The 113,334-nt window shown below is 47.8% G+C and overlaps 4 protein-coding genes, 2 long non-coding RNA genes and 1 other non-coding gene across 17 annotated transcripts; 4 read left to right on the top strand and 3 right to left on the bottom strand.

Annotated features, from left to right (window-relative positions):
* Positions 1–1,977: 1,977 nt before the first annotated feature.
* On the bottom strand, positions 1,978–38,853 carry RPAP3 (RNA polymerase II associated protein 3). The gene is made up of 17 exons (XM_045555113.1): positions 38,775–38,853; positions 35,927–36,105; positions 34,959–35,099; positions 31,668–31,790; positions 30,398–30,525; positions 24,197–24,318; positions 23,445–23,515; positions 21,979–22,107; positions 20,266–20,393; positions 15,367–15,488; positions 13,957–14,027; positions 13,740–13,841; positions 9,315–9,553; positions 6,488–6,674; positions 5,564–5,661; positions 4,781–4,881; positions 1,978–2,282 (listed from the first exon to the last, which is right to left on the bottom strand). The coding sequence occupies exons 2-17, from the start codon at positions 36,077–36,079 to the stop codon at positions 2,197–2,199; spliced, it is 2,001 nt and encodes a 666-aa protein (XP_045411069.1). The 5' UTR covers positions 36,080–36,105; positions 38,775–38,853; the 3' UTR covers positions 1,978–2,196.
* A 1,313-nt stretch (positions 38,854–40,166) lies between these two features.
* LOC123640836 lies at positions 40,167–40,273 on the top strand. The gene has a single exon (XR_006736080.1). It is a non-coding gene; the product is annotated as a U6 spliceosomal RNA (small nuclear RNA).
* Positions 40,274–42,358: 2,085 nt separating this feature from the next.
* Positions 42,359–68,557, bottom strand: ENDOU (endonuclease, poly(U) specific). Of its 2 annotated transcripts, none has more exons than XM_045555109.1 (10): positions 67,359–68,557; positions 54,675–54,797; positions 51,670–51,750; positions 51,060–51,197; positions 50,425–50,596; positions 49,863–50,062; positions 46,535–46,648; positions 45,820–45,926; positions 44,942–45,084; positions 42,359–44,218 (listed from the first exon to the last, which is right to left on the bottom strand). In XM_045555109.1, the coding sequence occupies exons 2-10, from the start codon at positions 54,790–54,792 to the stop codon at positions 44,098–44,100; spliced, it is 1,194 nt and encodes a 397-aa protein (XP_045411065.1). In that variant the 5' UTR covers positions 54,793–54,797; positions 67,359–68,557; the 3' UTR covers positions 42,359–44,097. The 2 variants fall into 2 exon arrangements, with proteins under 2 accessions (XP_045411065.1, XP_045411066.1); XM_045555110.1 differs by lacking the exon at positions 67,359–68,557 and adding an exon at positions 59,634–60,456.
* Positions 68,558–69,756: 1,199 nt separating this feature from the next.
* On the bottom strand, positions 69,757–92,488 carry RAPGEF3 (Rap guanine nucleotide exchange factor 3). Of its 4 annotated transcripts, none has more exons than XM_045555105.1 (28): positions 92,027–92,488; positions 91,352–91,564; positions 85,080–85,133; positions 84,894–85,000; positions 84,560–84,681; positions 84,226–84,394; positions 83,511–83,595; positions 83,110–83,170; positions 82,924–83,000; positions 82,588–82,734; positions 82,017–82,129; positions 81,660–81,748; positions 81,299–81,377; positions 80,935–81,085; positions 80,767–80,849; positions 80,145–80,184; positions 77,561–77,642; positions 77,073–77,219; positions 75,041–75,138; positions 74,501–74,626; positions 74,235–74,416; positions 73,886–73,976; positions 73,721–73,771; positions 72,700–72,787; positions 72,350–72,462; positions 71,859–71,913; positions 71,697–71,768; positions 69,757–70,876 (listed from the first exon to the last, which is right to left on the bottom strand). In XM_045555105.1, the coding sequence occupies exons 1-28, from the start codon at positions 92,030–92,032 to the stop codon at positions 70,758–70,760; spliced, it is 2,820 nt and encodes a 939-aa protein (XP_045411061.1). In that variant the 5' UTR covers positions 92,033–92,488; the 3' UTR covers positions 69,757–70,757. The 4 variants fall into 4 exon arrangements, with proteins under 4 accessions (XP_045411061.1, XP_045411062.1, XP_045411063.1 ...); XM_045555106.1 differs by having other exon boundaries at positions 72,350–72,414; XM_045555107.1 differs by having other exon boundaries at positions 91,352–91,489; positions 92,027–92,442.
* LOC123640476 lies at positions 87,798–90,899 on the top strand. Its single transcript, XR_006735990.1, has 4 exons — positions 87,798–88,188; positions 89,560–89,630; positions 89,739–89,794; positions 90,368–90,899. It is a non-coding gene; the product is annotated as an uncharacterized LOC123640476 (long non-coding RNA).
* On the top strand, positions 92,476–94,823 carry LOC123640475. Of its 6 annotated transcripts, XR_006735986.1 has the most exons (4): positions 92,745–93,400; positions 93,537–93,769; positions 93,856–94,067; positions 94,442–94,823. It is a non-coding gene; the product is annotated as an uncharacterized LOC123640475 (long non-coding RNA). The 6 variants fall into 6 exon arrangements; XR_006735985.1 differs by lacking the exon at positions 92,745–93,400 and adding an exon at positions 92,476–92,576 and having other exon boundaries at positions 93,856–94,823; XR_006735988.1 differs by lacking the exon at positions 92,745–93,400 and adding an exon at positions 92,517–92,620 and having other exon boundaries at positions 93,856–94,823.
* A 10,521-nt stretch (positions 94,824–105,344) lies between these two features.
* On the top strand, positions 105,345–112,938 carry SLC48A1 (solute carrier family 48 member 1). 2 transcript variants are annotated; one of them, XM_045555112.1, is made up of 4 exons: positions 105,412–105,590; positions 106,011–106,207; positions 110,979–111,146; positions 111,773–112,938. In XM_045555112.1, the coding sequence occupies exons 3-4, from the start codon at positions 111,014–111,016 to the stop codon at positions 111,907–111,909; spliced, it is 270 nt and encodes an 89-aa protein (XP_045411068.1). In that variant the 5' UTR covers positions 105,412–105,590; positions 106,011–106,207; positions 110,979–111,013; the 3' UTR covers positions 111,910–112,938. The 2 variants fall into 2 exon arrangements, with proteins under 2 accessions (XP_045411067.1, XP_045411068.1); XM_045555111.1 differs by lacking the exon at positions 106,011–106,207 and having other exon boundaries at positions 105,345–105,590.
* Positions 112,939–113,334: the final 396 nt, after the last annotated feature.

Raw genomic sequence — 113,334 nt, 5'->3', positions numbered from 1 at the left:
TAGATGCTCAAAGGGGTGAATGAGCTCTCTAGGGCCTCTTTTATAAAAGCCCTAATCCTGTTCATGGGGCTCTGCCCTCACAACCTAATCACTTCCCAAAGGCTCCACCTCTTAAGACCATCCATCACCTTAGGGGTTAAGATTTCAACATATGAACTTGTAGGGGACATAAACATTCCATCATAGCAGATCACATCATAAAATATGTAAAAGAAATTGTTTGCCTTTGGAATGCTTTTCTATATATCAAAATCAACTTATTAATGACTTGAGAAAAAGTCAATCATAAGATATATATATATAAAGCTAAATTTCACTGCCTGTTTGCATACCATAATATATGTAGCAATGAATAAATTTAATAAACTCTATCCTAAGTGTACTATAAAACTTTCAGACTATACAAGTTATGATCATATCAAAAATTTATAACACAAACTGAGGAAATTATCTTTGTAAATAGATTATGATTATTGCTCAAGCAATCCATAAGCATAGTAATAGGTATAATGGCAATAAAAATTACCAACAGAATAATACAGAGTTTTAAATTTAACTGTCTTACTGATGCCGGTAACAACTATAGGATGTTGACCTAATATTTTTTTAAGAACTTGATAGTCTCTAAAATCAAGCTGGTTTTACCAACATTTCTAGCATGCCCAAAATTTGCCAGGCTGCTATTTTGAACATTTACTCAATATGACTCCTGCGTCCAATTCAATTAAATTTTATAAATTTTAACTATGTGCAAAGACTGTGCTAGGTACTATGCAGAGTACAGGGATGAGTCAAGTACTAACCCTATTTTCAAAAGTTTACAAGTAACACACAAGCTATATGCTAATTACTACTTTAAACATTTCTAGTTTTAAAATTTTTACACCTTGCTTTAGATTATCTGTCTTTAGCATGGATATCATGAGGAAAAAAAACTCTGTGGCATTAAAATTTAAAGATACTGTGACTCTTCAATTTAAAAAGTCTACTGCCAAGCACAGTGGCTCACACCTGTAATTCTACCACTTTGGGAAGCTGATGTGGGAGGATTACTTGAAGCCAGGAGTTCAGGACCAGCCTTGTCAACAGTGAGACTCTGTCTCTACAAAAAATAAAATAATTATCCAGGTATGATGGCAGATGCCTGTAGTCCCAGCTACTCGAGAGGCAGAGAAGGAGAAGGATTGATGAGCCCACAAGTTTGAGTCTACAGTGAGCTATGATGACACCACTGCACTCTATCTAGGCCAGGCAACAGAGCAAGACCCCGCCTCAAAATAAATAAATAAATAAATAAATAAATAAATAAATAAATAAATAAATAAATAAATAAATAAATAAAAAGTCTACTTAAAAGTCTCCTTTCAACATAAATATTAAAAATACGGCCAGGTGCAGTGGCTCACGCCTGTAATCCTAGCATACTGGGAGGCCGAGGCGGGAGGATACCTTGAGGTCAGGAGTTCGAGACCAGCCTGAGCAAGAGTGAGACCCTGTCTCTACTAAAAATAGAAAGAAATGATCTGGACAGCTAAAAATATATATAGAAAAAAATTAGCCGGGCATGTGGTACATGTCTGTAGTCCCAGCTACTCGGGAGGCTGAGGCAGAAGGATTGTTTATGCCCAGGAGTTTGAGGTTGCTGTGAGCTAGGCTGATGCCACAGCACTCTAGCCCAGGCAACAGAGTGAGACTCTGTCTCAAAAAAAAAAAATACATATCCTGCAACTAAATTTCATGTTAGTGAAGTGGTACAATGATATTAAAAAGTTTTTAAAGAACCAATCTTATCATCTACTTAACTTCCTCTATACAAAGATAACTTTATTCATATGCTTCTGAAGCAGCCTTGGTCATGTGATCACAAAAACTCATGAAAACATATTAAATAAAAATAATGTTACATGTAGAGGGGCACTGAAGAATGATCTATAAATAAATACTGATAAGTAAAATACTGATCCTTACATATATACTTCATTGTTTATATTTTTATTTTTCAGAAAAAGACATAAATATTACACTTGAATACATTTCTCACTAGTTAAATCACAATTCACTTTATAGTTAAAATTAACTTATATCCAAAGATAGTCCTTTCCTGTATGATTCCATTATTTTAAAAAGCAAAACACTTTAAGTAAGAAAAAATTTACATAAGAAAGTTGAAAACAATTATTTCAATAAAAATGGAAATCAACCGCCATATCTTTTCTTGAGTTCTTCAAGAGAATTATCTTCCAATCCTGATTTGTCTATGTGGTTGAATAATACATGTGCAACTGAAAAAGAAAAAATATTTCTCCATCTTAATCTCATTTTTTAAAGCTAAGCAAAATGTAAATTAAAGGGAATAATCAAATATGTCAAACTTTTTACATTTTAAAGTAATAATTAGAATTATTTATAAATTCTAATTCAGATATTTAAAAAGCCAACCCACAAATAGAAAATTATACAGCATTCCAACGTTTCTTATCAGAATATTTTGCTTTAGCAGTATAAAATTTTCCCTACATCCTCAATGACATTACTCTTACAGATTAAATTTAACTCATTTTGTATTACCTTAAAAGTTTTTGCCCTACCTATGTAGCAAGTGTACTTTTATTTACTTAATATTTTTATTTCAATTAACTATTTTTCAAACCTAAATCATTTTATTTTAAAAGAAAATTTTATATCACTACTGTAAATTGAAAATAAGCAATATCATCAATGAAATCACATTTGATGAACTAGTTATATAGTTTTACATTACATAATAAAATAAAACACGTAACTAAAGGTTAAAAAAAAAATTTGTCTAGGAATCATGTAAAATCATCTTTCTTACCACTGATTGGTCCACAGTCAACACTTCAGAAAACATTATTATAGTTCATGCTTCTCAACATTAAAACTGGAGAACTGGCTAGCTGTTATTAATGATAATGGCAATAATAAAAGATAACAACAGCTAATATTTACCTAATGCTTAGTTACATGCCAGAACCATTCTAAGTGCTTCCTATATTTAACTTAGCAGAGACCCAACCAAGACAGTATTGCTGGTCTGCCAGCCTGAAGAGCCCACTCACATTCTCAGAGTACACATTGAACTTATCACATAAGAGTGACGAAAAGTTCATTCATTGAACATACTTAAACTAAGAAGTTATGTACTTAGCACCGAGCCTCAGTGAACAAAACAGATAAAGTCCCTGCTCTCAATGAGCTTTCATTCTATTAGAGAGAGAGAGAAATAATAAACATATACATGAAACACTGTCAGCTAGTTACGAATTATGAGGAAAAATAAAGCAGAGTAAGAAGACAGAGGGTGATGGGGGTGGTAGGAGGCAGGCAGTTATTTTAACTCCGGTTCGTGAGGAAAGGTGTCTTTGAGGTGGTGACAGGTGAAAACTGGATAAAGTGAGGGAAGCACACAAGGTGAAGATACGTGGGAGATAGTCTAGGCTAAGGGAACAACCAAAGTCCTCAAGGCCAAAGTTTGGCAATTTGGTATACTAAAAAAATATAAAGCCAGTGTGACGGAGCACAGTGATTGAAAAAGAATGGTAGAAGATGAAGTCAAAATAGTAATAAGAAACAGTAATATTTTTCAGGAATTTCAGGTAATGTTTTTGATTAAAGATAAAGCAGAAACTTTTGGGTTAAACTCTATTTTTTTAAAAATCTCTAAATTATATATCCACTTCCCTAAGTATAATATAAAAAGTACTTTTCTTACTGATTCAGAATCATTCAATGTCACTGCTAGAAAGATAAAGAAATAAGAAAAAGAACCCAAGTATATTTAGTACAGGAAGCATATGAAAATGGTACATAAAAAACTGACATTCTTGTATTTGAGTGATTTTTTTTCCTTTTTCCTGAAACTGGAGTATAGCCGAAAACTCCGAGTAATTGAAGTTTCTGTGTAGTACGATTTTATTTTAATTAAGGTTTCCAAAAACTGACTTTTTATGCCAAAGACTGAGATGTGGAAATAAGATACAATCCTTCAGAATCATCTCCCACTCTAATCCCTAAATTCTACAATCCAGCCACACCATTTTTAATTCTCTGAACTCAATTTGTTCTTTCCTGCCTCAGAACCTCTGCACACCTCATTCCCTCAGTCTAAAACTCTCTTCCCCATGCCTTCATCTAATTGACTCCTATACTTCTTTGAGAATTCAGCTGAAATCAAACTCAAGGAAATTAGCTCTCTCAGAACGGATCCAGGGGTGGGGTGTTCTGTAAAGTTTAGATTCAGTCAAAGGCTGCACTTAACAGTTCAGAAAGCCATATGTGGCCTTTTGGCCACAGGTTCTCCACCCCTGGATCCTTCCCTATATCCTGCCCAATTACATGCTCCTGTGACTGGGACGCTTTACATACTCAATGACAGCAAGAACTTAACCGTTATGTCATTTATTGCATTCTCAAGTAGAAGAGCCCAAACTATGCAACTGGACTGGCAGGGTTCAAATCCTGGGCCTGGCTTCCTAGCTATATGACCTGACCAAGGAGGTTAAGGAACTTGACCAAAATTCCTTAACCTCTCTATGCCTCAGTTTCCTCCTTTGTAAAAGAAGAATGAAAATTGTATCTCTACCTCAAAATATTGGCAGGACTAGCAAATATAATTTTAATTGTACTGAATTATAATTCATATTTAATTATATATACCCTATACATAGTAGTCAATAAATGTTTGCTATCACTTGTTGACTGAATAAAGGAACATACAACAATAAATAGATATGGGAAAACTTTCTTTGTTAGAACTTACTCTTTTTCTCAGTTTCTGACATAAACATCACAGCCATATCAAACCTTTTTAGTTCAGAAAGTCTTTGTAAGATTTCAAAGATGAGTGATGGTTTTTCTTTCCTGAAATAATCCAAATATAAAAACAAATGATCAGTTAAAAGTAGCTCATTTAATTCTGTTTACTAATTATACACAATATTTCTAATTATACACAAATCATGTCATTTTTCTTTTCTCCCTGGATACTGTCTATGTTTTAAGTGCCCAGATGAAAAGAATCATCAAGTCAACTGAAGAAATTATAATACTCTTAAATGAGAGCATAGCATAGAAGCTATCACTCTGTTACAACACCAGTCACTTCCATACCCTACTTTTCTATACCTAAACTAAGAAGTGTTTTTTTCTCCCTTTTAAACTTTTCCTTTTTTATTATTTGTACTTGTCATCTCTTTACAACTTCTATAACAATAAAATTTACTACAAAGAAAATTTTGCTATATACAAGGCATTAATATCAAAGAGGATGAATTTCCCAAATCATTAGAAACATAATATCGTTACAGTATGAGAGTATAGTAAGTTCTTTCTTAATGACATCAGTAGGTTCTTAGAAACTGTGACTTTAAGTGAAATGGCATACTGTATAAGGAAACCAATTTTACACAGGCCAATTGATATAAGCAAGAGTTAAGTTCCTACAGCATACAGTATTCACATTTCACTTAGAGTTGCAGTTTCCAAGAACCTATCCATGACATTAGGGGAGGATTTACTGTATAATTTAAAAAATTCAACTTACTCAATGTAAAAGTCATGTAGAATTTTAATAATTTGGTTGAATACATCTGGATCCAGATTTTTCTGAAACAACTTAGGATACAAGGATGGTTCAATTTGCTTAGAGAAAAATATAAAGAGTTAAAAAATTAAATTATGGCAACATCCACATATCACAAATTATTTATATAATAACTGCTCAGGTAAAAATTGTAAAGAATAACTACTCTGCATTAGTACCTAATGAGTAATAATGGAGCCACCTTAAAATGCAATTACAATAGAAGAATGAAAGTTAGAGGAACTGTAAGATAATCACTATTCCAATGAGAGAAAAATCTTATGAGCAGAAGAAATGTATACCACCTAATAGAGACAAGAAACTTGAGAGGGCTCTCAAAGAGCAAAAAATATAACTAGACATTTTCAAAAGGCAGAATTACATAAGATAATGTATTTTGAAATGATTGTATAGTGAATAATTATAAGGAAGTGTTATTATCATTACACTTGAAAAAGACCATGCTAATCCATTATTTGCTGAATTTCATATGATTTGATTCTTTTTCTTGGAGCAAATAAAAACTCATTCTCAGGAGAATGAATGTCTAAATACTGCAAGCACTCAATACATTTTAGCTTCCTTTCTCCATCTTGAAGGATGAAGGATTAAGCTTAAGCTATGATATATGAAACTGGATTAAGTTATGTTAGACATATAAGAATTTGACACAGAATCTATTTCCAAAGCAGAACATCAAGGTTCCCTGGTTGCAAATACTTAAAAATGGTCTGGCCAGGGTGATATATGTATCAGGCAAAGGATAAAAGCATTTTCTACATTCATATGATATGAAGAGCAAATATAGCACCATTATCATATAGTGACAAAAGAAGTTCTTTGACCTCTTGCTTATAACAGAACCACTAGCTTCCTCTCTCTTACCTTTAAGTACTTATACAACATATCTGGAGAACTTTTCAGTTGTCTGAAATCAGATTCAAGCTGGAATGAGTTTGCAGGAACTGGAGGAAGAACAGTAGTGACAAACTGAGCAGGTGTTTGTTCTTTCTCTACAGAAATCTTCTCACTGAAAGACTGACATACATCCTGTTTCAAATTGGGTTGAGGTCTGAAATATTTCAGAGGCATCAAACAGTTAAAAAAGAATCACAAATATCACAACTCAATAAATGAAACATCAATAAAGATTTTTAAATTTCTGACTTTATTAATATAATATCTATTTATATTCTATAAGTATTAATTATTTTTGCCTAATAAGAATATATGTACATTTTTGGCAAAACAGATTATGCCCTTGCAAATTTTCACATGTTGGCTGTTTAATGACTATTCTCATCTGTTGGACAACTAGGTTGACTACCTTTTGAGCACATCATTTCCATATATTTCAATTACTGTGTCACATATACGCAAAACTAAGCCTTTCCAAAATTTGAATTATCACAGTTTCAAGATAATTCAAAAAAAGGAAGAAATGCTTCTTTTTCAAAGAAAAAAGCTGCCTTATTAGGTTATTAAGTATGAATATCCGATTTCCTTAAGTACTAAGTTTGACAGTTGGTATCTCTGACATTCCACTTGTGACACTTCTTGTTTTATTTTTATTGTGAAGGTACGCCCTCAGTCTTCCAAATGTACATTTTGGCTTGTGATTATCTTTCAAAGTTGTTTTTAGAGCAATTTTTGTGAAACCATGGGTAAGTCAAAAATTCATGTTATTTTTTAATGTGAGTTCTGTTGTGGAATCAATGCAGTACAGATAGCTCAAAATATCAACAAAGTGTTTGGGAAGATGTGGCTAGCTAATGAACGCACATTACATCAATGATTTGAGAATTTCCATTCTGGTGATTTTAATCTTGAAAATGAGCCACATGGGCCGGGCACGGTGGCTCACTCCTGTAATCCTAGCACTCTGGGAGGCCGAGGCGGGTGGATCGTTTGAGCTCAGGAGTTCGAGACCAGCCTGGGCAAGAGAGCAACCTCGTCTCTACTAAAAATAGAAAGAAATTATATGGACAACTAAAAATATATACAGAAAAAATGAGCTGGGCATGGGGGCGCATGCCTTTAGTCCCAGCTACTCAGGAGGCTGCGGCAGGAGGATCACTTGAGTCCAGGAGTTTGAGGTTGCTGTGAGCTAGGCTGACGCCATGGCACTCTAGCCTGGGCAACAGAGTGAGACTCTGTCTCAAAAAAAAAAAAAAAAAAAAGAAAGAAAGAAAATGAGCCACCTGAGCGACATGAGAGGAAGGTGGATAATGATAAGCTGAAAGCTGTAGTGGAAGCGAATCCATCTCAACCAATATGTGAATTTGTGAATTAGCAGCAAGGTTTGACATTACTATTCCAACAATGTTGCACCATTTGAAACAAATGGGCAAGGTAAAGAAGCTGAATAGATCAGCTCCGCATGAATCAATCAAGCATCAGAAGATAAATCTTCTCAAAGCTTATCTTTCTTTGCTGTCATGACACAAAGGTGAACCACTTCTACACTGTATTGTTAACGTGTGACGAAAAATGGATTCTGACAATCACAAGCATTCAGCACAATGGTTGGATAAAGATGAAGTGCCGAAACACAGTCCAAAACCAAATATTCATCAAAAAAAGCTAATGGTGTCTGTCTGGTGGTCCAGCACTGGTATGATCCATTACAGCTTCATGAAACCTAGTCAATCAATTACAGTGATGTCCACTGCAACCAACTGGATGAAATGATGAGGAGGCTTGTGATTAAACAGCCGAAATTGGTCAAGAGACAGCCCAATCCTCTTGCAAGACAATGCTGACCACATGTCACACAAACAACGCTGCTCAAACTACAGCAGTGGTCTTGGACTTGGAAATTCTGTTATCCGCCATATTCACCACACCTTACACCAACTGACTACCACTTTTTTCTAGGCTTTGGACCACTTCTTGCAAGGAAAAATATTCAATCCTCAACAAGCTGTGGAAAACACTGCTCAGGATTTCATCACCACTTGCTCTCCTAGTTTCTTCGCTGCTGGCATAAACAAGCTACCGTTAAGATGGCAACATTGTGTCGATAGTTTAGGTGCATATTTTGATTAATTGTACTGCTTCTTCTTTAAGATATAAGAAACTACACTTCTGATTTGAAATCGGACATTTCATATTTAAGGACCTAACAGTATTTTTCCACAATCCATACTATCACTTTAAATAAAACTACTACTAAAGTTCAGTTTAAAAATAACTTTAATAGGTTTGTTAAGTGGCAGTATAGGAATACATGGATAAAGTTTCACTCCAAAATAAATCTAATTAGTCTACATCTTCTATATTCTCATCATTAAGGAAACATATGTAAACTGTTTTTTTAAATTCCAACAAAAAGATCCCACAATAGTCTTAAATATTAATGGATAAAATAATAGTAATGACAACATTTTCATGAAGCTTCCTTTTAAAAAATTAAAAATTTTTAATAGCGAAACATATATACTGAAGTTCTAGAAAAGAAAATGAACAAAATCAATTTGTTTAAGATACTTTTTTATCATCTCTAAATTCCCCACTATGGTAAAAAAAAAAAAAGTGATCATTCCTTAAGCAAAATCTCTAAGTATAAATAAAAAAGAAAAACTAGAACCTGAAGTTAAGCAGCTGAAAAAATTAGGGTAATGAATACAAATCAGAAGTCTCAGTAATAACAATTTTCCAGTGGAGTTATCACCATTCTAGATAATTACCAAATAACACTATTTCTACTCACTGCAGGGTTGAAGTATCACTGATTTCTTCTATTTTCAATACTTTTGCTCTTGGACTATCACTTGCTGGCAAAAGGTCATCTTGGCTCGCATTCTCCTTACTTGCAGTGCCTGTAGCCACTATTACATTTGCTAAATTAATAGGATTACTCTCTGGAGCAGCAGCAGCGGTGCTATCTGGCACATCAATAGTCTGTATCAAATTACCAGTTTCTTCAATAATAACCTTCTTGAGTAGTTTCTAAAACAATTAAAATCAATTCTTTAATTCAACATATTAAAGGTTTCCTATTTTAGGGTCACAAGTTAAAAGGCCACAGTGTTCTCACAGCTAATATCCCAGTTATAAGTAAATTCAATTTGGTGGCTAGACAGACTACAAAAAGCAATGCATAGTACCTATCCTAGGAAGGTCTAAATTGGGGAGAGAGAAATGTGTATGTAAATAAATACAAGGCAATGTGTATGTATAAAAGATGAAAGCACAAAATCCTAAGAGAACAGGCCAGGCGCAGTGGCTCACGCCTGTAATCCTAGCACTCTGGGAGGCTGAGGCAGGTGGATCGCTCGAGGTCAGGAGTTCGAGACCAGCCTGAGCAAGAGCAAGACCCCCGTCTCTACTAAAAATAGAAGTAAAAATTATCTGGCCAACTAAAAATATATATAGAAAAAACTAGCCGGGCATGGTGGCGCATGCCTGTAGTCCCAGCTACTTGGGAGGCTGAGGCAGTAGGATTGCTTGAGCCCAGGAGTTTGAGGTTGCTGTGAGCTAAGCTGATGCCACGGCACTCATTCTAGCCCGGGCAACAAAGTGAGACTCTGTCTCAAAAAAAAAAAAAAGAGAGAGAACAAAGGAAGGAAGATGAACACTGGCATTAGGGAAGCCTTCACAGAAAAAGTACACAGGAATGGCAAAGTGGAAGGATGCAGCATGGTCAGTGGAAAGGTGAGAAGTCCAGAGGGGCTGGTACAAGGGGAGGAGTGGTAGAGACAAAGTCTGAAAGGCTGCCTGAAGATAGCTTTTTACAAAGTGACTTGTGTGCCATGTCTAGGAGTCTGGACTTTATCCTAGAGGCAATAAAGCAAAGAAAAATTGTGACCAAGCCAACAGCAGTATTGTGGGCTAACTGAAGGCAAGAATAATAAGGGCAGACAATAACCAGCACTGTTTATGAAACAGACTAACATTAAAACCTAAGTACATTCTCTAAATATGTAGCAGCTGGATAAAACCAGCTGAGGATTAAATATTTGTCAAATAATATTCACAAAGTTGGTAAAAGTTAACCACACTGAATTTCCTATCTATCTATCTATCTATTTAATTATTTTTAGAGACAGGGTCTTCCTCTGTTGCCCAGGCTGGAATGCAGTGGGGCACTCCATAGCTCGCTGTATCCTGGGCTCAGGTGGTCCTCCTGCCTCCACCTCCTGAGTAGCTGGGACTACAGGTGTGTACCACCATGCCTGGCTAATTTTTTAAATTTTTTATAGAGACAGGGCCTTGCTACGTTGCCCAGGCTAGTCTTGAACTCCTGGCCTCAAGCAATCCTCCTACCTCAGCCTCCCAGAGTGCTGAGATTACAGGTGTGAGCTACCATGCCTGGCCTGGTTTTCCAATTTAATAAAATAAAAGATATTCACTATTTACTTCAATCACTAATAGTGCCATTTTCAATTTCTTAAGTATATATACAATACTCTGTTATATTTTATAAAATAACAATATTCTTTACTATATCATCATACCAAACACACAGAAATACACTGAGGAGCTATTGTTTCATCAGGGGTACTAAAATGAAACAGGTAAGAAAAGCTCCTTCTAAAATTTGCAAATATTGTTAACAGTTGCAAATAAATACTTTTGTATATGTTTGAAATTTGATTTTAAAAAAAGAGAAAAAACTTTCCCCAATATACTCTAAGTGTGCATTCCAACTATATAGCTGAATTACAAATCAAAAAGTTGTGAATACAAAAACTTTTGACATAGATATTAAACTCAATGGTAAAATTAGACACTCTACTAACACAGCTAAGATAAGACCTAACAGTAAACTGAGTGTTACTGGATGAATGTACAAAAATGAAAAAGCTATAAGCAAATTTTTAGCAGAATCTTGTAAGCAGTTCTATTTTAAAGAATAATCATGTTAAGTTAAGGACTTTGCTTTGCTAAGAACTATATCAGCAACAGTTTTCTACCAAGATATCAACCAAGCATGAACATGTGTTAGTGTTAAAAAACAGACAATAATATCTGACAAGCAATAATAAGAATTAAATCAATTCGGTCCCATTTAAAACCAAATCCTTTCATTGACAAAAGATGTGTAAATATATTATTCAAATTTATGAATTTACTAATAGATGGTCTCTGTTAAGTACAGACCAGTGGGTACTGGGAGCCACTGAAGGCCACTGATGATGGGGGAGAGGGACTGGGGAAGGAGATCAGCATGCTGGTAACAGGGGTAAACTATAAAATACACCACTACAGAAAGAAAGGACTTAAGAAAACATGAAAGGTTCAATTCATTCCTTTTTTAAAATTATGACTCAGAAGCATAATATTTTATTTGGCTCTATATTGTGGCAATTTCAAGAAAAAGAAGAGAAAATAAGAACAAACAGAAAGAAGGAAAGAGAAACAGGGATCAAGTTGTTGTTTTTTTGGGGGGTTTTTCTGCCCCCCTAACCTCTTAGAATGTGTAGCAACAATGGACCAAGTTTTAACATCGGGAACACAAAAATGAAAAAAAGTAAATAAAGCAAAATAAAATATTTTAGCAGAGACTAAAGGATCAGGAAAAACTTTCATTTACTACCACCCTGTGGGGAAAGCCCAGGCCCTAGTCAACCTACATCTCTCCTCTCCTCTACTCTTTAGAGAAGGTTTGCTAGAAATACTTCCAGGCTGTCAGCCCTTCAAGCACCCTGGCCTAGCCTCTCACCTGAACAACCCTAGCACTCTCTCGCTCCACTTTCTGTGGCCTTCCTTTCTTTCCTGACCGCTTTCCCCAGTGACCAGGCAGTCTCAGAAACATGTGACAAAAGAAAATCAACATTTGTTTTACCTAAAATCGCCCTAGCATTTATGCACATTATTTCCTTTGATATAAACTAATCTGTGAATTATTCTCAATTTAAGGAGAAAAGATAACACACGGATTAGGTAACTTGCTCAAGATTTCAAACTTTTTGTCTCAAAGGCATTATACCAAACTGCTACGGTCTACTTTTTGAAAACACCCACACTTCTATCATAGAGACTTATTATAAAAATAAACAGCAATTTTTTTCTCTTCCCACTAGAATACTAATTTTGTTTTGTGTTGGAACACTTACAAAAGGTTTACCCCAGATCTCTCATTTCACAGAGGTGTTTTGTTTTGAGATACTGCCATAAGAGATTCAAATTCATGCTGCATTTTCACAACTATTAATATAAATTAATTTTTAAAGTAAAGAAGAGAACCCCCCCAAAATTTGTAAAAGCCACTTATGGTATATTATTGATGGGATATCACATATACAAATATTTGACTTGCTACACGGTAATGTCTTTATAATTATGGACAGCAAGGTCTAACAAAGGCTTTAACTTGTGAATTAATTTTTGTAAAGTCTTACAAAGATAAAAGTTTTAACCACATTTAATTAAACATTCAATCTTTTACTGAACATTCAACCTTTACTGAAAATAGAATAATAGTAAATAAATATCATATGAAAATGAACATAATGTATGAAAACATCTAGATTTACGCTAGGCACACAAAACACATAAAACCAGTATTACTCCAGAAAATCAAAGAATACAGTCATTGTAAGTACACTGGAAAAGAATTAAGCTAAGGAATTTTCTATCTGCTACTAACCTGAAATACAAATATAGCAAAACAAATTTTCTTTTAATCATTTTCTTCCTTTATAAAAGGAAGATACAGATACCCGCTCTGACTTCCCAAAACAATGTGCAATGAATATTTTTAAGGATAATTTTGCCTGTTCTAGACTTTTTTGTCTTACGTGCTGATTTGAGATCTAACTCCTAATACAATGCAAGGATATTGTAATGAAAACCCAAACTCAGACAAGAACAATAAAAATACAAAAACATTAAGTTACTATAAAATGTAAAACCGCCTGACATCCCTTTAACATAATTTATATAGATACATTTAAATTTACAGTGTTAAATTAAAAGTCATTTAAAAAGTTACCCCAGAAACTCTAAACAGCTGAAATTTCCCTAATTTTATTATGTCAATAATCCTAGGAAGTATTTTTTAAAGATTCTAAAAAATGGCCCTACAAAGAGCTTTCAGCACCTCTTTTAAGAGTTTATTAATACAATAATCTGTTTTCAATTTTATTAATATATTTAAGTAGCAAGGAAAAAATAAAAGTGCTTTCCTTACAGTTGATTCAAGATGAGGTGGATTATCAATAGGTTTTATCATGTTTTGTCTTTGTGTGGAATCAAGAAAGACATCATCCCAGTTTCCTTTTTCAATTAAATCCTTGAAAATAAATTTGTAATCATAATTATCAAAATATTCAAATTAATTATGCAACAAATAAATGTATTTATGTTTCGGAAAATATGACCATATTTTGGTGAAAAGAATACATTACCTTTTTAATTTTGGAAAGTTCAGTTACTGCTTGCTTATTTCCAGGTTCCAGAAGTAAAACAGTTTCAAAATCTAAAGTGAATTTTTAAAAAAATTACAAAGTAATGAAAATACAGAGTTCAAAATAAGATATATTTAGTTAGTAATCCCTTTTATTCTCAAGAAATTTTACTCAGGATACAAGGAAACAGGTGAGCAAATAATAAGAACTACCGTTTACTGAGTGCATTTCTAGTTGTTTTATATGAATTTTCATGTAATCCTCACTACAATCCCACTTTACAGATGATAAAACTGAGGCCTAGAGGTCATCTAACTCACCAAAGCTCACACTATTAACAAATGACACAGTAACTCACCAAATATAAGAAAGAGTCTAAGAGAATCTAAGAGAATTCCAAACAATAAAATATTATTAAGCCTCAAAAAGAGGTGAAATTCTGATGCGTGCTATAACATGGATGAACCCTGAAGACATTATGCTAAGTTAAATACGTCAGATGTGAAAGGACAAATACTATGATTCCACTTATATGGAGTATCTAGAATAGTCAACCTCATAAAGACAGAGAGTAGAATGGTGGTCACCAGGAGCTGGGGGAGAGAATGGAAAGTTATTGTTCAGTGTGTACAGTTTTACAATGAGATGATCTGGATGTGGATAGTGGTGATAGCTGCACAACAATGTAAATGTACTTAATGCCACTGAAATATATACTTAAAAATGGTAAATTTAAAACAGTACATTTAATGTTATGTATTATTTTACCACAATTAAAAAAAAAACTCAGGGGTTGTACCTAAAGCCAGGCTTACAGACAAACTGCCAGATTTTAAGGACACATATCAGAAAAGAAAGGCTGAAACTCAATTGTCTAAGACTGCTCTCAAGAAATTATAAAAACAGCAAATTAAAGCCAAAGAAAGTTGAAGGAATAAAACAAAGAGCAGAAATAAATTAAATAGAAAACACACACGAAAGAACTAAGTTGGTTCTTTGAAAAGACTAAAAAATGAGTATCTAAAAGATAAGATCTTGAAAAAAATAATTAGTATTAAGAATAAAAAGAGACATCACTACAGATCTCACATTATCCTCTATCTCCTACCTGCTGATTCCCTTCCTTTTCTTTCCACACTTGCCTTTTTCCTTTTCATCTATAATTCAGATTTTTCATTAATTTTGATTGGCAATTAGCCAGAGTATACTGTATGCCAAGAAAGCAAAAAATAACCAGGTGCACTATGGAAGCTGCATTCCTCCAAAACCTATTCAAGCTAAACTGCAGAAAGAAAACATATTTCTTTAAGTTTGGCATCCTTGAACCACGGGAATGCTATATAAATCTCTACTTCTAAAACTTGGGAGTCTTATCAGGATGAATGAGTGCCAGCTGTTACAAAGTCTTACCTTGTTTGGCCTCATTTAGCTTTCCCAAAAATGTTCTTGCAGTTCCTCTTCTGGCAAAAGCTTTAGAATATGAGCCATCTAATAAAATAGCTTGTGTGCAGTCTTTTTCGGCTTCTTCGTATCTATTGAACATGACAAAATTACTGACTGGAAAAAATGCAGCTTATAGAAAAACTTCATATAAACTATGTTTCTAATTTTAAAAGCTTGCATATAATTTCAATTACCAACTCCCAAATCTGTGTTTGAGGGGAAGGACTATTTTTTAAATTTTTTATTCACGCTAAATCTTAGATTATAATCATTTGGTAAGGAGGGAAAAGGTATTGGATTAAAGATGAGAGTCTGATAGAAGAATGGAATTTATGATGGAAAAGTACTAGCAGAGCAGGCAAAAGAATACCATTACTGACAGCCTACCTCCTCTATGACCCTATAAGCACAGATCCTGCATTACCGTTTTTTTTTTTTTTTTGAGACAGAGTCTCGCTTTGTTGCCCAGGCTAGAATGAGTGCCGTGGCGTCAGCCTAGCTCACAGCAACCTCAGACTCCTGGGCTTAAGCGATCCTACTGCCTCAGCCTCCCGGGTAGCTGGGACTACAGGCATGCGCCACTATGCCCGGCTAATTTTTTCTATATAGATTTTTAGTTGGCCATATAATTTCTTTCTATTTTTAGTAGAGACGGGGTCTCGCTCTTGCTCAGGCTGGTCTCGAACTCCTGACCTCGAGCGATCCACCCGCCTCGGCCTCCCAGAGTGCTAGGATTACAGGCGTGAGCCACCACGCCCGGCCTGCATTACCGTTTTAACTGGCATTAGTTTTCCAATAAAACTTCATTAACATTTACCCACAGTAGACATCCCATACCCATAGAAAAATAACCCATACAAAATTCAGGAGTTACTATATATCTGAGAGCATCGCATCTGATACTTTGCATAAATTCTACTCAGCCGTGCAATCAGCAATCAATTCAGAATGACTGGAGACTACTCTATGATTTAAAAAAAGAGCTAAGAAGAGCTTTAAAAAAAAATAAGCACAACAAAAAAACTTGAGATCTTCCTATATATGAACATGACATTAGTGAATTACTGTTAATTTATTAGGAGTGATAACGGTACTATGGTTAGGAATGAAACATCCTTTTCTTTAGGGGTGAAATGTCACAATGTCTGTGATTTGCTTTATAATAATTCAGGAGAAAAAAGCTGAAATAAATATGACAAAAAAGGTATGGTTTATTAAAACTAGATGATGGATACATGGGCTTATTACACTACTTTCATGAAAGTTTGAAAAGTTTCCTAGGAATATTTAAAAAAAAAAAAAAAAAAAGCATATCCTATAATTACATTCTCCCCAAGGCCTAAATATGAATGCCATCTTACACTCAAAATAAGACCTCACATGAACAGAATCAGAATTTCTAATGAACTTAAACATCCCTGATTTCTTTAGTTCACTTTTCAGCAAGACAGAGAGAATATGTGTGTCCATGCCCCTCCCAATGTATTTCCTACTTATCTAATTATATTATTCCCTCATTCAAGATAACTTTTTGCATGGCACCTACATTTTATAGGATAAAGTCAAATTCCTTTGCAGAGCATAAAGTCAGGGGCTTGCCTGACTCTCTGGCCTTCTCTCTGCCACTGTGCCCTGCATCACAACTATAACATGGACCACTTGCCCTTTTCAGCAAGTGCCATGAACTTTCCCATTCCCACGTGTATGAACCTGCACTAGGACACTCAACCTGTTTTTTATCTCACTAACTCCTATTATTCCTTTAGATCTCAGTTTGGTTTGAACTATTTCAAGATGCTGCCCATGAATTCCCGTCCCTGGACTCTGTCTGTGTCAGTGTTCCCCCTGCCCTGTACTCCCATAGCACATACCCCTCATAGTATGATCATAGTGTATTTTAATAATTATTGGTCTCCTTTTCTGTCTCTGCCTCCCACCTTCAAATTTCTTAAAAACAACTGTATATTTATTATCTGTACACTTAACACCTTCCAGGGTGCCTAACAGAACACCTGACACATTTTAGCTCAATAAATGTTTGCTGAATAAGTAAATAAGAAAATTTCCAAACATCCTAATTCAAAGAAAATTCAGAAGATAAACATTTAGGAAGCCATTTTAATTGCATATTCAAAAAGTATGTTCTATTATAGAGCTGAAGTAAATCCAACAATTATTCTAAAAATCTAAAGATTTTTCATAGGCAAATAATTATTCTTTGACAATGAACTCAGGTAAGTCCTTTAAAATTGTTAAATGTCCCTCATGCACTCCACACGTAAACTGGATTTAGAAAAATCCCATCAACAAACACCTTTTAGGTGGTGGGAGAAAAAGACAAATTAATCAAAAACAGAAATATAACAAAGATGGTTAGTGCAGAAAACAGTATCCTCCCTGCCTAACTCCTTAGCCCGACTCTCTTCTGATTTTTAGTTAAGGTCCACTTGCCCTAGCTCTATTTCAGCTCTACTATCCATCCCACCCCTCATCAGCACTAAGTGAACCCTCTACTAAATCAAGTCTAGTCTGGTTCCAGTTCCAAGAACCAAATTTCTACCTTATTTTTGTGAACAACCCTCAACCCTGTTTCCTAAATCTAATATCTAATATTATTGGGTCCTTTTCTTCTTATCCTATCTCTAAATCTATGCTTTATTCCCTCTTAAGAGACCCAAATTTGTTTTTGATTAATCTTCTTCAAAGAATAGAGTCCTGTTAAAAATTTCTGCCCCCATTTGTGATTATTATCCTACCTCTTCAGATCTTCTGAAGCTAACCATCTACCAAGTTACATTTCACAACTTGCCAGCTCACAGATACTCCATTACTGTAAATTACTGTAACTCAAGGATGTCTTGCTGATCTCCCTGAGGCTAACTACTAATGCAGTCTATCACCTCCAGAACCATGTTCTCTAGATATCTTGATTGGCCTAACTAGGTGAATTCTTCTTACCCGCTACTGCCACCCAAATACACTGGCAGGTAAGACTGACTACACTCCTGATTCTCACCTTCCCACTCTCAGTCAATCTTGTCAGCTCTAATTTAACACACAGTTTGTAGAAACTCAAGTTATAGGACAGTTACCCAAACTAAGACTGAGTTGTTCCTTTTTATATTCCTCAACTAGTCTGTAATATGTAACAACAGTCTCCATGTAGTGAAGAAAGCTGCTGACAATAAGTGTGAATCTAAGATACACTAGAAAGAGATACAAAAAAAGAGTTATATCATTCTTTTTATTCAAAATATACTTGCTAACTAGGTATAATATATTCTACTAATGTTATTATCAACTAAAGCAATAAAACTAATACAACTAATTAGAGCTCTCATAAATGCAGATATAATCTCTCACCTATAAGAAGGTATCATTCTTGCCATTAGTCAAAGCAAAGAATCTAGGCCTTATAATTTTCAAACCAATGCACAATTCTTGAATAGCAAAATCAAAATTTTCATAAGCTCGCAAGAGATGCAATGATCTTTACTCTGACTAATCAACAAAATAATATATCTCTAATGGTGTCTATCAGTTTAAATAACGTTAAATATACAACCAAAATTTACTTTTGTGACAGGGGTTCCTAATCTGAGATCCTTTGAGGGATCTGAAAACTTGGATGGGAAGAAAATTACATCATTATTTTCACTAACCTTTACATGAAATTTAGCTGTCTTTCAAACGTAAAAGTAGACAACAAACTACCTATGATATCATCAATAAAAATCAGATATTTTCATATCACATTATAATTGTTACTAATATCTCAAAATACTGTTTATGCTCACCACTATTTCAGAATTACAGTATAAATTTAACCTGCTGCTTATCTGCGTATGATTGCAGTATCCAGTTTATAGACACTCCTGTGACAAAGCTGGCCAACTACCGGGCAACTCTGCCCCAAGTAGTTACATTCAGACGCCAAAGAGTTACGTCATGTGTGATCACACTGGTAACCTAATCATCTATGTTGTTTTCAGGTATTCCCTATCCACAATATGTGGAAGATGTGTCAAAGATCATCCCAAATCTTCACATTCATGTCCTTAAAAAAATTTTTAACTTTAACTTGTATTTTAAATGTAGTTTCTCATTTTATAGTGTATTAATAAAAAGGCACATATACTACTTTATCACAAATTTTAATATTTTCAAAACTATATTTTGATAGACTTGATTTCCTTTGTAATCCTAATAATACAGTTACGCATTTAAAAATATCCTGAGAAGGGCTTATCATGCAGCTAAAGTTCATGGCACTGAAAAAGTTTCAAATTCCTATTTATAACACTTATAGACATTTTTTTATTCTGGCACTAGTATATGAAGTATTATTACAAAAATGTAAGTCATAGCTTCTGCTATCAGATATTATCCTACTGACTGTCCAACATGGGCACATCCAGAAACAGCTGGTTAATATCACAGGACCACGTTTTAGCTGTTATGTCATTAACCAGCAGTTTCAATGACAGCAGTTTCCTTTTGTTTTACATATATGTATATAAAACGTTTCAGATAAGACTTTGCCCAAAGGGTTCTGAGATTAAAAATAATTTTTAAATCAGTGATCCAGAACATACATAAAGCAACTAAAGAAAAAGTGTTAAATTGCATAGTGTCAGACTATTAAAAGTGGGAAAATACAACAAGAATATTTACTGAATATGTACTATGTGCCTGGTACTATGCCACAGGTACATATACATACCACAGACACACTATTTCCCTCCCTCTCTCTCATTTAACTTTAAATGCTCTAGAATATATAAATTTTAATTTATTGGCTAGCGAATATGCCAATTTATGGTAAATTTTCACCCTTAGAAGCATCAAAATGTAACTAATACTTACTTCTGAATCTTTAGATAGGCCATAGCTCTGTTAGCTGGAAGAAGAGCATTTGCGCCATCTGCTGCTATCCCTCGAGTATAGCATTCAATTGCTCTTTCATATTTCCCCTCTTTGAAAAATGCATTCCCCTATTATTTTGGAAAGAAGTATGGAGAAGAGTCAAAAAATTATGCAAAAAAACCAAATTCAAATCTTATCAAAAACTACAAAGATATTCATCAATGTTATTTCAGTAAAGTATATTTTTATTGTTAAAAATCGAGTCCATGAGACGTGTTTTAGAGTCTATTAGTTTTTTTTAATGACATTATTCTCTTTTCACTACTAAAAAGAAAAAAATGTATACTACTATATTATTTTGCAGCATTCATCATTATTCTAGTAATTAAATATTATGCAAAGCTTAAATTTAAAAACACACCTTAATAAAGGCCCAAATATCATACATCTTTAACTACATTAGAAGCTGTACAAAAGAATTTCATAACTCAATTTTTGTAAAAGACCATAGTACCAGAATTGTACAGCCCATTCTGCAGTAACATTAACATACCTAAATATGAGATAAATTAAACTGTACTGGAATTTATATACCTGATTTCACTGTGACATTTATTTTTAATCAGAGTCAGATATCACAATCAATAATCATTTCATACTATTTATTAGGAATCCTTTGTGGGTCCAGGAAAGGCTATAAATTACATTAAATTAAATCTCAATTCATGATTTGTAAAGGAATTCTGATCAGAAAGTACAAATTAAAGGAAAAAAGTACACTGTAGGAATGGATTGTAATTTATTTCTATGTTTAATTTATGATTATATATGTAAATATATGTTAAAATACTCAAAAGCTATCTGCTCCCTAAACTTAAATGTTTCTATAATTATGTTTTTTAAAAATTTACGTGTTAAGTCATCGATTACTCAAATTTTAACTGGTAGTTTACAGAAGTTTTAGTGTAATTTCTAGTTCCTACTTAAGAAGAATTTGAATATAATATTAGAGAAGCCAGGCCGGGTGCGGTGGCTCACGCCTGTAATCCTAGCACTCTGGGAGGCCGAGGCAGGTGGATCGCTCGAGGTCAGGAGTTCAAGACCAGCCTGAGCAAGAGTGAGACCCCGTCTCTACTAAAAATAGAAAGAAATTATCTGGCCAACTAAAATATATATAGAAAAAATTAGCCAGGCATGGTGGCTCATGCCTGTAGTCCCAGCTACTCGGGAGGCTGAGGCAGTAGGATTGCTTGAGCCCAGGAGTTCGAGGTTGCTGTGAGCTAGGCTGACGCCACGGCACTCACTCTAGCCTGGGCAACAAAGCAAGACTCTGTCTCAAAAAAAAAAAAAAAAAAATATTAGAGAAGCCAGAACTTAACTGATATATAAGAAACTCTGGGAGGCCAAGGTGGGGAGGATTGCTTGAGCTCAGGAGTTCAAGACCAGCCTGAGCAAGAGCAAGACCCCGTCTCTACTAAAAATAGAAAAATTAGTTGGGTGTCGTCATGAGCACCTGTAGTCCCAGCTACTTGGGAGGCTGAGGCAGTAAGCCCAGGAGTTTGAGGTTGCAGTGGGCTACCAAGACGCCAATGCACTCTACCTGGGGTGACAGAGCGAGACTGTCTCAAAAAAAAAAAAAACATAAAGAAAAGAAACTAAGAGTAAATCCTCAGCAAAACATATACATTATATGTTGGAATCCTTTTGGATTACCAGATCTTTCTCTGCAATGGCCTGCTGCTTATTCTGTTGATCTTCAATATGTTTTTTCTCCCCTTCAGTTGACTTAATAATCACTGTGTCAGCTTCCTTTGGATATGAGTTTTCTTTGGATGTTAAAGCCTAGGAGACATAGCAGTCAGCTAAAATAAAACAAGTAATGCAAGATGCAAATACATTTGACTTCAAAATGTAAATTACGTGCATTAGAATTTCTGCCACATTTCAAATTAATAAATAACATTTTCTGCTCTAATTCAAAATCTTTCTACCTATTAAAGTAAAAAGAAAAAAGTATATAATAAATTTAATGTGCTTTTTATTTCAATTAAAATAAGTAGTATCTACTAAAGGTAGTCATCCAGTAAATAAAATTTCTACACAGTCCGGGCACTGTTCTAGGAGCTGTTTTCAAACATAAAACAATTAATTAAAACCACATCACCAAATTTCTCAAATTGAATATTCACAGTCATTATTTGACCTTAGACAAAATACACAATTACACAAGATAATACAGTTCATAATTATGATCAAGTTGATACATTTACCAACAGATTTTATGTGCAATAAGTAATGGCTATATTTAAAAGCAGATTTTCCACAAGCATTGTCATTTTTTTCTCAATATTTCAACAATGGCAAACGATTATAACTTTGATTTAAAGGCAAAGTGAAAGGAATATGTAACTTCTCAGGATCATTAAACAACTAATTTTATATTTAAGTATTAACTATTGTTTTACTGTTAAAAAATCAACATTGTTTTTGCTAAAATAGAAACTATAAAGATGGAGCAACTAAAAAGTAAAAAATCAAAGAAATATGCCAAAGTTTAGTACAGGAATTGGTGCACATGCCAAAAAAGAAAAATCAGTGGGATAAAGAAAAAATAATTCTGTCATCTAGGAAAAAGTAAAGCAATAGTTCTAAAGATCTCAGCCAACTTTTAAAATGACCAATTAAGGACCTTTAAATACCATTACACTATCTCTAGCTTACAAATTCATTTAGTAAAGCTCTATAGTACAAAGAATTAAAATTAGAAAATCTCTATATTAAGCAATGTACAGGCCAGCCGAGGTGGGTCACGCCTGTAATCCTGGCACTCTGAGAGTCCGAAGCTGGAGAATCGCTTAAGCTCAGGAGTTCGAGCCTGAGCAAGAGCAAGATGCCGTCTCTACTGAAAATAGAAAAATTAGCCAGGCGTGGTGGCACATGCCTGTAGTCCCACCTACTCAGGAGGCTGAGGCAGAAGGATCACTTGAGCCCAGGAGTTTGAGGTTGCTGTGAACTAGGCTGATGCCACAGCACTCTAGCCTGGGCGACAGAGTAAGACTGTCTCATAAAAAAAAAAAAAAGAAAGAAAGAAATCTATAGTACAAAAATCTATGCAAAAAGCTTTAGTTTATTAAATAAAGGTAATACTAATAAACTTAATTTAAATAACTATAGTTTACCTGATTAATTTTCCTGAGTTCATTTGTTGCTTCAAAGTTATTTGGTTCCAGTTCTAATACTTTTTCATAATCTAAGGAAAACAGAAGATAAACAATTTTTGAAAGACAAATATTACAAAACCTGTATAAAACTAATCATTAATCACATGTGTAAAATAGGCATCTGTCCTACAGCAAAATAAAAGAGAAATACTAACATCAGCCTACTGGACTTTCTTCATTCTCCCCCAGGGCAGACAGAATCTTATGACAAACCACCTTCTTCCACCAGCCCCAGGAATGATACTTGTTATCACAAGTTGTACATCATAAAATAAAGCAACAGCAAAATCCAATTAAATATCAGCTTTATTCAGATTTTGTGATTTAAAATACACAAACCTATTTTATGGAATAATAAAAGGCTTAATTACATAAAATACATAAAAATGTGTTGAGAGCTTTACCTCTTGCCTCACAAACACCAATAAGATGCTTTAATCCCTATTTTACTGATGAGAAACTGAAAATCAGAGAAGAAACTGGCCACACATCTAGTACGTGGCAGAATAAGAATCTGAACTAAGGTCTGTTTGGAGGCAAATAAGGCATTCTTTCCCAAAACATCAAGATATCTTTCAAACTGCAAAAATGAGCTTTGTTCAAATAATAGAAAGCTCTCTGGAGTAGAAATTGTGATTACTTACTATCCCTTGCATACCATTTGTTAAACTGTTAAAAAAAATTTTTAGATAATGATGATTGGAAAATACCTTTCTTGGCATCCTCTAATTTTTGCAAAGCAAATCGAGCAGCACCTCGTCTGGCATAAGCCTTTGTGTAACTTCTATTCAAGGCAATTGCTAAATTACAATCAGACTCAGCAACAGCAAATCTGCAATTTAAAAAAATTAAAATAAATGAAGTAAATAAAAATCATTTATTAGCCAGGAATGGTGGTGTGAACCTACAGGCAGCAGGATCACTTGAGACCAGGAGTTCGAGGCCAGCCTGGGCAACACAACAAGACCCTCGTCTCTTAAAAAAAAAAAATCATTAAACCAAAACTTCAAAATTTGCTTCCAAAATTCCTAAAAAGCGGATTTATTTCCCAATTGAAGGTATGTTTTCAACCTCCTTTTGGTTAATTAAGCCTAGTAAAAGCAATACAGGAATACCTTGGAGGTAATTACAGGTTTGGTTCCAGACCAGAACACCACAATAAAGCAAGTCACACAAATTTTTTTGGTTTTCTAGTACATAAAAAGTTATGTTTAGTCAGGCGCGGTGGCTCACGCCTATAATTCTAGCACTCTGGGAGGCCGAGGTGGGTGGATTGCTTGAGCTCAGGAGTTCGAGACCAGCCTGAGCAAGAGCGAGACCCCGTCTCTACTAAAAAAAAATAGAAATTATCTGGCCAACTAAAATATACATATAGAAAAAATTAGCCAGGCATGGTGGCGCATGTCTGCAGTCCCAGCTACTCGGGAGGCTGAGGCAGTAGGATCACTTAAGCCCAGGAGTCTGAGGTTGCTGTGAGCTAGGCTGACGCCACGGCACTCACTCTAGCCCGGGCAACAAAGCGAGACTCTGTCTCAAAAAAAAAAAAAAAAAAAGTTATGTTTACACTAAACTGTAGTCTCTTCAGTGTGCAATAGCATTATGTCTAAAAAAATGTACATGCCTTAATTTAAAAATACTAATTGCTAAAAAAAAAATGCTAACAATCACCTGAGCCTTCTGGGAGTCATTATCTTTTTGCTGGTGGAGGGTCTTGCCTTGATGTTGATGGCTGCTGACTTATCAGGTTAGTTAGTAGTTGCTGGAGGTTGGCATGGCTGTGGCAATTTTTAAAAACAAGACAAGGAAGTGTGCCACATTGATTTGACTCTTCCTTTCACAAAAGATTTCTCTGTAGTATGCAATGCTGTTTGAGAGCACTTTACTGACAGTAGAATTTCTTTCAAAGTTGGAGTCAATTCTCTCAAATCCTGTCACTGCTTTATCAACTAAGTTTATGTAATATTTAAAATCCTTTGTTGTCATTTCAATAATATTCACAGCACTTCTTTTTTTTTTTTTTTTTTTTTAAGCCAGTCAAGGCTGGTCCAAAGGTAGTGAGTTATCTCACAGTTACAGACTGAACTCCTTGTTCTACTTCTTTCCCCCTTTCTTGCTACTGCACTTGACTAGTCTTAAAATAAATAAATAGAAGCCAGGCATATTTAGCAGTGGGAGGTTGTGTATTCACAGCATTTCACCATGGGTAGATTCCATCCCAAGAAACCACTTTCTTTGCTTACCATAAGAAGCAACTCCTCATCCATTCAAGTTTGATCATGACATTGCAACAAGTTAGTCACATCTTCAGGTTCCACTTCTAGTTCTCTTACTATTTCCACCCCAACTGTAGTTACTTCCTCCACTGAAGTCTTGAACCCCTCAAAGTCATCCATGAGGGTTGGAATCAACTTCTTCCAAACTCCTGTTAATGCTGATATTTTAACCTCCTTCAATGAACCATGTTATTAATGGCATCTAGAATGGTAATTCCTTTCCTTTGCCCAGATCCATCAGAGGAATCACTACCTATGACAACTCTAGCCTTAGAAAATGTATTTCTTAAATAAGAAGACTTAAATGTCAAAATGACTCCTTGTTCCACAGGAACGAATGGTGTGTTGGCAGGCATGAAAACAACATTCATCTCCTTGTACATCTCCATCAGAGCTCTTGGGTGACCAGGTGCATTGTCAATGAGCAGTAATATTTTAAAAGAAATCTTCTTTTCTGAGCAGTAAGTCTCAATAGTTAGTTTAAAATATTCAGTAAACCATGCTATAAACAGATGTGCTGTCATCCAGGCTTTGTTGTTCCATTTATAGAGCACAGGCAGAATGGATTTAGCATAATTACTAAGGGCCCTAGGATTTTTAGAATGGTAACTAAGCATTGGCTTCAACTTAAAAGTCACCAACTGCATTAGCCCCTAATAAGACAGTCAGCCTGTCCTTTGAAGCTAGGCATTGACTTCTCCTCTCTAGCTACGAAAAGTCCTAGATGGCATCTTTTTCCAATAGAAGGTGGTTTCATCTACACTGAAATCTGTTGTTCAGTGCAGCCACCTTCATCAGTGATCTTAGCTAGATCTTCTAGATAACTTGCTGCAGCTTCTCCATTAGCACTTGCTATTTCACATTCCATTTTTATGTTAGGAGATGGCTTCTTTCCTCAAACCTCATGAACCAATCTCTGCTTGCTAGCTTCCAACTTTTCTTTTGCAACCTCCTCACCTCTCTCAGCCTTCCGAGAATTGGAGTTACAGCCTTGCTCTGGATTAGGCCTTGGCTTAAGAGGATGTTGTAGCTTGTTTGCTCTATCCAGACCAATAAAACTTTCTCCATATCAGCAATAAGGCTATTTCGTTTCCTTATCACTCATGTGTTCATTGGAGTAGTACTTTTAATTTCCTTCAAGAACTTTTCCTTTGCACAACTTGGCTAACTGTTTGGCACAAGAGGCCTAGCTTTCAGCCTGTCTCAGCTTTCAATATGCCTTTGTCACTGAGCTTAATCATTTATAGCGTCTTATTTAAAGTGAGAGACATGGAACTCTTCCTTTCACTTGAACACTTAGAGGCCACTGTAGGGATATTAATTGGCTTAATTTCAAAATTACTGTGTCTCAGGGAATAGGGAGGCCCAAAGAGAAGAAGAGAGATAGGAAAGCACCCAGTCAGTGGAGCAGTCAGAACACACATAACATTTATCAATTAAGTTCACTGTAACATACAGGAATGCTTTGTGGCACCCCAAAACAATTACAACAGTAACATCAAAGATCACTGACCAGAGATTATCACAACAGATATACTCAATAATGAAAAAGTTTAATATACTGTGAGAATTACCAAAATGTGACACACAGACATGAAATGAACACATGCTGTTGGAAAAATGGTGCCAACAGACTTGCTCCATGTAGGGCAATTTGCAAAAAACTCAGTATCGATAAAGCACATAAAGCAATAAGCAATAAAGCGAGGCATGCCTATAACTCTTAATGGTGAAACATTGGTAGCATTCCCTTTAATGCAAAGAATGCCGATTATCACTCCTTTTTCTCAGCATTGTGCTAGAGTTCCTTACCAATGCAGTTTCACAAGAAAGAAATACAAGGTAAAAAGACTGGAAACAAAGGAATGAAACTGACATTATTCTCAGATGATATGATGGCCGACACAGAAAACTCATAATGATCTAGAAACATTCCTAGGAATAATGAAAGTTTAGCAAGGTGGCTGCTTTATTATAGACCCCCCAAAAAAAATTTAGCAAAGATGTACTACCAGACGTAGATGCAAAAAATCATAAAACTGTTTTCAAGGACATTAAAGATGATGTAAGTGGAATATTTCACATTCATGTATAACAAGGCACAAAAATATAATAACATAATTCCAAACTGATCTATAAATCCAATGCAATTCTAACCAAAATCCCAACAGGATGTTTCAAGGAATTTGAGATGATGATTCTAAAATTTATATTGATGAGAAGTCCATGAATACCCAAGACATTTCTGAAGAATGTAAGGTAGGAGAATATGCCCTACATTAAATAGCAAGACTTATTATAATTATAATGCTATAGTAATTAAAGAGAGTGTGGAATCGATATAGAGATAGGCAATAGACCAATGTAAAGAATTGAGAGACGAGAAAATCATCCATGCAAACTTGACATATGACAATTGTGCCACTGCAGATCCATGGTGAAAGCGCAGCTCTTCCATAAATAAGGCTGAACAATTGGGATAGTCACATGTTCATACAGGAAAATATGAAATTGGAATCCTACCTTCAACATATGTGAAGAGACCTAAATGTGACAAGTAAAACTTAAAATTTTTTAGAAGAAAATATAGGAGACTATAATGAGCTCAAGAAGAAAACTATACTTTTATCATTTTTTAAAGTGCTTATCTTTTAAAAAGTCAAATTGAAATATATTAAAGAATTTCTATCATTAAGGTTCTATAAAGACAGACAAGGAGATAAGTTACAAAGTGGGAGAAGAATGATATTAGTATCTAGGGATTAGTATCCATAATAAAGAACTAGTAAAAATCAATAGAAAAACAGCCCAACAGAAAAATGGCCAAAGGACAAAATAGGCATATCACAGAAAAAGAAGTGGTGAATGTACATATAATGAGATGCTCAACCTCATTAATAATTAAGAAATGCACATTAAGACACAATGAAATGCCATTTTATACCCACTAGATTGCAAACAATTAAGAAAGCCCAATTATACCAGTATTGGTAAGGGTACAAAATAGGCATTCTTACACACTGCTAATGAAAATATAAACTTGTACAACTACCTGTGTAACAACTGTTCATCCCCCTGTAAAGCTAAACATCTGCACATCTTATGACCCAACACAAAAAATGTACAAAAATGTTCAGAGCATCACTGAAATAAGAAAGGAAAGAACAGAAGGTAGGAGGTAGGGATAGGGAGGGAGGCAGGGAGGGAGGGAAGAAGGGAAAAGAAAGGAACGACCAACAATTCAGCAACAAGAGAATGGATACCTATGGTATGTTCCTAAAAAGGAATTACATATAACAGTGAAAATGAGTGCTCCACAGCTATATGCAGCAAAACAAGAGTGATTCATAGAAATATAATATTCAGAGAAATATGGGAGCCACAGAAGACCACATACAGTATGATATATTTTTAAAGCTCAAAAATAAGTTATATATTATTTAGGGTTATATACATATATAGTAACCTTTTTTAATAAAAAATGATAAATATACAATTCAAGTTAGTGATTAACTGGGAAGGAGGCAAGAGACGGATATGAAAAGGAACATCGAGGTAGCTTCAAAAATAATAATGCTTTAGTTCTTAAGTTGGGGGGGGTTGGTTTATGTGGGTTTATTTAAAATTATTCTTAACTTACGTATGATACATAAATTAGATATCAAATATTACAAAATGTAAATATTACCCTAATTTGTAAGACTATTAATATCCTACATTTCAAAGACCTAAAAATATGCCATTTAAATAGCAAAAATTCGACACCAATATAATTTGTAATTCTAAATAATTAAAACAGTAAGAATGTTTTTTGTGATGGTGTTTTTTTAAAAAATCCTCATTAAGTCAGTTATCTGTCATAGAAAGGCAAGATGTACCACATTTAAGCTCCTCAGTATTAGGTATGTAGTCCAAAAGTCGGTATGACTTTAAGATAAATGTTGAAATGTACTTTAAGTTTACCATAATGAAAGTTCTTTAGATCAAATAGTGGATAAATAGTTTTTCAAAATAATGGAGGGATACTAATTTCTAAAAATATCCGATTAACTTTTTTTACTTTTATGAATTAGGTAAAGAACTTGATTTTTAGAGGAATATCTCAGTAAAGTGAGCTATGGGAGCATGGTTTGAGCACTGAATGGTTTAAATAAAATAACTCACTAAAAGGGAGTAAACTGTAAGAATTTACAGCTGAAAAGAAATGCAATATATTTTCAATCTGTCCAACACACTTTTATCATCAAAGATGTTTTTAAAAATCAGTTTCCAGGCTGGGCACAGTGGCTCACACCCATAATCCTAGCACTCTGGGAGGGGAGAGTGGGAGGATCACTTGAGCTCAGGAATTCAAGATCAGCCTGAGCAACAGTGAGACCCCATGTCTACTAAAAATAGAAAAACTTAGCCGGGTGTGGTGGCGCATGCCTGTAGTTCCAGCTACTCCGGAGGCTGAGGCAAGAGGATTACTTAAGCCCAAGAATTTGAGGTTGCTGTCAGCTAAGCTGATGTCACGGCATTCTAGCCCAGGTGACAGAGTAAGACTGTGTCTCAAAAAAATAAAATAAAATAAATAAAAATAAATACCAGTCTCCATATACATATAAAACATGCACACACATTATGGAAATTCCTTACTTTTTCACTCTAAAGTATGCTGATGCTCTGTTTGTTGGCAACACTGGATTATATGGATCGGCGTCCATGCCTTTTGTGTAACATTCAATTGCTTCGTCATATTTTCCCTGTTTAAAGTATTTATTGCCCTGAAAGAAAAGAGAAACAACAAAAATAGTCCTTTTACAAGCGCTGAAATTCACTACAGTTGAGCCTTGAACAACACAGGTTTGAACTGTGTGGGTCCATTTATATGTGGATTTTTTTCAATAAAAGTTATACCTCCTCTACCTCCTCTGCCACCCCTGAGACAGCAAGACCAACATCTCCTCTTCCTCCTCCCCTTTAGCCTACCCAAAGTGAAGGCAATGAGGATGAAGATTTTTATAATGATCCACTTCCCCATAATGAATAGTAAATATATTTTCTCTTCCTTATGATTTACTAACATTTCCTTTTCTCTAGCTTACTTTAAGAACACCGTATATAATACATTATAACATATAAAAAATATATATGTTATTTTACCATTTATGTTACTCGTAAGGCTCCGGTCAACAGTAGGCTATTAAAAGTTAAGTTCTGGAGGAGTCAAAAGTTAAAAGCAGATTTCTGACTGTGTGAGGAATCAGCACCCCTAACTCCCACATAGTTCAAAGGTCGATTACATACAGTCACTATATGGGTACAACCCAAGAACCCAAGCAGAAAAATGAATAAAATATCTAGCATTATACTTTTTATTGACAATACCAACCCACAGAAATGTAACCCCAAAAATGCATCAAGATGAATTCTAATCTGAAAACAGTTAACACCTCTGTGAAAGCAATATAACTGGTTTTATAATAATGAGGCATCCCTCAGGGAGATAGCCTGTGATATGGAGTGGAATATAATATTTATGCAAATAATCACACACTAATTTCAAGTTACTTCAGTCTACTATTAAAAACCCTGGCCAGGTACAGTCCAAGCACTTTACATGTAATAATTCACTTAATACTCACAGCAACCCACTGAGACTTAGTAATATTATTAATCTCATTTTACAGCTGAGAAAACTATGGTACAGACAGGTTAAAGAACTTATCACAGTTCTGAATCCAGGTAATCTGGCTCCAGAGCATGTACTCCTAACCATCTGCTATCATGTCACCTAAAAGGGATATAGCCAATAACAACATAGTTTAAACACTCCCTAAACTATTTTCAAGAAATTTAAGGAACCACATGATTTTCTACATATCCTGCTTACCTGAAAAGTATCTAAAGCTAATCTAAAGAGTACCTTTTCTTTTAAAGCAAGAGCCTTTTGTGAATCTATATGAATCCCATCTTCTTCTGACTCTGATTCTTGAGACAGAGAATCATGGGTACTATCTTCTTTGTCAAGCTCATCAAGGATACTGTCCTAAAATCAAAAGTAGAACAGTGCTTATAATTACATGATTATTTTTTTTAAAAAAAAGACATAAAAAATACACTCAAAAAATTAAATTGTTACAATCTAAGGACCTATAGTCCTATGAAAGCAATCCAAATAATCTGTCATTGTTAAGAAAAAGGTGCCCTTGTTTAAATAATCAAGATCCAAACCACTTAAAGAATCTGACTCTGAACTCATAAAGTAAGCTAACAGAGTTTACAAATCACAACTAAATCACAAACTATTAGCAGTGAGGTATTATGGCTTGACTTGAGAGCAGTCTGCAAATAACCCTAAAATGATTTAATTAGCACCCAGTAGCAGAGAAAGGGGTTTGTTTTAAATCTGAGCTCTCGATCACTATGTTATACTATCTGTCAGTATATTCCAAAATATAGCTGACTCTATCAAAGAAAAAATATAATATGCTAGTCCAGTAATTCCCAATCTCTTTTGACTCACATTCACTTCTTTCATAGTAATAAACAATTTCAGAGACCCCACAAGGATGTGTAAAAATCATATTTTTATCATATATAATAAAACAATTTTAGTAAGATATTTTTTAAATCAATAAGCATTAGAGTAAACTCATTTAGACACAAACTTTAATCATTATATAAACAAAATCCTTTTTGCATTTAACACACTATTTTATTTATATAAGAAAAAACAAATTGTTGATGAGAAAAAACAAAACCTATGCTTAGTTTCACTGAATGAACATTAAAACATGGACTGAAATTTAGCTATGTGTTTTAGCACGAAAATTCTACAAACACCACCAGCCTATCAACATTGTAGCCAAGATTATCCAACCCTGCTATGCTGACACACAGAAAACTAAGAGCAGCAGGACATTAAGGTAGCTGCTCAGATCTGAGCTAGAATGGAATGGTAAGTAAACATCTATATCTTCTATGTAGACACTAAAATGACAATTGCAAGCAATACAGTACAATCATGATATGACTGTCCATAAAACAGCAGGAGCTCAATCAGTATCTGCTGAATGAGTAAATGACTATGTAGAAAGCATCTTTACAAGAAATCATCTTAGATAATGCCTTTCAGAAAAGGGCATTTAAGAAAACACGGACATATGAAAAGGAACAAGCCAAACAATAAGGAGTCAAGTCACAAAAAATGAAGGTAGACTATATAATACTCAGTTGAGAATAAACTGTATGTTCAGAAAGCATTATTTTCCCAACAGCAATAAATTCCAGACCCAAAATTTTACTTCTCTTATAATGGGACAATACTGAAGCAGATGGCAAACTATTTAAATAACCGTCCCAGCTGTCTCTTAAATCAATTAGCCTTGGTTTCATTAAGAAAAATACAACACAACTAACTTGGAAAACTGTTTTGACTGTCTTCTAAAGCTAAACATATGTATAAATTAAGATCCAGAAAACCCCCTCTTGGATGCCTATGTCCATCAAAAGACAAGTACACGAATGTTCATAGCAGGTTTATTCATAATAGCCCCAAACCAGAAACAACCCAAATGTATATCAATAGGAGAACGGACACACAAATTGTTGAATATGCATACAATGGAATTACGGTCAACAATAAAAAAAAAACTGCTACTTACAATACGGATCAATCTCAGATAATGATAGCAAAAGAAGCTAGACACCAGAGTGCATACTATACAATACATTTATATGTGAAATTCCAAAACTGACAAAATACCAGTGTGAGAGGTCAGAACAGTGTCTATTTTTGAGAAGTCAGCAACTGAAAGGAAGGCTTCTGGGATGCTGGAAATGCTCTCGATCTTGAGCTGGATGGTGGTTTCACAGGTGCATAAATGAGTAAAAATTCAGGAAGCTATACACTTAAGATTTTTGGACTTTACCATATGTAAGTTATAAACAGAAAAACACAAAGAAAACAATAAACACAGAAATCAGAATAGTGGTTACCTCCGGAGGCTGAAAATGGGAAAGGAAAAAAACACACTGGTAGCTTCAACAGTATTAGAAAAATTCTCTAAGTTAGATGATGGGCTCATATATTCATTCTATTATGTTTTAGAACATACTCTTTTGCATGAATCAAATATTATACATGAAACACTTTTAAAAAGACTAAAAAGGATGTATATTCCAAATTTGGTTATCACACTCTCCAAAAATCAACCCTTAAAGAGGGTTAAAATCCATAATAAGGCCGGCCAACAAGTCCCCTCCCTTTCACAGGCCGATGCGACAGTGGCTGGAGCACTGGGTAGAGGGTTCTGAGGCAGAGCACTGGTGCTAACTGTCCAAGTACACTGTGTGTCACATGTGGGAGACAGGAGGCCACACATTTGCTGTCCCAGTCTAGAAGGGTGAACCCACCCTCCTGAGATCAAGATAGGCCTACTTTTATTGCCACAAAGCCCCAGCCCTAAGACTAGACACAAAGGCGTTCTCTTTAAGCAGTATTCCACAGGTCCTTCAGTCTATAATAAGAGACATCCACAGAATCATTCTTTTCTGGGAATATCAGAATTCTGGCTATTTAGGGGTTAGAGAAGGTGGGGAAGCAGGGGGTCGTGAGACTATAAAGGACTGACACAAAGAGGATCTTTGTGATGATGCGGCATTCTTTATCTTAATTACAGGGGTGGTTCCCCAAACTTACATATGGGATAAACGGCATACAACTAAACACACATTGCACCAATGTCGATTTCCTGGTTTTGATACTGTACTACAGTTAAGTAAGATGTAACCACTGGAGGAAACTGAGTGAAGAGTACACTGGATAAATAGGTAGCAAGAAATAAACAAACAGTAATTTTTGCAAAAAGAAAATAAACAAGGAAAGAAAGAAGGGAGGGAGGGAGGGAGGGAGGAAAAAGAGAAAAGAGAATCGAATTGAATCAAATCGAATTGAATCAAATCGAATCAAATCGAATCAAATCGAATCCTGGCTATTTTATCCACCATTCACTGAAAAAGGATTGCAGAAAAAAAATAACCTAGTTAACTAAAGAGCTTTGTAATTAAATTTTTATTGCACATAACAGTCTGTAAGAGAAACACACACAGGTCATAAGAACTCTATATTATTTTTCATCTAACCTATGAATATTAGCTAACTACAACAAAATTGTATTCAATTATCAAGAAGCAAAAGACGAGATTAACTTACCACATCTAGTTTTGCCCATGCCTCATAATCATAAGATTTTATCCTGTTTTTTGTATTTTCCTCTTTGGTTTTTTTGGAAGATTCTTTGGCTTTGCCTTTCTTCTTTTTCCTAAAATTCCCATTTCGAATAGGAGGTAAATTCTAGGGAGGAAAAAAAACAAAGTTTTGTATACTCTGCTCTATTACTCTTTATATAACTAGCTATGTTTAAAATTCTCACTAAATTGTATTTTCAAGTTAAGAAGTAATTTTTAAATTTAATTTTCAAGTGCTTAAAAATACCAATTTACCATCTTCACTTATGATGGCAATTATGCTCAAAAAGTTTAATTCATTCTTTGATGAATGTTGAACGTTCTTCAGTCACAAGAAAAGTATTACCTGGAAATTCTAATTATACCTTTAACTTGTAATCCTAAATTCAAACTTCAGAAACTACCTGAACTTCAGCCTTAGTACAATGAATTAACAGTGGAACAAAGGCAAACTGAACTGCCTCCACAATATGTACAGTATGAAAAACCTAGCTGTATTTAAATACATTGTCTTAAAAAAAATTGGTTGAACCTAGGTACTACCTGCATTTTTATGCCAATATAGTATGTTAATATATCATTAAAAATACAACTATACATATTATTTTTATGCACACACTTCTACACTTCTGCATATTTTACAATGCTATTCATCTACCTTTAAGTATTATCACATGATCACCCTTTCAGCAACTATTTACTAAGCCTTAAAATATCTTACTATAGTTAATACAATTATTACAAAGACTTTCTAAAAGGCAGAATTTCTAAAAATGTTGACAGTGAAGCAAATCACTTTGATGTCAGTATTTTCACAAAACATTTTAAAAACATTGTTCTTTATTTTAAAATAAATAGCTTTGCTGGGTACTTAATTAAGAATTCCTTTTAAAAAAAAAAAATCCATGACAGATTAGGGAATTCTCAATTTACCTCTTCAGGAACACCATTCTGTCTTCTTAGTTCCATATCCTTTTGTTTAATGTCTTTTTCCCAGTTTTCTAAATCCCTCATAAAGTCTTGTAATTCTTCTGCATTTTGTTTCACTTGTAGCTGTAATTCGATTGCTTTATTTGTCGAAGTCATTATCACTGCAGAGTTTTGAACCACCTCTGATAAGAATTAAATAGGATATTTGGCTTATCTTTCTGAAATCTAATAATTTTTTCAACACTTCACAAATGGCCAAGATACACGGACAGAGAAGAGCTTAAAGTGATGCTGAATAAAGAAAATATCAATATGATATTTTTCAAATGAATCAATTGTTTGTTGAATAAACAAATGAAAAACAGACAAGTTTGAACATCCTTGAAATGCAACATGAATGAAAGGCAATGGGGAGAAAATCACTGAAATCAGCAAGTAGCCTATGGTAGCAGACAGGCTCCTCATTTCTGGAGTTTGTAAGTATATCCCAATTATCTCCTTTATTCCTTTTTCTTCCAACATTTATTGAACTTCTACTATGCTAAAGGCCCTGCCTGTGTCAAGATTTAGGGATGCAAAACCAAGACAAGGTCCCTCCTTTAGTGGAGGAAAAAACCAAAATAATCAAAGTACTGAGTAACAAATATTACGTTAGGCAGGGGTTCTCCACCTTGGGACTACTAATATTTTGAGCCAAAAAATTCTTTGTTGTAAGGGTGCTGTCCTGTGCATTGCAGAATGGCTGGCAACATCTCTGTCCTCTACCAACAAGGTGCCAGTATTATCCCCTCCCTTCTTGGATTGTGACAAACAAAAATGCTCCCACACATTGCCAAATGTCCCCTGGCAGGCAAAATTACTCCTAAAGGTGTGTATATATATATATATATATATATATATATATATATATATATATATATGTATGTATGTGTATATATATATATATATATGTATGCTATGGAACTGACCACAAAGGACAGACGTAAATCAGATGGTAGAATGGTAGAGTCAAGGCGGAAGTCCTCAGAGGTGCCGGAACTTTAGCTGGGTTTCAAAAGGGGCCATCGAAGTGACTAACAGGGAGGAGTAGGCAGGCAGAGTGAGGGACTATGAGGGACAATGAAGAGGTTAAAGGGGTGGCTATGGGACAGATCTTGAAATGCCAGGCTATGAGGTCTGACCAATATTCCAAAAGCTATGTGAAGGTATGGAGGCAGTAAAATAAAAAGGACTTGATGACTGATTAGACTGAGGAGTTTGGGAGCAGAAAAAGATTCAAATAGTGGCCTGGATGTCTGGCTTAGGAGCCTGCTAAGATTAGTGACATCATTTTGAGTCAAGAAATACAACTTTAAAAGGTAAAGAGATTCCAGAGTTGAAGGGGAAATGGAAAGTCAGATTATTTCAGTTTGGGATATGTTGAACCTGAGAGCTTATGGGGAGACATCAGGAGAGGAGATACCCAACAGGCAGTTATATGGGACTACAGATAAATCTGAGTGTGTCCCCAGCATAAAGGTAGAAGTTAGAATCATGAATTCGGCCATTTTAATCACGGTCACTATTGGGAAATGCGGGGAGCCTGGAGAACACTAATATTTAGGGAACAAACAGAGGAAGATCTCTTAGGAAAAACTAGGCAGTAGCACCTAGACAGCTGGGAGGAAAACCTCGAGTGTACTGTCACAGAAGATCAGAGAAAATGAGTTCAAAAAATTGAGAGGTCAGCAGTGACAAATGCCACAAAGGTCATATAAAGGGAAATAAAATGCTTTACATTTAATAATACAAAGATTATTGAGAGTTTTCATGAGATAAAAAAAGTGAAAATGAAAAGAGCTAAGTAAATGAAATTATATGGGGATTAGAGTAAATTTGCCTTTAATTCATGCAGAGGAAAAAGTATATGAGCTAAAGAAAAAAAAAGGGGTAAATTTGCCTTTAATAATGTAAGAGTTGTTCTTGAGTATTAATCTGGGGGGAAGAGGAACAAACTAAAAGAAGATATAGGAAAGAGGATGAGCCTGGGCCAAAGTCCCCAAAACGGTGGGAGGAGATTCAAAACTGAAGAAGGTGAGGAGGGAAGAAAGGTAGGAAGGACAGAGAAAGAATTAGAAAAAGGATTTGTTTAGGACAGTTAAAAATACCTCACTAAGGCAGAAAGAAGAGATAGTTGCAGATGCAGATAGGTCTTCTGATCCTCAGTCTCAACAACTAAACTAAGTTTAAGCTTCTTTCGGGCAGCGTCCATGGGGGATCACATATGCGCATCTCATTCAGAAACAAAACTAGGACCATGTTCTGCTGGGGACTCAAAAATATGAATAAAAGCGCAGCAAGGCAATGAGAGGTTGTAAGAGATTGGAAGCTTTTCCATTTCACCTATCACCTTTGTTGCTCTCACAGGGCAAAATGCTCCCTCGGAACCTGCGATAGGGCAGGGGTCCAGGCATACAACCAGAAACTTCCAGCGCCTGGGGCATCACCTTCATACCCAATATCCAAGCAAACATTGCACACCAACGCCGACAAGTGGCGGGCCCCACCCGGAATGGGGCTCCGCGGTCCCGACCACCGCAAATCGCCCACTACCCCGGGCGGCGGGGGTGGAGGGTCCCTGAGCAAAGCTGACCGCCCAGGCCTGGGTGGCGCCGAGAACCCCCCAGGGAACTCGCTCCCCGGGACTCCGCTCCCCTGGACACCGACGCGCCGCCCCAACGCCCCACCTCCGCCGCCGGCCTCAGCCCGCTCCGCCTCACCGGTACCCACAACCGCGCCCCCTCCTCCCGCTAGGAGACCCCACAGGTCTCCTCGGCTGCTCCAAGCAGCGATAACGACAGGGCCCCCTCACCTGACCCAGCCGTTAGCGCCGGCACCGCCGCCGCCTCACACCCGCAGCGACTTACGCCGGCCCCCGCCTTCCTGCGCTTTCCCACAAGCCCCCGCGAGCCCTTGCCCCGCCCCCTAGATCCGGGGCTCGAGCGTGCGCAGAAGGTCAGGTTCATGACTGACTGCTCAGGGTGGAACCAGCTTGATGAGGAAAGTGTGCGAGGGCGGCGTCTGACCCTTTCTTTGCCTGCTTCCCATATAACTAAACTTTACATGAGATAACCCAAAAACGGCAGGGTCATCCTGACTTTCTTATCCCCGAAACAATAAAACCTTGACTATTTCCTTGGACTCCCCTCAATGTTATCCCTAAGATTTACCTTGCTGGTAGCTAACAATATGTCATGACCCTTGTGAGTATTATAATCATGGGAGAAATTTACTGTTTTTCTACCATGAACATACTTGTAACTTTGTAAACTTGTAACCCTGGCAATTTTGCGGGATTTTTTTTTCCTTTAAGTGCTTTTATTTGGCAAACCAGTCCTCCAGTCTGACTCCCTACACCTTTTGCAAGCAAACACTTTCCTTTTCTAAGTGTATCTCTCTCTGGGTCTTTCTTTGATGTGTGCCAGTATTAAGGTCTGTCTTTAGATATGTTCTGGCACACAGAGAAAAAAGAACATGAAGCTTTTAACACTTTGCTTCTGCTTCCTGTGTGAAGGAAGGAAGGAAGCTCTCAGGAGAGAAGGCTGTCATTACAGAAATAGTTTCGTTGCGGTGACAACTCTAAAATTGTAAAACGAAAATAATTTTAGAAGTCCACGGAAACAAACACAAACAAAACTTTCGATTTGAAACAGCTCTATGATCTCAAACATCATCCTCAAAATCCTGATGGGTGGTTCTCAAGCTTGATTGAACCTTGGAATCATTGAAGGACTGTGTGTGCGTGTGTGTGCGTGTGTGTGTGTGTGTACAGTGATTTCTGAGTCCTATCCCAGAAAGTCTGATTTAATTAGTCTGGGGTGCAGCCTGAGCATCAGAATTTTTTAAAGCATAGGAAACAACTGTACAATTGAGGCTAGGAACCACTAACCCAGGTGCTGGTCAATGAAAAACTACCTTGGGATCCTCCTTCACAAGGTCATATCGTTAGCACATCTTTCCCATTGTTTAATTATTGGTATCTTTGTATTTTAAAGTCATAGTAGTCAAATCATTAAGTGCATCATCAAAATATTTACTAATGGAATGATTTTTTTTTTAGTTGTGTTAGGGAGATAGGTAACTGACTTTTAAAGAGTTTCTTATGTGTTTTAAAATTAATAACAAATCATTTTAAAACAGATATTGATTTATTGATGTTCTTAACAAAACCAACTACATTTGATTTATTAATTCTGGGAGATTTGTGCTCACTTTGGCAGCACATGTACTAAAATTAGAATGATACAGAGAAGATTCGCATGGCCCCTGTGCAAGGATGTCACACAAATTCATGAAGCATTCCATATTTTTTAAAAATATAATTTACATAAAATAAATTCTGGGAGAGTTGATTGAAATGAGAGATAAGGAGGCCAGATGGCTGCTCTAGTAAAACATCATAGACCCTTAGGTGATCCTCTCTTCTCTCTGCCTCTCTCTGTCTCTCTCTCTCTTTTTTCTCTCTCAAGCCCCACGATAATCAGAGGTTGTTTAGTGAATATAAAATCAAAGTGAGTAGAGTAAATGGAATGATCTCGATGGCCAAGATCCCCTAATTCTGAGGCTCCTGTTGTCCCACATAAAACTGTGCCTATGATGGCAGCCTTCTCTCCTGTGAGCTCAGACCCAGGCTGTTTTAAGTTCTTTTCAGATTCCATGCAGACTTTCCCACTTCTGTTGAAAATTGTCTTCAAATGGGTTTCAACAAGATTGGTAAATCATGCCTTTATTGTATATGTCTCTTTCATGCATTTATTTACTTTTACTGAGAATAAACCCGAGTCATCTCAATTGTATTTATTGTTCATATCTGAATAGTCATTTTCAAAGAGACAATCTCTTTGTGTTTTATATGTTGAAATTCAAATAATCAGTGGAAATAAACATGAATGTTTATTACTGCAACAGTAAAATGTTGTAGTTATTGTGAATATTGTTAATTTTATATCCAAAACAATTATTGGGATCTTTCAAATAGTTAAATAAATAAAGATTCTGACAGTTAACATAAATCTTAAGAAGGGGAGTATTAGCTAAGTAACTTTAGGAAGAAAATTTATAAACCTTGAGGCTTCCAAACCTGTATTAGGTTTGGTTGCATGTGACAGAAAGCCCAAGATACGAGTGGCTTAAACATGAAAGAAGATTATTTTTCTCTCTCCCATAGGACTGAATATAAACACCCAGGACTAGTATGGCAATCTCAGTGTCAGACCCAGGCTCCTTCTACCTTGCTGCTCTACCATCTTCAGCACATGGCTTTCACTTGTGGTTCAAGGTGGCTGTTCAAGCTCCAGTGACCTTGTCTGACCTCCAATCAGCAGGAGGGGGCAAGAGTGGAAATAATGGCACCCCCTGCCCTTTAAGAATACTTCCTCTTACATGCCATTGGCCAGAACTTAAACACATGGCTACTTCTATTTGCGAGGGAGGTTGAGCGTTTTCACTCTTGGCAGTCATGTGCATATCTAAAAACTGGGAGTTCAATGAATAAGGAAGAGGAGGAGGAAAGTAGATATTGAGGGGCAACCAGCAGCCTCTGTCACAGGTCTTAATAGGTATTTTTTTTTTTTTTTTTGAGACAATCTTGCTCTGTTGCCCCAGATAGAGTGCAGCATTGTCGTCATTGTAGCTCACTGTAACCTCAGAGTCCTGGGCTCAAGCAATCCTCCTGCCTCAGCCTCTTGCCACCATGCCCAGCTAACTTTTTGATTTTTTTGTAGAAATGTATTGCTATGTTGCCCAAGCTGATCTCAAACTCCTGAGCTCAAGCAATCCTCCTGCCCTGACCTCCCAGAGTGCTAGGATTACAGGTGTGAGCCACCACGCCTGGCCAGTAAGTATTCTTTGAAGAATAATGAATGAATAAATGAGTGGACACTGCTAGAAATCCAGGCTCACTACAATATAAGGAAAAGGGTTAAATATTGCAATCCTGATTCTGCTGCTTACTACAAATGTGACTTAATCAGAGCCTCAGTTATCTAGGTAAAATTAAAGTGGTGAAGATAAAAATACCTGCCAGATCATGCAAGATATAGTCAGAAGCTTTAAAAAAAAAAACCTACCAGAATGAGAAAATGTATAGAAAAGGACTACTTAGCACAGCTTGGGACATCGTAAGAGCTTAACAAATGTTAGTTCCTACCCCTCCCTCCTGTGAAGCTAAGGTCCAGATACTGGAATAGGGTAACTCTCTCCTACATCTGTCTCTTTGTTTCCCACATGACTACCTGGAAGACCCCTGAAGAGGTCTGTAAGGAGCACAAGTGTTGGGTACCAGTAGATGAATGTTAAGGCTGATAAAAAGGATGGTAAATTGCCTCCCCTAGTGCAAAATGAAATCTATGTAAGTGAAACAAGAATTACAAGAATGGCTAGCCTGTTATTTTACATTCCTTATCTCACAACAGTGGTAATATTATCCCCATTTGACCGATGAAGAAATTGGCTTATCAGCCAGCAAGTGACAGAGTCTGTCCAGGTACCCGGGCGACATGACTTCGGAGCCTGTACCTGTAACCACTATGCTCCACTGACTCCCTGTCTTGCTGGGGAAGGGCAGGAAAAGGCCCTGTTTCATCTATCTGCACTCCAGTAACTTGCCTGAGATATCCCTTCATACCTGACATTTTTCTAGCATTGTGGCTTAAATAATCTTACAGGTCAGAAGTCTCTTTGTGTATCTCTTTAGCATCTCCTCTTCCCTCAGTTTGGTCAACCTCTGTGACCACAGAAGTTGCATCCAGAGGCATCCTTATACTCCTATGTATGTGATCAAGGGGCGTGGTTATTGGGGATGGGGCCATCAGTCTCCATTCACCCCCTCCTCATACTCTGTCTGCAATTTTCCTTCCACTCTCCATATTACAGGTGCATCAGGAGGAATTCTCTTCGCCTCTTGGCTAGAGCGACTTGGGCAGTCATCAGGGACTTCACCCAGATACTACGTTCTCCAAGATTCTGAAAAGACACTAAAGTAGAAGTATCACTCCTAACCCTGCTCCAGGGAGGAGACAGGGACACATACAGTTGAGAGGGGCCATATCCAAAGAAGAGACACATTTCATGTTCTCTTAAATGACTTTAATTGGAAACTCACACCCTCTAAACTGTAGCTCTCATAGCTCTGTGGGACAGCATCTGGTTTCCAATGGGGTCATGAAGAAATGCATAACTGAGGTTGAGATAGGGAACCCCCAACTCCCCGGTCTCCTATTCTAGACTTATTCAAAGTATGGCTGCTGGATAGGCCTTAAAATAATTATGTTAATTCACCAAACTATAGGTTCCTTTCTTCTTCTGATGCTACATCTTCCTCCTACGAGGGGAACTCTTTCAAAAACTATTTGAGATGAAAACATAAGTCTATAACTGCACTGAACACCCACAAGTGGGAAGCTCCTTGATGCAGATACTGAGCTGGCTGCAAAATCACTCAGGTCCAGAGAAGGCCACCCCGCCCCCAGCCTGCTCACTGCACCAATCCATTACCTTTCTCCAGTGGCAGATTCTCCCAGACTCTGTTCTAAGAGGATCTAACTCTAGAAAGGACCAAAGGCCCACTGCCTGATTTCTATGGCCTGACTTCATTGAGGCCCCCAACACATGGTTGAATTGTAGTTTGCAGAGCTGTGTACAATAACAGCCATTATAGTAATCTTGAATTTCTATCAGCCGTTCTTCCTAAGAACAACTGACAACACCTTCACAGTAATTGTATCACCAGGTTTGCCCTCTCACCAACCCCAAAAAGAGGGAAGAGGTCAGACCCCTTCCCTTTACATTAAAGGAAAGCATGAGGCCCAGTGAGGTCAAAGCACTTGCTTGTGGTTCCACCACACATCAGGGCAAAGAGCTTGCAAAGGAGTCCACCTTCTCTGCCTGGACTCTGTTTCTTAGTCTACATTACAAAGTGCTGGCTGACAAAGATGTGACTGTTTGCCTGCATTTCTTCCGATTTATATCTTTTTTCTTTCCCATATGGGCATTTGGGGATTTGGGAATCCTTCTCATGGATTTGGGATTTAGGGACCCCTCCCAGTCTCATCTTTCCCCTCTGAAGTCCACAGCAGACTGCACCTCAGCCTTGCAAGAGCCCTCACTGCCCTCACACCCCTCTCTGGCCCAAGGCTCTATCGGGTAGAACACACCACATAGGCTGTGGCGATGTACTTCTTGCCATTTCCATAGGTGGTCTTGTCCCAAGTATAAGTCTGGATGGCCAAGGGATGTCCACCCAGGCTTAGCGTGCACCTGTGGGGAGAGATCATGAAATCAGAGGTGCTCACCACTTCACCCTGCCTCTGTCCCCAGGCTGGAAGTCTCAAGCCCAATCCAAGCAGAAGGGGCTCCATCCTGTTTAAATGGCTGCTAAGGCAGAGCTGCCTCCAGCCTCCAACATGAAGGGAGCCCTTTTGAAATCTATGCCTTGTTTTCCGTCTTCTTTAAAAAATACTGCTCCTCATCCCCAGAGCAATATTCTAAAATCCCAGATTCTAGAACTGAAATCCTCAGAAATTACATGTTTGCTTAGGGTTTCATAAGCAGTAGGACTGAAATGTTAAAGAGAATCTCCAAATGTTAGAGAACATGAGGACCAGTTTCAGTCTGTACTCTCTACGGCCCTAGGGTTCCCTTCCTCCCCCGAGTAGCCTCAGGATCCAGATGGAGAGACTTAGAGCCCCTGGGCAACTCCATTTCTGACTGTTTTACATATGAAGGTCCTTAATACATAGGAAATATAAGATTTCATTTAGGGGGAAAGAGGGGATGTGGTTCTGCTGCTAAGACAAAGTTTGGCAGCCACAGACCTAATCTAACGGCTTCATTCAAGCAAGAAAACTAGGCCAAGAACAGCGATTTGTCCAAGCCCTCCCAGCCACCGAGTGGCAGGATCCAGGTCTCCTGACTCTGTCCTGGCAGAGGACAGCCTGCGGCCCTGGCCTGGTCCCCAGGCCTGGCTGGCCCGGTGCTTACATTTTGCCCGGCCTGGCAATGAAGCACAGGGAGTAGAGTGCAAACTCAAACTCCGGGCTGCTGCCGATGAACGCGGCACCCACTTCCTTATAGTAGCCGTCCCAGTTGAACTGCATCGCCAGCACGTCGGGGTAGGAGTCCCACTGCGGAAATAGGGCAGCAAAGGGGCTTGGTGAATGCCACAGAGAGGAGTCACACAGGAACCAATGGCAACAGGCAGCCAGTATTTGTTGAGGGTCCATTAGGGGCCTGTGTGAACCTTCTGGGGAGACTGGATTCTTCAAATAGACGGAGGGGACAGTCTGCCTTGCTAAGGTGTCTGAGCCCTACTCACACCCGCTGTCTGGAGCTGCCAACGTGCATCTACTAGGGAGGCCAGAGTTAGCATCCAACCAATCCCACAGTGGCAGGGTCATCACTGTTCCCTGTGGCCCCCATGCATGAGAGAGAAAGACAGTTTATTGCTCCCAAATTATTTCCTGGAAGAGGACAGCAAATGTTTCTGTCTTATAAAATATGCGGGGTTTAGCTCAGACCAGCCAGGATGAAACTTCCACATTCTAAGGAAATTCAAGGAGGGGGTAATTGCATGTCTTTATTTTTCCCCTCTGAGAATCCTTCCCTGGCCCCAACCTCTCACCCAGATATGGTGCCTTCTGCCTCTGTCCCCTGCAGTTCTGGAGCCTTCACTGTTTAGAAGGGAATCCCAGCGTCCTGGCTGGCTAAACCTGCCCTCCAGCAGACGAGGACATCACAGCCACAATCCCTGGTGGACTGCCCGTGAGACTCAGGGTGAGAGGCAAGTCTGGCTGTTTGGAACACAGAGCAAGGGCAGGAAATCTAGGCACTGACAAGGCTTTTCCAGCCAGCGTACTCACAGGGCCGTCATAGTTGTAACTGTAATAGTCAACGAGGCCCTCCTTCTCCTGCAGGTAGAAGCGGATCCAGTTATGAAAGCCGGTGACCTTGCCTTTCTTGACTTCACCTGTAATAAAGAGTCCAAGGTGGGTGATTGAGGCTCCTTCCCTGTGCCGCTGCTCTGCCCCCTTTCTCCACCCTATGACAAGGCTGTCTCCCTTCTCCAGCCTTGTTTTCTAGAATGTCCAGCTGCTCAGCCCCTGCCCTGACCCCCTAGAGTGCCTTGCACCTCCACTCTCAGCTCAGGAAGCCCCCTTTTAGCTCAAGGCCTTGGGGAATTCTTCCTCCCTCTGACCCTGAAGACCACTCTCCATCTCCCCAGGAGCAAGCCAGGCTTGGTGGGAGCTTTACAGGGCGGGGCAGTGGTGGGAAAGGCCATAGCCCTCTTGGGAAGCAGCTGACCAAGCACTGGAAGCAGAGGACTGTCCAGAGGCAGATGACTTTACCCCCTTGAGAGCCCCAGCATCTGGTCCTCTTTTCTCCTTAGATATTCCAGAGGAGACTGTTTCTCAACATGGCTCCTTGGACCCCTCTGTCCAGGCCTGGGAGTGCATGTGTCCCTCCTCGCTAGTGGGCGTGGCTGCCGATTCAGCAATGCCCAGGGCTGCCCTGGTCCTGAGCAAACCCATTCTTCTTCATCCCTCCAATCTTTTTTGCCAAGCAGAGTTATCTCACCTGAGAAGACGTGTTCAAAGCCACTTGAGTCTCCCTCTTCATTGCCTCTTGAATAGAGCCCAAACCACATGTTCTTCAAGTCATCGACAAACTCTTGTTCTGAGCTGTAGCGGTCTGCAGAGGGGAACAGAGAGGGCTTGGAGAGGGGCCACACGGCCTGGTTCTGGAGAGCAAGGAAGGGCCACCTGCTCCAGCACATCAAGAGACACATGGGTTCAATCAACAAATGTGTGCAATTGCTTAATTCAACAATTACCTATGGGACATCTATTTAGTAGTGGGCCCGGGTCTACAGGCTGCAGATTCAGCAGGGAATGACAAGAACACAGTCTCTATCTTTCTAGTTTACATTCCAGTGGAGGAGACAAATAATAAACAAGTAAACAATAAATAAATAATACAATTTCAGTTGAGTGCTTTGAAGCAGAGTCACCCTTAATGACTGGAGAGGCAATGGGAGGGTGGAAGGTTCTTCTAGAAAGGACAATCAGAAAGGCCTCTCTAAGAAGGTAGCACCAATCAGAGACCTGAAAGATAACGAATGGGTCTCACAAAGATCTGGGGGCAAGATTTTTCTATGTCAAGGGAACTGCAAGTGCAAAAGGCTCCAGGCAGACTTGAGTTTGATGTTCAAAGAACTGAAAGGTTAATGTGTCTGGAATACAGTGAGAGAAGAGGAGAGTGGAGGAGAGGAGGTGTGAGAGGTAGGCAGGGACCAGATCCTGCAAGCTCATGGCAAGAAGGTCAGATCTCAGACAAGTAGCAATGAAACAAAAATGTTTTCAATTTACTGAGCACTTTCATGTATGCCTAGCACTGCCTCAAGTGCTTTTGATATAACATTGAATCTTCACATTAAATCTTCACATAAGGATGGTGCTTATTAGCCCCAACTTAGTAATGAGGAAACTGAGGCAGACAAAGGTTAAAAGACTCATACAAGGTCACACAGTTCATAAGGGGTAGAGACAGCACTTGAGCCCACATAGTCTAGCTCCAGAGACCAATCTCTTTAACAACTCTAGAGTTTCTTGGTAAGGCAGAGCCATTGAAGCGTGTTCAGCAGGGGAATTATGTGACAGGAGCCTTTAAAGGACCACTCCGGTTGTGTATGTCAAAAAGTCAATGGGGTGGTATGAGCAGGAAGCAGAGAGACCAGTTTTGAGGCTACTGTTCCGTGTAGGTGAGAAGTTGACAGTGGCTTAGGTTGTGGTGGTAGCTGTGGAGGGGGTGGGCCGCAGGCAGATCCAGGATATATTCTGAAGGTGGGAGTGATGGACGTTACTGAGGGAGGAGATGCCCGTGGGGAGCAGTGCGGTAAAGAGAAGAATTAAATCTAATTCCTGGGCTTTGGGCCTGAGCAACTGGATGGATTATGCTGTCGTTTACGAGATGAGGAAGACCCAGGGAGGGGCAGGTCTGGAGGAAGAGGTGGGAACCACAGGTTCTTCCTACACTAATTTCTGTGTAAGATCTCAGCCGACAGGCAGGTGGAGATGTTGAAAAGGCCCCTGGGACCCACGGGAAAGGTCAGGGCTGGAGATTTAAATTAAGGAGCCATCAAATATTTTTACTGCCCAGAATTTTTTGTGGTGGATACAAAAGAGATACCAGACACATTTCCTCCTTTCAAGGACATAAAACACATTTGGAAAACAAGATTAAATATATATGAAATAACAGAGAATAATTTCACTAACTGAATAGCTGCCCTTACTGAGCTCTTTGTGGGTGCCGGGCTTTCTCCTGGGGGCTTTATCGGCATTCACCCTCACAGGCCCCATTTCACAGGTAAGGCTCAGAGAGGTAAAATGACTTGCTAGGGTTCGAACCACCAGCAAGTGGTTCAAACCAAGTCTCTCTAGCCCAAGGCTGTTTTGGAACACACCCCAAACTCTCCACCTCTGCAGAGATGCTAAAAGCCAGCATGAGCCTTCATACATACGGTGGGATGTGTGCTAGAACTTTAAGGATAACTGGGATTTGGACAGGGAGAGAGGGGAGGAGAGGGTGAGGTTTGGGACAGCTGGCCACGGCCTCGGAGCCCTGGGGTCCAGCCCGGCTCTGCTGCCAACTCCTTTGTGGCCTCAGATACATCTAGCCCTTGCTCAGCCCAGACTGCCAAAACTGCTGTGTATTTACTACAAAGAGAACACCAGGGGGCGGCACAGGATTGTGTCTGAAATCAAGTGTCACTGACTTTACCTAAAAACAGCACCACGGGGCAAGGCGCCAGGGTTCACGCCTGTAATTCTAGCACTCTGGGAGGCCGAGGCAGGCGGATCATTTGAGCTCAGGAGTTTGAGACCAGCCTGAGCAAGAGCGAGATCCCGTCTCTACTAAAAATAGAAAGAAATCATCTGGACAACTAAAAATATATATAGAAAAAAATTAGCCAGGCACGGTGGCGCATGCCTGTAGTCCCAGCTACTCGGCAGACTGAAGCAGAAGGATTGCTTGAGCCCAGGAGTCTGAGGTTGCTGTGAGCTAGGCTGATGCCATGGCACTCTAGCCTGGGCAACAGAGTGAGAGACTCTGTCGCAAAAAAAAAAAAAAACAACACAGCACCACCCACTCGTAACCGAGGTGGACATGGACGGAGTGCAACAGCTCTGAGCTGAGGAGACCTCAGGGACAGCCAGGGGAGAACTGGACAGAGCCACCTCTGAGACAGAGCCCAGCTGCCTGGAGTTTGGGAAAGGAATCCGGAGGACACTAACAAACACAACCCCCTGCCAAGAAGTCCTGCTGCCAGAACCTTTTTTGGTCTGATCGGAATGTATTTGTATCTGGAGGCGTTCCAACCAGAACTCTTCCTGGTAGGACTTCCCTCTCTGGACCTTTGTTGATCTGTTGCTGTTTCTCCAGCAAAAACGTGGAGTCGGCCCACTGGCTTCCTGGACTCAGTGCAGAGGAGGGAGTAGACTCAGGGCCTCGACCAGTCGGAAATGTGGCGCTAACGCTGGGGTCCACTGGGGGACTGAGAAGTGCCTTGGACTGGGGGTGGGTGTGAGGGGAGGCTCACGCCCGGCAGAGAACCCTGAGACTGAAGCAGAGAGTGGGGACACAGGAAGCAGCTAACGCTGGGTCAAAGATGGGTGATTTCCAAGCCCGCCAGCCAGAGCATCTTCAGCTCCTGGTTGGGTTCACAGCCTCTCCTTGGCTTGTCCCTGGTCCATCGCAGATATACACTGACCTCCACGAAGTCCCCAGAGCCTCTCACCTGCCCTCCGACCCCCCCACCGTGCAGACCCAGAGGCGCCTGGCCCTCCTGCAGGCAGACCGGTGTCCTCAGCACGGCCTCGTGGGGCTGGGGCAGCTCACTCACTCTGGTGGTGGAGGAAGCTGTAGAGCTCCTTCATGACTGCCGTCTTCATGATCTCCCTGAGGAAGGAGTCCTGCTCGGCCAGCTGCTGGCGGCTGAAGTGCTCCCCATGGCCCGTCGCCCGCTGGTAGTTGTTCAGGAGGTTGATGAAGGCCGCATAGGTGGGCTTGGAGAACAGCTTCTCGTTGACATAGGTGAAGAGTCTGGGGGAGGCAAAGGGGACCCACTGAGAGACCCACACGTGGAGCAGAGACCCCTCCAGAGACTGCTAGACAGGCCGGGGGCAGGCGTGCGAGGGCCGGCTCAGGAGCTGATGGGACTTCAGATACTCTTGAAGGCTACGCGTCAGGTCACGTTTCTTCCACCTCAGCCTGGCCAGTCGCAGAAACCCTCTCAACTGGATACCCACAGTCCCTCAAGACGGCTTTATTTGTCTCTGGAGACCTATTTTTTTTCTCTCCCTTTGATCCAGCCTGACTTGAGGAGAAAGGAGCTGAGGCATCACAAGCAGCAAGGATGAGGGAGAGACTTTAGGGGGGTGGGAAGAGGGCTGAGGGGAACTCACGGCTGTGGGCAGTGATCCACTTTGTCTCTGGTCTCCGAGGGGGAGATGCAGCTTTGGCTGTTGAGAACAATGTCTTCCTTCCGCGCTTTGTTGGTGTCTGCCCTGTAGATCTTCTCAGAGGTGCTCTGAAGCTCCTCTTTGGTTATGGCGTCACTGCTGTGGGAGAAGCCCTCTGGGAGGAATTGGGGGAGGCTGGTCTCAGAGCCAGGGGGTGGGCAGGAAACGATCTGTGGGCCTCCCTCCCGGGCACCTTCGAGAAGCCGGCAGCGAGGGAGAGGGGCCACGATCAGATACCCTAGTTGGTGGAGGGCAGGGGCATAGAGCCTACAGGACCCTTAAAATCAGCACGTGGCATTGTGCACAGAGTGGCCACAAAATGTCCACACTGCCCCTTCCCTCCAGGAGGGCTCTCGCACGTGGGCCTGCTTCACAGTCACCTGCAGGGCTTGGTAACAGAGTGGTGAGCCCCTGCCCAGAGTTTCTGATTCAGTAAGCCCGGAGGGAAGCCCTAGAGTTTGCATGTCTCGCAGGTTCCCAGGTGAGGCCGAGCTGCCGGTCCGGGGACCACGCTTTGAGAACCACTGCTCTAGAGTCCCTCTGTCTCTGAGGCTGCGTGAAGGGAGCAGGAGACTGACCGTGGTTGCCACACAGACTCTCGAAATCCTCGCAGCAGTTCCCAAACTCTTGGCAGCGGGCATTGCAGTGGCACGGCTGGTGCTTGTCAAAGGCCTCGCGGCAGCGGCCCTGGCAGGAAGTGGGTGCCGAGTACAAGTCTGAGAACAGAGGGGAGGCATGTCCCAGGCTGGCCTCTAGAGGACGCTCTGCACGCCCCGCAGGCCGGCCCCCTCAGCCTGGCTCTCCCCGCTCTTCCTGTTAAAGATCTCCATCCGGGGAAGGAAAACAAACAAGCTTAATCCGTGCACACCCTTCACAGTCAGGAAGTCCTTTCTGATGCCGGACTTCGCTTTCTGGCATGCTGTTTTTCTATTCTTCCCATTCTAAAAATAAAATCTCTTCCACTTCCCTCTCCAGGCCTCAGACTCTCTTTCCTGGCTACTCCCCTGCCCCCTGAGGGGCTGGCTGAGCCCCTTAGCTTCTTCCCGCTCAGGCCCAAGAGTCCCGTGAGCCCCTCTCAGCTGGCTCGGGCCTGGGCCTGCCGCCTCTGCCGTGGCTGTCCTCTCCTGTCACTCCTCATGTCCCTCCCACTTTATCCTGTAGGCCCCCATGGGGGGGGGGCAGGCTCACTGCTGGTGGGGGCCTCTTCTGCCTCTTCCTCCTCTTCCTCCAGCTCCAGGAATGGCTCTGGCTCTTTGGGGTCCTCTGCAGCTGTAGATAGAAAAATAAAGTCACCAACGTCCCAGGGAATCCCCTCTCTCTTTTGTCCTGGTCCCCAGCTCCCTGGCGCAGGGACAAAGGAGGGCATTGGAAGCAAATAATAAACAGAGGCCGGGTCCCATGGATAGCATGAAATAAAGGACAAAAACTGGAAATGGAAGACAGATTATTGAAAACTGTCGTAAAAAATGAAAATACCTCCCCAGGTGACAAATCCCCAAACACTTTATCATTCTGGCACCCAGTGTGCTGTCTGTAGGAAAGGGAAGGGGCAGCAGGAGGTGGTCCCTTCTGGATTAAAAACTGATTTTTGGCTATGACTTCTCTTAACTAAAGCTCACAGATGAATGGAGAGTCTTGATGCTCTCAGAATGACGAGACCTGCACTTTGGAACATCTTGTACTTATAATAACTCCCAGTCAGAGTCAAGGGTAAATCCTCAGGGCCTCAAGGAAGAAGAACTGTTTCCTGAGATATCAGCTTCCTCTCCCTTCTTTGCCCCACTTGGAAATGGCCACGAAGACTGTGCTTAGGGGAAGGGCACATTCAGAAAAGCACATTCCTATTGCTGCTTCATTCTCTTAACCTGCAAGCTGATTGACTCGCCTCTGGGCAGAGGAGGGTGGGGTGGGAGTAGGGAAGAAGAGAAGGAATGTTCCTGGGGACTCTGAGTTCCCCTCTCATCACACAGTGGAATAATTCCCTCTACACAGACACACACATACACACGCAAGAAACGACACTGTTACAAGGTGACTCAGAATCTATTAGTGAGTTTGCTGAATAAAATTTTGTTATTATCATCGGAACCACGAGTCAGGTTATTCATTCAATCCACAAACATCTTCTGATCACTGACTCTGTGCCAAGCTGTGTTCTAAGAGCTGGCAATCCATAGGGTTCTTAATTCAGCCACATTTTATGCTAATTAACTTTTGGGAGCTGAGCTGGAGCCCTAGCTATCATTTACAATATTTGTTCTATGGGAAAGGGGTTCTGAATTTCAAATCAGAAACGTGGAGATGACATGACTACCAAGCTGGGTATTGTCTTTATCTTGAAATGCCAGCCTGATGGCCCAAGGTGAACAGAGCTTCCTGCGTCTGCTGAAAGCTAAGAAAAAGTGGGGACCCAGGGGCAGCAGAAAAGGGGTAGGCTCTGACTCTGGCACTGAGCTCTGGGCCTGGGCCTCCCTGCCTGGGCCTCATCATCAGGACCTCTGCTAATATACGTGGTGTTTTTGTGTAAATTGAAAAAAGCGTCCCTGTGAGTGGAAGCAGCTCTGTGGGTACATGGCTGGGTCAGCAGATACCACCTTTGGGTAAATTAGGAAAAGGCACTCCTTTCTCTGAGCAGATACAACTCTGTACCAGGGCACACACTTGATGAGCAGGGTACAGACTGGATTTTAGTCCAACCTGCCTGCTCAGCCAGGCGCCCTTGTGCAGTGCACAATCCGTGCAACCATAGGCAGTGGTTTTGCTGACCATTACCTACCATGGCTTCAGTGATCATGTTTTCCAACCTGGGAATTCGGGCATATGATTTGACAGTGAACCCAGCAAGGCTTTGTGTCACAAAGCAGAAGATTATTTACGTGGGACTCCACAACACTAGAAGCACCTAAATAAGGAGATCATCCAAAAATAATTTTTAAAAATATTTCATTCAAAACCATGCAGAATTGGCCTTTAAGAGTGATGCATGTCCCTTTGTTGTTGTTGTTGTTTTGAGACAGAGTCTCACTGCCACTCTGGCTAGAGTTGCAATGGCATCATCACAGCTTACAGCAACCTCAAACTCCTGGGCTCAAACGATCCTCCTGCCTCAGCCTCCCAGAGTAGCTGGAACTATAGGCATGCGCCACAATGCCCGGCTAATTTTTTCCACTTTTAATAGAGATGAGGTCTTGCTCTTGCTCAAGTTACTCTTGAATTCCTGAGCTCAAGGGAGCTATCCACCTCAACCTCCCAGAGTGCTAGAATTATAGGCATGAGCATGGCACCGAGCCTGCATGTCCCATTTTTAATCAGTGGGGTGGGAATGACAGTTTGGAGATATTGTGGCCACTCAGTCCACTCACAAGAGGAAGAGTGGTATGAATTGTGTCAGTTACTATGACACCATGCAGTCTTCCTGGGGACGTGCAAGTTGTGAGAGTTCGCTGCCATTTTTATACTTTTGTGATTTCAAGTACTGAATAACAATTGGTAATATCATGCATGCTAAAATATCATGTTTATCTTTTTTTTTTTTTTTTTGAGACAGAGTCTCACTCTGTTGCCCGGGCTAGAGTGAGTGCCGTGGCATCAGCCTAGCTCACAGCAACCTCAAACTCCTGGGCTTAAGCAATCCTACTGCCTCAGCCTCCCAAGTAGCTGGGGCTACAGGCATGCACCACCATGCCCGGCTAATTTTTTCTATATATATTTTTTAGTTGGCCAGATAATTTCTTTCTATTTGTAGTAGAGATGAGGTCTCGCTCTGCTCAGGCTGGTCTCGAACTCCTGACCTCGAGTGATTCACCTGCCTTGGCCTCCCAGAGGGCTAGGATTACAGGCATGAGCCACCGCGCCCGGCCCATTTTTATCATTTTGCTCGTTTTTGGAATTAGGTTCTTAAACTTTCAAAATACCGTTAATCCTGATAGTTTAGAAAGATATTCCAGATAAATAACATCTACTGTATTTTAAGTTGGGGACATCCTAGAAAACCTGAGACGAGTGATGGTCAAATCTCTGACCCCTGCTTCTGTCCTTCAGTGCTCTCGTTCCAGGCCCTTAGAGCCTCTCTCATCCGTCCTGAACCCTGCCCTGGACTGCCGGACACGCAGGCCAGTGGCCCCTCGGGCAGGCTGGACGTGCACATGGCCTTCATCCCTCCATCAGACCCTTCATCCCTCCAGGAGCCTCACCAGCACACAGACGTTCATAGTCTTCACAGCAGTCCCTGTGCCGGGGACACCACCGGTCACACTGGCAGGCAGCGTCCCGGTTAAATTTCTCATTACAGCGAGATGCACATGACTCCATTCTTCCTATGGGCAGTAAAGGTCACACACTCAGCTCTGTGGGAACCCCATTCCCCTCCTAAATGTCACTCTTGCGGGAGGGTTCACAGGCAGGGGCAGGGACACACCTGGAAGGGAAGGGCATTGCTCTCGGTGCAGAAGTACATCCGCAGCCTCCCAGACATGGCATAAGCCTCCTCCCCACCACCCAACACCCACCAAGTATTTCAGGGCTCATAATATGGACCAGATCACAAACTCAACTGCCTACTTGGGTTAGGCCTGAACATAAACAAGCAAAGAACCAGGGTGCGAGGCAGTAGGAAGAAGTGGGGACTATGACAAACTTGGTATTAATAGCAATGCCCCGTCTGAAGTTTGCAGCCGCCACTCAGCCCAGCTGATTGCTGCCATGCTGGGATGTGGGCTCAGTGTTACAGGAGCCTCTAGTTTTTCAAAAGAAGCCTTCATTTTTATGTGAAAATTTCCAAGCTTTTAAAACTTCAAGCAGGCCAAAGAAAGAGGTCTGTGAACTAGATGCGGCCCACTGGCCACCATTCACCTGCCACGTAGAGGAAAGGAAGTCACTGCTGCCCCCGTGATGCCACCTGCCCTCTGCCCTCTGCCCTCTGCCCTTGCTCTTATCCCATCCCTTTTCTGTTCTTTGCTTCTTTGTTCTTCTCGCCCCTTCACCTGGTCTCCTCCACGCCCTATTTTCCCTGCTTCACATCCCTGCTCCTTCCAGGCTTTGGAATGTGTTCAGCAGAGTGAGGCGGGTGTGGGTGAGAGCCGGGCTCTGGCCCAGGATTCTGTTATGTAACCGCAGACCGCATCCCCCACTCCAGCCAAACGGTTTGCAGAAGCAAGCTTTCAGTCACAAGGACGTCAGACAAGATACTTTGAAAGGAACAGTGCAAACCCACTACCCACTCTAGGCTTTAAGGGCACTGACAGAGTCTTTGTTCCATTTGAGGTTCCTGAGGTTTGGACTCCACGAAGCCTGGGTGTAGGGGCCAGGCTGTGGGTCATGGAGAGTGTCCAGAGCAGTGTCAGAGTTGCCATCGGCATCAGACTGTGTCAGTGAGGAAACTGAATCCTAATCTGGACCAGGGTTGAGGTTAGTTAGATGAAGAGCCACAGTTAGGATTTGGGCTTGAGTTAAATTTATTGATAGAGCGATAATTTTGTATTCATATTTGGGTAAGGAGTAGGGTTAAACTTAAGATGCCATTCAGGGTGCGGGAATGCGTCGGGATTAGAAGAGGAGAAATAATCCCAGTTCTGCCTTAGATTATATTTGGAGCTTGGTTCTGGTTATGACTGCACACAGGGATAGTATCTCAATGTAACCCTGGATTGGGTCGGAGGTGAATATTAGCTAGATGGGTTTAGTTACTGGTTTGGATTCCAGGATTAGGGTTTATCTTGTGTTAAGAAGAGAGGGCGTAGCAGAGAGGTTAAGAATCTAGTCTCTGGCACCAAACTGCTTGTGGCTGGAATTCTGGTCCTGCTGCTAACTATGTGATCTTGGGCAAGTTATTTAACCTCCTGTACCTCTGTTTTCTTATTTGTAAGAGTGGAATAATAATGGAGCCTATCTGATAGAATATTTATAAGAATTAAATGAGTTAGTATTTGTGAAGCACTTAGAACATACATCATGACACATAGTAGCGCCATTTAGATATTTGTTAGGGAAATAAACATTGGCGATATTTCATGCCCATCTTCAAAGTAGCAAGTGCTCAGACTGGGTGGAGCAGTTTTCCCTGGGGAGTGGCCCTGTTGCCATATTTCACTTAGTTGACACCCTCCCTAGGATTCAGCCGGGCTGGGTTGTCAGTGAATCTCTGTTGCTGATGGTCCTGGCTGACATCATCACTACAGGTCTGCATTCTTTACATCAGAGAGGTGTCAGGTCAAGGTTAACCCAGGTTAACTTCACATTGTCCGCAAGGACCCCAAGGCAGCCAGGAAGGCAGTACTTTGGTCCAGCGGATCTTCCCGAAAAGCAATCAGACCCAAGGCCATTGTTCCTTCAAGCCCACAGGAACTCCTCTTGAATCTTAAATGATGCTCCCTTGGAATCTGAATGCAAAAATCTTAAGGAAAAATTTTCACCCCTTCAGCTGCCTGCTCAGTCGGCTGGCAGTACACCCAGAATCCAAAGGGAGAGAATTCAGGCGAATCAGGGCAATGTTTTTAATGGGCCAGATCAGCAGAGTCCAAGGAAAGAATTCACTCCATTCCAGCAGCTGGCACGGTTGAGAAGAGCTGCAAGTGAATAGTCAGCTGGACAGCTCAGGGGAGCACCTCGCCCGCCCGAGCTCAGTGGACTTTTTCATCTCTGTTCAAGACCTTTGTCTCCAGCAAGAGCCCTGTGTCATGAGTTTCTCACATTTCTCTGTGAACTTGGTCTGCGTCAAGGTGACCTTGGGATTTCAGGGGTGGGGAGGGACTTTTCCCCATAGGCCCCTTGCTGTGCTGTTCTGGGAACATTCAGGTGACTAGTCACTCTGACTACTCACTCCAGCACCCCCATCCCACACCTCCTGTTGACACAGACGCTCTGTGTAAGCCTCGCGCCCCAAGCCAGGCACCTGAATCACTGCTTCAGCCACCTGTGGCCCCGTCCCTCTGCCTCGCCTCTGTGACTCTCTGCCTTTCTTCATTTGGCCCTTTCCTCTGTCAGGTTCAGATGCTCCCTTCATTCCCCGTGAAGAGCTGAGGTCCTCTGTGCCACCATGAAACGCTAAATTTCTCTGTACCCTGTAAGACTTCAGTTTGCCAGAACATTAGTCCCTATCCATACTGGCCATCAAGAGAGCTGGGTTCCAAGCCCAAGTGGACACAGCGTCCCTCTACGCCAGCCCTCAGCCCCTCTGATGGCTGGAGCATCCTACACCTGTGCCTCTCAGGGGCCCCAGATGCTGTTTCCATGGAAACCTAGACATCCGGGAAGCTTCAGCTCCAGGACCAGCTTCCTCCCCCTCATTCACAACCAAGAAACAACCAAGGTCCTCGGCAGGTACCCAGCTCATAAAAGAGGACGTGAGGCTGGCAAGGACTCCCCCACATGATTCATATTCTTGCATCTAAGTCCTGAGGCGTTGGCAGAGTACAGACAAGAACAGAGCCTCTTCCCTCCAAACCCACTAGACCCTCACTTCCCGTCCGACCCACAGCTGGATCAGATCTGTGCTCTCATGCCCCAGCAGCAAGGGCTCCACCTGCACTTCTTTTTTGTTTGTTTGTTTTTTTAGAGACAGGGTCTCTGCTCTGTCGCCCAGGCTGGAGTGCAGTGGTGCGATTATAACTCACTGCAGCCTCCAACTCCCGGGCTCAAGCCATCCAGTGATCTTCCTGCCTCAGCCTTCAGAGTTGCTAGGACTACAGGCACACGCCACCATGCCCAGCTAATTTTTAAAATGTTTTTGTAGAGATGGGGTCTCACTATATTGCCCAGGATGATCTTGAATTCCTGGCCTCAAGCAATCCTCCGACCTCAGCTTCCCACGGTGCCGGGATTACAGGCATGAGACACTGCGCCTGGTAATCCGCCTACGCTCTTCAAGCCACTGTTGCCTCTGCCTCAGGGAAGTCCCCCCAGGGACCAAATATCTGGCGGTGCTCTCCTCTCCTGAGGCTGGGCTATCCCAAGCCCTCCAGCCATGCCTCCACGCGAGGCCCTCAGGTGTTCCCCCCGCTTCCACACCAACAGGTCTGAGGCTAGAGGCTCCCCACCCTCCCTCACTCTCTCCACAAACTCCCCAGCACCTGGGGCCTAGGTACAGCTGATTCCTGAGTAGATGTGCCCAGTCCCATCCAGTGTGGGGAGGCCTGGGAACAGCATTTTCCTCCAAGGGCTTTCCACACAGCAATCCCATTAAGAGTCTCCTTATCTACAACCTGATTGGAAATGAGCCCAAGAGTAAGTTTCTCCCGGGAATATTTGCAATCACAATCATAATTGAAGTTCCAGTTCACTGAGATCTCATTCCAAGCTGGGTGCTTCTCATATATGACCTTATTTAATCCTTACAACAGTCCTGTACAGGAACAATCCAGGTAGGTGCGATGGACATCCAGCTCTGACTCTCTCTCTGGTGGGCAGAGGAGGACCCTCCCCACACTCCTCAGCTCAGCCTTGGCACTCCGTCCTGCCCACCCACTGGCCAGCGATTAACACATCAGCATCTGTATTTTGCGCAATCACTAAACAGGAAAGTGCTCCTGTTCCTCTGTCAGTTCTGGGCAGCCCCGGCACCATCATTCCTGTGGGCCAGGTCGCTTCTCTTCTTTTTAGTTCCCCTGACCCTGGGATAAAGACTCATTCCCCTGGCCACTTGTACAACCCCAGATAGGACGTGGCTTACCTCCTGGTCAGGGGCTCTTCCAGTTTCCACCTGAGCCTGCCCATCCCCTAAGAAAGGTCACACCCAGACAACCTCGCCTGTCACCAGGCCGTGGAGGGAGTGACCAAGGGCAGCCAGGCCACTGTCTCCCCAGCAGGCCCCAGGCCCAGCTTTAGATTATATGGTGGCCCCAGATAACAAAATCTTGGTGAGATCAAAAGTCAGGCTGGACTAAGGGACATTTAGGCTGATCTTTCAAGGCATTAAGAAGGGGCTTCCATGAAATCAGTCCTTCAGCCCTGCAACTCACTCCACACCATCCAGCCCACTCCAGAGACGAGTCCTGCACCCTGGGACGGGGGCAGGCCAAGAGTGCTCCACAGCTTTAGGAGAGAGCTCACACTCCCTGCCCCACTGCCCTACCCTCTACCAACCTCCCCAACTCTCTGCTTATTTAGGAAAGACCTCTACCCACCCCCACTCCCATGCCCACCAGATAGTGACTTACCAGCCCAGGCCAGGCCACAGAGCACGGCCACTATCAGGGGGACACAGGCCCTCATGGTGCCCCGTTGGAGGCCAAAAGGGGAGTGGCTGTTGGACTTTCACTAGAGTCAAGGTGAATGTCACAGCTCTCAAATGAGCCTTATTCCACAGGTCGATCCTTTTAAAGACATCGGGACTTGTGGATCTGGTGTCTCCAGATCCTTCCAGGAAGAAAAAGGGAAGGGAGGGACCCCAGGTAGAAAGGAGGCGGAGGGGAGGTGGGGCCCTACAGCTGTTTGAAGCCAGAGGGAAGGTGACTAAGCAGGGAGTTAATGCCAGATGTTTGGAACAGGTAATGCTAGCTGTTCGTAGCTAGAAAATAGGTCATTCAAGCAGGCAGGCACAGAAAGATGGGCCTAGTTTGGGAGGTTCTTTGTTCAAACTGGGGACACCCATGGGCTTATCTTTGGGTTATCCCTACCAAACACCCACCTACTTACAAGTCTCAGACCTGACCTTCCAAGGGGCCACAGATTGGCTTCATCTTTGAATTCTTGGTCCTTAGCATGACACTGGCACATAGTAAGGTGATTGTGCCAAGTCTGACAAAGAGTAAGTGCCCAAGCAAGGTTGGAGTCATTGGACAGGGAGACGTAGGAGGTATGGGTCAGAAACGAGGGCTGTTCTTGTTACCATCAAGCCCAACGTAGCTAAATCATCCTGAACTATTAATATTATACAAATGACTCTTATTGAGTCAGCATCTCTGTTTCAGGTTCCCCCAGGTTCTAGTTTATGAGGCAGGGGAAGGGCAAGAGGCCTCTTAAAGGCAGCCAAATGATGACCCTTCCTCTCCTGGGAGTCCAGGGTCCCACCTCCCTCCCTCCCCACCTGTGCCCTCCCCCTCAGGGACCCATCCCCGTCCTGTCCCGGAGAGAGAGCCTGCTTCTCAGGGCTCCTTTGTTTCCAAGTCCACAGAAGAGGAGCAGCTCCCTGTGGCTTTCAAGGTTTCCCTTCACAATAAAGGTAAAACCTGCCAAGTAACATACCCTTTCCAGAAAGAGCACTGCCTGGGGATGCTCAGCCCTCTCAAAAAACAAAAGAAGAAGAAGAAAACTATCAAAAACTATCATATAAAAAGGCAAAATTGGCCGGGCGCGGTGGCTCACGCCTGTAATCCTAGCCCTCTGGGAGGCCGAGGCGGGTAGATCGCTCGAGGTCAGGAGTTCGAGACCAGCCCGAGCGAGACCCCGTCTCTACCAAAAAATATAGAAATAAATTATCTGGACAACTAAAAATATATATATAGAAAAAATTAGCCAGGCATGGTGGCGCATGCCTGTAGTCCCAGCTACTCGGGAGGCTGAGGCAGTGGGATCGCTTGAGCCCAGGAGTTTGAGGTTGCTGTGAGCTAGGCTGACGCCACAGCACTCACTCTAGCCCGGGCAACAAAGTGAGACTCTGTCTCAAAAAAAAAAAAAAAGGCAAAATTGATGAACAATGGCGACCACTCTGTAAGTGATTGTATCTGGAGGTGGGCAAATGGAGCATGGGAGCATGTCTTCTTCATCCACTGCACTTTAATAGAAGTTTCTTTCTCTCTGGTCTTCAGCTTTCCTATCTGTGAAATGATGGGGTTGGATCTGACAATCTCTCCCCAGTTCTCAGACTTTAATCTTGAGGATTCCTGCCCACGCGCCAGGTTGAGTAGTTACTGTTGGGTTAAGGAGACTCCCCCAACCCTTTGCTGTGTGGAAGTGAGACCAAATGTGAAGCCTCAGGGGTGAAGGACAAGCCACCCTTGCAAGGGACTCAGGCCAGAAGCACAAAAGAGGACTGAGCTTGGCCCTGCTCTCCCGGAAGGAAGCTGGTTAAAGGGAGTAAGGACAGAAACGGTCGCTTAATTTGCATAAGTTTCATTTGCACAACTCACAAGTAGGCAGCTGAGCCACCGCCAGCCAGAAGTCCTATCCTCCCTGGATCAGCACCTCGAGAACATGTCAGGAGGGTGTCACTGGCTGGGCTAGGTAGCAACGATGCCCAGAGTTTGGAATTGGATGGTCTGTCCCTTACAAGTGCCCGGCGGGGTGGACCCTGGCTGAAGCCAAGCTATCAGAGTGGGACTGCAGCCTGTCCAGGCTCCCCTGATGTCTGGCTGAACTGACCGTGGGATGGAGTTTTCAGGACAGGAGCTCTTCCCTCCATCAGGGGAATTTTAAGTCAGGAGCAAGGGTGGGAGCTGGGGAAGACAGTTGAGACTGACCCCATAGAGCCAGATGGATCGTCTGAGGACCCAAATGTTTCAGACTGCTCTCATCAGCAACAAGGACAACCTTAACAACACCACCAACACCTACCATGTGTCACACATGAAGTGTGTGTGTTATCTCATTGTAGTTAATATGTGTTACTTCATGGATGCTCACTACAACCTTACTAGGTACTACTGTTGTCTTCATTTTACAGATGAGGAAACTGAAGCATAGGAGGTTAGGAGATGTGCCCAGAAGCACACAATTATTAAGTTATGCAGCAGCGCTTCAAACCCAGGTCCAGCTGACCAGGGGTCATTCTCATAAGCACTGATGCCCCGTTGGCCCACAAACATCACACTTTCAAGCACCACTTAATCATGGCTGGGTTACTATGCAAAAGGGTCTAGGTTCAGATGCATTGGAATTAAAGGGGTCTCAGTGGCCATCTAGTTCCAACCCCCTAAACAATCCTAGGCGCCGTTGAAATGGTTTTCCTGCCTCCACTTCAATGCCTCTGGTGCTAGGGGTCGGGAGATTGGATGACACCCTCTCAAGGATGCTCATTCATACCACCCCTTCATAGATCTGACTCCCAAACGCTAGAATTCTGCAACCCAACACATGCTGACGTAGGCAAAAGTAGGTAGGACAGTAGGAAGAAAATCCATTAAGCCAACGAATGAGCATACATCAATACATTCATGCAAAGATGCCTCATAGATAAACTTAGACATCCATAAGTATGGACACAGATACATTAGAATGTATTTCAAACAGCTTTCACTTCCCTGCTGGCCTGGTCTGGGCAGAGAACTCTGCTGCTCCTCTTTCTCGGTTCTCCCCCAGGTAGGTGCTCACATGAGCATCCCACCCTCGCAAGCTTCCCACGGAGCCACAGTGGGGACCAGCCAGCAAAGGGGGAGTCCCAGCGGGCTGGGTCCTAGAGAGCTGGGGCAGGGCGAGGGTAGAGGGAGGTGCGTGGTGGACGGGATCCTAGTGATGAGAATACCAACAGAGGTGCTGCTGTCGCGGCCTCCGCGCAGGTGTGCGGGGTGGGGAAGAGGGGGACGCTGTGTGGGCAAGGGTCCAGTAGGCAGTCAGCTGTCAGAGATGTAGGGAATGGGAATCCCATTGGCAAATATTTATTGAGTGCTCACTATGTGCCAGGTGCTCTGCTGTTATTGGACGAGCAAGGTTCAGGCCAGGCTGGAAAATACTTCCTGAAACTGATTGGTTTCTGGTGGGACAGAGGATGACAGATAAGCCCCAGCATTAGGCCATTGTTTGAATCAGGCCCCACTGATCTCTGGGCTACCACAGGTGGTCAGGGCTCTGTCATGATCAACAGACAATGAGAGAGACTGGCCCAGGGGACTACTAAAGAGGACATCTGCCCAGGCCAGCCTATTCCACCACCCTTGTCCTCCTGCAAAACCAAGACCAAGTCATTTCAGCAGAGGACCGGAGCCTGCCCAGCAGAGGTGAGGCCTGCACTCACCTCTGAAGGGGATTCTGGCACCTGAAGTTCCTGGATCTCCAGCCTCCAGCCCACTGTGGCCTGGGAGTGCTGCCCTGGCTCTCGGGGGAGAGGCCGGGGATGGTAACCTACATCTGATCTTACTGAATGTGTCTTAGAAACAGCTCCATGTGTGATTTTCCCCCCACTTTGGTTTGTATGTTGCATACCACGTCTGTGTGTCCAGGCTTTTGTTTGAGGGTGTGGCAGCCCTGACATCCAGCATCAAGCTCACTGCTGGCCTGGGCATCGCCGTCGGACCTGCCCTCGGGCCCACCCATCGCGGAGTCCCAGGCCGAGCTTCCAGTTCTGCAGGCCGCACCCCATGCCATCTTCAGCCTGGAATGCCCTCTCCTCACCCGACCTGCTCGGCTGTCCTTCTCCTACTCATCCTCCAGCCCCAGGGCAAATCCACCCTCCCACAAAGCCTGGCCTCCTCTGTCCAACCCACAGGATTGCTCTTGCCTATGGACTTAGTTCTTGAAATTTGTCCCGTGTGCCTTTGACTCAGCACAGCCACCTCGGATAGACCTGTAGTTGCCACTGTGGTGTCAGTAAATCCCTACACTGTCCTGTAACTTCTCCTCCATACAAGTTGTTTCCTTAGGTCACCTCTGAAGTTCCTTGAGATGGGACCCCGCCTCATGGGTCCCCTCAGCTGCCTTGCATTGCCCTCCAATGTGTGTTGGAAAACTGTCACCATGTGCCTAGGGGCCTGCAATGATCAATCATGAATGAATAGGGAACTGGGTGGCCCTCTGGCCCCACTTGTTATTAAAGCCTGGGGTGAAGATAATTAGCACAATAGAGACTAGATGGCCCCACCCCGTGCGCTGTGGTGGCACCAACATTTGAGTGTGGGGGGCCTTACAGGCAGTGAGTGGAAGTGGGGTCTAGGGACTCATCTCAAAGTCGTGTTTTCATAGCAAACACGCTGTTTTTAGATATATTATGTTTATTTGGGCCTCATGGAAATTTAGGGGGGCCTAACCCCCAAGGCACCCCTTAGCACTATCGCTGCAAAGGGGCAGCCACCAGCAATTTCTGGATCCACAATGTCACAGATAACTCAACTTTAGGATCCCAAAGCGACCACCTGCTTACGCTTCCTGCCAGCTGTGCTAAGGTTTGTTTTACGCTGCCCGACAGCAATTATAAAATAAAATTGCTATTACATGTCCTCAGACTCCACTGGCTTTGGAGAGTGTCTGCAGGCACAATGGGAACAAAGAGAAGTGGGTGAGACAGGCAGACAGAGATAAGGAGGCTGAGAGACAGCGAAGGCGTGAGCAAGGGCAAGATCAAGAGAGAGAGCCATGCCCGAGGCTGACCGGGAGCCAGGCACTGACGTGACATGAGGCACTGGCCCACCTCTTGCCGCAAGCGTGTGGGCACAGTCGGCTGCACACCAGGACTGGCAGGAGCAGTTCCTGACCCATGATTTGAAAATCTACAGTCTGTTGAAATTATTGTCATTATTGTACTGAGGTAGTTGGGTTATGGGAAATTTACCCCTTTCTCATTCATTCGTTCATTCAGCTGATGCCTAGTCATTGAGGGCCACAGTGTGCCAGACACGGTGGCAAGTACAGTGGACACAAGGACATGGACTCAGTGTCCGGAGGGGAAGGAAGATCACAGGTGAAGGGCATTTGCAGCCACAACTGGAGCAGCAGGGCACAGATCTGAGACCATCGCTCCTACAGCTAGACCAGCCGGGGCCAGATCCCAGCTCTGCCACTCAGCAGCTGTACAACCCTGGGCAAGTTCTCTGACCCTCTGTGCCTCAGTTTCCCCCGTAGATGTGAAAAAGAGCAAGTAAGAGCACCTTACAGGGCTGTTTTGAGGACTGAATAATGCTTGCAAAGCTTTTAGAAGAGTGCCTAGCACATACCAAGACCAGGTAAGTATTTGTTTAACAAAAAAAATTAGGCCCCGCAAAGGGCCTAATTTAGATAGGATGGTTAGGAAAGGCCTTCCTGAAAAAAAATCACATTTAAAACAGAGACACAGTGCATAAGAAGGTGGAAGTTTCTCCAAACTCTCCATAACAGGATATTTCTTTTATAATTCCACAAATAAATTTAAATTTTAAAAATGTGCACTCTCAGTATCTTCCAGTCTTGGGAATGGCCCTGTGATGAGGTGCACTGTCTGTCTCACCTGGTTTGGCCCCACAGCAAACCACCTGTGTTCTGCAGCCGGAGGAGCTGTGCCTTGTTCCGAGGGGAGCTAAGAGCTGCAGCGGGGAACAGGTCCGTGGCTCAGCCTTCCGAGCCTTGGCTCTACTTGATGAGATTACTTACCCACAGCTGCCTGGTGCAAAGCCAAGAACCAGCGAGGAGGAGGGACAGAGATGGCTGACCTCCTCTGTGGGCCAGCAGAGAGTCCAGCCAGCACGTGCAGGCTCTCCCTCCAGCACCCAGGTTGCCCCTGCAGAGCTCAGCCCCAGCAAAGCCAAGCAGGTGGAAGTGGCCATCTGCCTCTCCCTCTGATTCCCACCCTGGGTGCCCTTGCTCCCCGGACCCCTGCAACACTCTCCCACCCTAAGTGATACTCTGGACCTTGCCACCTGATCATGCCATTAAAACTCCCCCAATGCCATTGCCTCGGGGCTCTTCCTTTCCTATTTTTCTTCTCAACGTGACCATTAAAAGTATTAATTAGAATCTTCCCAAGGCCCCTACATAATAGGGGCCTTCTAGCGACAACTCAAGGACTAGAAAGCAAGCAGCCACACACTCAGCAGGCTGCAGGGAGAAACAGCAGGGTAGGGAACTCGGAGAACCCTACTAATAAAACTGTGCTTGCAGCTGACTATGCCCCCCAGAGCAGTCTGGCTGGAGGCCACCGCTGGGAAGATGCTTAGAGGGGCTGCACCCCTCTCCCCTTTGACAGCCTGAGCTGCCAAAGTCATAGACACGAAGAGCAGGAAGACATCCCCAAACACCTCTACAGCTAACCCCTGTTTATAAATGAGGAAACTGAGGCCCAGAGAGAGGAAGGGGCTGGCCCAAGGCCACGTGGCTGCTGAGAGGCTGAGGCTCCCCCTGCCCCAGCACCCTGCCTACCTGTAGGACCTGAGCTACCTCAAGCTCTGGCTGACAGGAAACTTTTCTGGGAGGTCAAGGAGACTTAAAATGTCCTGCAAAAAGGCACCCTGTCTCTCCACCACTCTGCTGGGCAGGATCCCCTAAGTGCACGGAAAACCTGCACGGTCCTCCACTCAGCAACCCAGAACAGCTCCAGCTGTCCACAGCTCACACCCCGGTGAGAAAACCAAGACCCCAAGCTCCCTCTAAAGGCCAAGATCGTGGCAGGAAGAGTCAGGGCGAGGCCCTACGTGTCCGGCTCCCTGGTCCAAGGGCCACCCAGGTTGGAGTTTGCATCCACACACGAGCACCGAGAACCCCACACCTCCCAGCACAAAAAGCGGGTCCGAGCTCTGAGCTCAGCCTTCTTCCTTCTAGGGGTGACCAGGTTTCTTCCTCCATGTGCCACCTACTGCCACCAGCAGCAGCCCCCTCTGACCCACCAAGGCCAGGAAGACCCCCAGGCATGGGAGAGAAGGCACTTTCCAAGCACAGCTGAGTCAGACCCAGCTTCTCAGAGAGATCAGTTTCATCGTCCCTGGGAGGGACGGCAGCTGCCCATGGCCTGGGCCACAAGCCCCTTCACCCTGGGGTGCCATCTGGCTGGGCTGCAGGAGGGCTACAGATGGGGTCTGGAAGAGGCCAGAATCTGAGAGAAGGAGGCCTGAATTGGCTGCAGCAACCAGACAGGCGTGAGTGGACACTTAATGCAGGTGCATGGCCTTGGCAGATGTATGAGAAGCCCAGTACTGGGTGTATGGGTCAGGGTATACGGACGTATTTTGGAAATACGTGTACTTTCTAGCCTATAGGTCTGTGGAAGGGAGAGAGGAATTAAGGACAACTGCCAGGTCAGAATTCGCTCCAGCCGCCAGCTACCATACCTGTCTGACACCCAGCTGGCTCGTGCCAGTGGTGAGGGGAGAGCACCCCTGTCGCTGAGGCTGAGGCAGAGCTGTGCAGGCTGTGTGCAGGGCCAGGGGCCGGCTGCGGCTGCGGACCTGCGTTCTCACGTGGGAGCAGCCCTGGGCCTGAGCGCTGGGGTGAGTGGTGAGACACCGCGGCCCTCGGCTTCTCCCCGCAGCATCTTCTGATGGGCTTGTCTGCCGCTGGGTGGCCTGTCCCGCGGGCCAGGACGGCCTGTCTTGTTCACAGCCCCCACGGGGCCCACAGTAAGTATTTGAAAATGAAGGGACATGGGAGTGGAGAGAGGGAGAAAGGAATTTCTATGCCTGGGTCTGTTCTCACCGGAGCATAAAATTTGGGGTTCGGGGAGCTGTCACGGGGAGTGCCGGGGGCAGGAGGAAAGGGCACAGCTGGTGCACATGCAGTTACTTCATCTGCCCACCCTGTTATTAAGCAGTCATGTGACCTTAGGCAAACCTTCCTGTGCCTCAGTTTCTTTGACTGTAAAACAGGGGTGAATATACCTGCAGTACCTATTTTATCATCGGGATAAAGATAAGATAAAATGTGAAAGTGTGAAGATGAAAAAGGATGAAAACACTATTCAAATGTTAATTTACTATTATTGCCATAAATCCTGTGACTATTGAGAGGTAGAGCAGCCAGAGGCCAGTGCATCAGGTGTGTGAAAGCAGGTGGGCCCCCCCACCAGCTTGCCCGCCCGCCCCTCCACTGGGTGCTCCCAGTGCCCAATGGCAGGAGACCAGGAGAGGGTGCTGGATCTGCAGGCGGAGTCTGTCCTCCTGCTGGGACGGGGCGAGAAGAGAGGGGAGCAGCCCGAGGGGCCTGTCTCCCAGACAGCTCCACCCCATCTCCTGGAGAGGTGTGACCCTCCTGGTGTGCACCCCACGGTTAGGGCCCACCTTGGCCCCAGCCTGCCCAGGGCCTTCACAGGGAAGCTAAGGGCAAGAGGGAAAGGACAGGGAGGTGTGAGTGCATAAGGACGACCCCCCCGTGCTATTCTCCCCCACAGGACACACACACACATACACCCCATTTCCATTCTGCTTGACCCCTTTTAGGTGACAGAGATCTTTAAAGGACTGACCTCAGGCCACACTCCCTTCCCTCACACACACCTTCCTCTCAGCAGTCCCATGAACTCCCGGGCTGCTAGGGAACCTGAGGGACCCTCCCTGCCCTGCCCCATGCCCGGGCGGTCTGGGGAGACAGCACAGCTGTCCAAGCACGAGGCCACCCTAAACTGGCATCTTCCCCTCCCCTCCCGGGCCTCCTGTCCTTTCCCACTCCTGGAGTCTGTGTCCTCTCGCCTGTCTGGGGTACAGTTCTCCTGGCAAGGCCTCTCCCAGCAGGCTCACAGAGTCCTGCCCAAGCGACTCGGGCAGCTGGGGGGCTGCAGGGCGGAAGGGAGGCCCACACTCAGCCAAGTCCCAGCAGGACGCAGCTGTGGCCAGGGAAGAGGAGGAACGCCGCCGGCGGAGGGCACCAGCCCCCTGCGCTTGGCTTGTGTCGGGCGCTGGGCGGGGCTCACCCTGGAGTCGAGGAATAGCGCAGGGCCCCAGCTGGGTGGTGTGGCCTCAGCGAGACGCCAGCAGACAATGGGCTTAGAAGAGAAGAAAGCCCCTGGACTCCTGACTCACCAAGGCTTGGGCCTCCTGTCCCGATTGCTCAGCTCTGAAAGCTTCCATCCCCGTGATCCTCTACCCCCACCCACGGCAAGGGAACTGGTTTGGCTACCCTGCCACCTGCTCCATGTCAGCCCTCACCCGAGGCAAAGCTGCCCCTCCACCAGGCCTGGACGCCGAGCTGCTCGTGGCCTTCGCCTCCGCGCACAGGCAGGAGCTGCAGTTTCACCCGCTGGTCACTGAGCGGGACGGGAACCCTCACACCCAGTCACAGGCGGAGGAATGAAGGCAGAGAACTGTCCTCTGACTCGCTCAGAAACGTGAGGTGTGATCCCAGCTGTGCTGCCTCCCTGCTAAGAGCTCTGGCCCTTTCTGGAAACAGCTGGCACGTGTGTCCATGACCTCCGCGGGGCCGAGGAGTCTGGCAGCGTGGAGGTGAGAGGAGGCAGGGGTGTGTGCTGGGCAGGAGTGGAGGGGCTGTCCCAGCACCTGCCCTCGCTCCAGGTGTGGGCCTGCTGCCTCCACACCTACTCAGGGAGCAGCCGTGGGCCCGCGGTCTCCCTCAGGCAGGCAGCGAGCCTCCGCAGCCGGTCCGGGGCATAGAGAGCAGAGGGGGCAGAGCCCTCGCCCGGAGCTCGGCAGGAGGGGTCCCGGCAGCAGCTGGTTCCTAGGGGACACGCTGTAGGGGCAGGGAAGAGAGGACTTCACCCCTACGGAGGTTGCTGGGACCTTCTCGTCACGGATGATAAATCCCGATTTCCTGGAAGCCTGTCGGGCCTCAGCAAGCGATGGGACGCCTCGGTGTCTCCTCCATCAGTGGCCACCCCGACCCTCCCCGTCAGCTGACCCCCACCCAGCAGGCCAGCGCGTGCTCGGGGCAGGGCAGCAGGGATTGGAGGGAGGAGGAAGGAGGTGGACGAGGCCAGAGGCATCTGGTCTGTACTGCTGGTTACCCCGGCCACGCTGAGCGACTCCAGCCCACCCTGAGGCTGGGGCCGGGAGGCACATCTGGGCAGCACTCAGCCACGCTGGAGCGCTGCCTTGGTCCCAGAGACCACACCGGTGGTGGGGCGGGCAGCAGGCGCTGGGGCGGGGTGAGGTTGCTCCATCAGCCTCCAGTGAAGCAGGGTCTCGCCTCTCTGCCACACGCCCTGGGGCTGGCCTCAGAACACACATACTTTGTCAACTGACGGTAACAGGAAAGCTCCTCAGGGACCACCACTCCCCAGCTGCAGCCCTGCCCACGCCCAGCTGTTTATCTCAGATGCTCTGGAAAGAAAAACAGGACGCCCCGCCCCCCACAGCCCTGCAGGCCCTGGCCCTTGCCACACACATGCCACACACATGCAGTCGCTCTCTCTGCCCACGGTGAAAACAAACCACGAGGGCCTGGCCATGGCTGGACAACAGAGCCAGAGGCTCAGAATCTGGAAGGATCCTGGTGTGGAGAGCTCTCTATTGAACCCAGAGTTCCCAGCGCCTGCCCTGCTCTCCCACCCACTCCCCGGGCCTCTCTGTCCCCGTTCCTTAGCCTTGGGCCCCGGCTCAGGTCCACTCTGAAGTCCTCCTTAGCCACCAGTCCTCACGGGGGACAGCTGCCTCCACGCCGCCCACTCCAGGGCCTCGAGTCCACTCTGCGGAGAGCCCTGCCCAGGGGCGGCCTCTTGGCCCGGCGCGCCCTGGCTTTCCCGGCGGGAAGTGCCTGCTCCAGCCCCAGCCCCAGCCCCTTCCTCACGGCTCCAGCTCCCGGGAGAGGCGGGACAGTTCCCGCTGATTGTCGATGACCTTCAGCTGCTGGACATAAGCCCAGGTGCTGGCTGGACTCCGGGTGCTCAGGGATTGCTCCGAGCCTGGCGGGGGGAGAGTGGCCAGGGAGGCACGATGACACTTTGTGGAAGCCATCCCTTCCCTCCAAGGAGCACACGGCTTTCCTGCCTTCACCACCGCCCTGCCGCTCCCAGCCCCAGTGCCCAGGACGGCTGCCGCCCACCCCACAGAGGCGGGCAGAGCAGCACGCGGCCCAGGGCACAGGGCTGAAAGCAGCGGGTCCCCAGGGCTCCAAGCAGCACAGCACTCCTAAGCTCAAAGGCGACTAAACCATAGTTTGTCATTTTGTATATATGTATATTAGATATGAGGGATTTTAAAGGTGGGGTGTGTGTGTGAGAGATAACGGTATTTTAATAACCCAGAAAATGAATAACTGCAAATTCAGGATGGGGTAACCCCGAGTGGGGGGCTGAGTGGACAGTGGGAGCTGGGAGTTATCGTCAATGCTCTCACACTGGGGTTGGGGCCAGGGGTGTTCATTATATCATGAGAATAAAGCATACCTAAAATAAAACAAAGGGCCGGGGGGGGGGGGGGGGGGGGGACAGTGTGGCATGAACCACGATGATCAATCCCACTTCATGCAACTGGAGTCCGGTCAAAACAATGTAGTCTGGAGTGACCGTGTCTGGCTTCCAGCCCTGTCGCTAACTCGTCGTGTGGCCTTAAGCAAGTTCCCTCAACGCACAAGCCTGTTTCCTCATCTTTAAGTTGGGATAGCATTGTCACCCACCCAGGGAGGTGCTGTGACGAGTTATCGGCACCACGTATGGAAGTGCCCGGCAACACCAGCGGTGACTAAGCATTTTTGGCACCCCCAGGCCCCCCCCCCCCACTTACACGTGGAGATCCTCGCCACCTGGCCGTCCTCGTGGAGGTGGGAAACCCGGCTTCTGAGTGGTGAGACGGGCACTGGTGGGGTGAGGGGGGAGACAGGAGTCAGGGCCAAGCTGAGGCCTCACAGAGGACGTGGGGGCTCCCGCCCGGGTCCAGCCCTCTCACCGCTGCTGTGGCCTCGGCAGTGGTGCAGCATCCGCGCGGCTCTGGCCATCATGCGCTGTGGGCAACACGGGGCGTGAGCGATAAAGCCCTGTCCTGCCCTGGGCGGCAGCTGGGAGTCCAGGCTGCCTCTGAATGGGGGCTCCTAGGGGGCTGTAAGAGGTGGGGTCACACTGTCTTCTCCCAGCACACCCAGAGGCCCAGCAGGGACCAGGCAGAGGATGTGGACAGAGGTCAGGAAGGGTTAGAGAGAAGAGGGCTGCGAGGGGCTCTTGTTGCGTGGGCGCTGTCTGAGGCGGCCACCCCAGCAGCCCCCAGCGGAAAGCAGACCCTCCAGTGTGCAGTGCAGTGAGGCAGGGGCTCTTTAACAAACAGCGTTCGTCTTTATGTCATTGATAACAAGTTTAAGTTACCTCCCAGCCCTGCCCCCTTTCCAGGCCACAGTCACCTCCCCCACCTATGCCAGCGGCAGACGCCCACTCTCCTGAACTCACCATCTTCTCAAAGTTGATAAGATTCTCCACTAGCGTGTGGTTTCCCTCGTGGATGAAGGTCATGTCTGCAAAGAGTTGGGTTTTGTTCACAGGCCCCCAAGCTCCTCCCCCTCCTGTAGCCAGGGAGGTAAATAAGGAGAGGTGGCCGACCCCATGCTGCCCTCCCCTCTGTCCCCTCCGCTCCGGCAGTGTCCTCATCTCACAGGCCCTCGAATGCCCTTCTCTGTCTAGTGTGCGAACTCTCCTCCCAGCCTGGGAACGTGTAATCCACCTGTGCAATCACCCTGGCAGCCAGCGGTCGCACAGGCGGGGACGGGCGGGAAGGAGCAGGGAGGCCAGCCGGCCCTTACCTTTGAGAAGGAGGGGCATGAAGGGGATGACGGGCGGGGAGAGCTTGGCCAGGGCCAGTCGGTACACACGGTGGTTCCACGAGGGGTCCTAGCGGAGGAAGCCACAATATGGGGGGTCCCACACACCATAGCCCATCCCCGTCTCCAGCCAACCAAGGAGGGGCCCCACACCCATCCCCACAGCGGACGGCCCCCAGCTCAGCCTCTCCTGGCCCCAGAGCTCAGCCAGCAGGGTCTGCCCTGAAGCTGCTGCCACTGCTGGTCTCCCATTGGCCCTGAGGAAGTTCATGACCATTAGTCACAGGGGCCCCAAAGTTTCTTGGAAAAGTCTCTCTCGCTTTCTGTCTCTCTTTGTCCCCTCTCTCTGACCCTCTTTCTCTCTCTCTCTCTCTCTCTGAACTTCTCTCTCTGTCTCTCTGTCCCTGTCTCTCTTTCTCTCTGGTGGGTAAATTCCTTTGAACCCCTTGAGCCCCACGAGGTGAATTTTTTTCTCAAGAGCTCTTGGGCCACGCTGACAAAGCACCTCTGCTCTAGTTCTCTCCTGAACACTTCAAAACCCTCAAAAATTCCTGGAGGTGGAAGGGTCAGCCCTCCAACACTTCCCTTACCTTTTGTGCTAGTCCAGCCCACAAGCACCTCAGGGCTCCCTGGCACACGCGGGCTCTCAGTGCCAGGCCCTTGGGTTCCTGAGTCCTCGGGCAGCACAGCCCCCTGATGCTGCCCTGACACCCCAGAGCCCAGGACCAGACACCACACACGCTCTGGCCTGTCCTCCACACAGGGTCTCCTGTCCACAGCAAGTGCCCCCGCGCGTGCACACACGGAGGGGTACAGTGCACCACGCAGCCCCATCCCGGTGCTGAACACCCCATTCCTCAGCCAGCTCCCCAGTCTCCCAGGCCAGAGGGAGCTAGGCCCTGGGCCAGGGTTGGGGACCCGGACGGTGGCGAAGGGCAGGCAGAGGGGGTGCTGGGAGCCAGAGTCAGGGTTTCTCGCGGGCCGGGCCGGGCCCAGCGCTCACCAGCAGCCTCTCGAGGGCAGAGTACAGCTTCCGGACTTTGTGCGGCAGCCGCTGTGAACGAGACGCAGGTGAGCTGCCACTGCCGTGGGGAGGCCCACTCCCAGCCAGGACTCCCCGGGGGAGCCGAGGCCTGACCTCAGGACGGCGGCCTCCAATCCCACCTACCTGCCAGGTCTGGGCCAGGCGGCTGATGGCCGAGTTGCTGAGGCCAAACATGACGGCAAAGAAGGAATTGAGATTCTTTTGCTCCTTCAGGCTGTGAGCACAAGACCCAGAGACCCTCAGGGAAGCAGCCGCACCCACAGCGCCCCCAGACGACAGCCGGGCCTGGCCCAGCACAGGGCCAGTGCTGTCTCTGCAGGGACCCACGCTGGCTGGGGTGGGGACACAGGGGCTCCAGGGGCGTGGGGAACAAAGGCGACGGCAGATTCGGCAACACACTGAGCAGGGAGGGGGTTTAAGAAAAAGCAGCCTCAGGACACTGGCCAAGGCCGCTCCCCCCACGAGGACTCACTGGGCGGCCAGCTTGATGAACTTCCTGAGCAGCTGGGCCCGCAGGCCGGGCACCGGGCAGAGACACAGCTCTGTGGCCACCCAGTACTGCAGCTCGTTGAAGCGGCGCATGAAGCGCTCCAGGTTGGCGGTGGTGACATCCCGCAGGTGCTGGGGGCCCAGCACGTAGTGGATCAGCTCCACCTGGGTGGGGGCCACAGGGGAGGTCAGTGTGCACCGGGCTGGGCGTCCTGCCTCCGGCTCGCCGCCCCGGCTCTGCTCCCGCACCTGGTGGATACTGTTGAACAGGTTCCAGTCGTGGTCCGTCAGCTGGCCCGCCAGGTCCTTGGCGCTCACCAGGTCCAGCCCCTCAGCCGAGCCCACAGTGGGCCCCAGCTGCTCAGGGTGTGGGGTCTGCAGGTGGGAGAGGTCTCAGGGGGGTGCCTGAGGAGTCCAGGGGAAGGCACAGGGTCGGGGGAGAGGGTTTGGGGCAAAGACTCTGCGGGTAGTAGGACGGGGACTGGGGAGGGCAGGGGGACTGCAGGGAGTGGAGGGGCCTCTAGGGGCTTCCCAATGCTGGGACCCCTCCCTGTAGGGCTCCTGTCCCCCGGGGAAACCCTAAGCAGTCTCCTCTCTCTCCTTGGGAATTCTCAGCCAGGGCTACCCCCATGATCTTTGGAATCCCCCCATCAGCTAAGGCCCGGTCCCTCCTCTCTCCACTGAAGACCCAGCTGTAGCCAGAGCTGGGTCCCTCCCTCTTCTCCTGTGACCCTCCCCTGCCACTCCCAGAGTTCCTCCCTGGGCCATGGCACCCTGCCTGGTCCCTACCAGCTTATGCACTTCCTGTGGGTTGACAACAAAGAGCCGCTCGTTGAGGCCCAGGGATGTGGCCACACCGCGGGCATCTGGCTGCAGGCCAGTGGCATCTGCAAAGAGAAGAGGTGGCACTGGGTGGGGGCAGGGAGAGAGGCCAGGGACCAGCTGGAGACCAGGGTGGAGGCCCAGTTTGGGAGGTCCCTTCTCCCAGTAGTGGGGTTGGAGTCCGGGGCGGGTGCTCTAAGCACACAGGTGCACGTGCCCACGCATCCCCCCTGCCGGGCAGCGCACCCAGGGAGGGTGAAAAGGGATTCGTTGTGACACAGGCAGGCCTTGGGCAGGGTTTGAACCTCCCTGAGCCTTACTTTCCTCCTTTGTGAAACGGAGACAATAAGACTTGCCCTAACTATTTCAGAAGTCAAATGAAATAACGTATACAAACAGTGGCTATAAGTAAATGACACATAAAAAAGCCCTTTGAAAATTGGGAAATGCCTTACATAAGTCTTGGTATTGATTTTCGTCAGTTCTTGGTGGACTGTGTTTTTTTGTCATGTTTGAATCCCCAATCCCTTGACCACTGGCCTCCAGAGTCAGGTGCATAAGTCTACCCATGTGTCCAGAAAAAATATTAGCCCGTTTCCTTATATTTATTTTTCCTACCTGTTTTGCATTTCTATTTTGTGTATAGCTTTAATAATGGTATTAGTGTAGTAACATATGTATGATTTATAAATAAATATTCACATAGTGGGGCTTTGTAATAAAATATTAGTTACTGACATGGGTGTTGATCACAGTGGTTTGGAGATCAGTGCTCTAAACCGTTCCGGGCACATAGTACGCTCTTAAACACAGGCTTGGGCAGCTGCAATGCACTGGGTGGCCACCAGAGGGCAGTGCTTCCTAGAGGTGAGCAGAGCACACAGGCGACCTGTCTCTCCCCACTGCCTGGCCGGAGATGGCTTTTCTTTTCTCATCTCCACCTCTAGCCATTATCCTTATGTCCCTAATTCCTGTCTACCCTAGGCTCTGCCTGTCAGGCCTGTGTCCTTCGCAGAGAACAGTGGTTTTTAATGTCCCAAGTTCTCTGAAAGCAGACCCTAATAATCCTTCTGCTGCCATGTTCTGAACACTTACTGTGCCGGGCCATGTGCTAAGTGCTTCACACACATTAGCTCATTTAACAGCCACTGCAGTTCTGTGTAACAGATACAAGCACAGTGTTCATTTGACAGATGAGGAAATGGAGGCTCAGAGAGGTTGAGCAACTTGCCAAGGATCACACAGCTAGTAAGTGGCAGGGCTAAGAATCTTTGACAGGTCTGAGAGTCCACAGTTTATACTCTTAACCACCAAGCTGATCTGTTTTATCTGCTGTGGTATCTCTAGCTGCTAACATATTGCTAGTCCATAGCTGAGCCTCAAAAATGTTTGCCAAATGACTAAATGGATGAAAACGACCTAAGTTCCAAGGCCAGCTCTCTCCCTTACTCTCTCACTCTCACTTACTGTGTGAGCTTGGAGAAATTGCTTAACACCCCTGAGTTTCAGCTTGCTTGTCTGAAGGTAGGATAAAAATGCCTATATCTCATAAGGTTGTTATTAGTTAAGATTGAATGACAGTAGAGGAACAATGATAATAATGGTAGTAGCACCCAGTACTTATGTATCACTATGTGCCAGACACCGTTCCAAACGCTGTAACAGATTAACTCATTTAATCCTCACAATTCCTCTAGCAGGCAAGTACTCATCATCCGCATTTGACAGGTGATGGGACCTAGTGCAGGGAGATGGAGTGTCCTGCCCGAGGACGCACAGATAAGGGGCTATCAAACGCAGGCACAGGCGCCAGAGTTCACACGCCCACGTGCTACACGTAAAGCACATCGAACAGACGTCATAAACCTCCCATAAACACTAAATGTCATTCACATTAGGAAGATGAGGAAGATGATGATAATGGTCTTAACCTGGGGGATCTAGGCACGGATCCGAGGGGGGCACCCTCCCTTGGGGTCTATCCAGAGACACAACTCACCGCCTGCAGAATTGACTTTCACCAGCACCTGCCCCTTGGTCCAGCCGTCCTCCTGGGCCAAGGCTGCCATCACCTCCCTGACTGAGGCTGTCACAGGCAGCTGCAGGGTCAGCACCGAGTGGTCTGGCCGGCAGATGTCGTAGGAGACTGGAGAGGACAGCATGCTGAGCTGCGGGAGGGGCTGCCTGGTCTCCCCACCCCAGGGGAGGGCTGCACCTGCCGTGACGGGAGGGAGCCCCAAGAGGCCGAGCTTCGCAGGGCAGGTGGGGAGGCACTGAGCCAGAGAGAGGGGTGCAGGGGGCAGATCTGCCTGGCAGCCTGGGACACTCCTCTGTACCCCGAGGAGTACACGTGCCACCTCACGTGGTCTGGGAGGCAGGATGAGCGCTCGGGCACACGGAGGTCAAGGGTGACAACAGTGGGACAAGGGAGGCAGAGACAGCAGGGTGCAGATGTCAGGCTATGCCTGGCTGGCTCAGACCACCAACCTTTGTCCCCAACTCGGATGGCACAATTGCTGCTGGGGAGGGGCTCGTCCTGGGTGGGGAGCCAAACAGGCACATTCCGGGCCTGGGAGGAAGAGAAAACAGAAAGTAGGGCTCAGATGCAGAGGAGAGCATGCAGGGAGGGGACAGTAAGGGCCCTTGTCACCAGGAGCATGGGCCCGGCACAGCACTCACACCACCAGAGGGCTCTGCCTGCCACATTCACCTGAGCCGGGGAAGGCGCCGAGGACCAAGGCTCCAGGAGGAGAGACACAAGAGGTTTCAGGATAGGGCGAGTCTGTGCCCCTCCACCTGCATCTCCCCCACCCCAACCAGATAGGTCCCGAACAGTTCTAATACGGAAACCCTTAGCTGTTGACCCTGGTTTTACCCTTTCCCTCCTTCAGCTACCATTTGCTGTGAGCCAGGCATTGTTCTAAGTGCCTAAATATTCCCAATAGCCCTTTGGCAAAAGTATTATTCTTCTCGTTTTGTGGATGACATAAATGAGGTTCAGAAAGGTTAGGTAACATGCCCAGGGCCACAGAGCTAAGTGGCAGAGCTGGACTCCCTCCTGCCCTCCCTCCCTGTGTTCCCTTACCCACAGCACTACTGTGTCAGCGGCCCTGCCCACCCACGGCGGGGCACAGCGCCCCAAACCACTGCCAGACCTCTGCTGGTGGGGCAGCCCCTGCTGGGCCAGGAGCTCCCGACGCAGCTTCTTCTTCCCACCCCAGACTGTCCTTTCCGACTCTGGGACTGACTCTCTTCCTCCTCCCAGCTCCCAACGTGGCAGATGCTCTCGGTTCAGACCTCTGCCCGTGGTTCCTCCCTAGATTTCCAAATCTCAGGGCGCTCGTCAGAGCTCCTCACTGCCTCATGTGCCACCTGCACGTCCGTGAGTCTCAAAGCCACCACCGGTGCTGAACTCCCTTCCAAGTCCTGGTCTCACTCCCCTCCTGGACCTTCCACGTTGGTGACCCATCACCCCAAACTCCCAGACCACTCCTGTCCCTCTCCCCGGGCTCCAGTCTCCTCCCAAAGCTTGTCACCCTGCTCTGTGGCTTAGGCTTTGACATGGGTCTCAGCCTCCTCCCCCCAGCCCAGGCTAACTCCAGCTCCACCTGCTGGGAGGCCTCACCCTTATCTACCACAATGGCCCAACTATTCTCCCCGTCTCCCCCCAGGTGCCTCCAGCCGCCTCTTGCAGTCTGCCTGACCAGAGCCCAATTAAGCTTCAATGGCCGTCATTGTCTGCTGGATAAAGCGCTGACCTATTCAAAACGCAAATCAGACCTGGCCAACCCTTGGCTCGAATCCCTTCAACAGTTTGCTCTGCTCTTGGGACAAAGGCCAGACCCCTTTCCCTGGCCCAGGGGGCCCTGCACGTGTTGCCCCTGCAGACTCCACTCGACTGCAGCCTCCTCTGCAGTCAGCTCTCACTCTCCCTCCCCCGGGGCTCCCTTGCTCTTGGCTTTCCTGCCTGGAGCCCATTTAACAGCCTGCCCCAGCTGGGCTGGGAGCCCCACAGGCCAGGGCTGGCTGTCCTCGCCCACAGCACCTAGCCCAGTGCCTGGCACTCGAGGGCGATTCTACTCCGGTCCCTGAGTGTCGGTCCCTGAGTGTCGGCCGCGTGCCACGCAGCATGTGGGCACGGGGGAGGCAGAGGCCCTCAAGAGTAAAACCGGCCTTCTTGTGGGATGTAACAGACAATGGCAAGTAGACAGAGCACACTCCATGTGGCAGGAATGCTTTGAAGAAACTCATGGAGGACGCCTGGTGGGGGCAGTGCTGGGGGAAAGGGGACGGTGCCCTGGGTGGGGAGATGGGAAGTGCCTCTCTGGGAACCTGGCATGTTGGCTGGGATTGGAACAACGAGAAGGACCCAGTCGGGCCAAGAGCCAGAGAAAGAACCTTCCAGGCTAAGGGACAAGTGCAAAGTCCCTGAGGAGAGAACAAGCTTTGCCTACAGAAGAGGAGCCAGCTACGGTTTCCAGCAAGCAGGAGGGCGGACGGACGGGCGGCTGGGCACTGAGAGCCTGTTGGCTGGGTGACACGCCTGGATTTTATTCCCGACACAGCTCTCCCCACCACCAACCCAGTCTGCCTCTCCAGTCCTTTCTCCCTCCATTCCTCAACTAAATCTCAGCTCCAGTCACACCTTCTCGTGTCCCCTTGCTCCCCCTGGGCCCCAGCTGGGAATGGCCTGAGCCACCTCTGACCCCAGGGAGGGGCCTCGCCTTTCTCTGGGCTCCCACAGCCCTGGCCACCTGGAGTCCCCTGGGCCTCAGAGGCCACCTCCAGCCCCAGTTCCTCATCCCCCAGGCTCTAACCGTGGGCACGAATTACCTCCCAAAAGGAATAACAGCCCCTTGGGGTGGGGAGGAGGGGTGCCGCCTTAGGCCTCTGTGTCTCCCCAGCATGGCCGAGAACACCTCTCACAGAGCCCAGGGCCGTCTGCAGGAGGGGAACCTTCCCACCCACGCAGAGCCCCTCAGAGCGGGAGCTGAAGGAGGGGCCTGAGGTCCCAGGAGGAGCAGAGGGAAGAAGCTGGGGCCGGGCAGAGGTGACATCACAGGGCAGACACCTTCATCTGAGGAGATGCATTCCCACAGCCATTTTCCAACCTGTGGAGCAAGAGAGAAGGGAGGTGAGGTGAGGCTAGCTGTCCCGGGGGGCAGGGCGACCTTGGTGGGCTGGGGGGGATCTCTAGGGGCTCTGGATCCCATCCCGCCCTCCCCAGCGGCTCAGAGGTAGGCACAACTTGGTCAGTACCACAGGGAGAGGGGCCAACAGGGGTGTGAACCGGGGCCCCTGGCGTCTGTGCTCCCAAGGCCAGCCCGGGCCCAGTGTCTCCAATGGGGCACTGCCCCATGGGGATGTCTGGGAAGCCCAAGGCAAACTCTAGGAAATGCACCAGGTGGGGCCGGCAGGAGCTGGCACCGAGGGCATTCGGTAATAAACGTGAGCCGAAGGAAGTGAGAACAGCAGGTGCATTCAGGAGGTCAGGATGTGCGAATGAGCAAATGACACACGAGGATGGAAGGAAACGTGGTGTGGGGGTGAACAGCAAGGGGACAGAGAACAACCCTGAAATAAGTGGCACAGCCCGGCCCTGAGGCCTGATGCTTGACCCCGGAGCCTGTGCTCAGCCATCCAAGGCGCTGCCAGTCGCGGACATGATGATTGAGGGAGAGTCAAAGCATAACCTGTGGTGCCGTCGCCGCTCCGGCCACTGCTCCCTCAGCAGGTTGCTGAGCCGCACGTCCCTGCTCACCAGGTCTGAGAGTTTCTACGAAGAGCCAGGACTCACTGACACGGCCGTGGCCGCGTTCAGCCCGGGCCGCCCAGCCCAGCCCTGCCTCACTCCCAGGTACCTGCAGAAAGTTGGCGGCCACAGGGTCGGTGTGGAGCATGGAGCCATATAGGGCCACCCACTGGCTGACCAGCCGCAGGATCTGCTGTCTCTTGTTGCAGATGTAGGTGCTGCGCTCCTGCTCACTGCCCCCCGCGGGCTCCGCGTGGAAGGTGGGCACCAGTCAAGGGAACCACAACATCCAACCGGGGCCACCCTCCACACCGCAGGCAAAGGAGGGGCAGGATGCCCGGGGCCCCCACACTAGCTGGGCCTGGCACAAGGCTGGCGCTTCGGAGGGCTCAGCACAGCCACGCTGACGAGGCTTACCCTCCACATGCCACCCCACCCCTGTGCACAACATCCCCCTGGGGCTGGGAGGATATTGGTGCAGGAGGGCAGCGCAGAGCTGGGCGCTGGGCATGAAGACACTGTGGGTCAGGAGGAAGTCGCTGAGGAATGTCTCTGTGGGGCAGGGGGCAGGAGGAAGCTTCAGAGGCCAAGTCTGGTGAGCACAGGTACAGGGATGGCTGGAGGGGCCCCTCCCCACATGGCACCATGAGCAAGGCACCAGCAACGCCCAGCCCCTGTGACAGCGCCCCCCCGCCCCCAGCCAAGAGCACAGTAACTGGCTGTATGGACCAATCCAGCACCCAGTGAGGGCAGATGCAGCATGTCTGGCCCCCTCCCAGGCTGCACTGACAACCCAACGAATCAGAGAGCAGGCAGGGTGTCTGCTGCCCCTACCTGTGGGGTCGTGAGCACTGGAATCCGGCCTCATGGCCTCCAGCAGAAGCTCTAGGATCTTCTCTGGTGTGCCAGACATCACTGTATACCTAGGGAAACGGCCACTCCATAGCACTTACGGTACTGCTCCCCACCCCCACTCCAGGGCAGACATCAATAATCAATCACATCACTCTTCCCGATTTGCCAGCCCTCTGCCCACTTAGTGGGGGGGGAGGCTGACCCAGGGGGTGCATCCTAATCCCAGGGGGGCAGGGAGATGACAGAGTGGAAGGGAGCAAAGACTGGGAAATGGAAGGAGAGACGGCGGCAGAGGGAGCATGGTGGGCGGCAGAGGGATCATGATGGGTGTATTACCGGTTCCTGCCTGGGGTTGGGGGGCGCGCGGTGCCAGTGCCCTGAGAGGCTCTCTCCAGCACCAGCACCACTTTGCCGTGTTCTTCCAGCCGCATGGTCTTTGCCTCCACGTCCTGGAGAACAGACACGCCGGTGCTCACCACACCGTGGCTCTGCTCTGGACCCTCTCATCCACCTCCCCTGCTCCAGACCCTGACCCCACGGGGGTCCTACAAAGGCCCTCTGCCCTTCATCTGCCCTGGCTTTGGCTCTGCCTCCCCTGCCTCACAGCGGGAGCCCCTCTCCCGCCCCTTCCCCCTGTGGATCCCATCCCCCCAGCACTCCTCCCCAGCAGCCTAGCCCCCCACCCCCGTGAGCCCACTGCTCCCTTGGCCTCCCACATCCAGCCTGAGGTGACTGGTCCTGCTGAGCCTGCTGAGGGTGCCACGGGCTTCACCTCACACACCGAGGGCCATGGTGCCCTCCCAGCGTCTCCGTCTCCTACCTTCCCTGCCCCTTACAGGCCCACCCTGGGCCTTGCCCTGCACACTTCTCTGGGTGCGCGTCCCCTGCCCGCCCCCAGCAGCGGCACCTTGATGATGCGGTTGAAGTCCTGCTTGTCCACACGCAAGAAATGACAGTTGTCTTCTCGCAGGATGATGGTGGCTGCCCGGGGTGCGTCGTTCACCAGAGCCAGCTGTCCGAAGTCATCTCCCTCGTGCAGCGTGGTCACCAGCCCCTGAAGCCAGGCCTCAGTCACAGCCACCCCACCCCTAGCCCTTGCCAGGACAGGCCCAGGGCAGGGAACCCAGACAAGAGCCGTGGGGGATCAACAGCCTTGGGGCCGGCAAAGTCGCTGCCCATGAGGTTGGGGACCAGGGAGCAGTTCCCACCCAGGGGCCTGGGGCAGGAGGCGGGGAGGGCTTACCTTGCCATGGGTCACCACGTTGACAGATCCCTTCCAGATAATGTACCATGAGGTGCCCTTGTCCCCTTGGCTGAACACTGAGAGATGCACAGCTCAGACATGGCCCTCCTGGCACCCACCACTCCTCCATGGCCTCTACCCACGTCCAGGCCCCGTGCCCAGCTTGCGGTCCCCTGCTCGACTTACACACAGTCCCTGCTTTGCTGTGGGGCTCAAAGAGCAGAACTGCAGCTAACTCCCGCTTCACCTGCAGGGCGGGGAGAGGAGGGTCAGCGGCTGCAAGTTCAGGTGAAGACGGGCCAGGCTAGGGTGGGGGAGGTTAGGTCCAAAGACACGAATGCTGGGGGACAGAGATGTGGCCAGGTCAGGTATTTCTGGGATTCAGCAGGAGACAAAGCAAGTGGAGAAAATGGGCTAAAAGAGGCAGAAGGATTTTCAGGCAGGGCGCTGCTGGGGCAAGAAATTAGACTGAAAATCCCAAGCCACCGACAGAAGCATAGGGAACTGTCCTCTGGCCCAGCCTCCAGGAAGTCACAAGAAGAGGAGATTGCTGGGGACAGGGCAGGGCTGGGACAGGCGGCACTGACCGAGTTGGAGAGGTGGGCCACAGCCTTGACGTGCAGCAGCTCCTCAAAGATGAGGTCCAGCTCCTCATCTGTGCGCTGTCCTGGGCTGCAGGTGCGGAAGGGACAGGCAGGGACACGTGAGGAACTGAGGGCTCGGGCCAGGGAGAAGAGCCACCCCCCCCCCAGCTCAGGCCTGGGGCTAGATGGCGCCCCAGCCACGACTGTTGTCACTAGAGGGCTAACCTTTATGGAGCATGCACATGTGCCAGACACCGTGCCAAGCACTGTACCTGCATTGTCCCACTCCACCCTCACGACAGCCCCATGACGCGGGCGTCACGATCCTCACTTGACAGAAGAGGAACTAGCACAGGATGCCCAAGGTCACCCTGCCAGTAGCCGGTGGAGCTGGAATTTGAACCCAGACCTGCCCACAGATTCCAGAGCCCACCCTCTCTTAGCCACAACTGCGTCTCAGCGTGGGAAGGTCTTCAGAGACCCTCTGGCCCAACACCCTCATTTACAGAGGAAGAAGTAGGCTCAGTGGGGTGGGGGAATGGCCCCAGATCACACAGCGAGTCCGTGCCAGAATGCAGGGCAGGGCTGGGTCTCCTGGGCCAGCCAGGCTCCCTTCCCTAGCGGCAAGCGAGGGATGCCCTTAGAGATGAGCGTGAGACACTATGGAACCTGAATGCTGTGCGGGACCTGGGGTGGCGGGTCAGGGCTCCCGACTCACGGCTTTCGAAGTGCCACAGTGAGCAGGGCATCAGGCCCCCGCTGGGAGAGCAGGGCCATAGCCTCAACCAACTCCTCCTCCATCTCATGGGCTCCCGTGGGCTCTGGCTCTGGCCCAGGGAACCGGTAGAATTGGGCATCTCGGTCCTGGAAGGTCCAGTCGTGTTTCACTGGGAGGCAGCGGCCCAGGCGTGGGGGAGGAGAGGAAATTGAGGCTGTGTGGGCATGAGGCCCCCACTGCAATGCCACTCCCCTCTGCACTCCCCACTGGTGCCTGCTCCCAGGACTGCCTGGCATGCCCAGCCCAGCGCACCCCACCCTGGGCTTGGGCTCACCATGACAGAGGGCACCTTCATCCAGCAGCACCTGGCAGATTCCCACGGCTTGGCTCCGGGAGTGGACCCCGAGTCCCAGAGCCAAGATGGCATCCACCAGCTCCCGGCCAGAGCAGCACTGCCTGTGGGAAGTGGAAGGGGACAGGTAAGAAGAGGGAGAATCCAATGGAAAGAGGGTAGGTGGAGAGAGGACGTCTCCATCAGAAAGGCATCCTCCTAGCCTAAGCCTAGTTCTCCCGCTGGAAGCAGGGCTAGGCCCAGGCGCCTGGAGCACAGTGGGAAAGGAGGGAACATGGTGGGGGTGGGAGAGGAGGCGGACAGGGCCTCCACTCACCTGTAGAGCCTAAGGTGATACTTTCGGTCTCGGATGAGGTTCGGGCAGGTGGCCAGGAGGTGCCGATGCAGCTGCTTCCCAGCCCTGAGCACCCGCTCTGTGGAGGCCTTGGAGGGAGGAAGGGCAGAGCTGAACCCTCATGGTGCTGGTCTGTCGGTCCCAGCTCCACCCCTCCCGGGCTCCTACCTGCTCCAGGCTCACACTGAAATCCAGGGACTCCTCGCTGTTGGTGAGGGGCGTCTGAGGGCAGGGGGGAAGGTTTGCACATCAGTGTGAGGCCTTCAAACCCAGCTCATGGACACCTGCCCTGCCCCATCACTCTGACCGAGCCAAGGCCCCACCCCAAATGCACCCATTCAGCCACTCATCCAACAAATACGCAGACGTTCACTGAGCACCCTGTGCCCCAGGCAGCCGCCTCTTCCCACCCTTCCAGCCCCATCACCAGACGGGACCTAAGGACTGCACCCCTGCAAATGAAAGCCCCGAGACCCCTGTTCTGCTTACTCAGGGCCCAGATATGCCAAGGCCCCCAGTTAAACTGCCCCTGGAGAAGAAGCGAGGGAGCTGGAAGGAGCATGAGGGCATGAGATAACAAGACCCGCAAGAGGCCAGGATGTGAGCAGATCGGGAGGACTAGGAACACCTGTTCCCGGGCTGGGGTCCCAGGCCTGGTCCCAAGATTCTGTGCCCAACCACAGGACCATGGGGGCAGGCCTCTTGCCCCCTGTGGGCCTTGGTTCAGCCTGGTAGTTGAAAACATAAACCCCAGAGCCAGACTTCTGGATTCTAATCCCTGCTCCTCCATTTACCGACCAAGTGATTTAACTGCTCCCTGCCTCAGTTTCCTTGTCTATAAAATCAGTAAAACACTAATAATACCAACTCATAAGCTTTTGGAAGGATTAAATGAGTTAATGCACACGGAATGTTTAAAACATTGCCTGGCGTATGGTTGTGTGTACATGTTAGCTATTATTCATCTGGGAAGCATAGGGTGGGGCTGCTTGCTGGAGGGCGTCCTTCTTCTCCGAGATGCTGCTAGTCCCTACCCCGGGAGAGTGAGTAAGGCCGTGGCAACACCCAGGACTGGCTCAGGAGGACGGGCTTGAACACAGAAACATGGGTTAACAAGGTTTCCCTGCCCTGGGTATCAGTCGAGCCATCTGGAACACGAGCCTGTATGCCCTGGGACATCGACATGAAAGCCCCTCACCACTCTTTTTTTCCTGCCACCTGAGAATCGGAGCTTGTGGACACCTCTGGACAGGATGCCCTATGAGCTCTCCCAATGGTAGAACACTTCACAATTTACAAAGCATGTCTGCCTCTTTGATTTCACTGGCACCTACGTAAAACAGGACTACACGGGGTCCTACAGTGGTTCACACCTAAATCCCAGCACTCTCAGAGGCCAAGGTGGGAGGGTCGCTTGAGCCCAGGAGTTTGAGACCATAGGGCTCAAACAATAGTGAGACCTGTCTCTACAAAAACAGAAAAATTAGCCAGGTGTGGTGGCACATGCCTGTAGTCCCAGCTACTTGGGGGGCTTAGGCAGGAGGATCACTTGAGCCCAGGAGTTTGAGGTTGCTGTGAACAATGGTGACTCCTCCACACCCCAGCCCGGATGACAGAGCAAGACTCTTGTCTCCAAAAAAAAAAAAAAAATTTGGAAGAAAACATAGAATATCTTTAACACTGAAGTAGGAAGCTATTTCTTAAACATAATCTAAAAATGCAAATCATCGGGGAAAAATATTAAAAATGACTACATAAAAAATTAAAATTTCAGCTGGGCATGGTGGCTCACACCTGTAATCCTAGCTCTGAGAGGCCGAGGAAGGAGGATTGCTTGAGGCAAGGAGTTTGAGACCAGCCTGAGCAAGAGCAAGACTCTGTCTCTACTAAAAATAGAAAAATTAGCCGGGCACAGTGGCTCACACCTGTAGACCCAGCTACTTGGGAGGCTGAGGGAGGAGGATCGCTTGAGCCCAGGAGTCTGAGGCTGCAGTGAGCTATGATGACATCATTGCACTCTAGCCTGGTCAAGGAACAAGACCTTGTCTGCTTGTCTAAATGAATGAATGAACAAGTAAATAAATAGTAGATAAGTAAATAAATAGATAAATAAATAGGACCAGACGTGAAATAGGCAGAGCAGGTATTGTCTGTCCTCTGTGACTTACAAGGAAACAAAGGTCTTGAAGTGAAGTGCCTGTGTAACTCAGTCACACATACTCAGCCAGCCAGACAGCTATGGATAAACTCAAACTCCCACCCAGCAGTGCTGGCATTCTTGGTCCCACTCCGCCCGCCCCACCTGCCCCTTTCTTTTTCCTTCCCCCTTCCTCTCCCCAGCAACCTCTCTCCTGCTTTCCCATCTGCCCTCGGGTCTCTGAAAAGGAGCTGGCTGGGGCGCTGGGGTACAACCAGTCTGGGTCCTGGCAGGGCCCTGAGCACAGGCGTCTTGCCACTGTGTACCCAGGCAGAGGTCTGGCGTGCACAGGCGCCTGGCCCAGGGCTGGGCGGAAGTCACTAGGTGTCCCAAGGGTATCCCTGCCCGGGTCATGGGGCCCAGCCCAGTGCCAGACACGGAGCCCTGGAGACTGAACGACAGGAAATGAGGAGGAGGAGGAGGAGCCGGGGAAGGGAGGAAGGGCAGGAATGCTACCCAGCCAGCCCCCTGTATCGGAACAAACAGTGCCTGAGTGCTAATGACTTGTTATTGTTCATGTCAAAATGCGCAGGTGGCCCCAGTCCCTGCCCCAACTCCCTTTGGTGCCCATGACCCAGGCTCCAGCACCAGCTCCCTTCCTGGTATTATTCTGGTCTGGGAGGGCAGGTTAGCAGGGGAGGTGCCAGGTCATGTGGCCAGCCTGGTCATTTCCTGTCCTCCCCCAGGGAACAAGCACAAGGCCAGAGACCAGGGACCTGGCCCACCAGCGCCGAAAAAGGGACCTTAAGGCACCCCTCTCATTTTGCCAAGGAAAGCAGAAGCCCGGAGAGATGAGGCAGCCTATCCAGAGTCACACGACTACTTAGAAACATAAGATTCTCCTGCTACCAGTGCCGACCCTGGAAGCAGGGATTTGAATCCCATTCCACAGCTAGAGAAAAGGAAGCTCAGAGGTTGCATAACCTGCCCTAACAGTTGGTAAATAGGGGCACCAGGACTCACGCTGTGCCTGTCTGACTCCCCAGCCGTGCTAATCTCAGCACTATGCCCTGCCGTCCCCGAGTCCCCTGGACACAGAGGCCGTAGAGGCATTCTGCCCTCAGAAAGTTCCAAGGGCAGGTAAGTTTGGGAACTGCTGGGTTAGACATAGTTAGTCAGGCTTGTCTTCATAGCCCCTCTGTGTTCCAAGAATGTTTGTGTGCATGGAAACCTCCCAGGATGGGGCAGGGGAGGGCTACTATTCAGGGGCAGGGACAAGTGTGTGGGCTCCAGAGCCAGATGCTTGGATTCAAACCCTGGCCATCGATCACCACCTGGTTGAGTGACCTCGTGCTGATTACCGAAGCTCTCTTCAGTTGCCTCGTCTGTAAAGTAGGGTTGATGATGGTGATAGTACCTATCCCACAGGGCATAAGGATCAAATGAGTTAACAATATAAAGCGCTCAGAGCAGTGCCCGGCTCATAGCCACTGCTTAGTAAATGTTAAATGACTTGATCGAACTGTATTTCATGATGGGCCCTATTACCCAGACACAGTGAAAAACTGCTGTCCCACAGCTGACCCTGTCCCTGGCCTGATGACTGAGTGTCAGCTTAGGGGTTCTCAGTTGGGAAGATGCAGCTGGTACAGGTCAAGGGGAAGGTCCGTGCCCACCTCCTCCTTTCATTCCTACACAAGAAGGACTCAAGTGGAAGAGGAGGCTATCTCCCCTGGCACCAGCACGGTCACCTGCCCCATCCTCCCTCCCTGTCAGAGCCAGACAGTGTGGGGACCCGTTAGACCAGTTCCCTTGGGCCATGGCTAAAGTCCGAGGCCAGGGCTGTGCGTGGAGGGACAAGGGAAGAGTGCATGGGGAGGGGTGATGCCTTGGGTGTCAGTGTTACTGTCTCTAGCAAGAGAAAACAAGTGCAGCACGGTGGCTGTGAGCTTGAACTCTGCCACCAACTTGCCTGGGACCAAAGCTCAGCTTTGCCACTTAGCAGTTATGTAACCCTGGACCTGTCACTTAATCTCTCTGTGCCTCTGTTTTCACATCTCTAAAATGGGGATGATGACATAATTTACCTACCTCATGGGGCTGTTGTGAGGGTTATCTGATATGATAAAGGCAAAGCTCTTACATATCAGACATAACTACTGGGACATAACTATTAAATAATTATTAGCTACTATATGACCACCATTATTTGAACAGGTTTCGTGAAAGCCTGTTTTCTAGTTACGGAATAGGGCCATTTCCCCCACAACAATCACTCAAAGAGAAGCATCGCAAACTTCCCTGAGCTACTGAGACCCACCAGAGGTCACCCCGATCTTGCCCGTCCCCAGACATTAGACAAGATCTCACCTCCCCCTCATATTTTCCAAAGAAGATATTCTTCCATCCCATTCTAGCATCACCTTTGACATAGCTGGTAAGTCCCTTCTGTATCTAAACTGCAAGCCCTCTTGCTATAACCTACTTTCATTTTCTCTTGTCCTGGTCTAGGTAGGAACAGAAAGAGCTCTCTTTAGACCTCTTTAGGAGGTTGACGGATTTGCCCCTTGGCTTTCTAAGAGGTAGGTCTGGCCCGAACAACTCCCAGTGCTGTCCTGCTGGGACTTGGGCTCCACCTCCCTCGCCCTGTGCATGCATACTCACTGCTCTCACTTGTGCCTGCATGGAAGCCCTTGCTGAGCCAAAGGCATCATCATCATCAAGGCATCAAGGCACAGCCTCACAGGTACTGAGAGCCTCTTGAACATGGGCAGAGTGGAATGAAACCACCCCACCCTGTTCCCCAGAGACGGTCACCAGGCAAGGGTGCGGCCGCTGCCTCTAGCCCTAAAAATCTAGGTTCCCTCTGGTCATTGACCCCCATCTGGCAGGGGAGGAGCCTTTGGCCCCATTTACACTGAAGCAACCCTCACCCCGACACTTCCGGCCTCCCCCCACACCAGCCTTTCAATTCTGGGGGATTGGAGGAGTCGGAAAACAGCCTGGCGGCCTCCTCCAGCCCCTCCCAGACAGCAGGTCCCAGGGGATCCTCCAGTGACCTCACTGTCCTGGCACCTGACCTTCCCCCCACCCCTACCTTGCTTCTACAAGCTGGGAGGGGGACAGGAAATGCACAAGTAATTATAGCCTGAGAGGGAAGAAGGGAGGGAGGGTTCCAGCCCACTGGCTCCAAGCAATAACTACTGCCAGTGACCCAGAGAGCCGGAGGTGTGGGGGCAGGACCCAAGGCCCAAGGTAGAGAGGGCTGGGGGAGAGCTGGGGACCGACACCTGGATTCTCTTCTCAATTCCAACTGTAGGGAGGACCCCCTCATCTTGGCAAGCCTCAGTTTCCTCAACTCAGCCAAATATTTTGGTGATATAAATGGCCGTTGGGCAAGGTAGGGGAAAGGAGGGAGAAGGTGGTGGTTGTTCTACTCAAAGGCACTCACCATACGAGATGAGCTCTTCAAGTTTGCCACCCACTCCTGCTTTCCCTCCACCCCTTTACCCAAGTGCCCTCCTGGTACTCCCCCACGGCTCTCCGACACATATACATGTGTACACGCACAACAGATATGTAACTGAATCTCAGGTGATGTTAATCTATTAAGTCTGGGTGGTTGGGGTGCCTGGAGAGAGTTTCTCTGCTGATTTGGACCCTACAGCCACTATCCTGCCCCCCGCCCCCAACCCCACCATGCTTTCCCCTGCTGGCTTTCTCCTTCATTCTTTCACCTCCTGAGATGTTTTCACTGGCAAAGGGAGCTTCAACATCTCAGATTCTCCAAACTTCTCAGAATCCTCCCTGAGCCCCCCAAAGCCAGAAGCCAAGCAGTGTCCATATAACCACCTCACCCCAAGAACAAAATGCAGAACTAGCACTCACTAAAGGAGAATGTTGCCACGGCGATGTACTAAGAACAGTAACCAAGCTTACCCCACCCCTTACTTGACCTGGCCCCTACAACTCCCACCCCCACCTGGAGAGAACACACAAGCACCTAATTCAATGCCTGGCACACAGAGGTGACAGATAGATGACAAATTCCTTTCCTCTTACCCCTGTGCCCAAATGGGGACACCGGGCATGACACATGCAGACACACATGTCGCAGCTGTGTGAGCCACCCACGCACACTGCAGCCAAGCTTCATCTGACCCACTGTCCATCCTAGCTGTGCCACTCTGCACCCCCAGCCCCCAGAGCAAGCTGGGCCACCTGCAGCATGCCCGAACCACAATCCAGGCCCCCCTCCCGCCCGTGTGTGTGGCCCTGGCCTAGGCAGGTGAAGGGTACTCACCCAGCGAAGCCCCTGGATGCGGCTTGGGCGCCGGTGCTCCAGCAGCAGCTGGTAGGAGCAGCTTCGGGGCCGGTGCATCCTCCTAAACACCATGTTGAGCAGTGTCCCCTCCGGCACCACGTCAGGGAGGCCTCCCACCTGCGATGCACCCAGGGCTGGGCTATCCTCCAGAGCCAGCCCCACCTGCCAGCGGCTCTCACCCGGCCAGCCCACCTATGGTGTGGGAAGGAAGGTGGACAGCCATGGGACAGGGGCTGGGGCAGCTGGACCACAGCACTACTGCCCCAGGCAGAACCACTTCCTTAGAGTCCTCGGGACTGGCCAGGCGGAGGTGCTGCAACCCTGCCAGAAGCTGGGGGAGGTGCAGGAAAACCTTCACTGGGGCCCGCCGGTCTGGCGCGCTTAGGGGTCTCCAGCTGGCTCACAGAGAAGATCGGGCCCTTCTCAGTCCTCTTTGGAATTCTGCCCCACCCCACTGTCCAGACCCCTGCAGAGATCTCCACCGCCTCCTAGTATGAGGCTATGGACTCACTGGATCCCCCAGAAATGCAGCTTTGGCTCAAACCCTGCTTCTCACCCCTGACCAAGGCTCTCTCCCACCCGAACTCCCCACCGTGTCAGCTTCCTCTCCCGCCCTCTCCTGCTCCTCCTCGACCCTGACCCCACCTTACCCACCTTCATGTTCCTTCTCAAGCTGGCCCAGCTGTGCAGGCTCTAACAAAAAGCTTGGGGGGTCCCAGGGAGCCCGGTCAGCTTTGATAAGTGGTGCTGGAGGGGTGCTGGCGGTAAGTCCGGGTGCAGTGAACAGGGCCAGTTCCTAGCTGGACCGGCTGCCCGGGCAGCAAGATGCAGGATTCGGTGGAGAGGCTCCTCTGGGGTGAGTAAAGGGCTGGGGGCGTGGTGGGGGGGAGCCCCCCCAGCGACAGGGAGCCCCGAGCCTCCGCCTTCGTCCCAGACGAAAGAGCCAGCTGGCACCGGGCGCTGAAGCGAGGCTGCAGCTGGCACTGGTCCGGACGGGAGCTGTCACACCCCCTGCGCTGCCCGCCCCCTTCCCCTCCCCGGGACCGGCTGAGGAGGCGGGGAGAAGGCACCCAGCCTTACGGTAGGGGCGGGCGCAGGGGAACGGGGCGGGCATGGGCTGGGGGTGGAGTCCCGACTCGGGGGCATGTAGAGCTGGCACGAGCCGGAGCCCAGAGGAACCCCGGGGGGCAGGAGCGGCCCTGAGGTGTGTGCAAGAGCCGCAGCGGCCGGGGTGCCGGGGCAGGGGCGGTGAGTGGCTGCCCCGGCCGCCACGTGGCCGGGAGGAGAAATGCAAACAAGGAAACCGGGGGAAAGGGGGGCGAGGGGTGAGTCATCGCGGCCCCACCCGGGAGGGAAATCCGGGCTGGGGCCGCTTCCCGGCCGGGGGCGTCTGCCTCCTGTGTCGGTCCAGGGTCTCCAACAGCGCGGGGTGGGGGTGGGGGCGGGGATAGGGCGGCTTTCCCCCGGGGATCCCCGCTGCAGAGCATCCCACTGCTGCGTTCCCGGACACATGCCCCCTCCCCCCGCCCCAGCACACATGGCGCGCGCGGGTGTGGAAACTGAGGCTGGAGAGGAGGGACCGCGACCGGGAATGGCCGGGGCCGGAGTTGCGGCGGAGCTTCCAGGACAGAAGGGGGTTCTAGAGGGCCACGCCCCCCCAGCGTGCTCCCTGGCGGCCGGGCAGGATGAGGCAGAGTCCTGTGTTGCAGGCTCAGTCCTGAGCCCCACGCCTCCCTGGGCCTCAGTCTCCACCACCGCGCAGGTGGCCAGAGCCGCCCTCTCCGCCCTGCTCCTGCCTCCGAGAGGGCGGAGAGACGGCGGCCCGGGACTGCGGCTCCCGTGGCGTCCCGTGATTGCACAGGACGATAATGAGGGTTTGGAGGGTGGCGCGCGCCCCGCGCCAGCTTTCTAGGACTCACTCCCATTTTGCCCCATCTCTTCCCCACTCCCTTTGCTGTTGAGCCTGCCCAGACTTGGGGAGAAACATCTCTAAGAAGCCTCTACCCCCTCCTTTGGGGCGCCAAGCCGGTATCCTTCACTGATGATTATTTTCTTGAAGGGGGGAGAGGAATTTTAATTGTGGTTAAAATCCCAATTTTAATGTGTATGTGTATAAAAATTTTGCTGCATTTTAATATTGCATGTTTCATCCCCCCAAATTCAGATTCGGTCCTGTTGGTATGAAATGGAAAATCTGTGTTTTGAGCAAACACCCCAGGCCATCTGCTGTGTTCACACTTTGAGAAACACTGGTGGAGTTTTAAATGCCCCTCCAGGAAGGGAGGAGAGCCTGAGAATGAATCTGACCCAAACCCATCCACCTAAGTTCTGGTCATTTGGAAGGAGGAAGAACAGCCTGGATACTGGCAGGAAAGGATGACAAGCTGGGAGCCACAGGTAGGCATGAGAGAAAGAGTTCAGGGGGGGATAGAGTAGAGTTTCAGGTTGCTGGGACCAGTGGCCTGACCTAGAATTTCTTGCAGCAGAGCTTCCTGAGACTGGCAGTGGGGTCACCAAGGGGTCCCCTATTTCCTATTCCTGCTACCCGTACTGTGGGCAGGTGTGAAAGATGCTGGGAGTGAGGCAGGACACCTGCTTACCTGCAGACCTTTCAGCAGAGCCACAGAAGCTTATCATGTACTGGAACTGTTCCAAGTGCTTTCCATATATTTAACCCCTGCCACAATCCTGTGAGGTAGGTACTACCGTTATCCCCACTTTACAGATGGGAAAAGTGAGGCTCAGAGGTATTAAGTAACTTGCCAAGGTCACACAGCTAGGCAATGGTGGAGCTGGGGCTTGAATCCGGGTTGTGGCTCTGCTTACCCCCATGCCATACTGCATATATTCTGTATGCATTCTATTCATTCTTCTAACATGGCCTAGGAGAAGATACCAAGGAAAGGGAAATGGAGGGTGGGGGGATCCTAGGGGGAAGGATCCAAGGAAAGTCATAAAAATGGGTGAAAAGGAAAATCCCAAACATACTTTCCCCCATTTATGTTCTCCCTCAACACTACTCTTGCCTTTCTTTTTTCATGTCTCCTTCTTGTTCCCTGTGTCTGGGAGACTGTGGAGATGGCCTGGGATGATTACCTGCTCACTGGTTGCCCAAGGAGATCACAGGGACTGGACCTTCCACCTGTCCTGTTTCTATTCCTGGCAGGCAGGCCCACCAGTCTCCAGCCAAGTGGGGAAGGTATTTCCCTTCTCGGGATTCCTGGATGGGGCCAGTGGCATTAGTTCTCAGGAGATATGTGATAGAGATGGAGGCCTGGAGGGGGCAGGGGACTGGGAGTGTGTCTGAGGAAGACATTCAGGCCAGATGGTTAGTCGTTTTGGGGACAATCAATGCCATGTCCTGGTACAGCCTCCACCCTCCTCTGACTGTCACTAGATGTCTGGCAGGTGTGTTGGGACAGATAATCAATAATAATAATAATAGTTTACATGCACCAGGCCGTGTTCTTGATTTTTATAAACATTCACTGATTCAGTTGTCACAACCACCTTATGAAATAGGGTTGTTATCATAGTTTTCCCATTTTACAGATGAGGAAGCTGAGACATGAAGAGGTTAAATGACTTGCCCAAGGTCCCACAACTAGGAAGTGGTGGAGCAGTGAGTGATTCCAGCCAGGTGATTTCAAGTCTGTGTGCTTTATCACCCGCAATCCTGCCTCTCAAACATTCTGGCAGCTCCTACACAGGGGGGAAAGCCCACGCCAAGGTCATTTCCCCACACCTGTGTGCACTGGCTCTGGGGGAAGGGGAGGAACAGGTAGGCAGGGAACCTGAGCAGCAGGCCCCCTTCACACAGTCTGCCTAGACAGTGAGCTCCTGCCAGAGCGTGAAACCCCTCGAGCCCTCCTCCATTCGCTTCAGGCAGGTGGCAGAGGCTCCCACAGAATAGTCAAGGAGGGCTTCTTGGACCAGGCTTTGACTCTGGGCTGTGTTTCCCCCACCTTGGCCTCTTTGCTGAGCTCTACGCATGGTGAACCCATAGCTTCCTGGATCTCCTTGGAAGCCTCACATTCTGTGCATCCAACCCCCCCGCTTCTGCCTTCCCTCTCTCAGTTCCCTGCTCCCTGAAGCCCCCCACTGCCTAAGCAAGGAACCTGGTACCCCAGGTCCCTCCTCCCATATCAGGCGCCAAGTCTGATTGATTCAACCAATGAAACATCTTTTGTATCTGTTCCTTATGCACCACCCACTGCAACTGCTCTAGCCCCATGGTGGTCTCTTCCAGCACTTACTAAGTGCCCCATACTGTGTTAGTCACTTTATAGACATCTTTTATCCTCAAAACAATTTCTATTTGCAAGTCAGGAAACTGAGGAGCAGAGAAGTGAAGTAACTTGCCCAAGGTCACACAGCTAGTAAGTGGTAGAGCCAGACTCAGGCAGTCTAACTGCAGAGTCCATGTTCTTACCACTATTTTGTGCTGCTACCCCCCGCCATGATTAACACTCTCAGCCTTGCCTTGCTCGGTCCTTCCTGTGCAATGCCACATGAATCATTAAAGAATCTTTAATTCATTCAACAGCATTTGCTGTAGGTGGCAGGAACTCTGCCGTAAATTGGAGGTCTAAAGCTGAGCAACAGATACTGTCCCAAAGTTTCAGGACCATAGAGCCTAGTAGAATTATCTTTTCTCTCCCTAACACACTAATCTGATTGGCTGTCCCCACCCCGCACAGTGTCCGGCATAAAGCAGGTGCTTAATGATTATGGGTGGGAATGGAATGAACAGGAACCATGGGAAGTCAGCTGGTGCCTGCCACGGGCCTATACCCTGGACAGCTTGGAAGGGAGAGGAGCTAGTTTACTGGATCATTGTTAAGGCCTTTGATTTCATCTCCCTCCCTCCTTGCCACTTCCTTGTCTTCTACTTGTTTCTCCTCTGTCCTATCCTGCAAAGGCTCAGCTCTGTCATTTGAGGGTGATTGCTGGGATGGAGAATGAGAGGGGAGAGGGAGTTTTCACTAATAGGCCTCCCACAGGACTGCAGAAAAGGAGACCAACTCTGAAATAAAACAGTAGCAAGTGGAAGGGCTGTGCTGGGACCTTGGCCTGTAGCCAGCTCTCCCCCAGCACCCCTAGGAGTTGACATTGGCCATGGGTAGTCAACAGCGGGGAGAGATTGAGAAGAGAGCCCGGGTATCTTCATCTGTTCTCTGCCTCCTGGCTCTGCATGGTTTAAAGCCCTCTGACTCCTGCCCAGGCTCCTTCCCCCAAGGGCGGTTCCAGTTCAGTTCCCCCATCTCCTGCCCTGCTCATTCCTGGGGTGGGGGGTGGAGGCAGGGAGCTGGAACATTGATGGGCACTGAGCCAAACCTTCCTAGGACTAACAGGTCACAGCCAGTCACTCATGAGCCCCTATGGCAGTGATGGAGGCAGAGGAAGGATGGGCTCCTGCCTTCCCTAGGTGGGGAGGTGGGCAAGCCGGGGCTCACAGTCAGGGCATGGACCGGCAGGGTGCTTGCAGAGGCAAGAGCAGTGACCCCACACTACCTGTGGGTACATGCTCCAGCTACCTGTGCATGACAGGGGCAAGGAAGCCATCACTGAACAGGCCTGTGGTGGTGATGGCGGTGGCTGGAGGGTGGGAGAGGGTGGGAGAAACCAGGAGAGCAGGGGAGAAGATGGGCAGGTCTGGAGGTGGCCCTAAAGGGAAAGGAACCAGCCTACCTCCCAAGCAAATTTGGTCTCTGCCCCCAGCTTCTGCCTCTCCAGGAAGGAGTGTGTATGAGTGTCTCCTGTGAGTCCTAAGAGTGGTCTGACCTTGAATGGTCAGTGCTCTGAAATGGCTGCTGTGTTCTAGTTGTGGCCACTTTCCCTCAGACTCACTTTCCCCTCACTCCTGTACCTCTGTCCTGGGGCTGACCGCCCCCACATGCCACCTGCCTGCCACCTCCTCCCCACTCCCCTTTTCCCAGCATTCCCAGCTTCCCCAAACCTTGTCTCAATGCTCCCCACCTCATCCTGGGCCCACGGCCTCCGTTCAGGACTCAAACCCTGTACTTTACCCTCTGGTTTCAGAGACCGGGCAGGGGTGACTGTGGGAGCCTGGGGGAGGGGAGGGCCCTGGGCCCTGCTCACGAGATGCTCAGTTCTGTCTCCCAGTCACTCAGGGGGGATCCAGAGCACTGGCTGGGAGGGGTGCACAGGGTTGGGGAGGAGGTGGGTAGCCAGAGAAGCCGGCCAGGGAGAAGGGCTCCTTCCAGCATCGGAGCAGGCCCCTAAATCCCACTCAGGAAGTGCTGGGGTCAGAGAGGAAGCGGAACAGTCCCAAGACTTTCTGGCACCAGATCCACTGCCCATTTCCTCCCTCCAGAGCGCACTTGGTAACAGATCAGAGGAGGGTGTGAAGGTGGGGGTCTAGAGAGGGAAACAAAAGTGGGGTCCAGAGAGGGAGAGAGAAAAGAGAGACGTCTCCAGTTCTACCTGAGAGACAGACACAGGCCACCCTCTCAGCCTTTGGCCCTGGATGGAGAGGCACCCAGGGGCACAGGAAGCCCTTCCTGCTCTTCAGCCCCAGCCCCTCCTCCTCTAGGCGCTTCACCTCCAGGAGTGGAGAGCCTGGTTCAGTGCTCCACTGAACGCACTGCGGCGCTGGCCTGAATCCTGATTTAATCTTCCCCGGCCCAGCCTCCTCTGGCCCCAGCTGAGGGTGCCGGGAGCTGCAGAGCGGCCAGGGCTTGCCTGGTGCTGCCCCAGCTTGGGCCCCATTTCCTTGCCACATGCCTGGCCCTCACCACATTGAGTCAAAGGATTGCATAACTATTTCACGATTCCTCCTCCGGGAGAGTGTAAGCTATCAGAGGGTGGGAAGCAGCTCTGCTTTGCCCAAAGCTACACGCCTTGCATGGCCAAAGCCTTGTACATAGGAGGCCCTCAGGAGAGATTTTCTGCATTAAATAGTAAATGAATTTCCCCACTCTCCTGCCATGGGTCCTTCTCACCTCCCTCGTAGCTCCCCAGATGTGTCTTTCCTCCTGGGGCCTGTCCACCCAGTTCTTTACCAAATGCCATTCCTCAAACTGCCTCAATGCATCACTTGTCCATCCCTTCCCCCTCCAGGAGGTACCATCAGATGTGGCCCCTGGAGCCCGTCTAGGTTGCCACGCTTGGGTCCCATGCTCTGGACTAAGCACAGGTGACAGTCCTTTACTTCACTCAGTGCCCATGCAGCTGGGCTAGTGGGGAACCCACATGCATCTATGAAGGATCTATGTTGACTCTCTCATCCAATAAACCTGATCCCCAAATCCAACTCTAAAGGGTAAATGTTGACTAACCCCTGTGCCAGGCTTTGCCCCTGGGGAAGAGTGAGTGCCCTCCCCTCCTGCCCTCCAGCCTTGTTCTCTCACTCCTCACTCGCAGGTGCATTCCCTGCCCTTCTTCATCCCCTTGCAGCTTCCAAGAGTCACTCAAGTGAATCAGCCCCATCTGCCTTCAGGCTCAAGTCCCTGATGCGGTGAACTGCATGCTTTACCCACCTCACCCTCCCTATCCAACAGCAACTCCCTCGGTAAAAGAGGAAAGAGAATGGAGCAGGTACCTGTGGTTGAAGGTTCAGGTCAGGAGGTGGGCGGCGCCAGAGGACACCAGGAGAGGGGAGCAGGCCTGGGCCCTGGCTCCTCTGTGCTGCTCTCCCTAGGCTGCTGCGGCTGTGACATCCCCCACTACCACCACCTGTGGCTCTGCTCCTGATGCTCTTTTAGCTTGTGAACTCAAAGACTTGCTGCTTCCGCTCAGCACCTTCTCACTCACCATCCTGCCCTCTGTGCAGACCTCTAGGCTGTCAGTGGGCAGGCAGAGGAAGTGGGGTCAAGGTGAGAAGCCAGGCTCTGAGCAGTTTCACTCTGGCCCTCAGAAGTGAAGACAGCCCCTCCTAGGGGCAGAAGGCAACCCCAGCCCTGGGGAGCAGCATTCTAGTACCAAGGTGACCCCTGCATCTGAGTCCTTCCTGTAGCCTCTGAAGCTAGAATGCACCATGAGGGGACCAGTTCCTCTCTGCAGCCACCCACCTGCTCCTCCTCTCTAGAAAGTCCTTTCTGCTCTGTGGTCTACAAGTCTGACCTCAGGAGAAAGATGGAGCTGCAGGAGGGAGCCTGGGGGGGTGGGCAGGGGAAAGGAATCCACCTCTGTGTCAAGCACAGCCTTGGGCTGTCATATCCAGGGTCCTCCACCTTGAACTCCACAAGGGCTAGGGGTGAGCAAGAGGACCAGGTAAGGCCTGGGGAGAATCTTGTGGAATTTACCAACTAAGTTCATGCACACAGATATTAGCTCAACCTGCAAAGCGGAGTCTGAAAGCACAAGGTTGGGGAATGCTGCCCCCTAGAGCCAGGATCAAAAATTCTTTATGGACATTCAGCCGTTCTCTGTTTATTGCACGAGTATTGAGTTCCTACCTAGGCACCAGCATTATGCTAGGTACTTGGAATACAGCAGTAATGGAGGCAGGCAATAGAGTGACTAACTATCACGGTTTGCCCTAGATTGAGGGGTTTCTCAGAACATGGGACTTTTAGTGATAAAACTGGAAAAGCCCCAGACAAATTGGCCCCTGCTCTCCTGGAGGTCATATTCCAATGGCGATGGCAGGGGTGGGGGTGGAAAGGATGAATACATAAGACAATTTCACATAGTGGTAAGTGCTGTAGAGGAAGGACAACAGAGTGCAGGATCCTCTGAGGAGGCAGCAGTTGAGCTGAGACTTGGCTGATGAGGGATCAATCTTATGAGCACTCAGAGAAGAGCTTTCCAGGCACAAAGCACAAAAACCCTGGGGCAGGAACAAGCGTGGTGGGTTTGAGAAACAGAGAGAAATCCCGGGCAAGGGCGACTGAGGCTGGTTGTAGCTGGCAAGACTCTGATCAATTTACCCTAAGAGTTATGGGAAGCTATCGGAGGGGCTGAAGCAGGGGAGTACCATGTTCTGGTTATTTTTAAAAGCTCCTTCCAGTTGCTGGGTGAGGAGTGGATTGGAGGGGAAGGCATGAATGGAGGAGGACCAGTTAGGAGGCTGTTGCAGATGGGCAGGTGGCTGGACTAGGGTGACAGTGGGGCTGGAAAGAGAGGACAAGGCAGGTCCAACTGTATTTTTTTAATGAATTGGACATAGGGGGTGAAGGAAAGGGAGGACTCAGGGATGACGCCTATGTTTGGGTCTGGAGCCACAGTAAACAAGGACGTGCCCCAGGGGCATCAGGGGCCCCTCTGCATGGGGATTAGGAGAAGAGAGAGGAGGAAGCTCTGGCAAATCCAATAAACTCAATCAACTGGAAGATAGCTCAGTGGGTGTATCCTTGATGTAGCGTGGTGGGAGAAGATATATGTCTGGAATGTGACTTTTGGGGGGAGTGAGGAAGGAGTTTCTTAGAAGGCAGGATGTGTGCATATGGGAGTTAGAAATCTCTCTTAATATTGATGGGCCCAGTTGAAAAGAGACTGCAGAGGGGTCAATGGTTTGGACAGGTTATCCATAAAGCAGTGGTCCCCAACCCTTTTGGCACCAGGGATTGGTTTCATGGAAGACAATTTTTCCACGGACTGGGGGACATTAGGTTCTCTTAAGAAGCACTTAAGAAGCTTTGAAGCTTCACTTGCCCACCTGCCACTCACCTCCTACTGTGCGGTCCGGTTCCTAACAGGCCACAGACCAGTACTGGTCGGAGACCCGGGGGCTTGGGGACGGCAGCCATAAAGGACCTGTTTAGATGACTTGAAATGGAATGAGAATGGTGTGTCAGGATAACAAGGTTAGCTGTAACAAACAACCCCCAAATCTCAGTGGCCTGGCACAGCAGAGGTGTATTCCTCACTCACATTACAGTCCAGTGAGGGTCTGGGTGGGGGTGGCTCTGGTCCATCCATTCACTCGAGGCTCCCAGGCTCTTCTCATCATGTGGTGCTGCTCCCTTCAACACACGCCCCCTAACACCATCGCAGAATGGGAGGAGGGAATGCAGGATGTTTGGGAGATTTTTATGAGTCCAGCCTAGAAATGGCACACATTGCTTCTGCCTTCATTCCATTGCTCAGAATTCAATCCCATGGCATCCATTTAGCTGCAAGAAAGCTGGGAAGTGTCGTTCAAATTTAGGAGGTCATGTGCTCAGAAGAAGAGACACACAGATACTGGTGAACACTAGTGGTCCCTGCCACAGGCAGGGAGAGTGCTGTCTGTCTCATAGGGGTCGCAGTGGTGTCTGTCCTGGTTTGGGATGTGAGTGTGCTCACTGAACATCCCTTGGAAGGGAAGCTGATGTGAGAAGTTGTGTGTGTGTGGTGCACACCTGCGTGCTTTGCAAAGCGCCATGGTCCTTCCATTCTTTCCCATTCTTGTGGCCTTTCTCCAGATAAGATCTTACTTATCTCACACCTTACCACTAAAATAACCTTATGAATGCTTTGTCTTCTACAATGTTATTTCCCCATCCAATCTAACCTGGATATTACACTCTAACTAATCTTCCCAAGACCTGGCTCATGTCACGCTACCCCTGTTCAATAATAACAGTACAACAGTTTGTTGGATTTCTGTGTTGAATGCTTTCACTATAGTTTCTCAATGTGTCTCAATCTTTGTAACAAGCCGGTGAGGTATCATCATTATTTCCCTCATACAAACAGGGGTCCTGAGAGGTTCTAGCTGTGCTAACAGGGTAGCCACTAGCCATGTGCAGCTGTTTAAGTTAAAATTAATTAAAATTAAATACAATTAAAAATTCAGTTCCACAGTCACGCTAGCCACACATCAAGTATTCGATGGCCATGTGTGACTAATAGCCACCCTGTGGAGAGTGCAGATAGCCGGTATTTCCTTCAGGGCAGAAAGGTCAGTTGGGCAGCTCTGAGTTAGGGGCACTTGCCCAGGGTCACAGCAGCAAATGGTGAAGCTGCGCCTCTGATCCCATCTGACACTAAAGCCCTTTAATAGCTCCTTTTTCCTTCCACAATTAAGAAAGTTTCAGCCTGGCCTTAACCTTCTTGTACAACCTGGGCCCACGTCGCTGTTACATAATTATTTCTCATTATTTTCTTGCACAATCTCACTGTCCAGCACAAGTTTGCTTGCTGCTCTCCAATACTCCCATAATGTCCACTCATAATATTTTTGCTCTCCTCCTTTCTGTCCGCCCAGCTAATGAATTCCTACCTGACCTTTAGGTTCAAATAGCTTAAATATCTCTTGAATCAGTTTCCTTTTTTCTATTCTCACTGCCTCCGCCTGAACCAACTCTGAGGTCCCTCATCACCTCTTGCATGGCAGCTGTCTGCTGCTGCTAATTATACTTCCTGACATTTATTGAGTACCTGCAGTGTGCTGGCTCTCTGCTAAGCACCCATACCTCATCAGGGCACTTTGAAGTAGGCATTACTGTGGTCTCTGTTCGGTAACTAAAGCACTGGAAGGTGAAGTACTCGTCCAACTCATCTGTCTGCTTCTAGTCTTTCAGGGGCAGCTCACTCTTGCTCTATTACTCCCACCATCGTTCTAAAACACAGAAGGGTTACTTCCCTCCCCAGGCCCCATGCAGAGGGGACAGCCTTCATAGCAGAACCTGCAAGGACCTTTATGTTCAGAACCTTTCTATTCTCAAAACCCACCACTCCACCCTCAAACCTGATAGTCCAGCCACACACTACTTACAGTTGCCCAAACGTGCCATGTTATTTCTCCCCTCTGGGCCATCACATATGCTGTCCCCACTGCCTGGAATGTTGCCCATCCCGCCAGCTCTGAAGCTGCCGTGGCAGTGCACTCTGGACCACGAGCGTGCTCCCTCCTCTGCAGCTTTGGGCAGCACTTACTCTCCACCTTGGCTCCTAAGGGAGGGCTGGGTGCTGATCTCCTAGCATCAAAATCACTTCTCATTAAAATATCAATATATTCTCCAGGCTGGGTGCAGTGGCTTGCATTTGTAATCCTAGCACTTTGGGAGGTCAGGTCGGAAGGACTGCCTGAGCCCAGGAGTTTGAGACCAGCCTGGGTATCTCTACTGAAAATCAAAAAGTTAGCCAGGCTTGGTGGCATGAGCCTGTAGGGAGTGAATCATATGAGCCCAGGAGTTTGAGGTGACAGTGATCTATGATCGTGCCACTACACTCTAGTCCAAGCAACAGAACAAGACCCTGTCTCAGGAAAAAAAAAAAAAAATATATATATATATATATATATGTATACACACACACAGTCACACACTCCAAGATTCAAAATTTAATAGGCAGGGGTGGAGTTGGGTTTATTTATTTTTAAAGAAGCTCCTGAGGTTATCTGAGCAAGGCAAATGTGGTTTACAGTGTTGGGCAATGAATCATGCCCTGCCTAGATTCCTTGTGTATAATTCCCTTTGTTGTTACTTAAATCTCACCCTCATTCATTCATGCTCATCTATGCAACAAATATTTATTAAGAAGTATTATGTGCCGCACACTCTTCCAGGTGTTGGTGTGAAAAGCAGCCCCCATCCCTGCTGCTCATGGAGTTTATGTCCCCGAGGGTGTGGCCCACAGAACAATGGCCCCCAAAGACGCCCACATCCAAATTAATGCCACAGAACCTGTGCCACCTCACAGGCCAAGCGATTTTGCTGATGTGATGAAGTTAAGGATGTTGAGATGATTATCCTGGATGGTGGGGTCCTCAATCACAAAGGTCCTTGTAAGGGGAAAGAGGGCGAGAGAGCACCACAAGTCAAGGCACGTGGGTGGCCTCTCTCTAGAAGCTGGAAAAGGAAAGGAAACAGGCTGGGCGCGGTGGCTCACGCCTGTAATCCTAGCACTCTGGGAGACTGAGGCGGGAGGAATCGCTTGAGGTCAGGAGTTTGAGACCAGCCTGAGCAAGAGCGAGACCCTTTCTCTACTAAAATTGTAAAGAAATTAGCCAAACAACTAAAAATAGAAAAAAATAGCCGGGCATGGTGGCTCATGCCTGTAGTCCCAGCTACTTGGGAGGCTGAGGCAGGAGGATCGCTTGAGCCCAGGAGTTTGAGGTTGCTGTGAGCTAGGCTGACGCCACGGCACTCTAGCCCGGGCAACAGAGCAAGACTGTCTCCAAAAAAAAAAAAAAAGGAAAGGAAACAGATTTTTCCCTAGAGCCTCCAGGAACAAGGCAGCCCTGATGTCCCTTTAATTTTAGCCCAGTGAGACTCATATTTGGATTCCTGACCTACAGAACTGTAAAATAATGTGTTTTAAGTGACCACATTTGTGGTGATGTGTTAAAAGAGCAAAAGGAAACGAACGAATACTAGAGGTTTGGTTACATACTTTGCACAGGTGTGTGCGGTGGACTCCCCTTGCATTATATTAATAGATTCTAGGTGCTGGGGCAGAGCCCCTGTGGCTGTGCCCAGGCTTTCCCTCCCAGCGGGCGGCGGGGCCGCGGTGTCGCTGAGTGTCCTCCTGCTACAGATTGTGTCGCTACTTTAGAATGGTCTCATTCTGAGGGTGGGGGTGATGTTTGGTGGGGACTTGGGGGTATGAAGCTTGTGAGGATAAACGGAAAGGGGAACTGCGGGTGAGAATAGGTGTTTGGGGTTAGAAAGGGACGGTCGCAGGGGTTCTCAAACATTAGTGTGCGGAGGAGTCTTCTGAGATGTGGTGACAGGGCACCTGGTTGACAGGGGGACGCGTGGAAGGAATTATATTCACTGTGTACTCTTATATTCCTAATTTTTATGTATTTTAGCAACAAACTTAAATCTTAAACGAGAATGTGCCTCCAATTTAGAGATAAAATTTAAAAAGTAATCACCGCAGCCTGCTTGTATAAAGGCATATTCCCGGGCCCGGCCAAGGCCCACCCATCCTGCCAGGGCGCGTCTGGGGACGAGCCCAGGACTCTGCCTTGCTGGCGGGCACCCGCCGAGCAGGCTTTGCAAAGCGGGGGTGCGGCCTGCGCCGGGCGCGGGCGGCCTCCGGCCGGGGAGGGCGCTGTGCCGGCGGCGAGGGCGCGGGGGCCGGCGGGGGCGGAGCGCGGGGCGCCGGCGGCTCGGGCTGCGGCTCGGGCCCTGCACCTGTGACTCTCGGCCGCGCTCGCCGGAGGCCGCCCGGCGTCGCAGCCCCATGGCCCCGTCCCGGCTGCAGCTCGGCCTCCGCGCCGCCTACTCCGGCATCAGCTCCGTGGCCGGCTTCTCCATCTTCCTCGTCTGGACCGTGGTCTACAGGCAGCCGGGGACCGCGGCCATGGGAGGGCTCGCAGGTACGCGGGGACGCCGGGTCCCGGCTCGGGCGGGCGGCGGGGAGCGCGCTGTCAGCTGCTCCGGGACGATCCTCCTGGGCGGCGCTTCCCCCGGGGAGCGGGTGGGGTGTTTACCCGAAAACACTGGTTGGCAGCGCAGGCCCGGCGCGTGCCCGGGCTCCTGGGCATCCCCCGGAGCCCCCCGGGACCCGATGCCCGCCCGAGCCCGCCGCTGCCGTTTGCACAAGCTTGCCGCGCCGCCCGGCTTTCGTCCCCGCGCCCCGTCTGCCGGCCCTCCGCCCGGCGCCCGCTTCCCTGGCCACCTCCTTTCCCCAGACGCACACACTCGTTCTGGGGGATCCTCGTCCCCCAAGCGTCCCTTCCTTGGGTGCTGGGTGAGGGAAAGGAAGAGGGCTGGGGAACCCATCTGCCTCCTTCCAGCGTGGACCCGCAACCCCAGCAGAGCCCTCCGCGGAGACTGGGAGCACGGCGCTGGGGATCTGATGGAAACTGGACATTTTCTTTCCGCTCACGTTGGTGCCTTTTGCGAGCCGTCTGCTGCGGCTCCTCCGCCGAGCCCCGCCGACCACCTTTCTTAAGGAGAGAAGGGGCGGCACCGGCGCGCTGGTGGAGGCCAGATGCGCGACACTGCCCCCTACTTGCTGTGCACCTTTGGCACGCAATTTAACCTCTCTGTGCCATAGAATTGGTGTGAAGACAAAAGATATTATTTCTACTTGCTAACATTTTTTGTAATGCTTTCTATGTTTCAGGCACTGTGTTAAGTAATCTGCTTCCCTTATTTCATTTAATCCTTACATTAATCCTATGAAGTAGGCATTATTATTGTTGTGTCTATTTTACAGATACTCTAAAGTTTAGATTAAATAAATAACTTGCCCAGGGTTACACAGCTACATGATATAATATGTGTGGGAAAGGACTTTGGGGAAAAAATACATGTAAGGGTAATGCTTTTACATATGATGATCTTATCCTATTACTAAAATCCTCCGCTAAAAGAGCCCTACATGGAATAACTAAAAATAACTAATTTACTCACTGCCACAGGGCTTGCCGAAGGCCATCCCCTGGTATAGCCAGAGCTCAGGTGGGTTTCTGCCTTATTAGAGGGGCATACATAGCCCCAGTCTAAGCAATGCTAAGCGAAGTGCTGGGGTCACCACGGAAGTGCAGGTGGGCACCCTGGCTGGGATATTCTCAGCCTGCCAAGCTGCCCTGCCACCTGTGGGCTCCTGTCCCTCCTGGGGGCAGCCAGCCCATCTCTGCCCACTTATCTCTGGGTTCTGGTTCCTTTTCCCTCCACACCCCACCACCTTCCATGCTCTTCGCTTCTTCACTTCTTACAGCTTCTTTTCTGTTTCCTATTGGCCCTGCTGCTTGCTTCCCTTTGGAAGGCTGTGTCAGGGCAGGGTGGTTGAGATAAGGGGGAGGACAGGGGTGATGGGGGAGGGCCGTTCCTGGGACCCCCCGCTTGGGTATGTTCGGAGTCTGGCCTGGTGGCAGTTGAGGTGAGCCGTTCCTAGCCGTTGTGCCCTCAGGCATACCAAGGCTTCCTGGGCCACAGTTTCCTCTTCTGTAAGGAGCGGGAGATTCCCCTGAACTAGCTATCTGACCTCCCTCGAGGTCTGAAATGTTGCAGTTCTGCTGTCCACTCCCTGAATCTTTCATCTCCAGCTGCTTGTTAGAAAGTTGTGGAAAAGGCCTTCTTTCTTGTACTCTGGGGAGTTGCCTAGGGTTTCCCTCTGACCCAAACTCTGCCCTTTCTCCATCCCTGCGGCTTCCCTCGGCCTCTGAGGCAGGCCAATTGTGGGCTGTGGCATTGCCTTCAGGGAGAGGCGCTAGGGCAGCAACCACTTAGAGTAGGGTCCTGGCTTTTGACCCGACATTTGACCTTTGACAGTGGCCATGGAAGAGCCAAAACTGTGTGGTGGTAGATGGTGGTGGTGCATGGTGGTAGGGAAGGGATTCCCAGGCCGGGGCCATGCACCTTCCCCACCCCAAGTGGGTTCTAAGACAGTCTGTAGCCAGTCAGCCTTCTTCCCCTTTTGGGGGTGAAGTGTCAGCGGATTTAGTGACTTGTGAGCACCTCACTTCTGACTTGGCATTTTCCAGCCCAGAAACTGCTGAGTCACCAGAGGGTAGCCCTAGCATGCTCCTTCTCCCCTGTGTTAGACCAGGCAGGGGCTGGTTGGGTGTGCTGGTTTCTGGGGCCAGGGCAGCCGTGGAGCCCCTGGTTCCAATGGGCAGAGAGTTTGTGGGTGAAGACACAGTCTCCTAGCCTGGTGGGTATCTGGGAAAAAGTGTCTTTGAAGAAAGGCTGATTTTGGTGGGGAGGCATGGGTTGGACCTACCTGCTCTGGCTTTGCTGTGGGAACCCTGGGGGGAAACAGACTCTTGCTCTAGGTTTAGTAGGCCAAGGAAAGAGAAAAAGAATAGTTGCCCCAGGAGACTAAACTGCTCTGTGTTCTTCCCACGTGAGCTGCAGAGGGCTGGAGTGCCCAAATGTAGAGGGGCCTGACCCAGGCCCAGTGTCCTGCTTGTCTGCATTTCCCCCGGGGGCTCCCTGGCGGTCTTCTGTCTTCTCACCTCCAGCCCAGCTGCTAGGGATGTTTTCACCATCCAGCCCTGCACCTTCCTTGCCTTTAGCTTGTCAGCTGTAAGCCCAGAAGTGGAGCAGGGACCCTGCTCCTTGGAGCAGGTGGGGTGGAGTTAGGGTGTGGTCTGGCACCCACTTGCAGCCAGGCAGGGCTGGTGATCTGTCCATTCCTCTGTGAACTGTGCACACCAGGCTTGCTGGAGTCCCAGAGTATTCTAGGGAAAGGTGCAGGGCTGAGAGACGTCGCTTCCTGCCTGAGGTGTGGGAGGGGACCGCTGAGGGGCCCCGGCTCACTCAGTGAACTCTTTGGGTAGAGTTGGTAGGGAGCTGTCTTCTGAGGAGGGTGGCGGGAGTCAGGGTGGTGGGAGTGGGCCTGCCTCCAGATGAGGCGTGTGTTTATCTGGATGTGAGGCCTACGTGCAGGGCCTGGAGCAGGGTTGAGGGGAGGTGAGAGGTGAGTAAAGACATGCTTGCTTATTAGCAAAGAACAGGGCCCCAGAACACCCCAAACGGCCGTCTTCCTCTCCCTCTTGGCCACAGCCCTCTTTGGTATGTGCATGTACATGGGGGTGGGAGTTTTGGGGAACTACTGGATCATGGCCAGTGGACTAAGAGCTGGCATCTTCATGAGCCTCTATTTCAGCATTTCCTAACCCAGAAATTGCTGAGTCACAGAGGAATTGCTCTGACCTCCTTATTTTTCTCCTAAGCTGGCTTCCAGAATCTTCAAGTGGGAAAGGATCTTGGAGCTCAACTTCTCCAGCCCCTCTGTGGCATGAGGAGACAGAGGGCGAGTGGACCTGTCCCAGACAGGTGCCCATTTGACTGTTCCTTGAATGTGCTCAGTGACAACAAGCCTCATCCCTAGGGCCCTTTAAGAAACCAAACATCTCCCTCAAGTGAAAACTTAGGATGATGTGAGAGAAGTGGGACTTTTGAGGACAGTGGCTGGTATAAAATCCAGATCACGTAGGATGTAAGCAGAAGCAGGGGATTATATTCTGTCCATGACTGGCCTACTGCAGCTGCCCAACTAGGCAAGGATGGAGAGATGCTTATCCCTAATCTCAGGGGCAAGGGGACCCACTTTCCAGGCCCCCAAACCCTGAGGATGGTGGGCAGGGGCAGAGCTGGGAGATTGTTTGGGAGGGGAGGCTGCTGGGTTGGTGGACCTCTGCTCTCCCTAGGGTGGAACTCCAGGGCCCCTGATTATCCAGACTGGCAGGACTTCTGGGCTCACCCATTTTTAGATGTGGAAACACCAGGACTCAGGGGCACGCCAGCACCGGGCCTCAGGTTTCCTGGCTTGCAGGCTCATGGGTTTTTGTCCCTCACCAGGCTACCTGAATTGTGACAGCTTCTGAGCTGATATCCAGAGCATAGCTCCACGATAACTAGCTTCCCCTTACCTTCCCCCGCCCCTTACTTTTTAAAAAACGATGAAATATTTCAGGCATGTAAAAAAGGGTAGACAATTTAACAAAATTCTTTATATTCACTATCCAGCATAAGAAATAAAATAGCATAGATTCAGTCAAAGCGCTCCCCACCCTACCTCCCTGTCAACTTCCCTTCCTTGGCTCCATTGCCAGAGATAACCACTTTCCCTGCCCAAATGCTCATCCTTCCTTGCATGTTTGGGAGGCTTTGATGCGTGCAGTGTGTGCCACCCCCTTTTGGAGAGGCCTCCCGACTCCTAGGGCACAGCAGCCTGTGTCGCCCACACCCTACAGGCCAGCAGGTGGAGAGCTTGCAGCTGGCTCTGCCGCTTTCCTCATTCCTCCCTTGCTGGGACCCCACGGCCCCATCCGGACCCTTGCCAATGGAATTGATATTTGTTCCAGTCTTTGGGCTGTGCCAGCAGGCACTGCCTGGCACAGAGGGTTGTTTTGTATTGTATTGTATTGGCCGAGTGGCAGCTGGCACCCTAGGGGAAGTACACACCCAGGCCCAGAGGGCAGGCCCAGAAAGGCTGGGGGTGTTTGGCTTGCCCTAAGCTGCAAACTAGAGGGAGTGGCATGAGGTCTGGCTAATAGCAAGAAGGCTTCTTGGGTGCTGGGTGGCCCTGGGGTCCTCATGGCTGGGCCTCCTTATCCTGCAAGACCAATGCAGGGAGTTTGGGAAGAGCCCTGCTGCCTAAGAGCCCAGCTACAAGCCTTGAAGCTTGGAGGTCGTAGCCTCCGAGGGCCAGGTGGAGGAAGAGCGTGGGGTGGGAGGACAGCCCCAGGACAGTGGGAAGTCCCTGGAGAGCAGGCTGGGCTGCTGAGGTTCTCAAACTTTCTGATTTCAGGACCCCTTTATGCTCTTGAAAAGTAGTGAAACTCAAAGCAAATTTTGTTTACATGGGTATGTATGGACATGTGCCATATTAGAAGTTAAAACTGAGAACACTTTTCAACACTTGAAAGTAATACTAAAAATAATATTGAGTTAACAACATGAATAACATTTTTGTGAGAGATATTCATGTTTTCCAAACAAAAACAATCAGGGAGAAGAATGCAGGGTTTTCTATTTTTGCAAATCTCTTTAATGTCTGGCTTGCTAGCAGGCAGCTAGAGTCTCTTATCTGCTTCTGCATCTAAGTCCTGGTGATACCGCAGGTCCTGTCCAGCTCCACGGGAAGCTGCGCTCTGCAGTCACAAGGGAACCAGAGAGGAAGGCCAGTGTTCTTAGTATTCTTATGCAAATAGGCCTGGCCTAGTGGACCCAAAGGGCCTGGGGATCCCCAAGGCCCCCGGGCTGCAGCATGGCTGGCAGGCGGGTCGCTGACCCAGTCTTTCCCGCAGGTGTGCTGGCGCTGTGGGTGCTGGTGACGCACGTGATGTACATGCAGGATTACTGGAGGACCTGGCTCAAGGGGCTGCGCGGCTTCTTCTTCGTGGGCGTCCTCTTCTTGGCCGTCTCCGTGGCCGCCTTCTGCACCTTCCTGGTGCTCGCCATCACCCGGCACCAGAGTGAGTGCGTCCCCGAGAAGGGGCGTGGGAGGGGCAGCGGGGGCTTAGGAATAGACCCTGGGATTCCGGTCCTGGTTCCGCAGCTCACGTCCAGGGGACTGGGTAGACCACTTAGCCTCCCTGAGCCTGGGGAGTCTTAGCGTTAAAGTGGGGAGAATGAGCCCCCATCCCTAACGGTGGGGGTGTTCAATGAGACTGCGGGAAGTGTTGAGCACTGCCCATGCGCATTAGCTATTGGCACCGCTCAGTCTCTGCCCAGCTCTGGGGTGGGGGCGCCCTCTGGTGGCGGTGGCAGTAAGTATCCAGAGGCCCTTCTCCCTGCCCGGGGTAGTCCGATCCTAACTAAAGCAGGTTGCGAGTGGCCTGGGGTACGTGTCACAAAAGCAGAGTGCATGATACAGACCTGTGCTTGGCCAACCCTGCCATTCCCTCACCCCCACGGCCTCCGGCCTGCAACCGCTGGAATGCTCTGAAACCTCTGTCACACTCACTTAAGTCTTTCTGTGGGGTCCGTTCAGCTGCCGGGATGTTGAGCACGAGGAGGAGGGTGGCCCTGGGCTTGTGGCATGGTGCCGGGGCTGAGGGCGGGGCCCTCTCGAGTCACTGTTGGGCTCCTCTCCCTGCAGGCCTCACAGACCCCACCAGCTACTACCTCTCCAGCGTCTGGAGCTTCATTTCCTTCAAGTGGGCCTTTCTGCTGAGCCTTTACGCCCACCGCTACCGGGCTGACTTCGCAGACATCAGCATCCTCAGCGATTTCTGACCCAGGGGTGAGGTCTCTGCACCCCGGGGGTTCTCAGGACCTGGACTCAGTCTCTTGAGACATTGGGAGGGCCTGATCCCACCCCCTTGGGACCCCAGAACTGGCAGAGAGCGCACAGCAGGACGAGTGTGGTCTCCCAGGAAGCTATCCTGCCTGTCCTGCCGGGGAGACCTGGGTGTGGTGGAAGACGTTGCTCCTCATTGGCCTGGCTGGAGGGCAGCTTTACACCTTCTCAAATGGATGTTTTCTTCGCACTCAGTGAGGAATCTTTGTGGGTCAAGGGGTAGGACCATGAGGCCTTGACCGAGGAATCTTTGTGGGTTAAGGGGTAGGACCATGAGGCCTTGACCTACGCCTGGGGGCGGAGCAGTCCCAGAGATGGCGACACTGGGCTCTTTCCCCAAGGCCTGAGGAGCTGAGTGGAGAGTTCAGTGTCCCTCCTCCTACCCTCTCACCCCGAGCTGGCCGCCCATGAGTGTGCTAGAGCCAGAAGCCATCGGCCTCTCCCTGCCACCCCCAAAATACAGAGGCATCCCCACATCCCAGCACAGGACTCCCCCAACAAGGCCAGACTAGGGGTCACGGGGAATGTGCTCCTGCCCCCAGAAGGGCTTTGGGGAAGGGGGCAACGTGGTATAGGCTAGAAGGGGCCCCCAAACCTGTACCGTGTACCCTTCGCCCTGCATTTCCACTCTGCCTCCTCAGAGTGCCATTGCACCCAGACCCCCAGCCATGAGATACCTTCTCTCCCACTCCAGCCCCTGCTCACTGCCCTTCAACTAAAGCTTTTATCTTTTTAAATCTCCCTTCTGAAGGACTAAATCTGCTTTTCTGCCCTTACACTGGCCCAAGGGCTCACCTAACTCAGGAGGGAGGGGCCTGTTGTTACCTAGATCTTTTTATGTTAGGTTGCCATTTTGCACGGTCTACCCCTCTCCCACAGACCCACGATGTGTCCTGCCCCTCAGCTCTTTGCCTTATCTGTGTCACTGTCACTTTAGCAGAAATACAGCAGCCATTTGTATCAGACAGCCTCTGGTGGTTACTTGTGGGGAGGGAACCTGGAAGGGGGATGGACTAGGAGGGGTGGGCGGGGCGGAGGGTGGTAATAGTTCTCTAGCTATGGGATTAAACCATTTCCCTAGTCCAAGTTGTGGGGAACCAGCAGCTCAGCTCCCCTCTCCCAGCTCTCAGCACGCCCCCAGCAGGGGCGAGGACGCCCACGCACAGCCTCAGCAACGCCCGTGGGATCTGGTGTCCATCACAGGAGAGGCCAGGCCAGATGGGAAAGGGACGAGCACCTCTTCCCTTCACACCCTGCCAGGCTGCTGCGGGCTCGGGGCCAGGGCTAAGGTAACGAGGTGCTGCTCTTCCTGCTGGAAAAGCCTGGCAGACTCAGAACCGCAAAGGCAGGTGCTGGCAGCC

This window comes from Lemur catta, chromosome 6 (genome assembly GCF_020740605.2).
Source record: "Lemur catta isolate mLemCat1 chromosome 6, mLemCat1.pri, whole genome shotgun sequence".
In the NCBI taxonomy this organism is placed as follows: domain Eukaryota; kingdom Metazoa; phylum Chordata; class Mammalia; order Primates; family Lemuridae; genus Lemur; species Lemur catta.
This window is presented reverse-complemented; position numbering and strand designations above follow the sequence as displayed.

Excerpts from the sequence above, each read along its gene's own strand:
- ENDOU (XM_045555110.1), bottom strand. The coding sequence starts at position 59,688 with ATGAGGGCCTGTGTCCCCCTGATAGTGGCCGTGCTCTGTGGCCTGGCC. Across the intron at positions 50,063-50,424 it reads GTGGATCACTGCCCACAGCC|ACTCTTCACCTATGTCAACG; the intron begins GTGAGTTCCCCT and ends TGCCTCCCCCAG. Across the intron at positions 45,927-46,534 it reads CTTTGAACACGTCTTCTCAG|GTGAAGTCAAGAAAGGCAAG; the intron begins GTGAGATAACTC and ends TCTTTATTACAG.
- SLC48A1 (XM_045555111.1), top strand. The coding sequence starts at position 105,455 with ATGGCCCCGTCCCGGCTGCAGCTCGGCCTCCGCGCCGCCTACTCCGGC. Across the intron at positions 105,591-110,978 it reads GGCCATGGGAGGGCTCGCAG|GTGTGCTGGCGCTGTGGGTG; the intron begins GTACGCGGGGAC and ends TCTTTCCCGCAG. Across the intron at positions 111,147-111,772 it reads CGCCATCACCCGGCACCAGA|GCCTCACAGACCCCACCAGC; the intron begins GTGAGTGCGTCC and ends CTCTCCCTGCAG.
- RAPGEF3 (XM_045555105.1), bottom strand. Across the intron at positions 83,001-83,109 it reads CAGCAAAGCAGGGACTGTGT|TGTTCAGCCAAGGGGACAAG; the intron begins GTAAGTCGAGCA and ends TGCATCTCTCAG. Across the intron at positions 80,850-80,934 it reads TGGCCGCCAACTTTCTGCAG|AAACTCTCAGACCTGGTGAG; the intron begins GTACCTGGGAGT and ends GGCTCTTCGTAG.
- RPAP3 (XM_045555113.1), bottom strand. The coding sequence starts at position 36,079 with ATGACTTCGACAAATAAAGCAATCGAATTACAGCTACAAGTGAAACAA. Across the intron at positions 24,319-30,397 it reads GCATACTTTAGAGTGAAAAA|ATTTGCTGTTGCTGAGTCTG; the intron begins GTAAGGAATTTC and ends TTTAAATTGCAG. Across the intron at positions 20,394-21,978 it reads CCATTGCAGAGAAAGATCTG|GGGAATGCATTTTTCAAAGA; the intron begins GTAATCCAAAAG and ends CCAAAATAATAG.